A 144179-nucleotide genomic window follows, 5' to 3' on the forward strand; every position below is an offset into this window, starting at 1 on the left:
GAGACGGTACAGTAGTGCATGCTGAGGCTGAGTGAATCGCTTTCTAGAATAAACGTCATAAAAATTTGATTCTACGGTCGCGCGTCCAAGTAACGTATGCTATTGTAGAAATACTTGTGTTTCATGAGATGATATAGCAACAGAAACAGGTGAGAGATCGTATGAAACATTTACCAGAATCATTTATCACAAGAAAGCTCTGTCCAGTTTAAATAAAGGTGTGTGCGAAATCAGTTACCACGATATCAGTAGCTCAATTTAATGACTACTAAGCGAATACCAAACATCGACTCTGTCTCCAGAACATCAGTCTGGAATTTTGGAGCATAATACAGCATGAGTATGAAATGATATATTATGACTAGTTTATCACTTTGGCCGTATGGTAAAATTGATAAGCAGCGCACAAATCGTAAAATCCTCCCTGTGCAGTGTGCACTATCTCTTGACTGTTCTCGAAGATGACAGAATTACGGACTGCAGTTGTCGCTATTCCTATTTCTTTTCATTCGTATCTTGCTAGGAAATATCGGGTTGTTTTCTGTAAAGGCGCTATTCGTGTAAATATAATATCTCGTGATGTGAGGCTTTTTTATATGCTTTGAAATAACACGCAGTTTTAACTCTTATCATAGTATATACACATTTTAAAGCAAGACGAAAATTCTAAATAAACAATGGGCATAATATATTTGAATAGTGGTATTAATTTACCTTAAAACTTTTCCTGACATTTATACTATCGATTTGGGTTCATATTTTAGTAAACCTGCGGGGATGTTCTGTTTTTAGAATTAGAAAATTTGATACGCAAGGTATATCTCAAAGAATCAGTGATTTCACAGAACACCGCGAGGGCTCTCCGCGATGATAAGTTACCAGTATAGCCAATTGCACACTAGTATTTATTTGTCCTCCATGGGCTATGAAGACTCTCCGCTGGAATGCGACCGTATGCTATATATGCAACTGAACTGCGGCATACTATGGAATCGGTGTATTATGTGATCAGGAGTGTAGCCGTTTTGACTAAACGTTTGAAGGGTGAGCCACGACGAAAGAGGCTGAAGAGTACTGCACTAGCACATCGAAACGCTAGCATTATTCTAGTCGACGACTCACGATCATGGAATCTTAGCGAGTCCACTCTCACCCACTCTTAGCGATTCCGTATAACATTCAAGTAAATAGGATCGGAATATTTTAACTCAGTGGTTCTTAACCTTGCCCCCAGCGCCCCCCAGGGGGCGCTGGCGATTTTGAAGGGGGGCGGAAACGCCGGGGGGCGCTGGGCTCAGGGGGGCGATATGGGGGGCGCTGGAGAAGAATGGCTTCGCAGTAGATGATGTGGTGATAAGACATATCCTTAATGAGATTTCAGAGCAAATTAACACCGAAAACTTCGTTACATATAGCCTTCAAAATACATATAGGTTTAATTGTCCATGGGCGCCTAAATGACTGACACCGAATGTTCCTGTCTTGGCAATCTGAGCCCCAGAAGACGAATTCCATCTGGCAGGGAAAAATTATATGTCAGTGAAGAAATACCAATCTGAAATCGTGTGCGTCGTTTAGTTTAGTACGATTTGGCGACAGGGATATTCCTGTTGGGCGATATCCCCGTTGAGCGATTCTATATTTATTGATATTGCAGACAGGGGGTCACGAAATAACATCATGCAACGAAGTCATACCAACGGGTTCGCCCGCCCGAATATGTTTAATTATTAGTAACGGGCCCTACAGTTTTCAAGAAATCTCACAATGTTCGCTTTAAGTTTTGATGAGTCTGCGCACACTCAACAACCCACTGCGCTGACCCTTGGACAACAGTGCGTAACGACTAAAAAAAAATAATAACTTCGGATTTGTTGTGCGCAACGTAGATTTTCTGTGCGCAGAGACTGTGTCAGCACTGCGCACGTGCGCAGCTTAGAGGAAACATTGCACCTCACTCAGCTCTACCGGTAAATGTGTTTACGTGAGCAGAGAGAGGATAAAAATTAATCTCAATTTACATGCAATTCCCGATGATATTGACCAATTCAATCATTAATTAGTGAAATTTTTCGCGCTTCGCGCGACTAGGCGAGAATAGCTGCCTCAGTAAATGGACACCTAATGTACATACCTAATAGGCTATCAGCAAATAGCGGACAGCCTAATGGGGGTCTGGGAGTGAAGTCCCCCGGAAGTTTGGTTTATCACCCGATGGGGGCCCAGGACCAACGTTTTTTGTTTTTTTGGGAGGGGGGGGGGTGACGAAGTGCTGTTACGGCCATGATAACTAATAATTGTACCTGCGGGCACGCCCGAATATGTTTAATTATTAATTACGTGCCCTTTATTTTTCTATACAACAGCTCACTCAGTGCTACTGGTAAATCTGATTACGTGGGCTGAGAGGATAAAAAGTTTATAGCGACTTATAAATGTAATTACCACCTATTCATTCATGCATTATAGAAAATTTTGGTACCTAGGGCGACCAGGTCACACAAACTTTGCTGACCATCGAAATCACGATATGGGGTTCGTGGGGGCGAAGCCCTCAGAAGTTCGGTTTATCACGCTATGGGTGCGCAAGGCAATCGTTTTTAGGGGGGTTGACGAAGTGCTGTTACGGCCCTCCCTCTTAATCATTGTCTTTATTACATTCCTTACAATATGAAGTTGGGGGGGGGGCGCTGGAGCACGATAATTTTTGAAAGGGGGCGCTGGAGGAAAAAAGGTTAAGAACCGCTGTTTTAACTGCTTGTTGCACATTTATTGTACCACAATCTTGTGATGTTTTGATATGACAAAAATACTATTGAACAAACGAATTCCTGTTGAATTTGTAGTTTTTCTTACGACAGAACGATCTCTTTGCGAACAAATTTCGAGCTGACACGTACCTCGGAGTTGTGGAATAGACATAACATCGCGTTCCAAGGAGTAGCAAATTACAGCGTAAAAGCTTGTACGGAGTTATAGTTTACGGTAGCTCAAACATGAAAAATTAGGTAACGTTTGACTCTTGTGATCCTTTCAGCGGAGCCGTAAGCGGAAAATATTATAAATTGGGATCTAAAATTAATTACGACATTCACCGACAGTGAATATGGAAGCCGGCTGAAATTTAAGCGGCGCTTTCGTCGTTTAGAAAAGCACTCCGCATGGCTTCGGATTCTGCGCACTGTTTCCACTAATTCACGTTGACAGACCATATCGCAAATTCAATTTGTGTAAATTGTTCAGCATTTCGGCGCAACTTCCTATCACTTGAATTCGATTTTTACATTTTACCGTTAAGTTTACTTGAGAATCTCTCGTCCTGAATTCAGTCACGCGAATGCAGTAAAGCCAATAGCGGAGAGAAAACATCCGATATGAAAATCTTTTTGAATGATAATATTGTCACTAATTTTATAGATTGTCATCCCGAATATCCAGAATGAGATTAGCCTCGTCAGCAGCTCAACTAATTCGCTGCTGAAATTGTAGCATATTATTGTTGTCAGTGTTTGTTACCCACGTGCTTTCATTTTTTCCCTTTGCAAGCGTGGGCTTAGGAAATAACGGTGTTTCCCGTTCGACGGTACTGAGTACAACCTCGCCAGTAAATGAGAGTGACTGGCGTATAAATGACGCCAATTCTCTCCAAAAATACAGCAGAATGAACGAATGTACTGTGACAATAGGGTATAGATCGGGTTACAGTCCGCACGAATGCTTAGTGGCTCACCGAGATTCTGATAGCAGAAGCTTTAATCGTCCGCGGGGGAAGACTGTTAACTGGCCGAGATGAAGGAGCTGGCAGAAAAGCTGTTAATTTACTTGTGGGCATGTGTACCGTTGTTTCATGTAGCCCGCCTCGAGAATAGCCAAGAGTGTGAATGGTGGACCAAAGCGAAAAAGGATTCCTACTCAATCAAGCAGTTTTGTCACGTTGAATACTGTAAGTAAATTATAGGTTTCTTCGCGTATTGCATCATTGACCGCATAATCACAAATTCAATTCACATTCAGATCAGGACCTGTATGATATGTGCGAGTTAGAATGCTACGAAATAACGGATTTAGCTGCCGAACCAGATTGTAAGAACTTGTCGGATATCGGTATTACGCTGACGTGGTGGGTAAAAGGTACAGATAATAATTTCATTGTCGATATACCTCCTTAACGTCAAATAACATTCACGTTTTATAGCATATTGTAAACGACTAAATATGGACAATCCCAGCTATAGCAAAAAGTCTGTCCTGTTTGCTATTGTTAGATATTTATAGCGTATGTAGTACGCTAGTCATCTATGGTCGGCCCACGCAATTGCCAATTTGATGCCGCCTACTACCGACGTATTGCACGGCCAACTTTGATCACAGGTTTTTAAGTAATTGCTTGCTGGACACTACAGTGCTTGCGTGGTTCGAGAAACGTTTATCAGCCTGTCTTAACCTCCAACACATTGAAATTGGGACTGCTGACTGTCGATGTACTGCTATGTAAGTGCGTAACGGTAACAGGGCCACGCTAATCACCCCGTTATTCCTGGCCACAGATAGCATATGTTTACTGGTTCTTCCGAAACGATTATGATATTTCCTTCTGTGCAGGAGCGTATTCGAAAGCTATGAAACATTTTTTCGTCCGTTTCTCGAAGATAGTAGTTGACGAAGAAGGGTCGAGTTCAGACATTGTGAAGATACCGATGCCCGAAATCGCCAAACCAGTATGGGACCGTGACGTAAGTCTCGTGTTTCCTTTACGAATTTGCGGAAAATTTTCGGCACATCTGATTCATTAATGACGTCAGCCTTAGGTCTGATTATCTGTTCCGTCATCCATTATCTTCAAGTAATAATGTTGATTTACCGCCGTCAAACACAACATTCCAGTAACTGGTCGTCTACTAATGTTGTTGACAATTAATTCACTTGCGTCCGCGTTTGCCGATTATTATTATGGCGCATCCTACTATACTCACGAGACGAACGATATCTGCCATTTACAAAGTCGCGGGGTCGCAGAAGAACCATGTCGGATTTTGAGCATTGTTATATCACCATAAATTTGACGTCATACTGAAACCAGCCGCAACACATTCAAACGATTCGACAACAATTTTATTATCATAGAACAGCGCTCTTCATCAAAAAGAAAACACATTTTTTTAAATGCCTTTGTTTAAAACACCGATGTTTTAAATGCAACCCTATAGTACGAATGTGCATCGTGTAATGATTCCAATCAATTGGGCGAAATTCTCGAGGCACTACGACGACTACTCAGTACTCAAACAACATCCAACAGTCGATCAATAGCTTTGTATGGTCGAGCGGGCCTTTACTGGGTAGCCGGTAGACTCTCAAGTTGTAGCGCTTTTCGGGGAACGCTGCATAGCTGTAATGGGTCGCCTACATTGATTCTTGTCCTTTTTCAATACGGGAACCCTGTTTATGATAGGTTAACCATGCCGGTGGTCCGTGAAATAGAATATGAGACACACCGCACTCGATACGAGGCGGGAAGGAAGAAGTTACTCTCGCCCGAAATTTTTTAATTTGCTAATGTGGCGTCAACATGTTTGGATTCTCTGGAAGACACAGGTTAACTGTGACGAAATACGTTTCATCTTCGCACAGCGTTATGTGCTAGGACAATTGTACATTTGTACCATGTGCCCTGTACAAAGTACACGTACGTCGTACAAGTTTTGTTTTCACCAATATAGAACGCAATTCTTTTGCAAAATTTTCGAATTCAGATGAACTCAACTCAAGCATTTTATGTGTCGGGAGATAGGCAACATACACAATACACAATTAAAGTTCCAATTCAGACAATCATGAACATTTTACGGATTCGAGAGGTCCCTGTTTAAGTGTGTACACGTGGTCTTCCTGTATCATGCTGCACTATATCGTAAGAGTGATACTGCCGTAGTTCAACACATAACTATTGCGAAACAGCTTCCACCCAGGAAATTTGCAATCAGGTAACTTGGCTCAATTCTCATTCAAATCGACACTCTTTGGATGACAGAGTCAGGCATTCATGTTTTCGCAAGCTTCCCTAGTGCGGAGACATATATTATGTGTATAAAACGCGGTAATATGATCACGGTTTAAATATTCTTACGGTGGTTTTGGGCCTATCATCTTCACATTTTGAAGAGTGTCAAGGAGATATGAATCAATGTCCTATGTAGTTTTTAACTTATGCAAAGTGTGTCGTTCCTCGCTCGACAGACATTGTTGCTCTGGTACTGTCAAAATATGTCTCTCAAAATTGCGGCAGATATGAGTATTAGTCTATATACCTTCGTCCTTCGTCAACAGGTGCACTTTCGTTTCGTTTATAGAGGTGCGGACGACGTGTTTTTTTTGCGACGCGACGGTCGCTACAGGATTACAATTACAACGAACAGCGCTCACTGCGATCCCGACGATCATGTTACCGTTACAATCGGAGGTATCCAAATACTGCGGTTGGTTACCAGTGAATTCGGTCCCTGGTGAATTAGAAACTTGGCGGCCCGAATCATATATTAATAGATATTATAGATCTGAGTTATTTATTCATTTCATTGCTGGTAGAATGTATGCCCATTTGTATATTCATTCGCACTGCGAGCAAGAAGCAACTTGACCCAAGTCAAAAACATGTTTCTGGATGTTAGATTGATTCATAGACTGCATGTTATAGTCATGGTGTATAGTCGTTTTGACTGTTAACTTGACACCCTATTATCTGTTCATTGCGCTCCTTGCGTCTTGTGTATCTTGTCCGGATGACCATAATAATGCCGCTGAGCTGATTATGATTTTTATGATATATATAATTATCTATTTGTCACTCAATCAATCATTTGCAGACAGGGAATGCCGCAATGGGGGTATCCCGTCAGGGCCCACTTGGCCAACTAGGGTTATATGGACAGGTGCGTCGTCTGCCTTCATTTTGCTACTCATTTTTGCTGGCTTGCTGTGGATTACCAAGAGACGTCAGTGTGTCAAGGAGGGTTCACCTATTCAACGTGAGTATACATAAACATGAAGGCATATTCAAGCGGTTTTGATCACGACTTGTCTTCACAAATTTTAGATATGCTGCACGTGGATTAAATCCGAAAATAACATATGTTATATATCAATGCACCAGGAGTTTTCATTATAATAATTATTACAATGGTAATAAAAGCAGCGGTCAGTTTTCTGAACTCTCCCGGATTAAATATCACTTCTCAATAACGACTATACTAAGTCGTTTCGACGCCTTTCTATCTATTCATTGTATCGCATTTTTTTGTGCTGTATTGAACTGATAAAATTGCTAATAAACCGAACTTAACTTTAACCTTACTGTAACTGAATGATCCCTGATGCGATCCGAATCGGTATGATTTAATACGACTCTGCATTTCCGTTAGATTTTGAGCTACTAATGATATGGATTTAGGAAATTAGCTTTATACTTAGATAGATAGCTTTCAACAAATCTTGCCTAAAAATCAAAATCAGTGGGTCTATTATTCCCATTCGTTGAAGGCACATAAAGTACAATGTGATAAACAAGACACAATGCTAGTATCTAATCCTCTCCTCTCGGCTTCTACAGATCCGCTGGATGCAGTAAACGCGTTGCTACTCTTAAACCCCGCTGTCTTGGACCACTCTCTAAGGGAGAGCGTCAACAATATAGCCACTTTCATGAACGAATTACCCGATATTCACGCGGATTACAACATACGGAACAGCAACGATCCGGAGCAAATAGACTGGATCCGGAGAACCCTGGCCGAAGACGACATAGTTGTGATCGTGAGCGCTCCGGATGAGGCGGAAAAATCGGAACTGTACGCGACCTTCAACAGGTCAGTTGAGGGGATCATGGCTTTCGGGATACAAATCCTGTTTACATTCGAGCACCAGCCGACCCGTGTCCCCTATAATTCCCTTATTACGCCTCGACAAGTCACTGATGTTTGTAGTTCAATACGCGGCGAACGTGTGACGCATTGTATTAACACGAAAGGGTCAAGTCAACGTGAAACGTGTCAAGTTACTTTTATAAATCGCTAATTCGAGATTTTTCCATAACCAAACCTCGAGAAATACGAATCCACATCCGATTAGACTGCGAGTCCGGTTTATATCCAAATCCACGGCCTCGTTCAACTCTTACGGAGCGTGGTAGACCACATTTGTGAAATATGCTTAGCGCTCAGGCCTACATCATACTTGAGGATTATCAGTGCCGTCTGCACAGCCTTGTGATTATTATTTGCTATGTTGTCTTGTTTTGTGCCTTCCGGAACTAAGAGTATCTTGAGTGCAGCCTCGTGAATAGCTGTGATTTAAAGGGTTGACAATCAGAGGTTGTCATGGTCAATAATGAATTACTTCTACTTCTTGCGGAGTACTCAAGTAGGCCTTGTCTGCTTACTCAACTTGTCATGTCTATAGGCTACCTCCTGAGTAATGTTGGGATAAGTTTGCATCACTTGTATGAGTGTAATTGGCAAAAGTTACGTGTGAAATAGTCCAGTATCACGGTAACTGAATATATTTTCAAAAATCATCTATTTGTAGTAGGGATGGTGCGAACCCTTGAACGATTCTGGTTCGTGTGAACGTGAACCATTTTTAAAGGTACTGTGTGACCGCAAACGTGAACCTACGACGTCACGTGACTTCATATTGCTAATTCCACCAACCCTACATTTCCGTAAAGTAATATATTTATGTACATGACAACTAGCGACGACTCAGGCGATAATATTCCACAATAACCGAAGTTAACGCTGACTTTTTAAACGTCCACAAATGTAGCCTATTAACTGGAACAATAAAATGATATAATAATTCCATCAATCAATATCTACCGTCGCTTTGGCAACAATTTCGACGATGACTCGGCTAGACCGGATATATGTATTCTCAAGAGTGAAATACCGGTTTCTATACTTGCGCCAGACATTGTCGCAAAAGCAAGTTATACAGTAGCCAACACTGTATAACTTGTGTGGACGGATTTGGTTTTTATCATATCAAATCAAAATAGATCCCGTACGTCAGACAAATTTTTTACATTAGACATCGACGCACTCTTTATATCAATTTCGTTGCTGTAAAAAAATATTTGGTTTACTCCGGGATATATATATTCCCGGGCTTACTAGGCGCAATGCGCTGACCTCCTTCATGTAGTGTGGTTCGTTCTTGATATTATGTGATTGCGGACAAAGCTCACAGTAGAGACTCACTAAAGATTTATAAACGGAATGCCGAGTATTGCGAGCAAATAATTTTTGAAATAGGCATAGTGCACTCTCGTTTAGTGCTGAATTTCTTTTCATGCTGCCGGCACCATGCGGAGAGTGGTGCGAAGTTGAAATGCACAGAATTTCAACCAAAGACGTTAAAATGACGTGGAAAATTGTGATACATGAAAAAGGTTCACAGTGCAGAACCTACCTACGTTCACTCACACCATCCCTACTCATTAGTCATTTTGCCCTGGTCGCTATGATAAGCCTAAGGCGCTAAGCTAGCCACCTGAGGACCTCAGTCTTGTGGCTGTTTTTGTCTTGCAATTAAATAGTCATTCACGACGTTACGTCTAATTCTACCTCAGTAGCCACGCTGACTAATGTGACCATGACCCCCTCCATTGACAATATTGTTCCTCGATCCATGCCTTATTGAAGTAGTATTGAAGACCGACAAGATAGCATAATGATTAAGCGTCCGTCTTCTTGATCGGTAGGTCGTGGGTTCGATTCCCGGCCGGGTCAGACCAAAGACCTGATTAGTAACACTGGTATCCATGGCTTCCCTGCTTGGCGCTCATGCATTATTGGGATAGCATGGAGAAGTGGTGCATGACTTAGAAAGCCGTAAAGGCTATATCAGTACTTCCTTGTCCAGCGGCATATGCGCATCATGCAGCCACGGTATGCATTAGGGATGGTGTGAACGTGAGGTTCACGTTCGCGTTCTGTGTGTGAACCTCGGAAATTTAGAGGTTCGCGTTCACAACAGAACCTTGGTAGGTTCTGCACTGTGAACCTTTTTCATATATTGCCATTTTCACTTCATTATAAATCTTTGGTTCCAATTTATTGCATTTCAACTGCGGGTCATTCTGTGCATGGCGCTGGCAGCATTAAAAATCAACACTAAACGAGCATGCACCTTGACAATCTCAAAAGTTTTACTTGCTTTGTGACAAAAGTTTGCTCGAAATATCCAGCTTTCCGTTTGTGAATATTTAGTGACTCTCTGCTGTGAGCTTGACCCGCAACCACACAACATCACGAGCGAAATACGTGGTCAGCGAAGGATGCTTATTCAACCAATCAATAAGATTGATATCGTTTTCTGATGTAAAAATTCGAGACAGCATACAGGGTCAATCTTGACTTCATATCTTTACTGCATCATTAAAACCAAATCCGTGCGATTGAGGAGTTGGCTACTGTTGTATAACTTCTTAATGAGGTAATATCGGTAGCAAGTATAGAAACCCATTTTACACTCTGCTCAATATCAATGTAGCACTACTCAGACACCGAATACATTGTCCGGTCTGGCCTCGACCGTTAAGGGATAAGCGTATATTCCTGGTAAGTCCTCGCCGAAATTGTTGGCAAAGCGACGAACGATATTGATTTTATGGGAGTATTATATACTTTGATTGTCTCAGTTGATACATTTGGCGACGTTTAAAACGACAATATGTACTTCAGAATTGTTGCATAATGTGGCCCAAGTCGTCGCTAGGTATCGTGTAAATTAATATAGGCTATCACTTCATTGAAAGATAGGGTAGGAATTAGCAATATGACGTCACGTGACGTCATGAGGTTCACACCATCCCTAGTATGCATATGCGCAGATCGTGTGTATGTGTATCATGAGTCGGTGTATATGCCGCAAAAACATCAAGGACAAAAATAAACTGAGACGTCCTCTCTTTCTTTCCGTATCCCGAGTAATAAAGTTGCCTGTCTGCACATACAGGTCACTCGAGATACTCTTGAACGGCTGGATCGACTCAGCCTCGCCCAAGGTCATCGTGGCGCACTCTTCCGAAGCCACACTACACGCAAAATGTCCATTCCTACAATCCCGTCGCTACACGACGCAAGAGCTAGCCGCAAGTCCAACCGAAAACGCGCGTGCCTTACGAGACCACATCCTGCAAATGATCCGGCCCGAGCACGAAGCTCAATCCCTGGTGTAGCGTATCGCGAGAAGTTATAAAATCTTCCGTCTGCCTGACACGGATCCTAAAGAGTCGGGATCGCACCTGGCCCGCCTGCAAGCTGTCTACGACTTGTCGCAGAGCATAGGCTGCCGCCTGCGGGAGTAGACCAGAGGTGGTCACGGTCAGTAACGAAGTACCTCTGCGTTTCGAATATTAGCCTGTTTACTCAAGTGGTTTTTAAACTGTACTTTTACTGTTTGTAAACTGAGTTTTCTAGGCAGAGTCGCTCACTTTTACCCTAAATGCTGATCATATTTTCGAAGATATCACCTGATTGCAGTGTCATTAGCGAATTTGCGTTCGTCGCATCTTGCAATTGCGACAGTTGCCACCACTTATAGACCACCGAAAGGCTGTGAACCCTCGACCAAATCAAATTTTCGAAGCTCCATACTCGAGAACTTTTCTGACATTTCGTTTTCTACTTCACACCGAGTTGCAAGGCTGACTGTTTTGACCACATAAGAATTAGCCTAGTGGAACTGAACAGAGTGGAGCTCCTTTTCTTTAATCATGATGCAGAATAGTGGGATACATATTTATTTATATCAGTCGATTATGCAGTTACGTAATATCGGATCGAAAGATAATGTAACGAAAGATAATGTAGAAAAGAACTGAATACCGACAGTCGGCACGGTGGCACCCGAAAACCGCTGGAGACATGTATCGTCTTCAATCACTCGCCACGCGTGAGCACTGAGCGTTCACTCCGATATCGTAGGTGATTACAGAAATAGAATTTACGACCTATATCCCATATACCTGCTTTCGTACGTTTGTCAGCGTCCGGCGTATCATATCTATCAAGCCTGTTTGCCACCGTGGAATTAACCGTCGATACACGGTGCAAATACGTAGTAAAGTATGACAAACGCTAGGTATTACATTTTTTTCCCTTTGCGAGTACACACCATTTCCTATCGATGCTGTGTGGTGTTTCAATTGCCAAGAACGAAAAAGGAGTCATCCGAAGAGCAGGTTTACGGTGGAACAATTGCGCGCTAAAATGCAGATAAAATCCGACTGTATACGGCATAGAAATACGCTAAAAAAGGCTCACTTGGGAGATGTCATCACTATATGATTAAGGTATGTCCGGTACTGAGAAAGCAAAGGAAAAGCGAGCAAAACGAACACTTGAGAAATAGGGAAAAACAACCGCGCGCGATCGCATTCCGAACAGACTGAATCCGTTCGGATGATCGCCCGGCAGCAGTGCAGCACCAATACACCGCCAATCGCGGATATGAAAACAGTAAGTAAAATAAAAGTCCGTACTATGTGCTCAAAGCGTAGGAATACTGAACAGGGGGGTCAACAATGCAGCGGGCTTTCACAATGTACTGATATCTATGTTGAACCATTAGCACCAACAATATGAATCGGTCTATATAACGTGTCTCCTGACGAATATAAGACTGCGATAGTGCCAATCTGGTGTAACCAGCGAGAATTTTCGAATGGTAAACGTCATTTCATCCAGCAGACACGAACATCCAATGTGTCACGCATGCGTCAAACCACAGGCAGGTATCTGGCCAGATTAAGTCAGTATGCGAGACCATCCCATCGAAATTGTGGTTGTATGACGCTTTCAAGACCCGACGAGATGCGTATTACGTGTCAAGTTATCACGCGATAACAAATCCTATCCGCTACTGTCTGCGGAAGGATAAAAGCGCGGCCACGCCCACTCCGACACAGCGCCCAGTACACAAAAGTGGAATCGCGTCGCGCTGATTGGAAAGCACGCACAAAGGTGCTGTTATTATCTGCCTTGTCTCATAAGCGGAACAATGCAGGAATGGTGGGTGGCTTTGTTTAGGAACGGGTGCTTGATGAGCTCGAAAGCGGTGGCGCGTGAGGCCGGGTCGCGTATCAGCATTCGGTCGACGAATCCCTTCAGCATCGAGGACGCCTGTAATTCGAAACAAGAACATTTACTGTTTCGGCACTTCGATATTCTGATCTATAACTCGAAATTACTATCCTAGATATAGGGTATCACGAGAATCCGACTACGGTATTTATTTATTGAGGCGAGAAGTCACGCCAAATCTGTCACAATATGAAATTGTTCACAGCAATTTTATGTCAACATTAGCCCGATTGCGGAAAAACGTGTCGGATTTGCCGCAATGTTGCCACGAGTCCTCGACAAGGGGTAAGACTTATATTTTTATGTGCAAAAAATACACGCAGTAATGAAAATTGAGGTGTAAGTGACCAGCGGCGTCTTTCAAAGTTGAAAAAGTTCCGGCATCTCTGTCAACTCCCGACGCGCCTGCATTTTATTTGGTCAACGGGCGTCTGAACGGGAAAGACCACCGCCTTTTTTACGGCGAAATTCCGCTGGAATAAGGGGCCACGAGATGTGATAGGGCAGGGGTGGCCAACCCTTTTACTATTCACGGCCACATTTCGATCAATCGTGTCGCTTATGGCCGCACTCCAGGACATAGTCGTTATGAACCATCTGAACGTCAAATACCCATGTTAAACTATCCATGTTCAATTGTTCATTTCCGGTGAACTCGGGATTAATCTATCTATTCGTATCGGATTACAATACGGACTGAAATCGCGAGTGGTCACGTCATGGGACTGGTTATTATCGCGCGAAGCGCCAAAATATTTTAAATTCATGGATGAATTTCGGTATTATATTAGTAGTTTCATATATTACTTTCAAACAATTATCCTTTCTCATTCCACGTGATCAGATTCACTGGTAGAGTTGATGGAGGGGTGTCTTCGAAAATTCAGAGCAAGTTATAAATGATGGTACATCTTTGGATTGGTTAATTGTTATTGGTCACTTTGTCGCAAGCTGTTATTTCTTGACCTCCCACGAGGATTGTCGGTATAGTGGAAATGTATTAGAATCTCCCAAACTTACCAGAAACATAATTTCATTTCGTGAGGAGCACACGATTCCGAGTTGGTATATCTATATGGGGAGCAGCATTTCCACTACTGTTCGCATCTATACTGTGGGGCTCAGATTGCAAAGGGCGCAACCATATTAAAATCGCATTAAATCGCGCATAGCGCGAGAAAATTTCAAGATTAATCAAAATCTCTCAAAATTCCGTGAGTTAATTCGTAAATTCAATTTGTATGTCGACGGCCGTCAACACATACCAATTGAATTACGTGTCGACAACAGCACGAATTACCTTCTATATACGGCCGAAGGTTGGCCACCTCCCCTTGTGACAGGGTGTCAAATTACTACCTACGCGCGCGAGAAAAGGTAACGATAGCTTTAGTGAAGATGATAAACGACGGGTCTTTGTGACATCACAAAAGATTGCTTCGCCGGGTTGTGTTCAGTGTAAGCGGTGAAGGTAGATATGTGCATATTTTGAGAATTACAAGGCCAAAAATTTGGTAAGTGCTAGTCATCGCAAACTAAATTTGGCAGGCCACGCGCTAGCAAAGGTAACCACGACAACGACACGCCTGTTTGGAGCGTAATAAACGAATCCAATTGCTACCGTGAAAGTAAATACAGACTTAGAATTGCTTATCGGCTACAATACAGCACCTAACGGCATGCTCGACATCGATGAAGTTTTACACATCGATGTCGAGGCAGAATAATCCGGTAGAGATCGAATGCTATCACGTCACGACTCAAAACTCTTCCACTGATGACCATTTGCTCGAACAACCGACATATGCCGCTAATTACCGAGATATTATGTTCTTTATTTTGGCCAAGGGTCGCAATCAATTCCATTTGCAATGGTTATAATTTGTCGACCTGGTCCATGTCAACAAAAAGAATTCGTTATGATTTGAAAATCGTTCATAGTACCGATCGTTTCTACTTTATATGCTTTGGTCTTCGCGAATTTAAAATGTCATTCCGTATCTCGGTATTTCAACTGACGGTAACGAAAAGCTTCGAGTGAATAACAAACAATATGACTGCATTACTCAAAACTATTCGGAAGTTCTTTTACTCCTAAGCATATCTCTGTGTAATATATTATTTCTGTACATCACCCGCGGCAATTAGCGAATCCAGACTTAAAACCCCGACAGTTCGACGCGACTTATCCGGAAAAAATCCGGTTACATTTTCGGAAAAATTGCGAGGGCGTCGGGATATAGTACGCGCCGAACAATGCCACGGCCTTCACGCCGGATATCCCTAATACTAGCGATACAATGAATCGTCTGCAATAGCTATTGCTTCCGTTTGAAGATAAATATAGACAGAGGTGAGCCGGCAGGCTGGAGTTCATAAATGAACGCTGAAATGACGTAAGCCACAATAATATGAGGTGCCAAGGGCCGTGGTTTCGCATTGGCGAATAAAAACCGTAAAGCCGCCGTCGCTATAAACACGACCTTTGCGGCAGTGTCCAGAAACGCAGCTCTAAAGTTGACCGTTCTCACCACGATTACTCAGCGTGGCGATACCGACGAGACAGCATCTGCGCCGTTAACACAGAGCAGGGTCTATTCCGGAGTTGTGAGTTGTGCTGTGATATCCTCCAGCATGGTAATGCTTTCCATTCATTCGACACTCAATGAATTTGACAATAGAAACGTATCAATTCCGATTATTATGAAAGCGATGCATTAATACTGCATTAATAAATTCGAAAATGAATGTTTCTCTGACTATGAGTGAGAATTGTGGTATGCCGCACTTGGTAAATTCGGCATGTTGACTTGGACACTTGGTGTGAGTTCTGAGCCATGTTTTTAGTGAAGCGGTTCGTAATTCCACTGTCCTTTATTTGTATTTCGTTTTTTTAAATGATAGCCCTAATTGTCCGGTTTGATTTGATTGGTTGATCTGATATTGCGCCGTTTGTGATTGCTTCGCTTGTCAATGTAGTTTCTTAGTTAGTGTTGTTTCTCAGTTAGTGTTGTTTCATCTCTCTACATCTATAAGGACAAGCAATCACTTCAAGCATCTTCCTATTAAGACCAGGAAAATCAGCATTCTTGTTTACTTTGGGTTAAAAAGAAGACCGATATGCAACGTCTACCGAGCCACGTTAACAGATTTAGGAGAGCAGACGTGATTCGGCGCCTGGAAAATCGGTACTCATTGGGATTGGAGTGTCGCCTCGACACAGTGTTGTATGTATTAATGTATTTGGCTTAAGGGTTAGCATAGGATTAGGTACCGCCAAATGCTGGGTTTATTGGTAAACTTCGCATCAAGCAAAACGCAATCACTGTTATACCTTGACAACAATTTGGCGCTGATATAATTTTCACAAAAGTCTGACTTCCGGTTCGAGACAAGACAGTATCAGTAGCGAGTCCTATGGTTGGTGTGAAATTGCCTTTGGCCTAATAGAGAGTATGACGTAACCCAAACGCAGTGAGCCGTTCGACCACACTCCACACCATTCAGGATACTATGGTATCGGGGATATCTAAAACTAGGAGATAGCCCCTGACATGAAAGCATGGATATAGCCAACAACTTTTGCTTATATGCATTGGAAATTTTGTTTCTTCATCTTTCCTTTGCTGATTCTTATTGCCATTAAGTTGTAGAGTAGCATTTCATCCGGCCCGCGAAGCAATTCTTAGATGTGGACATTTCAAGTAAAAACTACTTTCAATAAATATTCCCTCAAGACAGCAAATGTCGGGCATATTCATGGGCCGCATCATAACCACCCGACAGCGGTGTAGCGGTTGTACTCTAGTCCCCATTAGACACAATTCGGTGAAATTGCCATCCAATTCCGAGAGGCAAAAAAGTGCACATCAAGTTAAGAGTTTTATGGAAATATGGACGAAAAAGTAGGTATTCGCTGAAGCGAAAACGCCGATGGGAAACCGTTGCATGCAAGATACATGGAACTAAAATAGTTTCACAAAATATAAAAAATGATCTGTGGTCGCACTGTTGAATCATTTCCGACTTGGAAGATTCTCGGCATGCAGAGAAATCCTAATTGGCATTAAATAATATTGAGCCAAATTCAAACATCTGCGTTTACAGTTAAACCTCTTGTATTCCTCACAACGCATACGTTGGGCCAAAGCCAGATCACGACAAAACAAAAGATAGAACAGAAACATGCCAACTATAACATTTTTAGAGCCCTTTGCCAATTCCGTTAATTACGAATAACGGTGTTGCTAGAATAGAACACTTATCGTCCGAAATATTATGTAATATAGGCATACTATGATGTATGGCATGGAATCTTTTGACTGGTCCGGCCCGCAAGCCATCTGACGGTTTGAATGCGGCCCGCGACGCAAGTTGAGTTTGACACCCCTGTTGTAGAGTATCCAACTATCCATGCACCATAATACTCCATTGTGACTGGAGCTGACTTCATGACAACACCTCTCGAATGAGGCCATATTGCCGCGGTTGCGGTTGTCTGTTTTCCAGTATCAGTGCATATTTGCCTTGAATCCATACAAACCAGTCCGTCTGTCACCACATAAAAGGGCCAAGGGCGTTTCCGGCAGCAGATACAGATTGCGTTACGACGTTCGAATTCAAAATTTGGCGAGTCGGAAGTTTGGTATTTCAGACGCACATTCATCAGGGTCAAAACATCGCCCGTAGCATGCTAATGTGCATATTGCAATTAATCAAGTACCCGCCTCAGATCAGCTGCCAAAAGTATGCAATCCCTCCAGCAAATATACTCACTGAAACTACTTATTAGAGTACTTTCAGACTTTTCATTTTCCACTTCCACTCAAAGCAGTATTGACTTGTCTTGGACATTGCTACTTCTACTTATAAGGAATATATTCGTGAATTTCTACGGTACAAAATTGTTTTTCAATAAAAAAAATAATAAAATACAAATCTAATACGGCAGGCAAATAATATTCTGAGTAGATTTACAGAAATGTTGGAGTCGTGGTTGTGTGAAAAAAATATGGAGACTATACATTGAAAATTGCTCGAATGGTAAAGTGAACCGACCACACAGCCCTGGTCATAACGCTAAATTTCAAAAACCAGCCCCCAGTGATGCCCACCTTTTGATAGTTCTTCATCCTCGGCGGTGGCATGTCCCGAATCCGACGCATGGCCTGCAAGGGCGGTTCGTTGAAAAAGGGCGGCTCCCCGTCCACCATCTCGATAACCATTATGCCCAGCGACCAGATGTCCACTTCCGGGCCGTACCGGTACCGCGATATCACCTCGGGCGCCATCCAGTATGGAGTGCCCACGAGAGATTTTCTTTTCGGCACCTCCTGCGAGATTTGGGCGCAAAAGCCGAAATCCGAGAGTTTAATCTGAACGGAGGAGAATAAGCTGAATTTTGCATCGCGGGGTACACAATCCACAATCAGTGCCCCCCCATGAACATATCAAAATTCATGGTACTCCCCATGATTGAGAACTGTGATCTGGGCGCATTGTACGCTAATCCTGCGATGGTTACCAGTAAACTCGGAACTAGGTGAAATTGGCATTTCAAATCCGATAACTATTCTTATTATGAAAGAGATGCAGTAATACTGCATCAATAAATTCGCCAATCTATGTTTCACTGAATATGAGCGTGAATTGTGATATACGGCATTGGGTGTGCATAGCCTATTAACGTATTCCGGTCGGGGTAGGTTAGGATTAGGTGTCGCCAAGTGCGAAATTCCCTGGTTACCACTACGATACCCAAACTCCCATCTCGGGTTGTAACCAAGTCACAAGATCCTGAGTCAGAAGTCAATTGTACTCAAGATAATTTCAATTCATCACCGAATCAAGTCAGAGAGATTTTCATCACATTACACAGTTTCCGGCCCTATTTTACGGACACCAGTACGGATGGACCAGTGGTTCCCAACCTTTTTCGACTCGTCGCCCCTATATCAATCTCGACACAAGTTTCTGCACCCCCCCCCATATTCACGGATCTTAAAAATAGGACATATAGACGGGAAATTTATTCAACTAAATCTGATCGCTGGTGAATTTACTAAAAAAGGCCATTTTCCGAGGTGGTAGGTACTCGGAAAACCCCACATGTACTTTCCTTTGAATTGACCTTTTTTAGCGTCATATGCAGAATGCGCGTGCTTTTTTTGGACATGTTAATTAAATATATTTCACTGGAAGTTCTAACATTTTCGCCCCTTTGGTATTTTCGCATCCTTGTTCCTCGATATCGCACAAAAAATAACGAGTCAAGTCACGGCTCGAGTCATTAGAACACTGTTCCAACCACAACCTTTACCATGGAAAATATAGTTTATGATCACATGAAACACCACAGACCTTGACATCTTCACGAAGAACACTTGCGGATAAGAAAGTACACCAGAACCTCACCTTGCCGTCTTGTGCCAGTAGTATCGAGTCACTTTTGATGTCGCGATGGATGACCCCGGCGTTGTGCAGGTACGCCAAAGCCTGCAGCACGGACACGCACACCGTGGCGATCTGCGGCTCGTTCATCCGGGTCTTTGTGACGATGTCGGTCAGCGCGCCGCCCTCCAAGTACTCCATGACCACCCAGAGCTCGTTCTCGACGATGAAGCTGCTGTACATGTCCACGATGTTTTCGTGGTGGTACTCGCGCATTATCACCACCTGGATAAGGGTGTGACGCAAGGGCGGTTAGAGTAGTACAAGGGGAACTGCTATCTAGGGGTGGGCTCAATGATTCGAGTCGTGTAGTCGAGTCGTGCCCTATCTAAGTACTCTGAGAGTACTCTGAGTACTCTGAATTATATTGTCCAAGAGAATTATAGTTTGATGTGCTTTTCCCGGTATGGAAGCCTGGAAGCCTCTATTGGTCGTATTAGTGTGATACTCATGGACGGAAAGTCTCATATGGTACTGAATTTGGAATCGATTATGCCCACCTGCCCAGACTTACTGTTAAAGTGATGCAAGGTGCGAGTGTGCGCTAAGTCAGCCGGTTTATATCACGAATGCACTCAATGACGCAAATCTGTTTCAAAACTGAATTCCAAAGTAAAAAACTTTCAAACCATCGTAATGAGTATATGGAGTCGTAACCAACGAGACCACATTGGCGGATGTGTGGTCATCATTACTACTATTTGAGTTTGTGTAGTTCAATGGATTTTAGGGATGGGTAAAAGACAAGGTTTTAAAAGTAATTTAGTAGTTAGATGTGGGAATTTCCTTTGTCAATCTGTTATAACTTCAAAAGTTATGAACTGGTTCTCTGCGACAAAGGAACAACTGCTTCTGTTATCTACCCGTGCCAAATCAGAAAACATTAAACCCACAGAAGCAGCCGTAGTCTAGTACTGACCGCTCTGATTACCTTGTCATCCTCTCCATTAAATCTCACCTCGTTGAAAAGCAGCTCTCTTCTTTGTTGCTTTCTAAGATCCATCTTCTTCACCGCGACCTGACGCCCGGTCCCACGTTCCGTGGCAATGCACACGATCCCCGTCGAGCCCTCGCCGATTTTCAGGAAGTTTTCCAGGCTCTCCCTCGGGTCGCCGGGACATACCACCATCTGTAATACGAGACAGAATCGAATTCAGTGGGTTACAGCTGCCAGTGTTCCTACTCAAGAGAGTTAATGCCATAAATCTCTACAGTATTAATTTACAAGTTGAAATGGAAGACAGAGCCTGGATGAAAAGAATTCGGGCGATTAGTTTAGGGGTCGCATATTTTTTGCAGTTAATCGGTGATGGCGATTTATGAGAGTGCAAGATGCATCTCCGTGACTAATGCAAAGGGACTAATGACAATACAAATAGGTGCCATTTTCGAAAATATATTCACACTGTTGCTGCGACAATTTTACAGATGAAATCAATGCGAAATTACTTTCTATTTTCCCAAACCCATAACACAGCGAGACAGTAACTTTGATACCATATAAAACTCTTAGGTTGAAGTAAAAGATGTTTAAACACACAGCAAGTACTGGAAGTAGGCAAAATGTACTAAGAACCCCAGAAAAGTAGAAGTAAAGAAAAGGTATTCGGATGGAATAAAAGCTTTCGTTTCTCGGGAAATGCAACAGTTGGCGATGCTTACAGCTGGGAATTAACATTATTGACTTGATATCATGGCAGATTAAGTAATGATGTCATCGTACAGGCCGATCCTGATATTCCTCTGGACGCAGATATCGGCCGGGGCACAGCCATTATTCCACAGAGTTGGAGTCCTAGACTTTGTTGGTACACAATCGAGTTGCAGTGAGATTAGATTCATCTGACTGACCGACAAATTTTAGTCGGATTTACAAATTTCTTTGTCACGGTATCAGGACCAGGGGAGAGAGTCGGTACTTTACAGTTACTGATTCGTGACTCGGTGGTATAACTTTGAATTTTTGGGCGTTCCAAGATCAATTGCGGCTCTGATTGTAAGTCACCACCCTCGTTCAACATGCCATTACAGAAGAAATATGCAGGATCACGATTCCGTATTGATAAAACCGAAAATAAAAGAGGACAAGGAGCTCGCGGTCGACACAAAGTACCTGTAGAGCTGCTTTAAACTGTTCATGCGTCACAATTTGCTGGTCGTTTTGGTCTTTTTGCTTCGCTAATGCTTCTTGTGCCGCGGGCGGAGGAATGGAGCCGGAAGGTTCCCGATGATGTCTGAAATTACAGCAGTGTTTAAGCAAATCACGAGTGTGTTACAGTCACACATGTAGAGTTTAGAGCTACGTTTATTTGAATAGCTGATATACGGTGCAGATAACTGAACATGAACAAAGCTTTCAAAAATACTTACATACCATAATGTCAATTAGCTCAATCTCTTTCAAGAGTTACCAGTGCAACAAAGGAAATAAAGCAGAGATCCAAACCGAATTATGAAGGGAAAATTCAGGATTAATAAAAATAACATCAATAGAAACCGATATGTTCAGGGGTTCAGCAACAACGCAGCATAAAATGCTAGTGAGAGCGCAAGACAAACAACATACACGGTACTGGTGAACAGTCGACGAATGTAGAATTGCAGAAAAAATGCTGGAATAATAACAAGAACAGAGAACAGCTTCACAATGAGAGCTTACAAGCACAAGTGCGAGATATTGTGTTGTGTGACCTCTGACCCCGTGACTACCGTTTACAGGAATTCCTTCTGGTTCGGGCTCTGCGGTTTGTCGAATGTGGATTCCAATGTGGATAAGTGGATTGTAGATTGGATAGTTCAGAAAACATATCGTAGAAATAATTTTGAGGGCAAACCGGGTTATCAATGTTGGCCAATGGATGAATTGTTTGTTTATGATTACAAATTGTCTTCGGACTTTCTGCTGTTTACACTTGTTTGACACAGGGACATGTGTTTTGATAATTGTGTTTCTTAATATCATATGACACGTAATAGGTGGAATATGGGCAGTGAAGGATGGAGAATCCGGCATCTAGTTAATAAGTAATATTTATGACTGTCATCTAGTTCTTAAGAGTCTAATTTTCAATGCCTTCAAATCAAAGTGACATCCACGATCTACCCAATCTCAATATAGACGGGAAAAGAATATATGACAAAATAAAATTGTGTGACATCACACCTCTGTATGTATCTTCCATAATGTACTGTGACACGAAATATTGCACAGAGCAGAAGTCACTTGAATTAAAATGATTAATTGAAGCTGTATCATTCAATTATTGTCTCATTATCATAAAACCAACAATATAGATTTAAAGATTGCTAATTTGGAGCCGGATTTAACACTGCGTTACGCGCAATTAAACCTATTAAATATGGCCCGGCACATTTGATCTCATCCTGTATCTAAATCAATTGCCGATTAGCCTCAGATCTTTTCCAGAATAGCATCGAGACCGGAGAAAGTCTCGTTTTCGAAAATGCTGACGGTTACCTTACGCATGTCAGAATTCTCTAAATTCTTGTTTGCAATGTCACAAATACCGGGCATAACTGCTTTTCAGTGAAAAACAGATACATCACTAATTACATATCAGTGGTCTAGCAGTCTCCTTTGATATCAAAATTGGCCATCACACCTACAGAAAACTATTTCAAGAGCCAATTCATTGCAATTACCTTGTACAATGTATTCTAGAGCCGAAATATTGCGTAGTTTAGTCGCCAAGGGTATATGCTTACAAGTTACAATAACACTTACAAAAGTTTTCACAAGGAAGTAGATGAAAACAACTTGGCTACGTTAAATCCCCTTGAGAGCGGAGCCGTAAATGTGGCACAATGCTACAACAAGGTGCCAAGATTACGAGTAGCTTGATAACACTTTGGAATATCTCATTCACGGTAGGCACTTGAAAGCACTCGAGTTGAAATGACACTTAGTCTGTCACGAATGCTTGTCAAATTCAAGTCAATCGCTTCACGTTAGCATGGCTTACTACAGATACAATTCATGATTGCAATCTCTATTCAGGAAATTGAACACTGTGCTTTGAGCACGGATAAAACTTTGTCTTGCTGAAGTGTGGATACCGCTACAAATAATGAATTCTGATACTACGTTCCTTATCACCGTATGGTTCACCGTATCTCAATTAATTGCTATCGAACAGACATAAATAAGATGTGCATTGAGTTGGCCATAACACAAAATGATAAGATCATCTTGGAGGTACAGACTAGCAATATACAATTGAATAGTATGTTCATACTGAAATGAACCCGAATATTTTTGGCTGACATTCGTCAGGGGTAATCGTCAGCAAAGAGCGGCGAATTGGAAAGGACATTGTCACATTGTATACCAACAAGTGTAAGTGCAGTCTTCGAAAACGCATTCCGTTACAATGATACAGGGGCTATTTCACGCGTTTCTCTTGACAAATTCACACATAAAACTGATAAAATGTTATCCTAAACCTGTTTGCAACTTTACAAAGTCCAAAGCCGCACATTAATAATATATTGATTTCCTCACTTTTATAGTTTTGGCTGTATTTAACATGTAGGCTACCATTTAGTGACAGACGAAATACCGGTACCGTATGAATAATGTGGTAACTTTACACTTCACTATTCTACAAAGATGAAATGAAACGCCTGTTTTGGCCGTCCGAGTCTCGAGTCATATGACTTGATCAAGTCGAGTCATTTTCGGTATTTCAAGAAATTGACTTGTCATTACAATCACGGTAATTTAAACTTTATGAAACTATTCAAGTGGAAATAATATGAAAAAGGAGAACTACTTTGCTGCTGACCACCTCTATTGTGACGAGACACCCAAACTTTGAAAACCGCCAATACCACCTACCTCTGTTCCCTGTCGCCCCGGTCGTCTCTATGTCTCCTATGTTGCCCGCGATCGTCACGGTGTTTCTTATCATGCCGTCGGGACTGCGAGTCGTCCGCGTCCCCCCTGTGCCGCTCATCCTCGCGACGCCTATGCCTAGACTCTGGCTTGTCCCGGGAACGTCCGTCATCCGGAATACCGGGCTTGTGACGGCGGTCGTTGTGGCTTTCGTGGAGATTGTTTGACGGAAGGGGTGCCGTTTTAGAAGGGGCCGAGGCGGCTGTTGCGCTGCCTCCGCTGACCGAAGAGCCGCGGCTGGAGTTGCTGCTTCGCGAGCCCATTTGCGGATTGTAAGGTGGCGGTTCTTTCTGAGAAATGAAATGGCGGAGATTTACTGGCAATAGCGTTACTCCTGCATGTGACATCACTAGAAATAGTTACCATTGAATTCTGCACTTGGCGGCCCCAAATCCTTAGGTAACAAACCATGACACCAACCTAACCTCAAACCCGAATACATTAATACAATGCACAATGCGAATATACAATGTCATACATACCAAGCGATGAGTGCCGAATTCAACATTCACGTTTAAATTCAGTGAGAAATTCATTGTCGAATTTTATAACAATATTGAAGGATCGCTTGATCACGATCATAATATTTATTAGGGCAAGTTTTTGTTGCAGTCAAATCCGTGGAAAGTTGCATTTATTTTTCACAAAAGTTGCAATAAAAGGTTGCACTAATGGACAAGTTCCTCGGAATTATTAGGGTATGAGGTACTCGAATTGATCCGTATCCAAGGCACTGTAGCAAAACTCGGTGTTGGCGACTTCAACATCATTAATAGCACTAAAAATGGACCAAGTGAAAATCTATTTGTCGGCGCTCTAGCACGAATGTACGTCAAATCAGAAAGGACCTCAAATTTAAACGACTGTGAAATAATGAAGCCATATATTTACATATAGTATATACAGATATTTCCAGTAAAAAGTTAGTTGCATGAAAAATCGAAAAAGTTACAAAAAGTTGCATGAAAAGAATGGAGAAAAGTTGCAAAGAGTTGCAGTACAAAAATCCTCCAAACAGCTTAAAACACCATACTACATAACTTATGAGTATTTAGGAAGCTGCCGGAAGCCGTAAAGTTGCAAAAGTTGTAAAAACTTGCCCTAGTATTACATGTCAGAACAACTGTCATAGATCAGCGTGAGTCAGCATAAAAGTACGAATGAAGCCCTAACATTGCAGTTCCCACACACCGACGGTACTTACGTATTCTTTACGATTGTTAGTTGGGTAATCTCTTCGACTCTGTTGGGGCGGTTCGGGAGGCGGGGCCCGCAGGGGCGAGCCCGTCTGGTCCGCATGTTTCAAAGCTAACCCGCCGCTGGTGATTGGAATATTTGGCTTTCTTCGGTTTTGCGGACTTTTGTGCTCCTCTTCAAAAGAACATGTGCGTAAAATCGCCGAATTGTGTTCCGCAAGGCGCGGAATGCGGATTGATAACGTACCGGGTATTCTAGAGGCGGTTCTCTGGCGATCTTGCTCGCTCGGCCTTTCCTTTACTTTTTCGACACGCTGTCCGGTGTGACGAGAATGATTTTCATGCCCCCTGTCGCTCACGTCGTATCCGACATCTCAAGAGAAAAAGTCGAAACAGTAATCAACTTGGATCAGGACAGGCATTTCATTGTAACTATGAAGAATAGTAAATTTACCGCATCTTTGATATTTCGTCTATCAGTATCGGTACCAGTACGTGAAAAGTAGGACCAGAAACGGGGCAGGTGCGTAAAATTACCAGGCTATATTATGAATGCAGGGCATTCGATATCACCGAAGTTGTAAAAAAGTGGCTTGAAATCGACTCAATTCCAAAACTAAACAGTGAACACAATGACTTGGACACGAGTCTCAATACTGTGACTTGGACTCAACACTCTTGGACTCGGACTTGACTCGGTGGTGGATTGCAAATGACTCGATATAACTCGAGTCAAAACTGTACAAGTAAGATTGACTTGTGACTAGCTTACAATCCTGGTTCGTACCGACATGGTTTTGGTTTGGTCAATCGGTTTGTAATAATTATGGTAAGCGAATATATCGATAGAAAAATACGTTAGGCTTATACTGCGGACACTAGATCTTATATGTGAACGAGAACATGACAATGGTAACAAATTACAATTTTCTTTTTGGATACCTTGTACAGACGAGTGTGTTCAAACAAGTTATTATTGTAAAAATCGACTAAAGGCAGTATGTAGTTTCTTTGTACTTAATTCATAGATAATAATCAGCTAAGTCATTCTGAAGAACTTATCATGAGTGATACCGGTAGACTACTTGACTTATTAGCTTGTGTCCACAATATCTGTTATGATAGGCAACAGGACAGAATAGGTGAAAACCAATTATCACGTCTGAGCGTGCATTGCCAGTTTTAGGTACATTCCAATTTGTGGATTACTTGAAGAAAAAAAAACAGGGTGATCCCTTTTCAAAAATGTATAAAAATGTATACAGTTTGAAAGCTCCTGAGAAAGGACAAATAAGTGATAATAATTACCATCCCTAAGTCATTCACCTTATCTTCAAAACGGCTTCTCAAGGCACCACTGGTAATTAGTTGGAGAGAGGTGCTCATTATAATAATAATAATATAATAATATAATAATTTATAGAGCGCCGAATATAACAATATATCATTACTACACTAGGGCGCTGTACATAAAAGGCAATAAAATATAAAAGTAAACGATATGTATAAAAGACGAAGTGCATAGTTGTAGGGCGGAATGAACACTACATTATTAGCTTAGAAATACATTTTTGTTTGCATAAAGCACCGGAAAACAACTTGAGGTTTATACAAGCCCTTTCATAGATCACAGCAGGTGTGACAACAAAAGCATAATGTTGATCTAGAAGCAAAAACAGGTCTTCAAAGTTCAAACCGAGTTCAGCAGGAAATAGGTTGTTTCTCATTCGTCAAAAATGAACAATGCTGAAGTGGTAGTGATTCGAAACTTCCGGAGAAAAATATCATATCTCCGTATGTAGTTTAGATCAAGTTCATAAATTTCGCAAAGCAATATTTGCAAGAAGAGAGGTTATCAGATCGCGACGATCTCAATTATCGAGGCTCTAGAATATCGGTACTTTGATGTCACGATTCACGATGGCCAGATATTTATAGATGCAAGAAGTGGAATTTTTTTACAGAATATGAATATAAACATACCGGCATTCAAATTTCCGACATGGTTGAGCTTCACACTGGTCGATAATCAGAATTTAAAGTACAAGGAGCAACAAAAAATCAATATCTTGTGACTTAACAGGTGGACAATTGGACAGGATTGATCTATTTGTGAATCGATGTACACAGAAATTACTAAAACGAAGAATAAAAGGTGCTTGCATGTGGCGTATGTGCATTATGCAAATGTTAACATGTATGACAGGGGAAAATAAGTTATTATGAAACAATATTGACATACGGTAACTAACTTGTTATGCATCAACATCAGTTACAACGGTTTGACATTTATGAACTAACCTCTATCATATACAGGCCTACATAATATACGATAAATCAAGTCCAACATAATAAATAGGCAAGCAGTCACTAATGACTAGGGCGATTTTTTGACATGTCAAAATTTGTCAAAATTGTTTACAAAGTCAAAAATTTTTTGACCTCCGCATTTCGTTTGTATCATAGATTTTGCACTGTGTGTGAACATATCATTTGATATTTTACAGCTTTTAACCTACTTTATAGGCCCACCTTTATAGACAGCCCATTGTGAATCATAAACGGTCAAATGAAACAAATAGGTTAACATGGTGTTATGGTCAACGTACCACAATATCCTAACTGAAGCATGACTGCTTGGGCATTGCATGGTTCCTATATCAAGAAGTGCATGATGAAAAATTGTGATGTAGACAGACATTGTCAGAATGAAGTAACACAGTGTGTCACCAGCAGTGTACGCACAACTTCAGTGTTGTCAGCCAACAACTGCTGCTGTTGAACGTTCTTTCTCCATTCTTGGCAAGCTACTGCTGGGCCAGACACTTTCTACTCGAGAATGTAGGAAACTATATTTTGTTGTACCACAACAAATTTCAATTATTTTTACCATAATACGTGATGCAACTACTGGAATTCTTCATAGGGCCAGATTTCATTGAAATGCTAGTTTTTTCAGGTAAAAATTTCTCAGTTTTCAAGTCAGAAACCTTTTTTTTTCAGTCCTAAGTACTTCGTAAGAACAGACAGTGACAACCAGAAATGAAGATAAGTAGTACAATTTTAACATTATGTGGGAAAACACCTAATTTGCATACGTGAGGTCAAAATTCATTTTTTTAGGTAAAAAAAATCGCCCTAGCAATGACACAACAACCTGAAAGAATGCAAAGAAATAGTAAAACCTATATCACCCATACATCGTGTTGTAGCTGGCAAAATATCAAGACAGTATCTCAGGTACAAAAACCGTGGAAGGGCAACCTTACAATGCAATTTCAGTCCCTTGAGAATCATTTCACTTCAGTTTACAGATTAGTGCAGTACTCTGGCCAACTACCAAGGAATATTCGCGCTGATCAATAACCCAGGGAAATCTCGTCAAGGAAACATGGAAGGATAAATCAATAACTTTTTAATCTATGCCAAGATTCATTAAAATTGATGCCGACATAAGGCACTGTTGCGCAAGAGATCAATGAACGAAAAAATTGTACCCGAATGTGATTCATGAAATGCGTGCCATCCCGTATAACCGATGCAGCCACCTGCGGTATTACAACCATGCAATTGATGTCAACCAAAGATTGCAGAAAAATCAAGCATGAACATGATTAGGGAAATAGGGATGAAATGAAAGGACACATGAGCAAGAGAACCATGAAGAAGAGTAAGAGATTTCCAGTACGGTATGTCACGATTGAATGTGCACCAGAAGATGGTTTCAGGACCCACTTTTCTTCCTATTTCCTTATCTATATTTGTAACATATTTGAGATGCATGTTCACTAAAGGGAAAGTAACTCAAAACTGGTCATCACTGGCACTGCTATTCCAACTTTTGCTAGTTTTACATAGTCAAATAGAGTCTACACATACATGTTAGTAGTTATTAAAAGGCGAAATCACTGGGAAGACCAGCATGCGCCTTATCTGTTAGCGATCCCGGTAATTTGAAAATCACATACCTCGCTGAGTGCTATCTTCAAGTGTCGTTTTCCGATGGTGCTTTTCATGTTTTGGTGGTTTGTTGGTTGAGTAAAAGTCTCCGTTGGCGCCGTGCTTGTCGCGGTACTGATTTTCTCCGTCCCACGCATGGCTTTGGTCAACACCGTTCATTTTAGGTTGATATTTGGAGGGTAAGGCAGAGTATTGGCCGCGAGATGGCGGCTTGTGATCTCGGGGTTGCGACCTGTCATCTGAAAAAATCATGGATAGGAAGCTGTAGAGGATTCCAGATCCTAGCACATTTGGCTGAAATGGCAATTTTGTGCAAGATTCGGTTTTCTCGTGAACATATCTCATTTGCGACACATACATTAAAACAATCTATCTCGTTATGCGCGAGTTCTAATCAGATGCATTCAGGAAAGGGTGATTTGAACATAATCTTCTAACCGTACCGCCATACCGATATTATGCTCTTAGACCAGATAGTTTCCATATTCAATTCTAGAGAGCTCATGAGATCATACAAACGGTTACACACATAAGTGTACATCCGTAGGCATTGGGACTGTTCTAAAAGACCTTTTTCTCACAAATTTTAACGACATTGAGACTGATTACAAAACACTTCACACCAAACTTGGCTCAACTTCAACCAGCATCAGTTTTCCAGTCATCCAGCAAATCAGCATCACGTGTTTTTCTAATAATTAGCAATGTCTTCATCCACAGTCTAATGTAGGCTACTCTGAAGATGAAAACACATAGAAAAAGCATCACTCTCCCCTTCAGGCGTGCCTGGAAAACGATGTTTGGATGTGGTGAATTGACGACACTTGCCAAGTGCTGTAGAAAGCATTATTTTATAAAATGGTCCAAATGGCCGCTGCTCGCAGCTACTGGCTGGAATTGAGCCTGACAATTCCATCACTATGTCAGAGAAACTAGGAAAACAACTCCTTTTTAACAGCCGAAATGCGTATGGTCCATGTGACTTTACTACTAAACAGCCCGCTTAGTGACTATTTCTATCCAATGGCTACTGAAGCAGTGAATTTTATACATTAGGAACATAATTTACCACCAAATACATGGGAATAGACATGTAAAAAATAAATAAGGCGAGAGACATTACAGATACACCATCATGAGTATGTCACTGTATGACATATATTATGCAATGCATGTACAATGTACATTGTACTATATAGGTAATAATCTTTATTCATCTCAAGTCCAGAAATAGATCATGAATACCAAAAGTAACCTACAATCCATGCTAAGTAAGGAGCTATTAATTCCACACTTGACTGAATATGACACGGTGATTCACTGTCGGAATTGGGGCTCTACAAAGGCATCTAGAACTTCCTACAAGTTTTTCTATAAACAAATATGCTCATATACTGACTAGTCGCACTGATAATGATCACACGGTTACCATAAAATGTTAACCCTGCTTCAAAACGGAATTAGTTGTACATGCCAACCTTCTCGTACTAATCTGGCATGCTATATCTGAAATTGATTAATTTTTTCCTTATCATGGACTTCACGTTAAATGATTGCCTCGGGGTGGCACTGCCTATAATATTATTGCTTGGTGTGATTGAAATACTTTCCTACACAAGACATGGCCGTGCTCATGAATCAATTCACAAAACAATAAGTCGCTTCATGAGCAAGCATGACATTTTCCCATGGAAATTGCTTGAAGACAAATTATAAGTGGACTACCTTTCCATGTCAATAACAGCGTGACCTCGGCCTGATTGTTATTGCACTTACAAGGTATCGCCTAAAACTTGTGAAAAAGTCACAGGATTAGTGGCAATGATTCTCAATACCATCTTTACTAACAGGAAGAGACAGTAAGTAGCAAAGTGCCGATCGATTTTTCATTTTGAATTAACTAAGCTTGGCGACCATGGACATAAAAGAGGAACACTATCATTTAAAATCTTTGCATTGTTTATTTATTGGAATGGGCAGGGCATCATCACAGAGCAACACAGGTTACACAGCCATCGACAATACAGTTCGAATTCTTAGCCATCTTCCACACCATTGAACCCACGGTGTGTAAGTACAATTAATAATCATATAGGTGGGTATTGTAAACCACAACACTGTCACATGGGCCTATTGTGTGCCTTGTCATTAAGCGCGAACAATGTATCAGAGCATAGTATCAGACGTTTTATGGGACCCAACCCATTCAACAAACAAAGTACCTAATCCGACGCGAAGGTGCATAGTAGGCACAGGGTCAAAGTTTCTATCGTTGGCACTCCAATATAATTTAAAAAAGTGGTAAACTTCTACTCATGCACAAGTAGAAGTTGCGATTTCCAAGTACGTAAAAACGTAAATATTCTAGGCCTAGTTTTGAGTAAAAAAACTGAAAACGATCAAGCAGAATTAGGCTAAAATCACAACCACCCTAAGAAGTAGTACAGTGGTTCTCAATCTTTTTGTCTCCGCGGACCCCCTTTGGGCTGCACGGACCACCCCCACCCCCCCGTATCAGTTCAAATTTAGTTCAATTATCGTGGAACCGTTATCTATCTTGTGCAAATATTAACTGTCGGTAAGATAGCGATAAAGAACAAAAAATAACTTTTCTTGAAAATAACGTCATACGATTTATGTGGAAATTGGTAAGACTTCTGTAACTGCATTTCTGAAATACGCGGTTGTGACTTGAAAATCTAAGCGTAACGCTTCAGACGACACCGCTGGGTATGATAGATATGGCGGTGGCGGTTGGCCGACATATGAGCATGAGACACATTGGAAAACGACGGTTCAGCATGAAACACTTCAGCATGTGTCTATCTGGCATGTGACTTTATAACCTAAAAACTTACCCTAACCCGACACATAGCCCTGAAATTAACCCTTATATATATCCTAACCCCAAGCCCAACCATAAATCCAACTCTCACCCACCCTGAACCCGTAATTCAACCCAGATGCTCATGTACCGCGTGCCAAAGTGTCGCATGCTATAATGCCTCACGATCACATGTCCATGGACCATATATCGCATCAAAATTGAGAAACATAACATATAAATCATAACCTAGTCATTTCTATCTAGCAGCTCGTCTTGATGTTTTTCTGAAATAGCGCAACAACACATCTCTAAACAGCGACGTTTGTACCAGTAGGCTATTGGCAGCTAAAACGAGTTTGCTAAGCAGAGTTTTTCATCTCATATGGCCATTCTGTTTATGTTAGTCCTGAAGTTTCGGCAGTTATGAAGCGAAACTGCCTCCTGATTTCTCGAATTAAGAAAATACAAATTAGGCTGTCCACCATTTTGCAAATTTGGAGGTTTCGCATCATCGTTAGCAGGTACCACAAGTGATCTTGAATTCAACAATACCTTCTCTGTCTTGCGCATGTCTTTCGCTGTGATGCCGGTTAGAATCCGATTCTTTTATGCGATCGCCTCTTTCATACGGCCTTTCCTCGTAATCCTTTCCGTGATGCTGCCTGCTTCCATCGGTGGAAATATTGTTCCTGCTGTCGCCGCGGTGTACGGTCCGCGAGCCAGACGACGAGTGTCGGTCTCGTGAGCTACGATGCGAATCCGAACTGTCTGAACCGTGCCGGCGCGATTTGCGATCGTTCCTCGGCTCGGGAGAGTCACGTTTGCTGCTGCTTCTTCGCGATGTGCCGTTGTAGCCGTCTTCTCGGACTGGATCGGGAATTCTAAGCGATATACCGGATATGACTAACGACTGACTTGGCATATGGCATAGCATCAGGTGGAACAGGACGTTGTGTATTTTGTTCCTTGATGTTTTTGCGGGATATACACCGACTCATGATATATATACACATGATCTGCGCATAATGCATATGCATTAGGGGTCTTCAAAAACATATTTTTTTTCTCAAATCGTACTGGCTACTTGATAAAATTGTTAGGTTACCTAATTTAAGCCTACACACCAAAGTTGGTTTAATTCCAACCAGTAGCCGCATTGCTACAGGAAAACAAAGTTTCTATTTATTATATGAAGATAAATACCCGGGTAACAAAAAATTTGAAAATGTTCTGTTCACCAATGTTCACCGATGTTCACCAAACTTGGTTCAATTCCAACCAGTGGAAGCGGAGTTATTGCCGTCGGAAAATTTGGATTATGAATAAAATAGTATTTATGGTGACTAATTCTTCAATTATTTAGTGGTGCCCACCGTAAATACTATTTTATTCAAATCCAGGGTCATGCGCAATGACTCAAGTTCAAGTCGAGTCAATACACAAATTGACTCGAGTCAAGTCGAGTCGTCAGAATTTCGTGACTCGAGTCGAGTCATGACTCGTGTCATTACAACCCTGGCTTCACCATTACGCTACCTTGACGAGTAATTGGCGTGGATTTGGATTTGAAAAATAGAGTAGATTTCAAAATGTCGACCAGGTTTGTATCGGATATGGATGTAATGCTTTTTCAATGCTGGACTGATGTTTAGAGAGAGAAGTAGTTTTTCCATTTTCACGGGGCATTTGTTACATTAGTGCTAGCCGTTAGTGTGACTTGGATGTGATTTGAAAAGAAATGGATTTTAAAATGTTGAATGCTGGACTTGTGTTTGGATGGAGAATTTCGAGTATTTGTCCATTTTCAAGCGCGATTCGCTACATAAATGCTAATCATTATTAGTTAGGCCTAGACTTGGGACTTATTCGAAAAAAATGGATTTTAAAATGTTGGTCAGATTGCGAATGATATTGATTAATGAATTTTAAGATGCTGGATCCAAATTAGGAGACAGAATTTCAATTATTTTCCAATTCTGAAGCGGCAATTGCTATATAAAAGCTAGTCATTAGTTAGAGTTGAATATGATTCGAAAAAATCTCAATTAAGATTTCAAAGCAATAAATTCGCTCTACAGAAGCACAATATGAATAACTTATACTAGTCCCTTGACTGAAGCGGTAATCGAGAAATTACCTTGCGAATTTGGAAGTTCCCACCAGCGATTGAACGTAGAGTTTGTGACGCTACGCACAGTTCTAAATTTTCAATACTAGGCTTGAGTACTTTTAAATAAGTTTATCATTTTCAACAGCGACTCGGAAGATGCTTTGCACATCATTGCTTTACTCGTACACGAGTATCATCGATTTGCTACCATCGTGATAGCCGGGTTACTATGCTGTAACATCCACAAGCCATAATCTTGTTGCGTTCGCTTCATGGGAAGCTATCAGTCTGACTTAATAATATCGTAACAGAAAATAGGTCCGGCGTATGTAACGCAAGTTAGTAATTAAGTTTCTTATCAGGTGAAATAAAGCTGGACGGCTTCCTGTTAAAAACGTGGAAAGCTTATGCGTGTAATACCATGAAAACTGACATTTTAGAAATATTCATAAAATTTTGAAATAAATGTCACAGACTCAAAATGCCAACATAACTTTTATCACGAAATCATTTTACCAAATCTAACCAGAGATGTATGGATGTTTGTTTTTTTAAGCCTGCAAAAGGACGCTGCACAAGCTGATATATAAACTTCAGAAATCATGACAAGGAGAACGGTGATGTGGAAAAATAGTATGTAGGTAGTAGCCTAGCGTAAAGTGGCCTCATTACCTACCAAAATCTGGTTTACTGGGCACAACTCCATCAAATACAAAACACACCATAAGTATCTCGATAGCGGTCCATTGCTCATTGCATTATTTGCTAATGCCAGTACAGTAGCGCGGCCTAAATCTACAACTAGCTTCCATCTTGAATATATATGTATCATTTTATATATATAGACAACAAACCTGTTGCTTGGAAGTCGTCTACTGGACGGTGGACTTTCCTTCCGCAAAGAATTTGAGCGTGTTACAGTGATGCTTGAAAGGTTTGGAATGGCTAAATGCCCAGAGATGCCCTTTTCTGACTTTCGTCTTCGATGCTAAGAAGAACAATGCAGCATGTTTCAGTACATCCGTACCGGTGCGTGTGAGGAAGTTATAACACAATTGAGGATGCGAACAATAGTGAAGCAACTCATATTTTCAATTAGCAACATTTCCTGAACACCGAATAGTTACATGCCGGTATTACCAAGTTCTACATCATAAATGCAGACCCTGTTCCCTTGTTTATTGCTCGATTATGATTCAAATATCAATGAAGAAATGGCAATATATCTGGGAGAAAATATTGCCTTTGATAAATGCCAACTGGAACAGCTTATGTCTTACGAAATAGGGCGAACATCAATGCTATTTCCAAAATGTTAAGTAGGGGTATAGGCCCAGGGGCGTAGCCAGCCGAAAAAAACGGGGGATATTTATAGAAAAGGGGGGTGCTTTTAATAGAAGAGGATGTTCCTATAGTTCTAACCTATCGATCAGGTTAAATGTTTGCACAAATGCAGATATTACAATGGTCAGATAATCTTCCTAGTGTTTGTGACTTCTTCATTCGCGTATCCTATACCTACCAATAAGTATACAACTACCAGAATGAGCCAAAATTTCAGCATTTCGCTGGTATACTGGTATCGGACCACAAATTCAGATTTATGATCAATTCTGTTATATTCAAATAAAACTAACAACATTATGCACATAATTTAGATGTAGTTTTTTTATAAGGCTTCTGCTAGAATTGTGACAAATGACGAGACAAATTAGATCTAGACTTGAAATTTATCATCATATCTACATCAAAGAATTAGCAATGTGAGAATTCTTTTATTATGTCTAGATGTCACTGGTCAGTGGTTAGTCAATTCACCTGAGCCTACACTAGCAAGCACACAAAATCTAGAGGTAAAGTTCTTATAGATCATTCTGTATATTATAGTGTTGTTACACACGTTCAAGTATGATATAATTGAGCAAAAATTTGAATTTGAGAAAAAAATGAAATTGCAATAGATTTGAAAAATTTGAAAACTGCAGTGTCTGCATACCTAATGGGATGCTGTTGAATAGGGCTAGAAATAGTAACTACCAACGTTGTATTGAAATATGGCTTGGAAACGGTAGAAGTTTGAGTGCTAACTGACATCTTATTATCATCATCATAAACCATAATAAACAAATTATTGATATTGATTTGGAATACTAAAATGTTAGCTAGGTCTGATTTATGGTTTGTGTGAAATGGTAAAGTGCTAGATGTTAACAAGACATGGGCAGAGGTAATGACATAACTCTATCTAAATTATTCATCTTGTATACCGCAGTAGTCTTGTAATGTGATTTGTTCTTGATTTTTATAGTTGAGTTTTTCCACGGTAACACCAATTGGAAGAGTAACACAATGATATGAGATAAATGTTGATATTTAGCTATTGTTTTACCTCATCTTCAAGTGGATCAACAGGTGTAATCGCAGATGCATCTACGAAAGGCTTTGGACGTTCCTTCTCCGGCAATATGCTTTGCCATTGAAATGGTAATCCAGTGAATTCACCTTCTTCGGTGTCAAATCCAGTGTGTACCCGATGTTCAAAATTGGAAGGTTCGGATATTAAGACCTTTTTCTTCTTTTTCGAGAACATCTTGAATGGGATAATCCACCGAAGACCGAAATTACTTCATTTAGCTACAGGCGGCTTACTTTCGTATTTTCGCTGAAGCGACACAAATCATCAGTTTCATCAATGTTGAGAGCCAGGTAGAGATTCATTCATTCCTTGAATAGTGTTTTATCAATACAAAACACAAAATTGCGATAAAATGATAAGATACGGAAAAAACTTGATGAATGTTATCAATTCATAAACACAATTTTTTGTTGCTGTGAGAAAGTTGGATGCTCTTTGGTAAGACATAACACAAGACCACGACAGGCGGACATGATGGAACTTTCGAATTGGATAAATTCTATTTTTTTCCAGGCGTATAAGCCCAAGATCACTGTACTGTAACTGTACCACATACAGAAGAGACTCGACTGACTGAGCCAATAAGGATTAGTTTCATGATTTGTAGAGCCTCGCTTCGGACATTGTGAATAACGGGATACCCTCACAACAGCATTCGTTCATCACATGGATTCTCTTTCTAATCTGTTGTTTATATCATAGTTTTGCGACATTGTGGGCGGTAGGCGCGACTGCAACAACGCCTACCTTTTCATGCGGGTTAATATTGACTAAAACAAGACAAGTTGCAGATGTCTATACAGGTCCGACTATAGAGATTTACTATATCTAACTCAATGAACGAACGTGAACTCTTTAAGAGGGTTCTTAATACTACACAAGTAAAACAAAACAGGAATGGTACTTTTCGAATTTCAAGAAGGCATTTCAACCTTCGCTTTGTAAAAATACCTAAAGAAATCCCTAGCGGTTTCGACTTCGTAAGAATCTCCACCGCTAGGACACTGGGAAACCAGTGCACAGGGTTGAGCAACATACGTTTGATGTGGAGAAATGAGTTATTTGGAGGGCCATTTCACTGGGCGACAATTTTAATAGGGAATTACCGAATGGATTGATGTTACAATATCAAAGATATCAGAGTTATAGTACGAAAACCGGTCTCAAAATCCCGCTGCAAGCTGGATTTCAGCCAGGGGCCACTGGGCATATGTTACTCACTCTTGATTCAGGTAAATTCGGTTCATTAGAAATTTTATCAGTTCAATACACCACAAAAATTGCGATACAATGAAAAGATAGGAAGGTGTCGAAACGACTTGGAGTAGTCTTTTCATCATCTTTGCAATCTGTTCGCTAGATGTCTATAGTGAGGCTACGGTTTCCATGGTCACGGACATCCATGCAAGCTTAGTTCTGTTCTGAGATAGACCGTGCCATCTTCAATTCAGTTCAATTTATTGTTAACAATTTCGTCATTTCAATGCACCACAAAACTGCGTTAAAATGAATGATGTTGTATCATATCAAGGCATAATACCTCATATTTCTTTAATTTTTTTATGTTATAGAATGACAAGAATGAAAAATAATGTAACTTAGGTTTCCAAAAAGCAACAAGATGTCTAGGCAACAAGCTAATAGATCTAGAGGAGAAAAAGGCGCTAGTCGTGCAGGTGGGGGTGCACAGTCAGTTCCGGTACCCGCAGTCACTACGGATGTTGTACCAGGAAGAGTAACGGTCGCGGAATGGAGTAAAATATGCGGTGTTGACGACGATGATGAGTTTATTGGGTCATTGGTTGAAGAGATTGTGGAATCAACATTGGAAAAGTGCTATGATAAGTACATCGCCAGACAGGTATGCATAAGGCATTATACGTAGCCTTCTTGTTATATATATATAAACCAAAACTTTTGTTGTTGTCTTTCGTATTACGATAATCATGCACATCACCTTATACTGCATTGATCCCCATAGCATCATTCAGCCTAATAATTGAAGTATTTCAGGTTATTCCCTTCACCGTTGATAAAGCTAAAGACGATCTGCTGAATATAATTGAATGGAGATTCTTGAGTCATGACACCGGAGAGAAGGATATAGAAGTCAATGATGCATGGGCTGAAGATGCTGTAAGTGAAGTAACCGTTACTGGGATGAGAAATAAAATCATAATACGGTATGCCATAATTTCATCCATCGAACCAGCCATTCATTTTTTCCTTTCTTTGTTTATTAATTACAACAATTTATAACACCAGTTCAGTTCAGTTTATTCATTATTTCATTGATTTCAAAAACACTAGTTTACAATAAAATAAAAAGATAGGAAGGAGACAAAACAGCTTGGAGTAATCTTGCTGTCAAACACCCACCTCGGCTTAGAATAGGTGAATAAGAGTCATCTACACTGATTTAAAAATAACAGAAGAAAAATAACGATGAAAATGAAGTGGCATGTGTCGGTAGGCGATATATGTGTCAGATCGTGGTCCGATAGTCTCAAGTGCATACTATTCACGAAAATGAAACACTACAGAAATGGAACTTGTACAAAGCGTTGAATACTATCATAGAATCATACATACGCTCCCTTCAGCCTATAAAAGTGCACAGGCACATCTATGCCACAGAAATAGTCATGAAAAAGTGATTAGCCTGTGGTGATATAACAGGGGAATATCTGATTCAATAATATTTTACTTATGACAATTGAAACATCACAAAATACTATGGAGTATAAAAATGAGTATAAAAATGTTCAAGGTTGGTTAGGGGAATGTGCCATTGCAGTAAAATTTGCATTTCCAAACTACGCCATTTATACAATACATTGATTTTACGGACATGGATGTATTTGGATATGAACATCGCATGGTTTTAGGGACATGGATTATGTATTAAGTTCTCATGAACAGCTGGAAAATTCAAAGCAAGTAAATCCTTTAAAAGCTAAGTATATATTGGATTAACAGGAACCAGACCCGGGAGTGATAGATTCGTGGGCTCAAGGATCCGTCCCTATCATTGTGAAACGTCAACCCGCACCGGAAATAGAGACAATTTTTGAAGCTCCAATGCTAAAGGAGGGTGAGTAATATGAATGCTCTCTAAATCGAAGAAATATAAATGCATCAGCATGTTAGAAATATCGAGGGGAGTAACATGCCAAGGACAGGAGAGCATACGAAACTATTTTGAATAGTAGTATGAAATGAAGTATGAATAGGGCTAAATGAACCTATCAAAGATTAAATTTCCATCAGTAATTTGAGATAGTGGGCCTTATGCATAACCAGGGTTGCAATCGAGATGGATCTTAACCAGAGGCGATCAGTAACGAAGTACTTCTACTTTTTGATGTACTTAAAGTAGATTTTTCCTAGTCACACTACTTTTTAAGTAGTTATGATTTTAGACTACTTCTACTTCTACTTGACAGTTTTCAGTTTTGTAGGCAAAAGTAAGCGTAGACTGCCTACTTACTTACTTGGGAATCACCACTCCTACTTCTACTTGAGTAGAAATTCCGGCGTTACTTCTACTTGAGTAGCGACGGTGACTACTTTGACCACCTCTGATCTTAACTAACGAAGTGTATAACTCCCATACCTGTGGTGCTCATTAGGAAATCCACAAATTTGGCATTTGGATAAAAAATGCAATACCGTAAATCAGCTGTAAAGTATGTCATCGGCATGCGCTGCGATAATGCTCACATACTCCATTACTGATCGAACTTCAACTATATAATGAAAATTATGTAGCTTAATCTATCTGCAGCAGATATTTTATTTCTGCTTTCCTTATTCAGAGGAAGATATTGCCATCGAGGATGCCGCGGATTCCATCTCGCTTGGCAGCGAACTCGGAACCCAGGCAACAGAGGAAGAGAAGTCTGCTGAACATATTAAGAAGAGTGAGTAACTTATATAAAAATCTAGAAATTTAGGCGTTGATGTTATATTGCTCTGACGAATTCTTGCTTCCGTGCTAGAGGTAATTCATGACATGTCTTTTTGATAATAAGTTGAATGTCAGGTTGTTGAAGATGAATATTATTATAAGACACAGCGTGTCAATCGATGGCGCATGTGCCAATACGTTGAATAATTTTTGTGCATACTATTTTTTTGCTACTAATTTCAATCATTTGTATTGTCAAGTACAATAATAACTAATGCCCAGTCCTTTTATGCGTTATCTGTCATTGGCATGCAAATGACCCGTGTTGGCCTAAACGTGGATGTTATTCGTTCATGTAGTATGCCTACATATGAAGATACATTTACAAATAATTGTCCTCGTTACTTTTAGTTGAAAAGCAGGCAACGCCTCCACCAAAACCAGTGCGAAAGAAATTTAAATACAAGGTTTGAATCATCATCAATAACTAGTGTGGTATCTCCCACGATCTAATATTGTGGTTGTGTGCTCGCAGAAACACACAGGCCGGCTTCCTTCCGCTCATCTTGGTGATATGAACCAGACCTTGGAGCAAACCGAGAGTCAACTCATGATGAGAGAAATATCGGCTATGGCCAACAACCAGTCACGTGAGTTCAAGATTGGTTGACCTACTCTTTTTATTGATATATAGGTATGTGCACTGCAGTATATTGGCTACCTAGAGCTGTGCATAGGAACTTTCATCTATTTTGTTATAGTGTTTGGAAGTGACCAAAGTAGTCATTTATGATACTCAAGTAGAAGTGGATGTGATGTCATAAATTTTACTTAGTAACGACTAGAAGTAGCGATTATCAAGACTGGTCGAAATTACTTGTAGTAGAAGTATGAAACAGAGGATTTGAAAGTGAATCAAGTACCGTGATTATCTTGATGAAGTAGATTAGCATGAAACAACACTGACTATTTTTTTGTTGGTCGCAAAGTGAGTTTTCTAAGCTTCACGATAAATAGGTGCAATTTTGGAAGTTATAAAATGTAACCCTCACCAGGATACAGGGGTGGCATTTCCCAATTATTATGACAAGCTCGCACACAAAACGATACCCACCTATCCTAACACCACTTTATACCTGGAGAAATACAGCATGTAATTTGACTTCAAAAAGTGTTGTTGATGAAAATGGACTAAAATTATAAACACTTGAATTTATAGTGACAGAGAAAATTATTTGAGTATTCCAAGTATATTTTCTTTGTTTCCACTTACCACTACTAACAGTGTAGTTGTAGTTTGGATTGAGGGGATCAAGTAAAATATGAACCGAGTAGCACTACCATAGATGAGCAGATTATGTTCCAGAATTGAGATTCAAATCCAGAATTCCCTCCCTATCATGTCCAAGTCCATCATTGCATAGTAATGACTGAAAAAGTTGCAGGATAATTATTAATTATCTATCACAAAGTCTATGTCGAGGTATAAATCCAAATCCTGCCTGAAAATCCAATTCTGATCCTAATATTGTCAAAGCTTCAAATACGGTACATATTTTCAAATCCATTTCCATGCCTACCTCTGGTAGCTGCATTTTAACTGACTACTATGTCTTTGCTATAGCCGGATCACATCTGCCGCTGTCGCAAAAGTCCTTCCTGAAACTGCAAGCCGGCAGACCCCCGGGCAACAAAGACGTGACTTTCGACGAGAGAGGAAACGTTGTCGCCGTTATGAAGCTTGACACTAAAAGCTTTCCGACACACCGAGTAAGATTTGCTCGCTAGCAAACTGTTACACGTGTCAATGCCGGCTATGTCGCAGGTTCGTGTAGGCTATCAGATAGTTGATCCGGAAGCTGAGGCCGCTGCGCAGAGATTAGAAGCAATGAGAACGGGGAAATTGAGGAACCTTGCTCCTGATCCGTGGAAACCTAGACCGGGAATAGCAACAATCTCGCCGAGGTATGTGTGGCATGCAGTATTGATATTGCAAAATGGGCTAGGGCAGGGGTTCCCAACCTAGGACTTGCGGCCCCAATGGGCTTTTGCCTCTTCTCCGGGGACATGGATCAAAATTAAATACTTAATGACTATTACAAGAATTTCAATGAAGCAGATACTATCGGCGGTTCCGCGGCAATTTTTGTTTCTCAAAATAAAAAATAAAAAACGACAACTGAGGAATGCGAAACCAGCAAACAAGGTATCAGATGAGTCGAAGCGTCATTTCAAAGCACCACCTACCATAACGCAGGGTTGCAACCAAGTCACAAGGCCCCGAATGACAAGTCAATCTAACTTTTATAGTTTTGACTCGAGTCAAGTCGAGTCATTTTCAATTGACCACCGAGTCAAGTCCGAGTCATGGTATTATGACTCAAGTCTAAGTCATTGTGTTGATTGATCAGTTTCCAGTTGAAGTCTTGTCAAACCCATTTTTTCTAACTCTGTTTGGTGATATCGAATGGTTCGCATTTATGATGTACTAATTTTCCTCACTTTCAACAGTTTCTGGTCGCATTTTCAAATACAAGTAGCCCACCAATAGACGAAATCCCAATAGTGTGGTTACTTTACTATTGTTCGAAAATAGAATGAAATGTCGGTCTTGGCCGTCTGAGTCTCGAGTCATATGACTTGGTTCAAGTCATCCGCAATGACTCGAGTCCAAGTCGAGTCAATACAGACAAATTCTGCTAAATCAATACTAGTCACCCCTCAAGTTCACCGGGCCACAGCCTGACATATCGATTTTGCCTTTCGACACATGCCACCTCTTTTTGTCGCCTGTCCTTTACAATATCTGAACAGAACATATCGTTTATGTATTTCTATACTCAATACACTGGTTTTTCATCATATGAGCACAGTTAATTACATTTGCACCCAATATTGAACTTTATTTTCTTTTTTACAGAAGAGTCGCGTATAAATCCACAGGAAATCCAAAATCAAATTATCCATTGCCACCTCTGCAGCAGAGAAACAGTCGAGGTATGACAATCACTATATATATAAATATATATACCCAGAGGTGCTCAGCAATGAAGCACTTCTCAACAAATACTCAACAAAATCTGCTTTCTGAAACTACCTACTTGACTACTTTCATACTTTCACTTTATACATCCACTTGACAATGTTGGGATCAAGTCACTACCTTCGAGTCACGAGTCATCTTGAGTCATTGCACATTTTGACTCAAATCAAGTCAAGTTACAATTCAAGTCAAATTGAATTTTCGAAGTATTAGTGATCATTCATTCAGTCATTGGATTTTGCTAGCTGTGTGTAAGACAGATTGATTGGCCATTTATCTTGAATGAAATAACGATTATAAAGTTGAATATACATAAATGCAAAAATGCGCTGTATCGCTCACGCATACGTAGAACTGCTAATAAAATACGTGTGTAACTGTATAGCTATAAGCTACAGTCTGTTATTATCAGCCAAAATAGAGGATCGAGTATGAAGCCTCGAGAAGTTGAAACAAATCAATATGGTACAGTACACTACCCATCTGTGAGAATATAAACGCATAAACTATATATGTTCGATTTAAATCATACAAGAGGGTTGGTAAAGGTGAGCACTGCGCAATGTAAGCACTGAGCCGTCGAAAAAACAGGGATTCTTTGCTATTAGATTAATTCACTACTACTACTACGACGACGTAAGCTGTGATCATTTCGTTTGCCATCAATTTATTTGTGATGTTACAATGGAGGATCAGCTTCTTTGAGGTACAGAACTTCAATATACAATTGAATAGTATATTCAAAAATGAACCCGAATATTTTCGGCTGACACTCGTCAGGGGTAATCGTCAGCAACTAGTAGAGAATTGAAACGTACTATCAGATTGCTCTCACAAGTGACACTGGGGTATCGCGAACAATCCAAGCATACACAAGATGCAGTGATTCAACTGACACTGTTTAATTATCGACTTGAAATTGACTCATAAATTTTGCTTCGAGTCACGAGTCTATCCACATTTCTGAAGTGTCGAGTCAAGTCAAGTCATTTTCGCAAAGTTACTCGAGTCAAGTCAAGTCATACGAAAAAGTTGACTCGAGTCATCTCAACACTGCCACTTGATCTTGTTTTGACGTGGTTATCGCTACTCCTTATTGAGTAGAAATTTACGGCGTTACTTTTGCACCTACTCGAGTACTGACACTGAGTATTTTTCAGAATATTTTCACCTTCGTATATACGCTCTGTATATGCATTAGGGCTCTTCAAAAATGACTTTTTTTCTCAAATCGTACTGGCTACTTGATAAAATTGTTAGGTTACCTAATTTAAGCCTACACACCAAATTTGATTCAATTCCAACCAGTAGCCGCATTGCTACAGGAGAAGAAAGTTTCTATTTATTATAAAAAAATAAATAACAAAAAATTTGAAAATTTTCTGTTCACCCCATGAAAGTGTTAGGTTGTCTATAGAAACGATGTTCAACAAATTTGGTTCAATTTCAACCAGTGGCAGCGGAGTTATTGCCGTCGAAAAATTTGGATTATGAATAAAATAGTATTTACGGTGACCAATTCTTTAATTATTTATTATAGTGGTGCCCACCGTAAATACTATTTTATTCAAATCCAAATTTTTCTCTCTAGTGGTGTACAGTATTACCCTTGAGATAAACATTGTATCATATTGCTCATTAACCTGTGCGTTAACCTGTACTGATGCATAAACCTGCCTTTGTGATAGCTAGCCATCTGCTCATTTTAATTCAGATCTGGTACACCCTTGTACACCCAATCCGAGTGGTACACCCTTTGCAAATTCTGGTACACCCCAGGGTGTACGAAAACCCCGGTTGAAGAGTACTGGCATAGACTGCGTCCGCATATGTGGCACATAATAAAATACAAATGTAATCTTCAATTAAAGCTCAAGGACGCTACCGAACAGCAAACCTCTTCATCAAGAAGGCCGCAAACTTCAGCAGAACCCACATTGCCTCGCAAGCAAGATCCAACCAAGACTCATACTCGGAACCGCTACCGCCGTCATTGATTGAAAGCATCGACGCATCGCCGGGCGTGGTCATCACGGAAGGCGACCAAGTCAAGGTCGGGCCTCGATCGAAATCGCCGTCCTCACAAGTGTTGGCGCCTGTCTTGAGCGAAGACGGTTCGATCGTGGGCAGCGTCAGCGTTTCGACGAAAGGAAACAGGACATTGAGGCTTCTAGGTGGGCCCCGTGCTTCCAGAAGCGACCTGAACGACGCCGGGATCCGACCTATCCTGAGTCCGTCGCAAGTTATCGTCGGTACGCCGACTGTGACGTCACCCTTTTCAGCAGCGCAACCGGTGCCTTCGGCGAGTCAGTTGATGACTTCGTGATATGTCGAGTGATGCTCGTTTACATTTATATAATCCTGATTTTAAATAAAGAAATTTCCGCCTCTGGAACACGCTTCGTTCGGTCTGCTTATCGAGAGCTTGCATAACATGTAACATGCTGTAGTTTAGTTCTGTACGGAAGAACTATCAGAGGTGATCAGTGTTCGAGCATGTTTTGCCTTCTTGAACCACTTACTGAACCTCAACACGAATCTACCCCCACTTCTACTAGAACAGCTGTGCAGGCAAAACAATTTAGTTTTTATTATTTTTATTTTGAAAATTATTAAATAGTTTTGGGATAAGTTTGCATCACTTCATCAATAAAAAACAACAACCGCGTGAGATAGCCTCTGTAGGCTATCACTGTAGCTGAATCTGTTTTAGAATATTGCACCTATTTGCAGGGTTATTAGTCATTTTCCGTCAGTCTCGAATATATGACTTGCGATTTCGAAAATAGATACCTCCGATTACTGCTAAAACTTTGCTACCCCTCGATCAAAAGTACCTAATTGGGTACTTTGCAGACCCTTCATTTGTACCACCACTTGGTATATCTTTAAAATCACTATTTCATCTTGTAACTGAATAGAAAGTAACGGCCTTACTCTGACCGCTTTTGAGTATTATTTCAGACTTAGACTTTGTTACCTCTTGACGCAGCCGCTGATTTTATCAAAAGCATTTATTTAGCAGCCTGAGTCATTCCTACAAGATCACACATTTCATAGACCATCAAAACAATTTTGTTCATGTGTATTTATAAAGTTACATTTGATCACAATATCGATAATAATATTAATAATAGGTAGTCGGGTTCTAAAATGGAAGTTAGGTAAGTCTGAAGGTTAAAAGGTAATTGTAATTCGTTTGAAACACAGTAGCTCGAAATGAAGGTAAATATAACAAGCATCTCAGATGCTGCAACAGCCCAATAGGCCACATTGTCGTGCAATGATGACATGGTTGTGTGATAAGTTACGTGCCAACGTAAGGACATTCGGATGCCCATGCAGGAATGTTAAATGAAACCCATTGCACGTTGCACGTGTGTTATCATTTACTGAATTACTGCAGCTTTGCGAAGTCATGTTACACTGCAGCTTGTGAATCACTCTTGGTTTTCTTGTTCCAGTTTTTGCTTCTCTTTGGCCAAATGTTCGAGATTTCCTATGACGAGTTCACTGCAATCGAGGAAGCGTAAATGTCACATTTGTGGTTGTCAGAGATGTTTATGATCGAGATTTTGGATGGTAACCAAACAGATATCCGACAAGTTTGTCCGTGATAGGAAGGATCTAGACTGGTATTTCTCTCGCAATGTCAGATAATAACAGCATTGTAAAGTTAGGATTTGCGAAATAACTTTTTGTTCGATTATTTTTAAAGCTTCAGATTGAGATGATCCAATAGTGTATTCGCAATGTATCATACTTTTGTAGCATATTTAATAACAAATCTTTTTGTTTTAAATCTTCTACTACGATATCACTTAGCACAAACAATTCCTGTAACCATTGTTGAAATTCTCAAATTTGACCAAGCAAGTTCATGTTTAAAAGCTGAATTTCGAGTTATAGGGCAAGTTTTTGCAATTTTTTTTACAGCTTTCTGCAGCTTTCTAGATACTAAGAATCTATGTACTATGATGTTTTAAGCTGTTTGGAGGGCTTTTATAGTGCAACTTTTTGCAACTTTTCTCTATTTTTATACCAATTCTTACAGCAAATCAATTATTGCGTCAAAATGTACAGGAGTGATTTAAAAACATGCTATAAACTATTTCTAGTATGGTTCTATTCTCTTCGATTTGCACAACAAAGAGTCATATGATGGGTTAGCGGCATCTCACTGCGTTATCTATGACACACTGGCTTGCAATCAAAAATTTCAACTCCCCGCCAAGCACGACCGTGTTCGAACAATATGTAAATAGATCGCTTTAGTGATGCTGTCGTTTAAATTGAGGTGGTTTCCCATTTCACGAACGCCCAGCCGTGACCGGCAAAAATTACATTTTCGCTGGGTCACTTTATTCAGGCTATAGATTCTGTTAAAGCCGCCAAGAGTGAGTTTCTCGGCAACGCCTTGGGTCCAGTTTGCAGACCTAAGGGATTTAGGGTGTGGTATTTGACTTATTTTAGTGGGAGGGGTTATCGCTATGCTGTTTGGCTTTTTTGGGGAAACTATTCCCTCATTGCGTAATTTCCTTGCTATGTGCCGGAAAAATGTAATTTTTGGCAGTTTCACCAGACCGTGCGTTAAATGACAATAAAGTAACAAATTTGACAGCTCTGTAGGAACTAGGTTACACAACGGAACCTTTCGAGTATCTCATAGCCTAATAATTATAAATGCAACTTTCTCGCGATAACGAAAACTTGCCCTAATTATAAGTGTCACAATACATTATACCTTATATCTAGATTTTAGAACATCGGTTATGAAAATTTTAATATTTGAGATGTCGAAGTTTTACCAGGCACATACTTGTCACCATCTCATTTGTACAAGAACTACATAAATGACTTTCGTACTACATAAATGAGCCGTATCGATACATGCCATGTCGTTTTCATAATAGCAAAATAGCAATTGAGATGTGGGTGCAAATTTATAAAGCAATATCATGCAAATGGATACCAACAGAATTACGGCAAACTGGACAAGCCTCACCTTCGATTACTCCAGCACGTACAGACCAAGTAATGTGAGAACTTGAAACGCTGAAAATACCATGCAGAAACACATCAAGCAGATTAGTACAACCCCAACACAACACACATAGCCATCATCCAATGAGCAAAATTTGTAACCAAATTACCGGTGCAATAAAACAATTCCTGTGAAGTGCCAAGTAACACATTTACATTGAGTTGGAAAGTTTTCAATAGGCTTACAAAGGGAATTTTCGGTGTGGGAAGTATCTTCCATCCTATAATCATCCATAAGAAAGACGAAAACTTCTACAAATATAATACACAGTATGGTTTTCTCTCAATCTTCTACTCATCTACTGTATCTACATTAAAAGTTGGAAACTAATGTACGCTTCTTCAAAACACGAGATAATGCTTTTTGAAGCATTACCAAAGGAGTCACTTATAGGTAGTCACAAGCTAACTCATATACTTAAGGTCAGACACCTCACTAACTGACACAGTTGACATTTAATAGACCAAAATGTCTCGCATGTCCTGTATACGTCATAGAAATGACATTGTTTTGGAAGGTATCATCAAAATCTCATCATTTTGCCCATTACTATGCAGGTGCCAAAATTATAGACAAATTGAATGTTCATGCACCAACCATCTATGCTTAGATTCAATTAATTGATATGGAAATTCTTTCATCGGAGTGTAATTATATTGCAAAATTCATATATTGTACGATTACATAGTAACATCTATTTGTAATTATATTACAAAGACGAAAACTATATTGGGAAATAAAAAGCATCTGGACAGGATAATTGCAGGTGTTCTTAACCAGTGGACCATGGCCTTCTGGTGGAAGGCAAGGGAATTTCAAGGCATTTGGAAGGCATGATGGCATCGATGCATGATGAAAAAATTCATTATTTAGTTCCCTTCTTTTATTCTTGTGAATATAATAATATTCCGATTCGAATTAGTCAGATGCTTCATATTGTCCGACCTCATTTCCGAGTTTCATGTCAAAAAACGTTCTCGAGTCTGTTTACTAGCCATTGTTGCCTCACCCCGTTACTGTTTAAGCAGAAGCTGGCCACGGAATAGTTTGGAAACCAAATCGTGACAAGGCTACGAAAAGGTTAAGAGCCACTGTTTGGCGCCAAGGTTACATTTCTGTTACCCACTGAACAGCCACACTGAATACAGATTGTTATTCAAAGACACAAACATGAAAACGAAATGAATGTGTCATTGAGTTCACATCCCAATAGTTTTAGTTTCACTGACACGTAACACAAAACCTCCACAACAGTACAACACAAGCCCAAGTCCCTACCTATAGTTGATTTCACCATCTCCGTCTTTATCCAATTCCTCAAGGAGAGCTTTCATTTCGTCTTGGGTGAGCATGATGCCGGCATTCTGAAATTCAGTAGTGATGTCCAATCACAACCAGTGCTATGGTATCAGTTAGCTAGTTCATACCTCAACTCCGTTTTGAAATTCCTGATGCGTTATGCTCATGCTATGATCTTCGTCCATTAGGTTGAAAAAGTCGACCATCCTCATACCTTTTTCTTCGACGTACTTAATCAATTTACTCATTGGATTGGCCTAGAAATTAAGACACTTGAGTTATTAAAAGGTAGGTGTTCAGAGAACACTGGCAGATAGACTTTGGTTTGTAACATTAAAGTCAGTTCACAGCCAGGTATCTTGGATATCAATTTCGTAAAAAAATATGACACCAGGTTTAGGGTTGGTGACTGCCATAATCATTCAGTCGTGTAGTCAAGAGTCAAATAGAGGATGTCTAATGTGATAGATAGACGACAGGCACACATCCCGAAATATGACCTTCAATCTTGAAAAGTGTCCATTGCAGTGACAAAAAACTAGCTCACTAACAAATGAAATGCGACCTCAAGCCGGTTATCTAATATGCAAACGTGTATTGTAACGTTGGGATTAACAGTGGAGTTGGCGGAGTTGGTTAATCCACCGCCATCATCACGAGGGCATGCCCTTCAGGTCTTGATTATACGGCGTTTAGAAGTGTCGGTGGTTTATCTGGGCTCCTCTTCCCCTGTGTCATTATTCTTATAGCGATTTTACAAGAAAGCCCAGAAAAACACGCAATGAAGGACGAATGCAAGGAAGAGAATGAGAAGACTGACAGAGTCTCAAATGAAACACAGCCGGAAATATCAAGATCCAACACTGTTCCATCGGGCATTAATACTAGTAATATCAGGTGGATATTACAAGGTTAGACAAGTCCTTCTCAACCGCCTGTCCGTGGCAAGCTTCCTGTCGATGCGCCAAATATAATAGAATTTTATATCTTGTTGAACACTTTTCCATTAATTAGAGAAATTAAACATCATATTTCAAATTGACTTGGACCTTTTAAACGTCTGCATGGTGTGGTGAAAGAGAGTTCATGGTAGACTTTATGCGTGCATCACAATAGGTTAAGTGTTGTACGAAACTTTAAAAGTACCCTGCAACTGGTTTACAACAACTTATATGTGAAAGCCACGGATACTTTTAAATTCCAACAATGCAAAACTTACGACACTTGTATAATAGAGGCTATAGCAAACAGCAAAGTGCATTTCTTTGAAGGATACCGAGCAATCACAATGAAGTAAATGGTCTTTAACGGGACTTCGCAAGCTTCGCCTGACAGTAACTTCAATACTACCACGAATAAATATGTAATATCGCTGGGGAGATAGCGTAGTGGTGATCGTCGACGCGACGCCATCCAAGCAGGTTCGATTCCCGCCGTTGGAAGTTATTCTGGGCACCTCGTCCCCCCTGTCATTGTTCTTACGGCAACAAAACAGCCCAGAAAAAAAGACCCAATAAAGAAAGAAAAAACCCATACCAAGTAGCCTCTAAAAAAGAGCCGTGGAAGAAAGAATAACATCGGAGAAGACTGTGAAATCAGGCATTAGGTCGAGGTGAATGCCAGTTCAAGAGACCCCGACTGGTTGGCATTAGGGCTGGGCAACATCGAGTACCTGAGTGATTCGATTCTGAATCACGTATAATGCTTCGAGTCGAGTCGAGTATTCGAGTATCACACATTATGACGTCACAACTAATTGTAAGGTGCCGAAGTTTGAATATGTACCTTTTGTGCCACCATAAAGAATATATACCGCCTGTTATCCATCACATTAAAGATACTTTGGTATTTCTTCGACCCTACCGATTTCATTGCACTTTGTTACAATGTTGTGGGAGGATCATGACTTGGGAAATGTTTTTCCAGTTACGGTCGTAGCTTTGTACTATGTGTATCGTATGCTGTGATACGGCCAATCGAGGTTTCAAGGCTTCCGCAGTGTTAAATAGTATCGAAACAATAATTCTAGTTGATAAAATAACTTTCAATAGCGAGGAACATGTAATTTCAGTACTCGAAAAAATCGTATTTTGCTACTCGACTCGAATCATTAAAATAATTACTCGATTCAGAATCGAGTACTCGAATCATTGTGCCCAGCCCTAGTTGGCATCCCCCTATCTGTTCAATACATCGCATCGTGTGTCTTGTATTCCACATTGTACATTGTGTGTGTGTCTTGGACAGATGAAATTATAATCTTTCCATTGATAGATTGATTCTTCAAAAAGGCAGCATTAAATCAGGTTTTCAATGTTATATTTGAGTTGCAGACATTTGTCGTGATTAAATTTATGAGAGAGAGAGAGAGAGAGAGAGAGTCTTTATTTTCATCAAACCAAAATACATAACACACGGCAGTGGTGGTGGTACAGAAAATATGCTTGCACAGTATTCAGTATTAGATAGGAATGATCGATAAGACCGTGAAGGTCATCTAGTCTGATCACACCAGAATCAAACAGGTACTTTTGACTCTAAACAGAGAAAAATAGATGGTTCGTAGTATTGATCTGGAAACCAAAGATTGCAGACGGGTCATTATTCCCACACACCGAACTAGTTTTGATATTGTGCATTCAATATGCTGCTTCCAAGACATTTTGGCATCAATGGTGACGCCAAGATGTTTTGCTGAGTCACATATGGAGATTTGTTTATGATTGATGTTCACAGTGAAACTATGATTGGCATTATTTAAAAGGAGCATCTCGGTCTTATCTGCATTCAAACTTAGTTTATTTGCTTGCAGCCATCTCGACACTTTTGGGAGTTCCCTATTCACAGATGCATGCAAATCATCGACAGTGTTGGAGGTTATGAAGAGGTGAGTATCATCAGCAAATAGGGTTGTGCGGAATAAAGATGCATTAACAATGTCATTAATATAAATGAGGAAAAAAGTCGGTCCAAGGACTGAGTCTTGTGGCACTCCACAAGTTATATCTCTGGTAGTCGTTCTTAATGTCCCCAGTTTAACAAATTGTTTGGTTAATTTTATTTTTAAAGGTAACAATTTATTTGAAGTTTTACCGGTCTGCTAGGTCGAAAAGGTTGAGAACCACTGCTTTAGACCATACTTTGTCGTTTCGACATTGTACTATCTGTCCATGACATCGCATCAGGGCTTGTACATTGTGTGTTTCGAGCGGATGAATATGTTAGAGCCACGGATTGTGATTATTATGCTTATGTAGGAGTATTTGGGCACCAACAACTGAAACCAAAGCCAAGCACGGCAGCTTACTCTCGGTTTTGGTTTCTTCTTTTCCGCCTCTGCACCACCGTGCGTAATTTCAAGTTTGGGCCGCGTCTCCTTCACTTCCTTCTCCGATTCAACATAGTCCTTATTGACCTACAAAGAAAAATAACCCCAATTTGGAACGCGCGTCCGATTTGCGACCGCAAAAAAACAGCCTTACCACGACGTCAGTGAAATCGAGAACTTCAATGGCGCTTTGTGTGTTTTGCTGCAATGCGAGTAAGATACCGTGAGCTCCCGCAGTTCGAATAGGATTCCTGCCAATTCTCAACACCCTGAGAGTGTCGTTTGACACCAGCGCTGAAATATCAACCGTCCTTTACGACACGCTCATTTTGTAGAGCAAACTAATATTCCGATCTCTTGGGGTGTTTTCAAATCCATCATGTAAGTATTAACATAATGAAGTGAACCTTTAGCTATTTCAACGGCCCCCTCGGCCGAGATTCTGTTGCTGCTAACATCCAACTCTTCCAAGACGTTGTTCTGCATGAGCGCGTCTCGCAAAGCAATGGCGCCCTCCATTCCCAAGCCGTTCCACGATATGTTTACGGATTTCAGAAAAATATTTGCCTGCAGAGGAACATGACAGAATGCAACAGGAGAGAGAGAGAGTCTTTATTTTTAATCCAACCGAAATACATAACAAACTGACAGCAATAATGGTGGTACAGAAAATAAGCATGCGCAGTGTTCGTTATCATATAGGAATGATCGACACGACCTTGGAGGTCAACAAGTCAGATCACACCAGAAACAAATAGGTAGACTTGTCTCTACACAGTCTGACTGTAACAAATATTAGTTAAAAAAAGGAATTAAAAAAAAATGAAATTAAAAGATGGTAGCAAATCAATGAATCAATGTCTGGGCGGGGTAGGGCAACAGTGTTAGTATGACGACTAGAGGTAATTAAGTAGCTCTTTTTTAAATCTATTATAAGGCAATTCACGGATATGTTGTGGTAATGTATTTTTCAGATGAAAGGTCCTGAGCAGTCGATAGATCTCTTAGTTAGCGTACTACATTGACACCCACACACTATGTTAAGAGGTGTTCTGCATGACCCCTAAATCAGCCGTGTTATCCGTGAGCTTCAGTCTCGCTAAATCAAACATTATTTTCTTGACCAGTTTTATTTGCGAAGTCTACATCTCGCCCTTTTCTCCTCACCTATTGCCATTGCTTTTGTCACCGTACTAAGATTTCTATACAATATCTTTATATATTTGAGATGAAGTAATTTTAAGGTCAGGATGAGACTCACTTGATGATTTCTCGATGCCCTTCTCACAGCCCGTTCACCTTACTTTAATTTTTATTCTGTGCATACTGCTGAATCCAAATAAACACGATTCTGATGATGGTTTGGGGGTTACCTGTGTTTTGGGCGTAACTTCGGCTCCCCTAAAACACATCCTCCCTTTACCCTCAAATTAGAAATCACGCCCTTTCATGTAAGTGTGGAATGACAGGTTCGTAACCTCAATAATCCGAACGAGAATCAGCGTCATTCATCGATTAACGGTCACCGGGAACGCATATATCGAAGAAGTGCCCAGCTATGAAATTCTAGTAATCTTCAAATACTTACGCCGATGCCTTTTGCGATAGCAACTGCTCCCGAAAGCCGGAAATAATTCCAGCTAAGATTCAGCTCTTTGATTGAAGTGTTCTCAGCAATGCCGGCGGCCAGGATTTCTCCGGAGAGCTCATCGAAATGGTTCCCGCTCAAGTCGAGGGTTTCCACTTTTTGCGAATTCTTGAAGGTGTTGCACGTCGTCATTTTGCATCAAAACCAATTCGTACCAGAAATCTTACCGAAATCAAAAGCTCGGCAATGTGATCGGCAGCGTGGCTGTCGAACTCATTGCCAGACAAGTTGACACGGTTGATGTTGTCGTTTTTCTGCAGCACGCTACAGATTGCCTTTGCTCCGATGGCGCCTAATTTGTTGTCTGAGAGCACCTGTGTGATAGCTTATAATTATGACTAGGCAAAATGCGTACCTCAGCAACAGATTCTAAATTGAGTATTAGTCTTTGAGTCGAGGCAAATATTCGGCCATAACTATTTCATTGCACTTTGTAAGAATGCAGTATGTTGATCACAACTTCACAGAAATATCGTATCCACTAACCTACATAGCTTTGTACTACATTTTTTTGGATGCTGTGATACGATCAATTGAGGTTTCAAGGCTTCCACTTTTGGAAAGAAAGCATTGAAAACCATAGTTCTCATTTATTATAAAACTCTTCATGGAAAGGGGCGTAGAATTTTCAATGCTGCGATAAACTCAGTAACCACACACTAAAATATGGAAGCCAAAAGTTATTTTATCATTTTACGAACCGTGATGTCCGATTTCATCACATTGATCGTTATTATGTAACTACGAAACTCATTATCTTGCCATGAAACCTAACCCTGACTGAGCGAGCAGCAAACAGAGCTTCCATAGACATAACTAGATCAGGTTATTGTAATAAAAAACTACAGACTACAGTAACAACAACTGGTTTTAGAATTCCAACAAAAAACACACCACTATTGAAAACACTCGTCTCAAAGTCACAGTTGTCATGAGCAGGAGTGACTTTTGACTCTAATGAGGTCACGTGTGCGGAAAAATGAAAGTCCTCACCAATTCGGTAATATAGCAATTTTCTTCGAGCATATCAGCAATCGCAATGCCTCCTTTGCCATGCAGCCAATTGTCGGATAAATCCAATTTCAAAATTCTCGTATTTGTCTAAAACAGAAGCGCAAACATGTTTTGCCGCATCAAAACGCAATGCGATAAAACACTAACCACTAAGGCAACAGCGATCGCTTTAGCACCAGCGGGACCCAGGCCGTGATGCTTCATAATTAATTCCGTATCTTGCATATGGCGTAGGAAGTAAGATACTGGAATTACGCCGTATTGCTTGCACGCTTCTTTGTACGTAGTTTTACCGGTAGTGTCATACTCTTCCCGGTCCGCTGAAGATGAAATCAAAAACTTGGTTTGGTTTTCAGGGAAACAAATCGAGGATAAATGCTGAACCAGCGATAGAGCAGTTGAGGTACATATCAGAATAATGTTCATTTGAGTGTGTCAAATAATTCAGGTTCGAATAAGGTCAATTGCTCCAGCTCAGACTCTTAAGACTTTTTCTTCACACTCCTGCTTACTAGATGATATTCATCTTGTAAATGGCCTGTATTGTCATTGAGGCATCACTGTCAAGCTATTACGGTATTCAATTCTGCGGTTTCATTTGCATTTTTAATAAAGATAATAAGAATAGGCCTAGATCTAATGCCAAAAAAACTGTTCTGTTGCGCTGCTGTGATGCAAACAAGCCCATATAATTTTCTTCTACAGTTAGCCACTCCTTTTTGGTGACATTTGAGAGCATTGGGCTCAATTTTTCAGAGGTGGGAGTCGGTATCAGGATCATTTTAATAAGCTCCGACTCAAGCCAATAGTGTTTCTACAATTCCGGAATGAGAAAAAGGATGGATTGCTTAAGCTCAATATACTATTGTTAGATTATTCACAAACTTCTTATGTTGGCAATCTAATTCTAACCTTGTCACCCAAAAAGCACAATATTATCAGTCAGTTGATTTCTCACTCTTTTGATATACACCCAGAAGTACGAATACCGTACCTTCTAATTCTAGGTCCGTGTCATATCCGCCGTCACTGTCTTCGTCTTCTTTCTCATTTTGAACAATGCTGGACTGCTGTGACGAACCTGTGCGTGGGCGTGAAAACTTTGAAGAATGTGCGCTTCCAACTCGGCTTATGATCTGGGATGATAGAGCATTGCATCACTCAAAAGATACTCTAGCTCTCAGCCGTTCAAATGCTTATTGATATTTGATTACATTGACCGCACCACAAGATTAGAATATAACGGAAAGAGGTGGTGAAAAGGTGTTGAAATACCTTGATGGGGGATTTAGCGAAGTGGTGACAGCCAGCGACAGCTATGCAGGTGGCCAGGGTTTGATCTGCATCCGAGGTTTATCTGGGCTCCTGTTTCCCCGTGTCGCTGTTCTTACAGCGACAAAAAAGCTCAGAATAGCACCACATAAAAACGGACCCAAAATGAAAGCGAATGGGAAGAGTAACAAAATTCGTCCAAATAGGACCGCCAAATAAAGATTAACATCGAAAAACTGTGACATCGGGTACTAGGCCGAGGTGGATGCCAGATTAAGAGAACACAACTGGTCGTTTCGGCATCATCTATCTGTTCATTACATCGCATTGCGTCTTGTCTATTGCATTGTAGCCTACCTTTTCGGTCTTGATCGGATGAAAATATAATCTGACGAATATTGATGTTGATATTGAAGGTCATCAAATAGTTCAGTTTTGGTTTATTATTATCAATTCTATCAGAACAATACACCACAAGATTGCGATACAATGAAAAGATAGGAAGGTGTTGAAATTTCTTCAGGTGGTTTTTTGAAATCAGACTCCATCTGGACCTAGGAGATGTAAAGAGGAGGTATGCACAGCACACTGAACGAAAAGTAGTAAAAAATAACATAAAAGGACAAGCGACATGTCGATATGTCAACATCTCAGAACCTTCTGGTCTAGTGTGTCGTCTGGAGACCTGGTGGTAGCCAGAGAAATTTTCTGTACTGTTCTGAACAAATAGCCACCACTGCCGTTGAAAGATACATTATTTCTGAGTGTTATTGAATTAGATGCCATATGCGTCGACTTACTCTAAATTACTTGAGCACATTAAACTTAATAAGTACTCTGGACCTATTTTGGAAATCTTTCCTTCTATAAAAAAGACTAGTAATATTATCAAGTGAAGGAAGCCCATGAGATGAGATTTTTGTTAATAACTTTATCCTTTCAAAAACACCACAAGATTATGGTAATCCAAGATATTTAGGAACTTCAATTATGATGAATTGGTTATCATTCTGTAGCATGCTGGCATGCAGTGTAAGTGTATACACTCATACCGTATATTTCAGAGGTCACGCCACATGTTACTCGGAAGAGAAGGCCTGGCGCGGGAAGTAAGCTTTATCTAAATTTTCATCAACTCAGAATGAGAAAAAGGTCTTACCTTTCCGGGAGAAACACTTCCCCTGCTATGCGGGCGAGCGACAGGTGACGCACCAGCTATTATAGCATTATCTGCCTCGTTGGTATGCGATTGCTCTGTCTCCAAAGGTTCCCCTGGATTTTCAGGCATCACGGGCTCTACACCCACTTCAGTCATCACGCTATTTCCGCTATTCTTTCGCAGATCGTGAATGTGCAAAGGCACTGCACTTCATACATAGCTCAGTGACAATGGCGTCCTAATGACGTCGTCATGGTAATCACTGATTGACAGGTCGTTTTGTACGCTAGGAGGTATCAAGATATATGACGGTATGAAGTCTTGCAATCATATTTGATCGCATAAAATTCCATATAATATTACTGATTTGTCATTTTTTCAATTTAAAATGAATCGCGGGCGCTCTTCTATTTCGTTTGAAAGAATCATTGAAAGTAGTTTATGATATGATCACGTGATCTACACGTACTAGATGAGAATGTGCTCTTGCCAGGTTCAATATTCTTAAATACTATCGAAGTAACTGATAATATAATTATTATCTTGATAGACATCGTAATACCATTCAAAATAAATTTTTTTCATTATTTGATCGACTTTAATTCTTCGAAAAAATGTGCATCGATCAAAACATTGCAACCAGATCGGAAACGATATATGCGAACGGGGAGACTAATAAATTTAGTTCAAACACAACAGCAAACTAAAATCTAAATAAACTTGAGTGTTGTAATTGTAAACTCTGCAAACCAGCGAAAGGCTTTAAAGTGCAGTTTTTATATGTTGAAGTTGTTAGCAAAAAGGCTGGTCTTCCTCTGAAGCGCGTTAAGTTCTTCATATAATTTCCTCTCCGCATATACGTGTCTAAGTAAAATGAGTGATGCGCCAGCCCCGCGTGTGGTACCGGCGAGCTCTATCCAATCGTCTCAGAAGTCCACCATAACAAAGAGAGGAAACACGCGTGCCAAAAAAGGGGTATATGAATATTTTGAACTAAATTTGGGAGAAGTGAATGTTTCTGACATGTTGAAACTGATATTATAGTTGGGAGCAAAAAAGGTCGGGGGCCTGGGCGCCCAGAAAGCTGTAAAAATTGACTTTGCTGAGCTGGAGAAAAGTGCCGAAGAGGCTGACAAAGCACACATGCGACTCTCGGTCTCCTCGTCTGGGAGTGATAGGAAACAAGATGATCAAGCGACGTACGAGTATAAGATTATCTTTAGTAGCCTATAACTCATTTCATTTTCATTGTGTCACGACTCACAGTCACAGGCACCCTGTATGGAATTGGTGTCCTGTGCTCACGCAATTATTTATTTAATTATTTCAACTCTGAGAATAATCGTTGCTCACCTAGGCAAAGCATACCGAGATTCCAGATTCGATGGGCACTAATGTTCTATTCCATACCATGATCGATTGTATGATATCACTTTTTTGCAAATTCCTGGTCTGTTTCATAATTTTTAAGGCTTGTTGCCATAGGTGTATGTTACATAATGTTGAAAATTGACTTTCCCACTCAAATTTAGGTTCAATCGTGAAATAATCTTTAACCAATGACATTATTTGGCAAGCTATCTGGTATTTTGACTGTGCACAGACCCATTTGCTTAGAACGTTCCTTTCTAGTTGTATGTTTTGCATAGTAGTCTTCGCATTGTCTATGGTTTCACTTATATTCACTCCAAAATTAGGAAATTATGCTTCAAACCGACTTGATTAAAACTGGGTGCTTGCTGATCATGCAGGGAATCCTCGAGAAAGTTTGCATATCAAGACATTGAGCGGCAGGAGAAACAGTTCGACAAAAAACTGTCTTCTATGGACGACCGAAAAAAGCAACAAGCACAACGGCTAGGAATGGGCATGGGACGAACTGAGTAAGAGGAGTTATTTGACTTGTGTGGTTACAAGGTCTCTCAGCATTGAAATTATGCTTCGGTTTCACTTGAACTGGAATTCAGTTTTTGATATATTTATACAACTTTAATATACATTTTAATAATATATTCATATCATAAATATATTAAAACAACAACACAACACAACTGCATATTAATTTCCGGGTCGAGTATTTCGAGTAGTATTTCACTGATCAGAAAAATTTATTTATGATTAGGAATGGCTTGTCAACAACCAGGGTTGTAATGACTCGAGTCATGATATCCTGGTGACTCGATTTGACTCGACTCATTTTCTCAAAACACGGAAATGACTCGACTCGAGTCAATCAGTGTATTGACTCGACTTGACTCGAGTCATTGTGCATGACTCGAACCAAGTCATATGACTTGAGACTCAGACGGCCGGGATCGACATTTCAATTTGATTTAGAAGAATAATAAGGTAATCACACTTTTCTTCTATTGGTAGTGGTACTTTAAAATGCGACCAGAAACTGCTAAAAGTAAGGAAAATTAATATATATTAAATGAGAACCATTCGATATCCCAGACAGAGTTATAAAAAGTGGGTTTACATGACTTGTGACCTTCATGACTGGGAACTGAGCAGTCAACATGATGACTTGGACTCGGACTCGAGTCACAATACCATGACTCGGACTTGACCCGCTGCTCGCTGACTTGGACTCGAACTTGACTCGATGGGGAGTTGAAAATTACTCGGCTTGACTCGTGTCAAAACTATAAAAGTGAGATTGACTTGTGACTTGGTTACAACCCTGTCCACAGCTAGCAGCGATTGAAGCCCAAATGCTTTTGAGAAGTAGATTGATTTTAATCTTCAGAAGTGAACCTATTAGAGCAGCGGTTCTCAACCGGGGGTCCGCGAAGCAATTTCAGGGGGTCCGCAAGACCTCTAATTTTTTTTTTTTAGTCTGAGAAAGCATGAGGCAGTTTCGCACCACAACTGCTAAAACCTCATGACTCATATCATCAGAATAATCGTCTGACATGAACTATCGTTGCTAATTATGGAGATAGTAACGTCAATCAAGGTGACTTCGCAATGTCTGCAAAACCTTCTCGATTTGAAGTTGTCAGTCTCATCAAATTAGTGAACAGTCATTTGAAATAAAAATTTCCGAAGTATTTCTCTAATTTGTCCCAATGCAGGAATTGAAACCTCGCCACGAAATCCATTTTATCCTGTGATATACATAACCACTATTTGAACAGGTTCTTGGAGCTACAGAACAATTGAATAGTATATTCATATTGAAATGAACCCGAATATTTTCGGCTGACACTCGTCAAAAATCGGACAATGATATACCTGCTCTTAAAGCTCGCTCAGCTATCATATTTGGCCCATTCTTATTGCAGGTGCTCTATCGATATAAGGCTGGTTTTTTGATGAACAAGGAGTGTTTCGTTGCTATCAGGGCATTACGCTCCAACTCTGAAATTCATATCACCAGTTATATTGGTATGCAGCCTTGTCTTGTTAATGTTCAATTGTTCATGGTCGAAAAGGTTTGCTCGTAAATTTATATGTAAACCGAAACAGAACAAGTCGTTTCATGACAGTGTTTCTCAGTGGAAGACTTGGATCGATTCTTTGGCGCATAAAATTTGTCGATACTTTTAGATTAGGATTTCACTTTGACGAAAGAAACTCTCTGCGGGCCGATCAAAATGCCACCGCGGGCCGAATTTGGCCCGTGGTCCGTATGTTGCCCGTCCCTGCCCTCGATGCTGGACATGATATGTTCATAAAATATATGTTGTTTTTTTTCATTTTGGTACCATAAATGTTGCGCTCACACCAAAAGTATCGTCGGAAGCGTTATGCGTTAACATTGTATTAGCCTCGATCTATCTTAGCGAAAATGGTTTTTGGCACTCTTCGTTCATATCAAAACGAAGACGCGGATTTTCAAGATACGACCAAGTACTTCAAGAAATACAGTAGCAAAATTAGCTTTGAAATAATAAAAGTCTACCAATTTCTACCCGAGAAAAGTCATTATTTTGCTGTTTATCACAAGCCTACAGTTCATATTTGCACAAGATAGATATGAAGGTTGCACCATAATAGAGCTAAAATTGAACTAAAACTTGAGGGGGTCCGCGAGGGTCCGTGACGGTCAAAAGGGGTCCGCGAAGCCAAAAAGGTTGAGAACCACTGTATTAGAGTGTATGACTCGCCAGCAAATATTTTCCCATTTTAATTGTAGGTCTACCCAGTAGCCATGTCGTAATATTTTATAAATTTGACTGGGGATGAAATGATATATCAACAGTGTTGAATGCCAGCTAGTCGAAACGATATAAATACGCTGTAATGCAGCGAAAATCTTTCATGTGTGCAATATTTTCTTCGTATGACCTGATTCCAGAAAGTCGCTTACCTACACTGATCTGTATCCGTCCTCAATTGACTAGGCTGCACGTATGTAAACGGGCTGGTTAACTCGACTTCCAACAACAGTCTGATTCGTAGACGTAGACACCCAAGTCCATGTTGATTTTGTTCTCTACCGTCGTGTTTATTGAACCAATTACAAATTCGAACGTGTCTTATTATTTTAGAATGCATACACACTAATGCGAAAGTATTGACCACCCTAACCCAATTGTGGCATATCGTTGAAGTCCTATTTAGTGTTCGTTTCTTGGTAGTTGGTTATGTTACGAGATGATGTTTTGGAATCTGTCTACTGGTACAATTCCGTCATCAGAATTGATGTTTGATCGAGTACACATCATCACTTTGTCAAACTTCATCTGGATATATTCCATTATCATCCGGTATACATCCTCTTTCTTCGATCTGCCATTATTAATGGCTTTGTTGTGGATTATCAAACTATTACTTTCAGAAATTTGCGCCAAATATTTATCTAGCAAAATGGTTTAATACATCCAAAATGATTGTTGATTTTTTAGTTTCCTTCAGAGACTCGGTTGGTAATTGGTATAATTGCGATGTAATTTGTTCGATCTGTTGAGCAATCTCTTGCAGTCGTATGGCAAATAGGTCGAGAGCAAAGGTTTCTGGGCATAATTATTAATTACAGTAACCGTGCGTGCGCGATTGTAAATTCATCAGGCATAGCTTAGCTAGTGCATATGACAATGTAGGGTCAAAGGCCAGTGGTCGACTGGTCGTACGAGTTGATATACAAGCTAGATCTTGTTATTAGGCGAATAGTAGGCTACAACTACAACATTTCTATTGTTTCCAACTAATAATGGGACAAGGGGTATAAACATATACACTTGTCACATATATTAGCCTCTTGACGTGCAAAATTGAGATAACTCTAATAAATGCTATGTAGTTTTATTTATATTGAGCTAGGTAACAAACCGTATATTTAAATATTTACATAGATAGGTCATGATCATGACTGAATCTGAATCCATAATTCCGGGGTTTGCTATCAATATATATATATATATATGTGCTGGCAACATTACAGGCCGAAGATATTGAATTGATTTAATATGAAAATTGACTGGATAAGTGACAATATCATCTTTTCAGTGGCGTTTCACACTCCTTAAAAATGATGACGATTAGCCAAGAGACGCCAACCGAAGAACCGCGAAGAAGTCGCTACAGAGATAACGACACGTTTTATGACGCCAGGTCCTCCAAGTAAGCGCTGCCCATGCAAAGACCGCTTTAAGATGTACTTTTCTGAAATTAAGACGCCTCATTTTGCGTTTACTTTGCCAAGACTTGCTTGTTTTTGTTCATCAAAGTGTTTAGGTGGTTTCGTGTATCGTCAACCCAAAGCAGTTAACAGGCAGCTCATTCATTGATTCTTATGGCTCTTATGCCTCCGGTTTATGCAAATACATTTAGTAGGGCATAGGTAGGACGCGCTTCGTGCAGTACAGTGTGATTTTGAGTTTCTTGCATAGTTTTGAATTGTAGGCCTAACCTCTTTGGAAGTCGTCATTTCGAAATGGTTTACGAGTGGGCACTTGCGTATTTTCCGAGTAGTCCTTAACTAATGATATTAATAAAATTGAATGCAGCTCGAACTTCAGGTAGAAATACGATTTGTCTTACATGTAGAGAAATTCCACTCGGGCTACTACGTTCCTCGGAAAAACACGACGTTTGTTTTATTAAATAACTCAATTAAACCTTTCCTGCGCACAAAATTATAACAACAAAATGTTCACTGTCATTGCATGAGGCCGATCTTTGTTTCATTTTAAAATGCTAGAATCAATAATTATATATTCAGTTGACCAAGCCAATTTTATGTAAACAAAAGGAGTTTTTGTATAACTTACAAATTTTGCTATTTGTTTGTAGTCATTTTATTTACATTGTGTGTTACTACTGTAGCACCGTATATTTCAAAGTTTGTTGTTGCCATTGTTACAATGCGAGTTTCATGGTGTGTAATTGTGATTGTTAGTCATACTCTGCCTTATTGGTTTAAGTCCCGTTAGTGTGTCGGTATGATTCTTGAAAAGAGGCACCCGAGAAGTCTTGCTACAATGTATCTTGTATTGAAATCTATCTTCAAGCTCCGTACCGGTACCACGAACCAGCCATTTAGCTCCATAAAACTAGGTAAACTTGACGGTATATTTCCTGACTCTCGTATGTTTCTCCAATTTAGTCGCTGGATGGACGATGACGACGATGAGGATAGCAGCAGTTATGGAACGCGCGATATGAGTTATAAGCAATCGTATACAATGTCCAGCGTCAAGTCAAAACCACGCAGGGAAGATCCGCCGCCGTCTTATTTTATAGAACCGATCGAGGGCCCTCACAAGAGTGTGTCGTCGGTCATCCAATCAAATAGGGAAACGACCGACAGGTGAGATATTCGACTGCGTCCGTTTGGTAATCGACCGGCTAGTGCTTGATGTTGTGACGCAAATTTCTATACAGCTCTACTCCAGACTTTTTTAAGATTCCAAATTTGCCAAAATGAAATTCAAGACCCGCAACTTGAGTTTGTTTTGCAATAAATTGCAACCGATCAAAACTGACAACTCTCGATACATGGTGTACTTAGCAGGAAAAATTTCGCTGTGTGACTCTGACTCTTTCACACGACCCCATAGAATTGAACATTGCAACTCTGATGTTATCGACCGAAATTGTGTAATTTCCCTTGCACCACGGTACAATAATGATTCAGAATACCCTTGTATTTGCAATTGGTGACCTTGTCGTGTGCCGCACGCGAAGTCGTATTTATTTCAACTTGTGTGTAGGCAAAGAAAAAGTGGCGGAGTGACCTTGGACAAGTTGGCCAACGCAAAGGCAATTTCGTCGGACATGGTCTTCGGTGATCAAGACCGTTCAGAGGTATTGTGTCATGTTCTCGTAATTTTGTTGAATTTGCGGCATGTTTCTGTTACTGGACCTGGGTCGTGTCGTTATGCTACAGCCAGGCTTGAAGTAATCGTGATTTGTAACCTTACTAAATTATTGCATTTTCTAGTAATCGTAATTGTGTGTGTTTGAAAAAATTTTGAAGTAATCATAATCAATTATTTTGCGTATGCAACAGATTGCTTCGTGTAACACCATTGCTCGACTGTGTAGTTTTGATAATGATAAAACTGAATCAGCCGTCGTAACCAAACTTGAGACACAGTCACTTCATAACGTCAGTTGACAACTATCTGAAGTTCATTCTCTGCCTCGGCCACATCGAGAAAATGCAACTATCAAAAAATCAGAGATTGATTAATTGCAATAGTATCCTTTGTGCAAATCTTTTAGCCGATGTTCCTATACGAGGGATTTCCGAGGAAAATGGCCGCTGTCAAGATGTTTTACGCGCCTTCAGCTTTTATTTGAGACCTCATTATGCTGCACTTTCAGGCCGAGCGACGACAGCGGCTGAGCAACATGGAAGGGCGTTCCGCGATATCCAGCGCAGACATGTTTGGCGGCGACGATCGGACGCAGTCGCCGTCGTATAACATGCCGGATTTAGGAAATTTGAAAGACGGAGTGCGGTCGGTTGCGGGCAAAATGTCGTCGGTCATGTCCGGAATCGCTTCGACTATCCAGGTGATTTTTTTCGGACGAAAACTATCGGGTGTGATTTTTTCATCTTGGCGTACCCACTCGTGTGCGGAAGTGGTCGCTAATTGAGTACTTTGACTTTTTTGGAGCACTCGAGTGGATTTTGCCTTCTTAGACTACTTTCCCAAGTGGTCATGTTTTCGGAATACTTTCCACCTTTGTTTGAACAGTTTTTGGGCAAAAATAGGTAAAATATATGATAGTTTTGGAATGAGTTCGCATCACTTTGTATCTCGGTAACAGAATATATTCTCCAAGTCCCTATCAGTAGTCGTTTTGGGTTAGTTGCGAAGATGCATCGTGCAATTTTCAGAGCAGCCACCTCCGATGAACTGCTGTAAGTATGCGAGTCCTCTACCAAATCTTTTGAAACTACCCTGGCACTTTTCAGACCATTCGCATTCTAAATGAAAACTGTTCTCGTGTCTTTAAAATTTATACTTGCGCATGCTACTACTTTAATTGAATAGGAATTCATTTAGTTACTTCTATGTCTACTTGAGTAGCAATGCTGACTGTTGGCCCACTCTGCCCGTATGAATTCCATGATGCAATTTTCTGTATGCTGATAAGTCTGGTAATTCGTAGGGGGCATATATTGCCTGTCTAGGGGTTTTTCGTCTGTTTCACTGAAAAGAAATGTAGCCCTGCCCCACCCAGCTCTACGTCAAAATTTGATTACATTCTATACGGCTCAAATGATTGTTGTGGGTTTTCTTTTCAGGATCGATATGGGACTTGATGGTGTCAGCTTTGTGGAGAGATATTCAAGAGTTAGTATAAGGGAGAATCCGTCCTAACATAACGAAGTTTCATCGATATTACGGCAGTCGAAAAAGAGTTTTTTCCCCGTTTGCGGTGTCTAAATATAGTATTGTCTCGGCAAAGCCATACGATGCGTTCTGTGGCAGTTTTATCAGTATATGCAAATCATTTTGCAGAACCAACACGTACCAGATGTCCGATTACTTATATTTCGTTGCTATTGTCTTTCGTTTCCAAGATTAGATGGTGTTATTTCATGGATGGTTTCCAAATTGCGTTTTTTCTGTTTTATTGTTAGTTCCAGTGACAGATTGAGATGGTAGTAAGGTGGGATATTGTATGTGACTGATATTTATGTATACTATGTCGGCGTTGACAGACCTGTCTGGTAACTTTAGACATATAGTACCCTACCATGGTGATGTGCCTTTTTCGGAGCAGTATGTTTGCTACAGGGAAGTATGAAACTACTATATTCTCCTGGTGTGGTCTTTGATTTCTTTTCGAACTATGGCTGCAATAAAATCTCTTTCTGCAAATGTTGCTGTCCACTTTCATGTGGTTTTGTCTTGGAAGCACACGCCACACACGATGAAAGTAGGGCCCCGCCGGACGATAGCTTCCGACATGCGATGCAATGCCGCGCAAAGGAAAATATTCTATATTATCTTTCAACACATGATTAGGGCTGGGCACAATGATTCGAGTACTCGAATCTGAATCGAGTATTAATTGTTATGATTCGAGTCGAGTAGTAAAAGACGATTTTTTCGAGTATTGAAATTTTACGCTCCTCGGCACTGGAAGTTAATTTTTCAACGAGAATAATAGTTTCGACAGTAATTTCACTGTTGAAGCCTTGAAACCAGACTTGGACAACTAGAAAATTTTCAGCTTTACCAGATTAGATTAGATCACCGGCATTTCGCTCTAATTTAGTGAAATTATACAACTAGAATTATCTAGTCGTCCAAGCATATACTTGGACAACTAGAAAATTTTCAGCTTTTCCAAATTAGATTAGAATTAGATTACTTGCATTTCACTCTAATTTAGTGAAATTAGACAACTAGAATTATCTATTTGTCCAAGTCTGCTTGAAACCTTGATTGGCCGTATCGTAGCATACGAAACATTTAGTATAAAGCTACGAACGTTGCTGGAACTAGCACATTTTCGAAGTCATGATCGTCCCACAACCAAGTCCAATAAAATCGGTACGGTCGAAAAAATACCAAAGTATCTTTAATATGACGGATAACAGGGATTATAGTCTTTGTGGTGGCATAAATGGTAAATATTTGAACTTTAACATAATGTTCCGCTATGACGTCATAATGAGTGATACTCGATTACTCGACTCGACGCATAGAGAGAGAGAGAGAGAGAGAGTCTTTATTTTCATCGAACCAAAACACATAACAAACGGCAGTGATGGTGGTACAGAAAATATGCGTGCACAGTATTCGGTATTAGATAGGAATGATCGATAAGACCGTGAAGGTCATCTAGTCTGATCACACCAGCATCAAACAGGTACACTTGACTCTGAACAGTCTGGCTGTAAAGAAATGTTTAGTTAAAGGAAAATAGAAAAAAATTAAACAATGGTGGCAAATGATCAATGAAGCAATGTCTGGGCGAGGTAGGGCAACAGTGTTAGTGTAACGACAAGAGGTGATCAAGTAGGGCTTTTTTGAATCTATTATAGGGCAATTCCCGGATATGTGGTGGTAATGCATTCCAGATGATAGGTCCCGAGTAGTCGATAGATCTCTTAGTTAGGTTGCTATTGGGTGGGGGTAGGTAGATGTTTCCTTTAGACGAGGATCTCGTGTAATGGGAATGGACATGTTTAGCAGGTATGAAAAAGTCATCAAACACAGGAGGCAGACTATTGGAAAAATATTTGTGAACAACTTTTGATACTTCGAGGCGATATAGTTCATCAACTCGCAAAATTCGATGCTTACGGTAGTAAGGCGATAAATTGGTACGTAAAGGTACAGATGAGATCAGCCGTATCGCACGGTTTTGCAGGGTTCGAATTATGCACAAAAATGTGGTGCATGCATTTCCCCATACTACGATTCCATATTGCAGATGAGAGTGGAAAAGAGAGAAGTAGATGGTTCGTAGCACTGATCTGGAAACCAAAGATTGGAGACGGGTCATTATTCCCACACACCGAGCTAGTTTTGATATTGTGCATTCAATATGCTGCTTCCAAGACAATTTGGAATCAATGGTGACGCCGAGATATAACGTGATTCAGAATCGAATCACTCGGGTACTCGATTTTGCCCAGTCCTACACATGATGTCGTTATTTAATGCCTTGACTTCAACATTGGTACGACTCCCTCAAGAAAACATACTCATGGTTCATAGACATAGGCATTTCGGCGTCGGCCATTACTGCGCTATAGACACGCATGAGGTTCCGGCCTACAAAGTAATTAACATCAATGGGCCCGACCGAACATTGCCTTTGAATTTGGACGGTTCTACCCCAGGGGCGGGCAACTTCTCCAGTTGACGGGCCGGATTGCTGAATCGATACATTCTTCGCCCATTTATCCACATAAACGAGGAATAAATCGTATTTAATGAATGTATTTTAACAACAGTAGGGTGTTCTCGGAGGACGCCCTAATGTCCTCTTTTTTGATGATTTTGGTTAAATATAGGGCAAAATGCGACTGAGATACGGTAAATCAGCACTGAAGCAACGCTCCGGCGACTATTTCGGGAGCTGAGCCGGAAAGCTGATTTTTTTTAGTCAACCAGCGGATAACGTGAAAGGAAAACTGTTATTCGGGGTTTGAGCCAGAAAGTTGACCTTTTTTTAGTCCCGACCACGAAGTGGGAAAAAATTACCATTTTTTCAGGATTTTCCTCCGGTATTGCAGAGGTCTGAAAATTTTGAAAAAGAGTCCTCTTTTCAGATTTCCAAAATATGGTAACCCGAAACAACCAAAGCCACTCGTCGATATTGACGAACGCAGTGGTGATTTGAGAACGGCATTGTCATACAGGCGCCGCCATGTCTGCTTCTCTCTGATCCATCAACACACGGTGCAAGATTCAAGGCGTTCGATAAGCCCGCGGTATCCCAAATTTACCAAGATATCAATTCATTAGGGTTGAGTGGATGGTGAGGTAGCGTAGTGGTGTAATCCACAGCTACAAAACCAATGAGTTGTGAGTGCGAGTCCGATCGAGGTCAACTCCAGAATTCCTACCTAAGTGTTGGAGGTTTATCTGGGCTCCTCCTCGCCATCTCATCTGTGCAAGCGGTTGTCTTATGAAAACCTAGAAGTGGGGAATGCTACAAGTCGGCGCTTGCCGAATCAAAACAAGAAAAATATAGGCCTAGGCCTGGTGTAAAAGACCATTGTAGTCTAAACCATGATTACCAGTGAGAGAGAGAGTCTTTATTTTCATCAAACCAAAATACATAACACACGGCAGTGGTGGTGGTACAGAAAATATGCATGCACAGTATTCGGTATTAGATAGGAATGATCGATAAGACCGTGAAGGTCATCTAGTCTGATCACACCAGCATCAAACAGGTACACTTGACTCTAAACAGTCTGGCTGTAAAAAATGTTACGGTAGTTAAAAAAAATAAAATAGAGGAAAAATTAAACGATGGTAGCAAATGATCAATGAAGCAATGTCTGGGCGAGGTAGGGCAACAGTGTTAGTGTAACGACAAGAGGCGATCAAGTAGGGCCACAAACAAACAACATTAGGGTTGAGTAGATCGTAAATGCCTATATGCAAGTATTCTCGCTTCGACGAACTTCCGCGTAAGCTCCACTCTCGCACGCTGCGCACACACGTATATAATAACATACAGTCACTAAAATTTGACGTAGTAAGCAATAGTGGGGGATATCGGCCGCGGGTCACATTATAATGTAAGACGGGAAACTGTCCGCGGGCCGGACAAAATCCCGTCGCGGGCCGGATCCGAAAACCAAATTTGATTAATTTATGAAAATGAGAAAAATACATACCGAAAAAATCTGACCCGATAGAGAAATTCTGAAGACAGAATCGTATTCAGCAGCATAAGCTGAAATTAGCCTAAATCGATCATTAAAATTTTGGGGGCAATTTTTTTTTGAAATTCGTAGACCAGTGTAATTTTATGGGTCGAAAAGAGCCTGTGATTGAACGAAGATAGAGAATCACTGGATTCAAGTTCACCAAAAACTCACTTATTCTGTATTTCAACAACCAAGGTTTCATGATAGATGATTTCAATAACAATATTTGATCTGTTGCCGTTGATTTTCTGCACCAACCCAGATTCCATCATTATAGATGATTCCAATAACAATAATTGATGGCTGCTGTACGCTGACCGTAATGTCATTAACGAATGCCGAAATTTGATTAATTCATGAAAATGAGAAAAATGCATAGGCTTACGGAAAAAAATCTGACGTGATAGAGAAATTTTGAGCACAGAATCGGATTCACAGCAACCTTAAATTAGCCTGAATCAATCAATATCATTTTTGGCGCAAAATTTTGTTCGAAATTTGTAGACTATTAGTGCTCACGAAATCAGAATTGCCGGCAGAGCTGAGTGATGTGTCTTGGAAATTGTAGGGCCCGTAAATAATAATTGAAAATCTTCGGGCGGGTGGACCCGTTGGTGTCACTGAGCTATGACACTGAGGAATGACTTCGCTACATGATACATTAATTTTCGGTCATCATAAGGGCAGTCCTTTTCGGCCAAGGTTTTATCGCTGCCTATATAGTCCTGGCATACTTTCTGGAGTCGCCTAAAACTTCATATGTCTTGGTGCGTTGTGACGTGGCAATGACCGACGCCGAAATGCCTATTTCTATGAATCATGCGTATATTTTCTTGTGGGAAGAATACCCAATTATCAAGATACTCGGCAACATTAACCAGTATAGAGAGAAAGTATGGAGAATGGAGAGGCATGGAACGGGAAATGTTGCTATGGTATGGAACGAGTGAGGAGGGTATAGAATATGGAAATTTCCTGTTCACCTTACGTGATCCAGTGATATTCGATTCGGCAAAACTCTAATGAAGTACATGCACTCCGCACTGAAATCGGCGATTGCCCTCGACCGTGATCAAATGCTTAAAGTGCATGAGTATACAACTGGGGTGTCCATACACTGACCTATATAAACACGCGTCCATATCATTCGCGAAATCCCAATTGGGAAAAGGATTTTGACTTGAAAAATAACCGCTATTTGCTGGAAAATAGATCAGTGGTCAGGACTTCTCACGGTACAGGAAGGTCACGAGCTCGGGTCAACCCGACTGCAGTGTATTTTCATTTTCCTATTTTGTTGATTGTTCGTTTGCTTCTTTGTTCAGTCTTCAGTGTAATTGGTTTGGCAAGAGAACGTAGGCCCCGTATACTGTCCTGTCAGTACTATACGTGTACTGTACATGATACTTGAATTCCGGAGCAATGTCGCACGGCGGTGATATGGAAGATGCAAGACGCGATGGACATCGACAAAAACGTCGCGCATTAGGGTCTCAAGAAGACGAATTTCAATCGCGAAGACGTATGGAACGCGAAAGGATCGCCACAACTGGGGTACCCGAAGTATGGGCCGCATCACCCAAAGCCGCGGAAGAGTTTTCCAACGAGAAACCAAGCGGTCTCGCAAAAAAAAGGTCGACACGGCATGAAAATGGCAGTCACTCGAAAGAACACGGTAAGAAAAAGAAACGAACTAAATCAAATTCCGATTCTGATTCAAAACCGAAAAAGCATAAAAAATCAAAAAAGAAGAAATCGAAACACAAACACAAGCACAAGAAATCAAAGAAAGCCAAATCTGACAGCAGTTCAGAGGATGAGGAAATGTGGGAAGAAAGATCTTCTGTTAACAGTAGCGCAATTGCCAAAAATGTACCATCACCGAAAGAGATTGAAACTGAAGAATTGACTGTTATTCAGACAAAGCCTATTCCTGTACCGGTAGATCATGAAGACATTGTAATCGGTCCTATGCCCATGTCTCTGGAAGATGAAAATGGGGATAAGCGCCTTGACTTCGGTCATGCACTCCTGCCCGGAGAAGGCGCGGCCATGGCGGCATACGTCGCGGAAGGTAAAAGAATACCTAGGAGAGGAGAAATCGGTTTGACTAGCGACGAAATTGTTTCGTACGAGGATGTTGGTTACGTCATGAGCGGAAGCCGTCACAGAAGAATGGAAGCTGTACGTATGAGAAAGGAAAACCAGATTTATAGTGCTGACGAGAAACGAGCTTTAGCGTCGTTGAATCGTCAAGAGAGAGACAAACGAGAAGCACGAATCTTATGCTCATTCCGTGAACTCGTAAAGGATAAGACCTCATGACGCTGTCTCATCATACCGTTGCCAGTTTCGATCGACAGATTGAGATCTCGTCCTCGGAAACCTGGGCCCTGATGACTCGCGAGTAATCTCAGGGGACGCCACAAGTGATAGAGTGCGCCCATTCACAATCATAGCAACCACCAAATTGCAATGGATAAGTTGATACTTCAAAGAGCTGTAATTTGTTTTCACAAATGAGTGTATTTGGTGTGAACCATAATCACATATGATTACTGCCTTTGGAGTAATTATGCGCAACAGCCTACTCTACTCTGTGAGAAATGGCCAAGCTTGTCATTAATATTTTCTATCTGCCTTACTCTGATAAATTTCATACTGTGTTGAAGCAGTTACATCGTTATATATTGAGTGCACAGTATAAGAGATACAATTACTCTTTGGGTTGGTATTATAGATAACGGCCTTGCCATGTCCCAGAATTTTTTGTCGGAGTAGAGAACCTCTTCCAACTAGTAAGCTGCTAAGACTCCATGTGGTACAAACAGGTGGTAAAAGTAGCAGTAACTAACCAGAATTGGTAAGTAATCAAGTGTTCTTCTCGGGTGATTACGTTTTCAGACTGTCTATTTGAAGATAAGCAGCTTACTTTCTGTTGTAGATTTTGTGAAGTGGGAAGTAGTATTTGGATGGGTACGCAAGTACGCATCACTTCCTGGAGTGAAGTTGTCATGGAAACTAGGCGATGCAGACCCTTTATGACAGTAGGGATTTATACTTTCCACAATCTCACGTACTTTCAACGCTAGAATGTAGCAATCCTGTGTTAGCAGCAACGATACATCTTGCGATTCTCAAAGTAAACTCACTGATCAACAAAAGTCTACAAATCTACTTTTCCCGACCAGGTACTTTAGTACTTCAAGAACCGTTTGTTTGCTACGACCCTACTACCGTTTGTTTGCTACAACCCTACTAAAAAGTAAGCGCCATTGTCACCACGATCAGACAGAACCTAAGTGTTTCCTGGCAAAATTTGACACCAGACAAACAAAACTGAATGAATAGTTGATTGTCCAGAAACCAGAAAATCATACCACCACGCTAACAAAGATGCATGGAATGTTAATGGCATTCTATGAATTGCATGGAAAATGGAAAAGGTTAATTCCATGTCTCATTCTGATACTGAAACTTTCTACAGTTTATCATGAAACAGAATTAGGTACCAAACAATTTTTCGCGCCGTTGAGCAGATCAGAAAATATCACCATTCTTAATAGCATTGTTCACATTAGCTCATGAAAAGAACTGGAAATGAGTGCACCAGGACAGTGCTAACTCGACAGATGCTCTTTCAAGGACTGGGTAAAATGTACAGTGATGATGATGTTCACTAAAACCTCATTGAAATATATAACGTTATATTATCGCAAATGGAATAAAGGCTTGCTGACCACCACATTATTATTAACACAAAACTTGATGCTGTGAATTATGGATAGTAACAACGCAATAAAGACAAGCTAAAATCTTAATGTCGAATGACGGGAACTTACACAATATGCATGGTTATTAGCAATTTACATTACCGATATCATGATAAACATGTTAATTGAGATGGAAAATAGTCAAAATACCATCAGGGTATATCATTTGGACGACCTGACAATATCATGAAGATACTCCAGTCCACTTTTACATCAGTACTTGCTGGGTCCTGGGTGCCAGAAGCTTCCATAATACTTTCACGCAACGATTGTAATAAATTTTCAGATCGTTTTGTCTCCATTAATTTTCTATATCCTGACCACGATTGAATGTAGCCTTCCAGATCGGTAAGATTCCAATCGCGATGTATGGTCATGGTGTCATGTCTTATTTTATTTGCTGCAGGCAATAAGCTGAAGTACTCGGACATGCGGTTATCAACGTGGGCTCTTCTGGGATGGAAGTCACATTGCCTGAAGAAATTTTGAAACAAAGCATCGCAGTGGCCAGGCATCTTTTCTCCCTGAACTGCAATCGTTGCCATGGTATACCCATAAACTGCCAGTACACCTTGAGGTCGAAGAACCCTTTTGCATTCCTTGAAGAATGCATCGTAGTCCATCCAATGTGCAGATTGTGCGCAACAAAGTATATCAGTAGACTCGTCTGGCAATGGCATGTTTTCTCCTGTTCCCACTTTGTATTGGATATTTTCGAAGGTGTTGTTGTTTTGAGCATGCTGAATTTGTTCTGCGCTCGGGTCTAGCCCGAGAATTTTTTCGCAAAATGGTGCATACATTGGGGTGGACTGACCACTTCCAGATCCAACGTCAACCAAATGAAGGCCATTTTTTGTTGTGATAGCGTCATTATTGCCATGCGCATTCGAGTTGAGAGACAACGCAAAATCGATCACAGCTTGAGAAACTTGAGACGGCCATGTTGGGCGATAGTGTGCATAGTGCTCCACGTGAGCTTTATTTTCAAATAGCTTGATCATTCTGTATAGACGTCTAGAAGCAATGACCATTGTATGCCTGACCAAAATTTCCTGAAGTCAAAACCGATATGGTTCAAGCGAAGGTCAAATTTTTAAAGGACAAACAAGATCAAAAATATCTTTTTCTATCTTTGCAATAGCCGGAGGTTCCAGTGCATCAGACAAATTCCAACTAACGTAACATGGTTTACCAGATTTCTTGCACAACTTCGCAGCCAAAGACGCAGACTGCGGGTTCGACAAGTCGCCCTGGATAAACATGCTGGACGGGATATTTGAAAACTTCGTGGTCACTGCCAGTACCATGTTTTCGGTGGAGATATTCTCCCCGTTTATCCAAATCATACAGCAGTTAGCCATTTCAAGCCAGTGAATATGACAGATCGTATCCCCGACCTTCATGGGTTTATGGCAAACTTGAAGGGGTGCTGTTTTCTCCATATCTTTGCAAGCAATCTACTAAACTAATGCTCAGATACCTGGAAAATTCGAATTTAAATGACAAAATGAACGCAGTGGCTATTTGTCCCTACAGGGTTGATGCGATTACATTGCGTACACATTACGCCAGTGGTTCTTAACCTTTTTCATACCGTTACCCCCAAGAAGAAAATGACGGGATGCAATTACCCCCTTTCAAAAATAACAAATTACAGCTTAAGCACTCAATTAATTGTAAAACAACACAAAGTGACATCATAATGTGCACTGAAATGCATGTTAAAAATATCAAGTCAATGGGAAGGCTGATGCTATTTTTGTGTTATCCAGTGGTCACATCTAGGCAAAGCGGAGGATAATAGACAGCATTTCATGTCATTGTCAATTGTAAACTTATGTCAATATCTCGTTTTGAAAGATACCATTGCAGAAAATCCTATTTCACAGCAATAAGTTGAAGGAAATTCAATCAGAAAGTTCAAATGCCATTATGACGATGAATGGTTATTCATTTTGAAGATGAACCCAAAAGGTTTCCAATATCTTCCCCTCGTTTCTTCGAAGGCACTTTGATGATGTCAGACATAATTTTTCGGACTAGACTAGACCACTACACTTATCAATAACAACTATATTTCTATGATATTTTTACTGCATTATAGGCGTAAAGCTGAACTTTGACGCCCCTTGTTGTCATTCAATTTGCCAGCATGCGCAAGAATATATGATCTGCACTACTGCAAAAGAAATTCGACTTACCTGGCACTACTAAACTACATTCGACCCTGTTATTTAAAATCACTAGTGGTAACTACGATATCACAGCAGGCATGGTGTGTTAAGCGAAACAAAATATAAACAAGCTCGCAAAAATATATGTTAGCCTACATTCACGTTTGAAAATATTTCAGTGCAGCGTTATATGTTTGTAAAAAATTCAATTAGAATTACCCCCCGAAAATTGGTAAATTACCCCCAGGTTAAGAACCACTGCATTACGCAATCACATTGCACATAAGGACATTCGCCTGCAAAATAAGTCCAGTTCCAGTCGGAGCCAGTGTTGTTATTTGTTAACTCCGGATGTACCAAAATCACTACCGGTAAAACTGGTGTTGAAAATCGCTACATGTCGCTAAATCTTGAAACAAAATCGCCAAAAAAGTCGTTAAATCTGCATTAATTCCTAAAATTGTTAAATCGAACCAGAAAATCCGTACATTCTTGTCAGATATATTTTAATCGACTCTCTCAAATGCCACTTATCATATTTCCAGTTCACCTCAGAACAGGACAAAACGTGCCCCACATTGCTAGGACAGTTTTGTTGAAGACAAGGTCAGTCGGATGTTCACAATATGGACAGTCTCATGTTTCAAATAAGGTGAGTCGTTATATTCACAATAACGTTTGTCGCAGCACCGACACAGTCCGAGTGGCAACACAGTTATAGCACACCCCAGACCAGTGTTGGGATGACTCGAGTCACCTTTTTCACATGACTTGACTTGACTCGAGTCACTTAGCTAAAATGACTTGACTTGACTCTGCGTATCAGAAATGTGGATTGACTCGTGACTCGGAGCAAAATTCACGAGTCAATTTCAAGTAATCGGTGTCGATAAAAATCACTGTATCTTGCATATGCTCGGATTGTTCGCGAAACGCTGGTGTAACCCGTGAGAGCGACCAATCATTCAATGACCATGCGTTTCACTGAGCCTCGATCGTTCTCTCACAAATAAATTGACCGCAAACGAAGTGATCGAAAGCTTACAGCTTACGTTGTCGTAACTCCAGTAGTAAAGCAAAATAGCAAAATGTCTATTTCTGTTCTCTTGTTTCTCTTGCCTCTTGTTTTATTGAAATTGAAGTCGAATAAAGTTTATGTAGTCCTCAACCATTAGCGCAGGCTCGAATGGTATCATATCTATTTGTAAATGGGTATAATATGTATTGCATCTCATCAATTCGTTTCTCTATTTTCTATTTTGGCTGGTAACTCTAAACTGAGGCTATGCAATTACGCAGTTCAACAGTTCTACCCTATGTGACCGATACAGCGCCTTCTTGCGTTTATATTTACCTCTATATTCGTTCATCACTCAAACTGTCTTTCAGACGGCTAGCAAATTGCAATGACGTTATCATGCCTCATACATACTTCGAAAAGGCAACTTGACTTGAAATGTGACTTGACTCGTGACTTGACTTGACTTGATTTGACTTGACTTGACTTGACTTGACTCGAGTCACCTCCAAAAATCGAGTGACTTGACTTGACTCGAGTCACCTTTGAAAATCGATTGACTTGACTTGACTCGACTCGAGTCAAAATGTGCAATGACTCGAAATGACTCGTGACTCGAAGGGGTATAGTGACTTGATCCCAACACTGCCCCCCGAACACGCCCCAGACACGATTTCCGTTTGGCAACGCAGTCCGGAGACACCCCAGACATATCCGAGCGAGATTGTGTAATGGTTATGCGTCCGGCTTCTCGATCGGTGGGTCGTGGGTTCGATCCCCGGACGGGTCATACCAAAGACTCAGAAATTGGTATCCTCAGCTATCCTGCTAGACGCTCAGCAATCACGGATAGCATGGAGGAGGCGAAAAAAGAATATCATATCTCTCTCATGATGTCCGAACCAGAGTTGGATCAATTATATTACATCAGTTCAATTACAATTACAATTACTTCCTTGCATACTTCAATGACATTACAATTACTCAACACTAAGATATCAAATTACAATGACTGTTAAACATGCAATTGAGTCGGTCTGTCCTTCGGCTACCGTTGCGACTTATGGGATGGTGTAAACGCGAGGTTCACTTTCGCGTTTTGTGTGTGAACCTCAGAAATTTAGAGGTTCACGTTCACAAACGAACCTTGGTAGGTTCTATAGGTTCTGCACTGTGAACCATTTTCGTATATTACAATTTTCACCTCATTATATAACATCTTTGGTTGAAAGTTATTGCATTCCAACGCGGGCCACTATATGCATGGCGCTGGCAGCTTAAAAAATCAACACTAGTCGAGCATGCACCTTAACAATCTCAAAAATATTACTTGCTTCGTTACAAAAGCTTGCTCGAAATATCCATCTTTCTGTTGGTGAATATTTAGTGACTCTCTGCTCTGAACTTGACCCGCAATCACACAACTTCAATAGCGAAATACGCTACGTGTAAGTAGTCAACCAATGTTCCGTCTAAGCTGTGCACGTGCGCAAATGCGCAGTACTGACCTGACCAGACATAAGGTTGCGATTGCGATTACGATTACTTCTGAATGACGCGATTATGATTACGATTACGATTGCAGCAAAATTAGGAAGTAGTCGATTACGATTACGATTACATTGGAAAAGTAATCACGATTAGTCACGATTTCATCTATTTTGCATCTTAGAAACTATATTGGAAGGCAATATTTGGTTTGCGCTGAAAAGGCCTAATGAACACTTCCTTTAAAAAAATATGCGTAATGTGCTTGTTACGTCATAATGTACACATTACCCATTTTTATAGAGGACGATTTACCCAACGATTTGCATTCTTGCCAGGTCCATGACTGCAGCACTCCAAATTTCCAATAGGGAAGGGGAGCGAGCTCGACGGGGACTCAAAAGTATTTCGTAAACCAACATAAATTATAGAGTTGTTGTAAAGCGAACGCCAAGCGGTCGTGCGATACGCAAGCCGAAGAGGTTCCAACCGACTTGATTGCTTCATTGTTTTTTCATTGAGTTAATTACCTTTGCGTGTTACCTAAGGTGTACGTTGGTTTGTGCTTGGTAAGCCTGTTCGTTTTTGAGTGCTGTGTACGACGGTTACCTTTATTGAACGAATTGCGGAATTGACACGTTTCGAAGACTATTGCTGGCTGAGATGGCATCGTATTTAAACTCTCACGGTGTGAGGTGTTGGAGTAATTTCTCGTCTTGCCTTTGATTTATCCGTATGCAAGTTGCTGATCCTTTTTGGGAATTTTGTTAATAAAATTCTACATCTTTGAATACGACGTCTAAGAAAGTCTGAAGATCTTGCAAGTGATAACGTCATCGACGATGCAACGCACACCACCTCCGCAACAAGTAATTCCGATCCTATCGCTCAGTAAAGCTGATTTAGAGAACGAATGTAAAAAGTTCGGTATCTCTACACACGGAACCGCGGCACAGTTACGTGAGAGACTTCTACAACGCGAATCTGGGGAACCGAATCCTCAGTCGTCACCAGTACCAGATTCACCTCCTAAGGAATTCGTTGACACAAGCATCATAGATTATAAAATGGAACTTTCTGCGAGCAATAAAATGGAACCTTCTGCGAGCAGATCACCAGGGTTGTAACCAAGTCACAAAGCTCCAAGTCACAAGTCAATCTCATTTTTATAGTTTTAACTCGAGTCAAGTCGAGTCATTTTCAATTCACCACCGAGTCAAGTCCGAGTCCAAGTCATCGAACAGAGGTTCGAGTCCGAGTCATGGTATTATGACTAGAGTCCGAGTATACAAGTCATTGTGTTGACTGTTCAGTTTCCAGTTAAAGCCCTGTTAAACCCACAGTTTCTGGTCGCATTTTCAAGTACAATTACCAATATACGAAATCCCAATAGGCTGGTTACTTTACTGTTCTTCGAAATGACAATGAAATGTCGGTCTTGACCAGTGATTCCCAAGCGCGGCCCCCAGATAGCCTTCTTGCGGCCTCCAACCCCAACCCAAAATATATCAAGAAATCGATTTATGACAAAAAATAAAATTTGTATTTATAAAATACTCTTGCTTGGCTTGGCCTCTGTAGTTTTTAGTTATAGAATTGCAGGAAGGTTGTGAGTATAGACCAGTGTTGGGATGACTCGAGTCATGACTTGACTCGAGTCAGACTCGAGTCGCCTTTTTCGTATGACTTGACTTGACTCGAGAGTCACTTTGCTAAAATGACTTGACTTGACTCGGCGTATCAGAAATGTGGATTGACTCGTGACTCGGAGCAAAATTCACGAGTCAATTTCAAGTCAACAAGTAATCGGTGTCGATAAAAATCACTATCTTGCGTATGGTTGGATGGCTCGCGAAACGGTGGTGTAACGCGTGAGAGCCACCAATCATTCAATGATCGTGCGTTTTAATGAGCCTCCATTGTTCTCTCACAAATAAATTGACCGCAAACGAAGTGATCGAAGCTTACAGCTTACGTTGTCGTAAACTAGTATAATATAGTAAAGTAATTTATTAGCAAAATTCTATTTATGTTCTCTGTCTTATACTTTAACCAAACCTCTTGTTTTATTGAAATTGAATTCGAATATAGTTAGTTTATATATTCCTCAATCTATTGGTGCAGGCTCGAATTGTATCATATCAATTTGTAAATGGGTAATGTATTGCATCTTATCAATTTGTGTCTCTATTTTCTATTTTGGCTGGTAACTATAAACTGAGTCTATGGCTAGGCTGGGACTATATGTGAGCGATACAGCGCCTTCTTGCGTGTATATTTAACTCTATATTCGTTCATCGGTTCAAAATCAATGACCACTCAATCTCTATTACAGACAGCCAGCAAAATGCAATGACGTAATCATGCCTCATACTTCGTAAAGGCAACTTGACTTGAATTGTGACTTGACTCGTGACTTGACTTGACTTGACTCAACTTGACTCGAGTCACCTCCAAAAATCGAGTGACTTGACTTGATTCGAGTCACCTTCGAAAATCGATTGACTTGACTTGACTCGAGTCAAAATGTGCAATGACTCGAAATGACTCGTGACTCAAAGTTTGTGACTTGATCCCAAAACTGGTATAGACTGCTAACGTTACGTCACTGCTGTTTCAATGCAATGTGCCCTAACATTCAAGTTGAACGAGCAGTAGCTATAAATATAAATAGGTATTGATAATTTTCAAAACCGGAGGAAAATCCTGAAAAAAAGGGAAATTTCTCCCACTTCGTGGTCGCTTGATTAAAAAAGAAAAAGAGGCTCAACTCCCGTAAAATACAGTTTTTCTTTGACATTAACAGGTGGTTGACTGAAAAGAAATTCAACTTTCCGGCCCAGCTACCGAAATAGCCGCCGTAGCGTTCATACAGTGCTGACTTAATGTATAACAGTCGAGTTTGGCCCTATATGTAACCAAAATCCTCAAAAAAAGAAGACAAAATCTCAAAAAAGAAGACAGTTGGGCGTCCTCCGAGGCCCCTTTAAAAAAATAAAAAAAGAGGATTTTAAAAAAAAAAATCAAATAATAGGACAAATCATCTTAAAAGAGGACGTATGGTAATCTATGATAACTAGATGTGCAACACGTGACTCACGATTGACTACGCCAAGATGCATACTGCTTAGCCGGCTAAAAACAGCATAATTGGTAGTCCTATAGTCAGGGCCGTAACTGCCGCACCCCAAACCCCCCAATTGCGGGGGGGGGGCGAGCTCGAAGGAGGCCCGAAATTATTTCGTGAATTAGCATAAATTATAGAGTATATTTTGAAAATTTATGCAACTTTTCCAAAAATTTTTCGCGCCGGGCGCGATTTCAATTCGCCTCACATGTTGATTATTGGGTACTCTTCCCCAAGAAAAAAATACGCAACATTTATAGAAATGGGCATATCAGCGCTGGCCATGACCGCACCACAACGCACCAACACATATAAAGTTTTAGGCCATGTAACATGTGACTCCAAGAAATGTGTCAGAACGATCGGCAGCGAGAAAGTCTTGGCCGTAAAGGACTGCTTTTATGCTGACCAAAAACTTCGAAATACCAAAAACTTAGTTATGTATACAAAATACATATAGGTCTATATGTCCATATTGGCGCCTAAATGACTGGCGCCTAATGTTCTTGTCTTGGCAATATGAACCTCACAAGACAAATACCATCCCACAGGAAAGAAAATTTTATGCCAGTGAAGAAATACCAATCTGAAATCGTGTGATCTTTCAGTTTAGTAGGTTTGGTCAATTCTACGTTTTTTGATATAGCGGACAGGATGTCACGAAATAACATCATGTAAAGAAGTCATACCTAGGGGTCCGCCCTCCCGAAGATGTTTAATTTTACGGGGTCTGCAGTTTCAAAGACACCTCTCACTCAGCTCTACCGGTAAATCTGATTACGTGGGCAAAGAGGACAACCATGCAATTCCCGATCTTATTCACCGACTTTATCATGAATTATCGAAATATTCGCGCGTCGCGCTGTCAATTTGCGCGAATAATTATCGAGACGACCGATTTCGAATCGTTGGGGGGGGGGGGGGGCGTTCACAATTCCATTTGTGTGCCTTGGAGTCGACTTTTATCAAAATACACCGACCAAAACTCTGTAAACAGAAGGAGTTCGTGTACCACCTAAAAATAGTACCTTGAACGCTCTCTCTTTCATGCTGGTGACGTCATATTTTGTGATACGATTGTTGATATACAATGTTCTTTCAAATTCTCTACTAGTTGCTGACGATTACCCCTGACGAGTGTCAGCCGAAAATATTCGGGTTCATTTCAATATGAATATACTATTCAATTGTATATTGAAGTTCTGTACCTCCAAGAAGCTCTCACTAAACAGTACAACTTTAATTTCGTGGCAAAAGCGAACAACGCGATGCGGGATCAGTTTATCACCCTATGGGAGCCCGGGGTCCTGACGAAGTCCTGCGAACGGGTATACCCCCGGAGATGTTTAATTACTATTGAGGGGGCCCATACCTTTTCAAACACACCTCACTCAGCTCTACCGGTAAATCAGATGACGTGAACAGAGACAGTTTGAAAATCGATAGCAATACATGCAATTCCCGATCATATTGACTGATTCAGTCATGAAACTGAAGAAATTTCTCGCGCTTCGCGCGTTTAGGCGAGAAAAGCTAATTCCCTCAACGGACACTCAATGCAGCAGATAAGTAGCGGTAAACAGTGTACAGTCTTGAAATCTCGCCAGGGCAATAAAAATACTCCGAAATAGCCATGATGACTGTTTGGGTCCGTTTCATAGCCGTAGTATTCGTGCGGCCCCGACCGTACTCTGAAATTCTAAATTTGGCCATCACACCGAAAAAGTTTGGGAACCACTGGTCTTGACCGTCTGAGTCTCGAGTCATATGACTTGGTTCGAGTCATGGGAAATGACTCGAGTCCAAGTTGAGTCAATACACAGATTGACTCGAGTCGAGTCGAGTCATTTCCCAATTTTCAGAAAATGACTCGAGTCAAGTCGAGTCATCAGAAAATCGTGACTCGAGTCTGACTCGAGTCGAGTCATGACTCGAGTCATTACAACCCTGCAGATCACTCACAGGTGGTCACGCGAACCCTCGTGCGACTCCCTCTGACGTTTCACCACCTGCTTCGTTTGGTCACGACCCCATGTCATTGCTGATGACGTTCCTGATGAAACAAGAAGAAAATCGTGCATTTGACGAACGACGTCGTGAAGAACAGCGCGTTGAAGAATTACGTCGAAAGGAAGAAAGAGACGAACTCCTCGAAGTACGCCGACGAGAAGACTTGGAGCAAATGCTGAAGACGCAGAGAGAGTTATTCGCCTCTATGACCTCTCATAACAGCCAAAATTCCAGTGGTTCGAGTGTCAGCGATTATCAGTCGGTGAAGCGCGCTGTGGATCGTCTCGAAAAGAAAGCATCGATGCCATCCGTAAGTTGAAAGCTGAGTTGGAAAATAACGCTTCGAAGCATGCTATCAAAGGGTCGCTCAGTCGGCTTGGTAAAATTGATTCCAGACTGAGCAAAATCCTGGACGACAAAATTGATACGCTGGAGGGCGACGAGAAGAAAGACAGCCTGATTCAACGAATTTATGATATCGGGAAACAAATCAAAAGCGCCAGTGATATTGGAGAGAACCGGGTCGACGTTATCGAGAAACGCGAACGGCAAGAATCAAGAGCTGGAGCGCTACCGGCTGGCTTTAAGATTCCATCCTTCGACGGCAATGTTCTGCACTTACGAAAGTGGTGGGAAGAGTTTCGCTCCCTTGTGCACGAGAATCGCGATGTGAGCCAATTCTACAAGATGAGATATCTTAGTCAAGCATTGACTGACCCTGCTGCTGCTGTCTTAGCTGGTAAAGATGGACCGGAAACCGAATATGACGAATGTATAGCCACAGTCCAGAAGAAATTTGGACGAGAGCATATTGTCGTCCGATAGATAGGCTAGTGCAGTCCATCATGACCTCGTCAACCCCAGCAAACGAAGCCACACAGTTCGGCAATTTCATTTAAGAGATGTTTAATCGAGTAGCTGCGATGGAAACTCACGACGCCACGAGAGATATGGTTGTGGTTCCCATGATCGAAAGTCATTTGCCTATACTGGCGTACGAATGAATTGGGGACGTCATGTACACGGGATAACGGAGGATGATAGAACTCCAAGCAGTGACGATCTGTTAAAGTTTTGCCATAAAGAACTGGACGCCATGATTTCCAAAACCGCAATCAAGGGCGAAGGAAAGTCGAGCAAAAATGATAATAACAAGAGCAAGTGGGAGAAACGTTCGAATGACCGGTTAATTTCTGCGCAAAGCCTTGTCACTCTCGAAACACGGGAGACGGAAGATCCGAAGGAAGATCCGAAACCAGGTATCGCTTGTCCTTACTGTGATGCAGACCACTTGGTCACCGCATGCCGAAAATTCATCGGTCTCAACAAGGATGAGCGGCTGTGATGCAGACCACTTGGTCACCGCATGCCGAAAATTCATCGGTCTCAACAAGGATGAGCGGCGTCAATCTGTGGACAACAACAATCTATGTTTTCGTTGTCTTATTGTACCATTTTCGCCTCGACAGCATCATTGCCGAAAAAAGAAATGCAACCAGTGCGGTTATCGTCACAATGAAATGATCAGTTGTCCGCCTGAGTTGAAGACGGAGGAGACGGCAAAGAGTCTGATCGCAGCCGCAAGTGAAGATGAATCTACATTTCACACCAAACCCAAGCCTATCGTTTCCAATGAAGACAGAGCCGTTTCACCAACAGCCTTGGCAAGGGCCAGAAGTGGTGATCGAGACACGATAGTCCGTCTTCCGCTCGACACCTTGAGTGAGAAGACCTTCGTCAGTCAACGAGTTGCAGAAACATTAAAACTGATTCCAAGCGCAACAAAGCACATTGCGGTACAAGGGTTTGGTGGACACGAAACCAAAACGAAGGTATCGGTAGCCGAGATGGAGCTTGTCCCCTTGAAAGCTGAGGAACCGACTATCGCATTTGAAGCCTACATCAAGTCTGGGCCGCTCGGAGCACCATTACATCCAGTGAAAATTCAGCTTGAAGATCACCCGCACTTGAAGGGCGTTCACCTGGCAGCCCCCAACGTGTCTGCGGGCGCTGAGATAGATATCCTGGTCGGCAGTGCATAACTGAGTGAAATTATGCTGAGCGGAGTCATCAGGCCAAGGGGAGGAAAATCTCGTTTAACTGCGTTCGAGACTATATTTGGATACGCACTGTTGAGACCAATTTCAGGACGCGGCGATCCGAAACCGTCGTGTATTTTTGTCCATGCACCGAGTATGACTGCTGATGGCGAGAGCAATCAGACCAAGACCTGCACGCTGAATTGCGATGTTGAGAAATTTTGGAGTCTCGACGCCATCGGCATCACCGACACCTGTGTTAAAATGACCGCAGATGAAGAGAGAGCGGTTGCGTTGTTTGAAGCAGAAACTATATATAACAGGGTACGCTACGAAATCCCACTGCCATTTCGACAGGATGCACCGAAGCTCTCCAGCAATTACCGAACTGCGAAGAAGTTGCTTGAGTCTACGGAAAGAAGACTCGAGAAAAACCCAGAAATGAGGGAAAGGTACATCCGAGAAATGCGGGAACTGGTAGATCATACGTTTGCGAGGCAGCTTACCGCGAGCGAGATTGATCGTTTCAAACGCGATGGCGATTGCTATTTCATTTCGCACCATGGCGTGATCAAGGAGTCGAGCGTATCGACCAAATTTCGGTTGGTGTTCAATGCAAGCCATCCTGATAAAAACGGTAATTCGTTAAATTATTGCCTTTTACCTGGTCCTGCTCTACAGCCTGATTTGGGTGGGGTTCTACTGCGGTTTCGCACACACCGTATTGCTTTGTGTGGTGATATTGAAAAGATGTTTCCACAGACAAAGGTTCTGCCTCAGTATTACAGATACCAACTCTTCCTTTGGTGAGATTGCGATGCAAGTTGCGAACCGAAGAAAATGGTAATGACTTCATTGATGTTCGGTGTAAACTATTCTCCGTGTGGGGCAATTTCTTGCACGCACCGACATGCCGGCCGAAAAGACACGAGACGCCAATATCCCAGACTTTGTGGAGAACTTGGGGAATCACTATACGTAGACGATCTTCACACAGGTGGTGACAGCGTTACAGAAGTCGTTACTCTGCATCGCGACGCAGTTGCGTTTTTTGAGTCCGGCGGATGGCGGTCGTGCGATACGCAAGCCGAAGAGATTCCAACCGACTTGATTGCGTGATTGTTTTTTCATTGAGTTAATTACCCGTGCGTGTTACCTAAGGTGTACGACTGTACGTTGGTTTGTGCTGGGTAAGCCTGTTCGTTTTTGAGTGCTGTGTACGACGGTTACCTTCATTGAACGACGCGCCGAATTGACACGTTTCGAAGACTATTGCGGGCTGAGACGGCATCGTATTTAAACTCTCACGGTATGAGGTGTTGGAGTAATTTCTCGTCTTGACTTTGATTTATCCGTATGCAAGTTGCTGATCTTTTTTGGGAATTTTGTTAATAAAATTCTACAAAGAGTATTTCTTGTAGAATTTTGTAGAATTTTATTAACTTGAAAATTCTCTGTAGATAAGTTTGAATTTGAAATTTATACGTCTCTCCCTCAACAACAAAGCATACATAATTTATAGTAGGGTTGCATTTAAAACAAATGGGTTGTTTCAAACACTTTGATTAAAACATATTGTTTAAAATATAAGGCTTTGAATTTTTTTTTCAAGTTGTAAAATTATGCCATAATTGTGTAAATGCTTTCCAAAAAGCATGTTGTACGAGCCTACGGACAATTACCACCCGATTTAGCCGACGTACATCGATATGGGATGGTTGAAATTCCTAAAAATAGTTGGTTCAACAGTTATAGTACAGATATTTCGTCGAAGGAGCTATATTTGACCTATATTTTCAATTGTCAATGTCAATCCACATTCGTGACGTCATTGCTTAAAAAACAGAAAAAAACTCAATAAAAACAGGTTTCAAACAAGGGCATGTTGTAAACATGTTTGCTTTAAATTGATTTTATTTTTGTTTTAAATGCAACTCTAATTTATAGCAACAGGCATTTAGGTGCCAGTCAATACCGTGCCACGACACACCAAAAGACATATGCAGTTTCGACCAACACGCGACTTCACGAAGTGTGCTACTAAAGAAAGACCTTGGCCGAAACTTAGGGTATGTGTCCATTGTCAATAGCCTCGATGGGTGGGCGTGACTAATAGTCTGATCCTTCCAATCTGAGCACACAATGCAAATGCCACATGACAATTTGTGAGTGCGTCTTCTTTTAGTCTGTTACGTTTGGGATACAGCAATGTCTTTTAATTATACGACAGACCGGAGGCCATGAATTAGCAACATACACTAAAGTAATTATAACAAGATACCAGATGTAAATCTGACCATCGGGGGGCAGAGAGAGGATTAAAAATTAATATAAATACAATGCAATTACCAATGTTATAGACGAAAGTCAGTCTTCGACTAGAAAATATCACCCTATAGGGGCCAAAGACCAACGTTTGGACTGGGGGACGAATTGGTGTTTTGGTTCTGATTCTAGCTATATCCCACGCTAGCATGATATATAAACCCATGGCTATGGCGGCAGGTCCCAATGTTGAGTAAAGAAGTGTGAAATAACGATTGGCGCTCGTTTCAAGTAGAGTCGTATGAGAATAGGATGAAGAGAACATAAACTCTGCCTTCAACTTAATACAGATAATGTATTGCAAGCTTCTGTTACGAGAAACGGCAAAAGCGGCTCGGTTATGATATATATCAGCAGCTGTTGATTTTTAATGCTTCGTTTTATTTGACGAGTACAAAATTTCAAATCTTTGTCCGGTGTGCGTACGTACTACATAGGCCTACTGCTCGCCAAGCAGCAACGGTCAAACTGCGTTTAACTAAGCATAACCAAACATCAATACACAATAGGGCGGTTCAAAAATAACATTTTTTCCTTAATCTTGCGGGCTACGTGATTAAATCGTTAGGTTGCCTTAAAAAACGACACACACCAAATTTGAATTCATTCCAACCAATATTCGCGGTTTACGTAGAGTTTGAAAATTTTGAATTTGCCTAGAAACGCAAAAAAAAATTTTTTTCAAATTTTTCTGCTAACCCCATGAAATTGTGGGGCTGTCTTCAAAGACTATGCAAAACAAATTTTACTCGATTCCAAGCCGTAGAAGTGGAGTTATATCAGTTTTTCTTTGATAATTCTGGGATTATCCTAGATCGGGGGATAATCCAAGAATTTTCATCGAAAAACTGGAATAACTCCGCTTCTACGGCTTGGAATTGAATAAAATTTGTTTTGCATAGTCTTTGAAGACAGCCCAACAATTTCATGGGGTTAGCAGAAAAATTTGAAAAAAATTTTATTTTGCGTTTCTGGGCAAATTCAAAATTTTCAAACTCTACGTAAACCGCGAATATTGGTTGGAATGAATTCAAATTTGGTGTGTGTCGTTTTTTAAGGCAACCTAACGATTTAATCACGTAGCCCACAAGATTAAGGAAAAAATGTTATTTTTGAACCGCCCTAATACACAAGTTACTATTTTAAACTAGGCAGAGTGGTGATTAATGATCCTGCTGCGAGGTACTATGGCGTGTGGAACGTGTTGATAAGCTGATATAGGCCTACTGCGCGGCGGGTGTTCTTACAATCACACTAATGTGCGTACATCGAATATCTATTTACTGTGGATACTTCTTACGCAATGACTAGCAAAGCTTTAATAGGCTACTTCTGACGTAATAATGAGCAATGGCATTTGGAAATCAGACGTTTACGCTATAACGAAACTGGTATAACATCTCTTCCTTGTGCACGAATGTTCAGTTCAAGTCATGCTCCTTGTACAAATAAAAAGTAAACGTTCTTTCGCAAAGAAATCGATTAGATATGGGAAGTAGTCGATTACAATTACGATTACTTCGGAATTTTTTCGAATGTAATCGATTGCGATTACGATTAATTGAAAATGCTGTAATCGTCGTAATCGATTATGATGACTAATCGCGATTACCCCATGTCTGCTCACGGAAGGTGCAGATATAGCCTTTTACGGCTTTCCAAGTCTTGCACCACCCCTCCATGCTACCCCAGTAATGCATGAGCGCCAAGCAGGGAAGTCATGGATACCAGTGCTACTCAGAGGTGGTCAAAGTAGTCAAGAAAGCTACTCAAGTAGAAGTAGAAGTACCGACGGAAAAATCTACTCAAGTACGAGTAGAAGTACTTCTTCCATAAGCACCCTAAAACTACTTGAAGTAGAAGTAGAATTTACTGACTTTAAAAGTACTCAAGTAAGTAAGTAGTTGTGAAAACGATCCTCATTCGTTCACATGGATTGTAAAAATGTGCAAATTGAGCTATGCGAAAGGCGACGAGCATGATTCATATTGATGCATACCAGCAGGTATCCAATTTTCGATAGCATAAGCATTCGTCCACATCATGGGAAGAAAATGATAGGATTGATATGGAAATGCGATACTTATCCTCTGTTTTCTCGAACAGCACGTTTTAGAAAATAGCATGGTATGGCGCCATCCCCCATATTATAAGGTCCGTAGTTTAGTCGAAGAGCAATACCGAAAAGTTGTATAGAGTACGGTGTAAACATTTTGCACGATTAGTAAACGTTAATAAAAAATATGGTGGACCGTAAAAATGCGATATTGTGTAGCTTTATTTCCGGAAATTAAAGGCATTACTACACTTACTTTTATACTTCAGCATGTTATCCAGACAAAAGAACTGATTTTAATTATAACTCAAAGAATATGATACTGGGAATTGAAAATGAAACATAAATACTAGTTCTAAAAGCGGAAAACGTTTTTCATGCCTTTAGTCCAGAAATTTTCAAAGGTGGTATGCTAAAACAGCTCTAAAACGAAGAAAAATGTCAGACTCCACTTTTCCAGACTAGGACGCGCCATGGACATGCTAGATTACGATATGACAAGTAAATGCTAGATTTTCATCATCATCATCATCATCATTGGTTTATTAGCAATTTTATCAGTTCAATACACCACAAAAATGCGATACAATGAAGAGAAAGGAAGATGTCGAAGCGACTAGGAGTTGTCTATGGAATCGGACACCCACCTTGGCCTAGGCGATGTAAAGAGGCGGCATGCACACTGAATGAAAGTAAAGAAGATAGTATAGAAAAAGAAAGCGACAAGAAATAGTTTTTTTTTTTTTTTGCGAAACATCAGATTCAAACGTTTTGATGGTCCATATACACTGTGATGAATTATTTCATATGGGCGAAGGGGGACAATGTGGTGTGAACGCAGGGATATCTATATATCTAATTCTAGATATACATGTGTGAACGGAACCACGCCAACCTGCTACCTAAATTAAAAATAATCGATACTTCCGAGAAATCATACTGGTAACTCCGTTTCCACTGCGCGCTAAGCGCGACGAAAATTCTGGGCTTTATTCAATTTTTATGAAAATTAAATGTTGATACTCCGTGAAAACAGCCCCGAAATTCCTCAGGCTATCTTCCTGATTGAAAGATTGAACTACTTCTACTTGACAAACTGAAAATAGCGAAAAGTAAGTAAGTAGATCACAAAATATTACAAAGTAGAAGTAGAAGTAGCGAAAATCCGATCTACTTGAGTAAGTACCAGAAGTAGAGGATAACTACTTGAGTACTTCGAAAAAGTAGAAGTACTTCGTTACTGACCACCTCTGGTGCTACTACAGGTCTTTAATCTGACCCGGCCGGGGATCGAACCCACGACCTACCGATCAAGAAGCTGGACGCTTCACCATTACGCTATCTTGTCGGTTTGAAAAATATTGATGCATAAATTTAGCTACGTCAAATATAAGAATATCGTCAAATTTTAGAATTTTGTATTTGCGGTAGTAGCCTACTGGGATAGTCTGGTTCGATGGGACAAGCCAGCCATCAGAGAAGTTCACATTCGCGTTCTGTGTGTGAACCCCAAAAATTTAGAGGTTCGCGTTCACAAACGAACCTCAGTAGCTTCTGCACTGTGAACCTTTTTTTTATAAATTACAGTCTTTCACGTAAGTATAACATCTTTGGTTGAAATTCTTTACATTTCAACATCGGACCATTCTATGCATGGCGCTGACAGCAGGGCTGTGGAGTCGGTAAATTTTACTCCCGAATCTAACTCCGACTCCGACCCCGACGCCGACGCCGACTCCGACTCCTGAGTCTTTAAACGTACCGACTCCGACTCCGGATCCAACTCCGACTCCTGAGTCTTTAACCCTACCGACTCCGACTTCAACCCTGACTCCAACAGTATTACCAATTTACTTCGAAAATTATATGCCATAGTGACGGTTGAATGACTATCATATAACCATTAAACAGATGCAAACACATGATTACCGATGGCATGCAAAATAGTTTCATTGTGCCACAGCTCGAATTATTCACTATGCATGAAAGATTGCCTTTCCAAATATCCTTCCTTTTTTCATATTTTATCAGTTTTTATAACATGGACTCTCTAATAACCTAATAAGTATGAGTCATTCTTTCTTATGTATGAGTCCGCAACTAATACAGAGATGCATCTTACTAATTTTCTCAATACACACTGTACTGATTACCACCAGACACACTATCACTACTAATAGACATTGGTCATAAACGAAATTTTGGAAGTAGTCTTGACTGTCTCATCCCGAGTATCTGTATCCAGAGTTAAAGCCATTGCCAGCTCTTCATGTAAGCTTCCATCGTGCACAAAACGAACGTAACCAAGTAATAGCGACTCATTTCCTGGCAAAGTAGACTCATCCAGTTGGAGGCTAAACTCAGTGTCCCTAATTATGCTGCACAGTGCACACTGCACAGCCTATTTTCTATATTGGTATCATCTCATCAATCCGCCTCCGTACCGTATTATCACTGAGAGGAATTGACTTGATGACTGAAGAAGAGTTCTTGTGATGCACAACAGTGTTCAAAATTTCCAGGGCGCCTATATGGTAGGATTATTTCTTCGCCGATATTGTGAGGTTGGCCTTTTTTGCAATCATCAAAGGTAAATTGTTTGATTGTTTGATGCAAGCAACGCATCATCACTTTTCTGGGGAGTGCTTGATAACAGTGCGACGATCATTTTTCGCTTTTTGAAATTGTCCCAGAGTGATTGAAAATACGATGAATCTTTGGTTGCTTTATCTGGGTGGATTTTTGATAAATGTTCCGAAAGACTGGAAGGTTTCATTGCTTCATAGCAAATACCTAGGCTGAAGCTCTGAATCGGGCGCAGGAATAAACCCATATCGAAGGCAGACATGGGGTGATTACTTTATGATTGTAATCGATTGCGATTACGATTACTTATGAATGACGCGATTACGATTACGATTACGATTACAGCAATATCGGGAAGTAGTCGATTACGATTACGATTACATTGGAAAAGTAATCACGATTACTCACGATTACATTTATTTTGCATCTTAGAAGCTATATTGGAAGACAATATATGGATTGCACTGAAGAGGCCTAATGAGATAACAAACTCCCTTTAAAAGAGATCCGGCATTTGCTTGTTGCGTCATAATGTACCCATTGCCCATTTTTAAAGGGGTCAATTTATCGCGCCCAATGATTTGCATTCTTGCCAGGGCCACAATTACCGCACCCCAAATTTCCCAATATGGTGGCCCAATACTCAAAAAGTATTTCGTAAACTAACATAAGTTATAGAGTATTTTTGAGAGATCTAATTAACTTGAAAATCCTCTCTAGATCAGTGATTCCCAACCGCGGCTCTGAGAACCCCATGCGGCTCCGAGCTAGCCTACTTGCGGCTCCTATTGACGGTGGAAAATTCAACAAAAATATCATAAAATCAATTTAGAACAAACAAAAAAATTGATTTTCAAAAATTACACTTGTTTGGCTTGGAATCTGGAGTTTATAATTAAGGGTCGAGAGCAATTCCTTTGCTGTCGAGTAGCGATTCTCTACTCAGCAACGATTTCGTTACTCAACTCACGTCAAAAAGTATGCTCACACTCAAATGCGTTTGGATCGTCACTCAAATTTAAGTCTGCTCATCATCAGACTTGATTAAGTGCAGGTGGTGTTGCAACACGTTTTACAAAGCTATCTGACCATCAAACCGATGGATTATTTGACTTGATTGTTAAGTTCAACGGCCGCATTGACGGAATGAATGCTTTTTTCCCCATGATGAAAATATTTTCAAGTCCTATTGTAGTTAATGTGGCCACTGACTCTGTTAATTTACAGCTTGAGTTGCTAGACATGCAGTCAGATATAAAGACATGACCATTTGTTTGTGCGTCTCACGAAAGTTTTTCTTCTAGTCTGCTACGCTTGAGCCACTACAATATCGTTTGATTATATAACAAACCGGAGGTCACGAATTAACAACATGCACTAAAGTAATTATAACAAGATACCGGAGGTTAGAATTATGAATTACGTGCCCCAGCTTTACAGGTAGGTAATTCTGTGGCGAGATAGCGCAGTAGTATAATCCACGGCTGCAACGCCATTGGGTTGCGGGTTTGAGTCCGACCGAGGTCGACTTCAGAAATCCTTTCTAAGTGTTGGAGGTTTATCTAGGCTCCTCCTCGCCGCCTCTTCCGCGTAAGCGGTGTCTTACAATAAGCCTAGAAGTGGGCCGTGCTACAAGTCGGCAGATACGGAATCAAAAATGAAGAAAATCGGCCTGGTGTAACTGACCGTTGTAGTCGACAAACACCAAGATTACCTCAAACAAACAAACTCTACAGGTGAATCTGACCATCGGGGGCTGAGAGAGGATTAAAAATCAATAGTAATATAATGCAATTATTGACGAAATTAAGTCTTCAACTTGCGATTACCACCCTATGGTGGACGAACTGCTGTTTTGGTCTTAATTCCAGCTACAGCCCATGTTAACATGACATATAGGCCCATGGCCATGGCCACGCCAATGTTGAGTAAAGATTGGCACCCGTTTCAAGTAGAGTCATATGAGAATAAGATGAAGCGAACATAAAATTCTGCCTTCAATTTAATACAGATATTGTACTGCAAGCTGCCGTTACGAGAAACGGCAAAAACGGCTCGGTTTTGACATATATATATCACCAGCTGTTGATTTTTACTGCTTCGTTGTGGAAATCGCAATGTTTTATTTGACGAGTACAAAATTTCAAATCTTGATGTACGTACGACAGTCGTACGTAGCCTACTTGATAGGCCTACTGCTCGCCAAGCAGCTACGGTTAAATTGCGTTTAACTGAGCATAAGCATAACCAAACATCAACCATAAGTTACTATTTTAAAGTAGGCAGAGCGGAGATAAATTATCCTGCTGCGAGGTATTGGCGTGTGGAACGTGTTGATAATCTGATATATAGCACGACGGGTGTTCTTACAATGACACTAATGTGCGACGTATGTACTGTACATGTACAATTGTACATCGAATATCTATTTACTGTGGATACTTCTTACGCAATGACGCGCAAAGCTAATAGGCTGCTTCTGACGTAATAATGAGCTGTGGCGTTTGAAAATCAGACGTGTGTGCTGTCACGAGCCTGGTATAACATCTTTTCCTTGTTCACAAATGTTCAGTTTATGTCACAGCCCTTCCAAAATAAAAAGTAATCGTTCTTTCACAGAGAAATCGATTAAATATGAGAAGTAGTCGATTACGATTACTTCGGGATTTTTTCGAATGTAATCGATTGCGATTACGATTACGATTACTTGAAAATGCTGTAATCGTCGAAATCGATTACGATTACTAATCGCGATTACCCCATCGAAGGTAACTCGAGCTGTATTGTCTGCATTTCCGTTTCGCGGAACTCATATAGTCAGGGCATGGTATGGTATGGTATGGTATGGAAGTATGGTATGGTATGGATCGATATTTTGGTATGGAATATGGAACAATGCAAGTATGGTATGGAATGGAAGATTTTAATCTATGGTATGGAACGACATTTCCATACTTCCATACTTTGGTATTTTATACATTTTATCGTGATCTGTGCAAGCTTCATGAAGCTTGTTCACGGAATACGATCGCTTTTGTTACAGTATGTGTGAACGTGAACTATTGAACGTTGTGTAGGAACAAATGCACGCTTGTGCAACGGTTTTAAGTAGCACTTGGAATGACATGATTTTGTGATGTAATAATGACAACAGTAATGTTGATCCGTCATTCTACGGAGTCTAGACACGACGTCTCCGAGCATTAGTCTATCATGTGACGCAATAATTGGTAATGTAGGCTACTCCAACTACCTCATTCCTTGAGTGACGACAGCTTACAAGGAATCATGATGCAACGTACTAATTGTTCGATGTGATTGATAATTACATTTTTCTGAAACATTGTCCGCACATTTACACTATTTACAAACCGAGATATTATATATTGGTCATATTTCAAACGCTCTCGCATAAGGATTATAGATCAGGGATCAGAATACTGTTCGAAATTCTCGTCAAGTTAACCCCAACCAAATACTGTACTAATAATCAGGTAGACCGCTGCAGTATTGATCGCCTGCAGCTGGGATATTTTATATATGCGCCTATATTATAAATTATTTTGCGAATATTTACTTCAAACTTGCATGTTCCTCATGCCAATGTACCGGAAATGCGATGATATCCTTATGGAGCAGGGTCGGGCAACTTCTCCAGTCGGCGGGCCGGATGTAGGAAAACTAAGTTACTTGGCGGGCCGGATTGCTGAATCGATACATTATTCGCCCATATGTACAAGGAATAAATCGTATTTAATGAATGTATTTTAACGACAGCAATGTTCCTTCGTCGCCATTTCTCGCCGATAATGACGAAAGACAATGTGGATTTGAGAACAGTATTGCCATAGGCGCCGCCATGTCTGCTTCTCTCTGATCAACGAACTCGCTGTGCAATCCTTGATTAAGATTTCAAAGCGTTTAATAAGCCCGGTACCCAAAATTTACCAAGATATCTATTCATTAGGGTTGAGTACATCGTAAATGCCGATAATGCAAGTCTTCTCGCTTCGACAAACTTACGCATAAGCTCCATGGACGCCCTCGCACGCTGCGCAGTGCGAACACGTATATAATAACATACAGTCACTAAAATCTGACGTTTATGCAAGTAGTGGGGAACCTCTGCAGACTGAGGCCACGGGCCCGCGGGTCGTATGTTGCCCGTCCCTTATGGAGGGTCCTAGATATCAATCTCATTTTGCTCGCGGAAGCTGTAGAGTAGACGTACACGGCACCTCACCACCGTGAAGTAAACCTCACCAAAACGGACTCTATAAAACTATTACCAGGACTTAGATTCACATCATGGCTAGTTTAAGCAATAATGACATCCAAAATATCAATAATACAGGTGCCGGAAAAGGTATTACACTTATGATATTGAAGTATTTGAAAGTATGGAATATGTATCAAGTATGGTATGGAACAATGTTGGTATGGTATGGAAAATTGCAAGTATGGTATGGAGAGAGTAAGGCAAGTATGGAGTATGGAAAATCCTCGTTCCATACCATACCATACCATGCCCTGCATATAGTACCAATCTGATTCAACGACAGTAACAAACGTCCCTACGCATTGTTGAAAGTAATAGCCTATGTAACATGCTTTCTGGGATTCAGCCTACTGCCGGATATGTTCATTAACGGACAGGATTAGCATTGCCAAATGACAACAGACTTTTCTGGCACATTTACTGATTGGTATTGAAAACACCTCTACGCCGGGATCGACAGTAAACTGCCCTGACTGAATCGATATTTCATTCTTTTACCGCGATTGGCCTGATTTATTTGTCATTATTTCCAGCATTATAAAGCAGTTTGGGTCCAATGCTATACCCCTCATTTGTTCTAATGCCCACTTGTATAGTCAGCGCCCCCCAATCGCCCATTTCATATCCAGCGCCCCCTTGACGCTCGCCAATGCCGCCAGGAGGAGACTATGCTGCTATCCTGCTGTGATACTCGTCCACGATAGATAATCCACGCATAAGAAACTATACTTCTTGTTGTGATGTCTTGAGACTCTATATAAGTGTATGTAACACGTTTTTAGGATTATTAAGACCATTATGATTGAGACTCTATACGCTACTACTACATTAATGTTTGAATAAACCGATTGTATTGAGCATGTATCCGTTACGAAGAACTTCGCCACAAGACAACAGACTTCTCCAGATAAAGTATGGTATAGCTGAGCAGTGAGCACCAAGACGATTGGTTAGCTATACTTTTAACACAGATCGACAGAAACACAGCCTTTAATTGCTGCAACATGAACATAGTTAGCGGTAGAGCTGGTGGAGGATTATGACTTCGAAAATGCAGAGAACGTAATTATACATCGTAAATTGATGTCATGTCACACGGACAAGACTATTTATGAGCCTAAATGCCTGCCCGCACCAGTAAAATGCACATCCGGTGGTTTTCAACCTTTAATGGTCGCGATTCCATTTCTAATTTGAAATTGTTTTGTGTCCCAGCTCAATATCTGATAAGCTGATTACTGAATAACGGTCAGCACCAATGTTCCCTCTAAGCTGCGCACGTGCGCCAATGCGCAGTGCTGAAACAGTCTCTGGGCACAGAAAATCTAGGCTGCGCACAAAAAATCCGAAGTGATGACTTTTTTTTAATCGTTGCGCACTCTTGTCCAAGGCACCGCGCAGGCGCTCTGACTCGAGAAAATGAGAGGGAACATTGCCAGGGGTAAATAGTGCTATTGCTGAAGTCTGAAACTGAGGTAGGCCTACAAGTGCGGCCCGAAAAGGCAAATATTGCGCTCCGCGAAGCAATGAGAATTTGCAATCGTGTGCGACTCACGAAAGAGATTTTTCTTTTACTATGGTATCGTACGCGTGAGCGATACTGATATCATATCAATAGCGCAATCCTTTGTGGGAATGGCGAAATAACATGGTTTGACAAAATTATAAATAACAATGGGTCAGCTAGAAGTTAACTGCGAGAAAATAACGAATAGTCTTCTCCGCGTGTCATGAATATTGTGTAAGATTTACTGTACAATTACATGCCGCGAATTTTTGAAGTCATCACTTCCATCAGGCGAATCTGATCACGTATGGTGATATAGGATAATATGCAGAATATGCAAGTACAAGCACCAATATAGTTGAAAAAATCCATCCCTTTGCAAACGTTGATCGGGAAATGCAGCAACTATATGCACTGCAGGGCGTTGCATTAGATCAGCTTCTCAGCAGCACAAATTTGTGATTTTATTCGATTCGTTTGAACGCGTATCTTCTGTCGATAAGGTCATACGCTGATCTTGTTCTTGCTTCAATCAGACTTGAATATTCGTATCATTATATCTGACTGTATGTCTTGATAGTAATGAGTGCATTGCCGGTATTAAGACGTCACATCAGTGTTTTAACACGATAGGCGTACATCGATCGCATGTATTGATTTCAAGTGCGTTCTCGTGCGTGTATGTCTGTCTTCTAGTAATCCATAGTATGTCACCATATCGTCGCAGTGGAATCAAAGTGAATTATGTCCAGATTTCAATATCTTTTGGCATAGCAGATAGGAGGTCACGAAATAGCATGATGTAAGGAAGTCATTACACCAACGGGTACGCCCGAAGATGTTTAATTAGATTTAGGGGTCCTACCTTTTCCAACACATCTCACTCGATCAGCTTTACCTGTAAATGTGATTACGTGAGCAGAGACAGGATTAAAATTGATAGCAATATATGCAATTCCCGATGAAATTGACCGATTTGATCATGAATTATAGAAAATTTTCGCGCCTCGCGCGTTTAGGCGAAACGGCCACTAAATGAAGACCAGATATAGATGATTAGTAGCAGTGAAAAGCGTGCAGCCTGAAGGGGGTCTGGGGGCGAAGCCCCCCAGAAGTTCGGTTTATCACCTTATGGGGGGGGGGCTGGTTGCGCACTGTTGTCCAAGGGCCTGCGCAGTGAGTTGGCGTATTTGCGCAGACTCATGAAGAATTAGAAGGAACATTGGTCAGCACCTTTGCTCACACTTACTCACGGTCTATTTTGGAAGCTGATAACGTTCAGCATCTTCGCGAACCCCAGAATAAAGGCAAACTAGCCCCAGGTTTAGAGCCACTATCTTTGACTAAGCTCACTAAAGCATCTAAATGGCCTCCCGACTCTAGGAATATACCGTTCTCCCATAATTTCGATCACAATTATAGACTTATTTCGGTAAATGAGGGTTAATTTTTATTAATTTTTGATTGCATGTTTTGCGAGGGATGGTGTTACACATATTAAAATCAACGAATGTGACACTTATTTGAGCATGCAAAACTTGAGTCGCGAGAACGTACGTAGGTTTATCGTAATGCTCCTTTTGAATGTCAGAATCCATGGTCACTAGGGCTGTTCAAAAATAACTTTTTTCCCCGGATTCCAGCCATTCAATGATTAAATTGTCAGGCTACCCTAAAAAACGCTGCACACCAAATTTGGTTCAATTCGATTTTTAGGGTAACCTGACAATTTAATAAGTGAATGGCTGGAATTCGAAAAAAAAGTTATTTTTGAACAGCCCTAATGGTCACATATGCTGGATTGCAGGCGTGAAGCCAAACATGGTCACTACAGCAGTGACCTATGTATGCCTACCCACTCTAAACTGTGATACATCAGTGGCGTGGGGTCAGGGGAGGCAAGTGTGATATTAATCGAACGTAACTGTCACACTGATTCCGAAAATCTAAATACTGATCGACATGCATTGCATGCCTGCATTTTATCACCGGTACTATAGTAACTTACCAATCAAGAACGTGGAGGGCAATGGGGTTGTTTGTAATTCGAGTTTGCAATTGTGAATGTCACGTCCGCGGCAGTTCATTTCACGCCGTAGATCAAGAAGACAATGTGTACTTGAAAACTGCCTTGTGATATGGGCGTCGCCATGTCTGCTATTCTCTTTGATTAATCAACGTATCGCACAATCCAAGATTTCGAGTTGGGTACATAGAATTCGCGAGTAATATATTGGTCGCCAGCGCGACTTACTCAAATTTGAGGATTTTGAAAAGAGGGGTTCCGAGCCCCTAAGCCTGATGACGGCATTGTCTTAACCTCTCAAAGACATGTTTATACTGTCACGAGTCTAACCGTGATGAAAATTTGCTATCACGTCGCTGCAATATTGGTCAATTCAGTGCAAAAATAAATATTTGGCAAAGAGCCATATCTTATACACAAAAGAGCCATATATGGCTCGCGAGCCATATAGGTTCCCGACCACTGGCGTTAATGTATACTGATCAGAGCTCAAATTAGCCACCGTCGGTACTGAAGTAATTGTAACGCCGCCTATATTTACTCAAGTATTTCCAAGTAAGCAAAAAGGAAGTTTTCAAGGCCTAGTTTTGTTTAAAAAGTGGAGTCGAGGTACAAGTAGTCTAGAATCATAAACAGTCGAGGAAGTAAGAAGTTCGAATTTGCAAAATCTGCTTGAAGTACTTCGAAATGTAGAAAAATTTCATCGTTATTGATCACCTTTGACATCATGTTTTTTGTGATACTTATTCCATCCCATTCAATAATCCGAAACCCGGATGCTGTTTTACTGTTTATTGTTAAATTTAAGCACACATTGCGCCTAATACATGTCAGTAAAGAAGTATTTCTACTTTTTGCAGACTATTCAAGTATGTTTTGCCTTCTTGCTTTACTTACTCAACTGCTTACATTTTCAGACTACTTCCACTAAAGTTTTTTTATTCATGACCATGAGTGACCATCTTGTTTTTACACAATTATTTTTGTCCTGAAGTGTTGCCTACTTGCATCACTGAATGAAGCGTTTTATGATTTAGGCTACTCGACAGTTTTAAGCCTATAATAGTAGCATTTTTACCTGGGAAATTGCTCATTCTATTTGTACTCAAATTTATGTCGTAACTTCTACTTCTACTTGGGTATCAACGATGACTACTTTGACCGCCTTTGGTGTTCGATGTTCTACTAAATATAGGCTTCGGCAATGCATTGCGACTATCGAGCATTTTTTAAGCAATACAAAGCCACAGTAAACCAATGACATCGAAGTAAACTATTTGAAAGTCAATTTCGTGCACTAGAAATTTGGAATTATGTCAATCGGCACTTGGGTAAAAATACGAATCCGGACCTGATCCTGTTTCGGAAAAGCCTGCCGGATTCCTGTCCGGATAGAACCCAAAACTAAACATTGAACCAGTTCATTCAGTTTTATTACTATTTTAATCATTTCAAAACACCACAAAACTGCGATCAATGAAAAGATAGGAAGGTGTCGAAGCAATTTGGAGTAGTCTTTAAGATCAGACACCTACCATCAGTCGAAATAGATTCCGCATTCTCCGCATATAGGTCTAGTGAAGCAATCTCCGTCACATTCTCTATCGCGTTAAATAATTATTAACGTGGGGCTGTGTCCCAGTTTCTCATTCCTCGTTTATTTAGTTACCATGCGTAACTATGTATTGAAGCGTCCTCCACACTCCAAGCCAATATATATAGCTGTTCATGTTCTTGATTCGAGAGCGTAGATCAACGGTTTCCAAACTGAGTGCCGCAACTGATTCTCAGGTGTGCGGTGAAGATTTCTCAAACTTAATTGTGAAAGAATGGTATCAATATCTAAAATAAGGCATGCAGACTAGCGTAGGCAACTCAAAAAGCTCGAGCTGCTTCAATATACTCGAGTAATGATATGAAACCAATTACCCGTATGGCGATAGAGTGTGCTGGTAATTTGATGTGTCGTGATAGCACAGGTTGGGATATTGCATATAGCAGTGTTGGGATAAAGTCACTACCTTCAAGCCACGAGTCATATCGAGTCATGTCAAGTCAATCGATTTTCAAAGGTGACTCGAGTCAAGTCAATTCACTCGTTTTTTGGAGGTGACTCGAGTCAAGTCGAGTCGAGTCAAGTCAAGTCACGTCACGTCACGAGTCAAGTCACAATTCAAGTCAAATCGATTTTTTGAAGTACGAGTGATGATTCAAAGTCATTACATTTTGCTAGCTGTGCGAAACACCGATTAATTGATCATTTATCTTGAATCAAATAACGAATATCTAGTTAAATAGACATGCAAAAGGACGCATCTCACACGCACATGTCGAACTGCTAATAAAATACGGAGGTAACTGTACACTGTACTGTACATGTACAGCTACATGATACAGTCAGATATTATCTGCCAAAATATAGGATCTAATGCGAATCTTCGAGAAGTTGAAACAAATTGATATGGCACAATAGCCTACACTACCAAGGGCGTAGCCAGAAAAAATATTTGGGGGGGGGGGGCGAAAAATTCGATGACGTAAATGAACCCCCCCCCCCTTAAAGATAAGGAAAAAATAGGTAAAATCGATGGACTTGATGGGCGCTTATTGGATGATTAACACTACATCTGGGGCGATCGTTATATATATTCCACTCACAGACGGATGTGATCAAATGATGATTGTGGAAAACCAGGACGACAACACTTTCGCGCGAAGCGCGAAATTTTTTCATGGTTAATGAATGAAATTCGTTCATTATATTGGTCTTTGCATATTGTAAATACGTTTTCATTATCAGATTTGCCGGCAGGGCTAATAGAAGTGGTGTCATCAAACATTCAGGGGGCAATTAATTATACATCTTGAGCTATATCTTCATTGTTCATACCACACGGCAAGACTATTTAGAGTTTGTAGAGCAGGGTGGCCAAAGGGCCACATGAGACTTACGAACCATTGCGCGGGCCACTTGAATGTTGATGAGCTTTTTTAGTCTTCCGATAGGAGCGTACCGGATAATAGGTAACGTTGAAAACAATACTTATATTAATACGAATCAAAATCAATGACAATTATGACATGAAGACTTGGTGTGGATCCCCAACCTAGCCGCGCGAAATATTGTACATTATATAGTCATATACGACGATCTGCGAAAAATGTGGCTGGCCCCTGGCTACGCCAATGCGTCGGAACTCAGAACTGATATTTTAGTCGGCAAAATCCCAAATTTCGCGGCCAGGCTAATCAAATTTTAGTTATTCGGTTTTGGTAATTTATTTTTTGATAATACTAGTAATTTCGAGAATTAACCTTCTCGCGGGCCACGGGTTAGCCGCCCCTGTTCTAGAGGGTGGACGCCGGACGGGACAGTTGTCATTTCTTGCTGTTACTTCATGACTTGCGTAGAAAGCTGTCACCACTCAAGAGATCGAGCACACGCAAGGCCGTAGCCAGAAAAACAATTTATTTTTATTTTGTTTGTGGGGGATTATGACTTTAGGGGAGCTCTCCCGTGGGAACACCTCGCAGAACCGTACATCCCGCCATAGGCAATTTCATCACTACCCTTTATACATACGATTCTTAGACGCACACACACGCATACCCTATGGAAGCTTCCAGTTGCCAACTATAGCTTATTAGGCGGTCGTTGTACGGATGAGCCCAAATCGCTGACATAAAGTGATGAACAATCAGTGTGAATTTCGACCCTAGTCGCGCGGAGCGGAAATTTTTTTTGAATAAATGAAAGAATTTGATCAATATATTGGTACGTCTATATGAGCAAGTGGTGTCCATTCTTATTACTTCGTTGAAGCACGGTTTGTTCGTAACCTCTGGTAGAGATTGACGCTACTTTAAAGATTGAAATCGCTGATACATACCAGATCAAATTAAAAAACTCCTTTGATCAGACTCGTTCAATTTCAAATTAGCAAATTGCGTTTATGTTGGAGGGGTCTGATTGCAGGGACAGCATCATTCGGCGCCAGCCATTTAAGCACCCGAAAATCTATTTCGAAGGCTTCGGAATACATGGGTCGGTTTTATGGTGGTCAATCATTTTGGGAGCGCACTTTGCGGAGTAGCATGTAGCATACTTTATATATCTTCATGTGTCCCGGAACGGAAGTTGCCGGAGCTAACAGTCCCCAACCCCCGTACTGAACTGATACTCCTACAGACTCAATCAACCCAACGACCTCGGGCTACTCTAGTGTATCTACTGGTACTGTTGTATTCTCATAATTGAGAATGCAGCTAAATTCAATAATGGGTATTTGCGGAATAAATTTTTTTCGTGATACCGATAACAAAATCAAGCCATAAACGGACACTAAATCGCGCGAAGCGCGAAGAAAAATTTTAGGTTGCATACATTTGCCCCAAAATACTCTAATATCTATTGATTTTACGAAAATTTTCAAAAAATTTCGGGGGGGGGGGGCGACCGCCCCTTTCGCCCCCCCTGGCTACGCCAGTGTACACTACCCGTCAACACATCCGTGAAAATATAAACGCACAAACTATATTTGTTCGATTTAAATCATACAAAAGGGTTGGTAAATGTGAGCACTGCGCAACATAAGCATTGACTCGTCTAAGAAACAGCGACACATTGCTATTTAGATTAATATTCTACTACTACTTCGAAAACGTAAGCTGTGATCTTTTAGTTTGCGGTCAATTTTTTGTGATGTAACGACGATGAGGAGTGTAAGGTAGAATCAAGGAATGACTGGTTGCTCTCACAAAAGTGACACCGGAGTATCTCGAACAATCCGAACATACACAAGATACAGTGATTTATTCGACAGCGTTTACTTGGTGACTTGAAATTGACTCATAAAACTGAACTGTAAACACAACGATGCGGAATTGATATCAACACTATGACTAGGGCCCTGACTCAAACTATGGGATTCGACTTGACTCGAATTGAAACTATGGCTGAAAGAATGTCACCAGGAATCTTGTGACTATAGTATAGGTTATAACCTGTCTCTTATTCATTTTGCTTGGGCCGGACTCGTCTCACTTTTCGCACAGTTTTAGTCAAACAATTCCCGGCATATTTTTCATCTTGTGGAATTATTTTTTATTAGTGTTTCCCTGTTTGTTAGCTTGTTTAATCGCATATTGAAGCGTCCTATACCAGCTTAGCAAAGTTATAAAGTTTATTCATTGATTCAGTAAGGATGATGTCATTGAAATTTCTCCTTTAGGCTACATCAATGGCTTGCAATTTTTCCCAACATGCCACGAGCTCCTGGCAGGAAATTTTCAAGCTCACGGATCCCTGAATCATTGTAATTGGCAATTGAATTCAAAAATCAATGTGCTCCCGCAGAGCCATAACTGCCGCACCATAAGCCCCTCAGGGTCAAGCTGTCAAATTAGAACAAAATATTTTCGTAAATTAATATAAAGTAGAGTACTGGTCCTCAACCTAGTGCCGGCGAAACATTATCGGGGGGTCCGCGAAACCTCTAAATTTACAAAATGATTGATAACCCATTTTTTTATTATTTAAATTAGGGAAATCACGAGGCAGTTGCGCTTCATACCTGATATAAATTATGGACTGTGTACGGAACTAATAGAATTGATGGAACTGATCATCAGTTCGTATAGTATAGATAGACGACCTTGAAATTTTGATAATGCAATGCGATCTATTTTTAAATGACGTTCCATGACCGGGCGATTATACGTTCAGGGTTGTACTTGCTCATCGTTGGTGCATACAGCACTGCATTGGTGCATACAGCATAAATCGTGATTATTGAAATCTGTAATGGAGCAGATTACAGAACTTCTCGAGTGTGCGGTATGTTTGGATCGTTTCAAGGAACCAAAAGTGCTACCTTGTCAGCACACCTTCTGTCTGAAACCTTGCCTGCAAAATATCGTCATAAATAACAGGTGGCTCTGCTTTATATATGTAGCGTAGCAGCATCAGTACTATAGCCTAAACAGATTCTGATCCCAAATTTTTATAATGAATAGTTTAGGCACAACGATTAGTTTTCTATAATCTCACTTGAAGATGTTGACAATGATCCAAGTCCAGTTTATTCGACGTGGTATCGAATCCTTCAGTCCCCAGGGCCATTCCCAACCTGGACAACAATTTGAGGAAAATTGAACTCCAGGGTCAAAAGTTGCGTCATGTTGAAAATTAGCGATTATCTGCTCATTTCATCTCTCCAGCATTTAGGTTTTATCAATGTAAAATTCGAAAAGGTGTAAACAGATGTTTGATTACAGTTGAGATTTGGCATTCGGTTTTCTGAGTAGCTAGTCTGTAGGTCTCTATATTCTCATGTGGTATTAAATGCCAATCGGTGTATTGTTAAAGGTTAAATTGCGGCGAAACTTCACCGATGGTCAAAAATCGGTCAAGCGTTACACAATTTAGAAGGCGAATTGTTCAAAACCCTACAAAAAATTCAAGCGAGTAAGGTATCATATGAATGCTTGTTTCAAGAACAATTTTTTCATAGCTTTTTCATTTCCATTTTTTGACTGTAAGATGATGAAATTGCAGTCTCAAGAGTACACTGCATTTGTATATGGGAATGCGTAAGTTTGGAATATGGTAGACCGGTGGGTCCCATACTTTTTTGACCCAACGCACCTTGTTAATCTCAACCTATATTCATCACTACCTCTGAAGACAATATGTCGAGTTTCAACAACCTATTTGAAACCAAGAGGTGTTCCTTGGGTATATTATTATTATTATATTCTTTATTCACAGTAAGAAACTGGTCAATACACAAATAATCCGGGGAGCAACCTGCACTCAAAGGAAAATGGCGAGATTGGAGTAAATTTAAAATTTCAGTGATGCAGTCAATTTGCCCGACCGTAGTCGAAATATCAGGTGTTCGATATGGCGACTGCCGTTTTTCTCGGGTCCTGTGATGAGTGTGCTGTAGAATTGCTTGTAGTGGGATCCCCTTTCATCGGCAGAGTATTTGCATCGCCAGATCTCTTGGGTAACTCTCTTCATCGTGGCTTTGGCGTCTGACACGGTAATGATTGCAGTTTGGCTCGATTGATCTTGCGTTGACGAGCCTGCTCTGGCTAATTCGTCCGCTTTTTCGCTACCTGGAATTCCTGCGAGTCCTGGAACCCAAGAAAATTCAACAGTGATACCGGTATCATGGATATGTTTAAATATTTCCAATATGGATACAATCGCGTTATTTGATGGTCGGTTCAGAGGTCTAGAAACCGTCGTTAATGCGGATAGGCAATCTGAGAAGATGACGTAAGTGTGGTTTCGCGTGCCGTGGTCGAGTATCCAAAATAATGCCTTGGGTATGATTAAATGATAAAAGCTAGCTGCCCGTCCGTTGCTAAATTTTTCAACTTTGACATTCAGAGTTATATTTTTTTTGATAAGGAGCTTTACTCTAACTCTACCGATAGTTCTCTGAATGTCAAAGTAAGGAAATTCGACATCGCATCGAGTACACGACAGGTGTAACGGGTAGCGCAGAGGTCACCAACAAAAAACGGGTCACTTTTCAAATTTCGTAGAGACCGCGGGCCGCATGACTTCCATATCGAGATTAATATATGCAACGCAGTTTACCAACCGCGTTTTGATAACTAGGCTACGTAAGGGTTGTTCAGAAATGACCGACTTTCAAAAAGTCATGGTTTTCAGTCCGTTTCCCATGCCTAATCCCTTAAAACATATTCTATAGCTACTTTTTTCTGTAACTCATACCTTGCATCTGTGTACTTGTTGAGCTGGAAGAAAATCGGCTGAACATAAGAGATTCCCCTAAAATTTGATTACCACTGATCTATGCATGTACCAAATTTTAGAAGATTTGGAAATGGGGTGGTTCAAACTTTTGTTGTCCAGGTTGGGAATGGCCCCCACTTTTACCGTAGGCCATATCACGAAACGCGAACTTGACTTCTCATTATTGGAACCGTGAAGTTCCGCCGCCAGATCGTATTTTTTGGCCTATGTGCGGCGGTTACTTTCGGTCAAAATATCTTCGAAACCCGTCTTATCGGTCTGGACTGGTGATTAAGACAGGCTCGTACCAGTAGTCGTATTTGTGCTACTGGATAATTAGAGAATATGGTGGAATTGCTTTCCATCCTAACCTTTCAGACCCAGCGGCCACACATTGCAGCACTGGAGAATGGAGTCGGAGTACACGGAGTCGGAGATTCCTTCTCCAGCCGATGTGTGCTTCCCGAACTCCCACTCCAAGTAGTGATACAAATTTTCTGCGACTCCTACTCCAATGAGACTCGGACTCCTCGACTCCGAGTCCAATCCACAGCCCTGGTCTTGTAGTTTGTTTTGTTTTTGGGGTATTCATGGTGTTTGTCGACTACTATGGTCATTTACACCAGGCCGATATTCTTTTTATTTTCCGTAACTGCCGACTATAGCACGGCCCACCTCTAGGCTTTTGTAAGACACCGCATACACGGATGAGGTGACGAGGAGGAGCCTAGGTAAACCTCCAACACTTAGGTATCGGAATTCGGAAGTCGACCTCGGTCGGACTCGAACCCGCACCCATTGGTGTTGCAGCCGCGGGTTATACCACTGCGCTATCTCGCCTGGTCTTGTAGTAACGGCCTGAAGTCGTAGATTGGCCGGAAAGTGTGGCATGTAGGACGACACCTTTGATCTGGATTCCTCCTTGCGCTCAAGCTTACTGAGTTACTATCCCGCAAATCAACTAACAAAAAATCTACATTCAGTGTCCGCTGTCCCGAATGTCGCGCTTGCCACATCCTCCCTCCTAATGGAGTCGAAGGCCTGCCAACAAATTTGATGGCCGTGAGATTCCTCGATCGTTCCGACCAACAGAAACCGAATCGACAATGCAAGGTTAGAAATCTCGAATATGTTTTCTCCTGATTCATGGCGATCATATTATGTTTTTTAAAAACCAGGAATGTAAAATTGAAAACTGTGACGTGGAAAAATGCAACCATTGTGACGAGTCCCTGTGCAAAACTTGCATTGCAAGCCACACACGCGGTTTGCAGGAAGATTTTCGCAACTCCCTCATTCAGGTCGGACCCAAAACTTCGCACCCTTTCCTACTCTGTCTTTATTTGCACTAATTTTAGGTCTGGCGACTGATTCCCAAACTGGCAGAATGGAATTCTGATTTACGGGAGAGAGTGGAGAAGCTGGATGAAAATGGCCGGAATGTGAAACGCAAAATATCGCAGGTCGGTCGTCGATGATTTCATGGATGTTTTCCAATTTCATCGATAAATCCTCTACAGTCGATAGAACGCTTCGTCTCCGAGCTGCAGTCGCGGAAGAAATGTTTGCTCGAGGAAGTAGATTCGTTGGTGGCCACGAAAACAGGGTTTGTGCGATTTTCCCCATAGTATTGAACTTCAAGCCGAAGGTGGCTGCGGCGCAATAGAGAGCCTCTGTAAAATGGCTTGATTTGGAATTCATGTAATTATTATACTAAAATTTTTTGGTTCAGTAAGAGTTCCAATGCTTTTCTATTTGATATCCCTTACCTATAGCAGAATTGGAAAACTGGAACCGTTTCCACTTTTCCGAATGAAAATATAATCAGAGCGACTGAATTCGCAGACACTTTGGAATTGAATCAATTTCCGTTTTAGAAGGAAATGCATAAAAATTCTCTTTCACAAAAATATCCTCTCCATCATATACAATTGACCGAGGGAGATATGTTTTCACGAACGTATTTAGGTACCAGATTGCTTGGTTCCGCTCACACGGCATTGTCGCCCATATCAAATATTCCATCACAGTAAATATGGCTCACCATAACGTTTGAAACTACCGTTTCGCAATCTAGCAATTACATTTCATATCGTAATCTAGCAGCCAATGAGGTGTCCTGCAATTCTGGAAAGTCTGTCTTTTTACCGTTACACCTATTTTAGCTTTATGGACAAAATGCATGAAATATATTTCCGCTTTTTAGAAGCGGTATTTGTATTCCATGTTATGTTCTTGATCTTGTTTGAACAATAATATCTCATTGGACAAGGTTGCAATATGAAATTAGTATATTATCAGCAGAATAACTTTAATGCAGGCGACACGATCCAGAGTGCATTTAAACGAAAAGACCAGTGGTAGACAACAGAACACATGGTATAAATACGAAGCACCACACACGGGGAAATAATGATTGGCGGTAATTACTAATCCTAGACAAATATGAGACAAACGATACCAAAGCAAAATGCACGAACATAACAGTCCTCCCCTGTAAGTTGGAAGTACAAGGTAATTTACGTTGGCCAATAGAAATCAGTTTGTTTCCTAATTCTAAGCGGATAACGTCTGCCCGACATTCGAGCAGGACTGGCTGCAGGACGTTGTGCCCTATTTCTGACCAATGGTTGCTCACTGCTCAGCTTGTAACTGTTGAGGCTGAGCAACTTCCTGTGTGGCTATATCCCTATCAATGCACATCAAGCGTGGCTGGAGTTGGTTTTTATGCCTTCTCCAATGCCCATGATCTGTTTTGACAATGTACACAACACGTCCCAGTATTTCCGTCACCACGCCAACAACCCAGTTTGTCCCGCGTCGGTAACTGCTCGGCTAAACCGGGGAATCAATCTCGAAATGAGGGAGTGATTGTCTAGGCGTAACGGGTTTCGATTTGTCGAAGAGCGAGCTGAAACTCAACAGATTGTGCTGCTGCCGACCATGTAAAATCTCAGCAGGAGTTTTCCAGTCTATGCCCGGGTGCGGTGCATATCGGTACGTAGCGAGAAGTGTTTAGCGCGCCAAGTTAATATCTTTTCCACCGTCGCAATTTTTTATCAATCCAGCTTTCAAAGTCTGAACGAAACGCCCCGCTTCCCCGTTCGAGGCAGGGTGAAAAAACGGTGATACGATATGGCTGATTGCCAAATTCGAACAAAACGCATCGAATTCATTCGATGTGAATTGCGGTCCGCCATCCGTGACGATTGTTACGGGCAAGCTTTCAATAGAAAAGACTTCCCTCAAAGCGTTGCTACACACAAGGTTGTGGTAGATCCGACATTCAATACTTTACCGAAGGATATTTCGAATGCGCATCGACGATGACAAGAAACATTTTATTTTTTATTGGACCTGCAAAGTCCAAGTGAGTCCTTTGAAAACTTTCAGAAGTTTTGGGCCATTCGCGATACTGACGATCGGGTGCTTTCATTACCTTACGGCAAGCGTCGCAACTCTCAACGAGATTTTCAATGTCGCGATTAATGGAAGGCCATGCGATGTAACGTCGAGCCATCTACTTCCTTTTCGCGATACCGCAATATCCTTCGCGCAACAATCAGTCAATCAATGGGTTATAATTTTCATCTGAACAAGTTACACACAATGTACAATGCGCCATGCGAACGCCCTGAGCGTTCGTGCCTATCGCTGTAAGCGTTGCGCTGTAATTACGGGAAATTTCGTGTCCGGCGACAAAATACCTAAACGCGGTTTGTGGTCCGTCACGAGCGTAAATTTTCTACCATACAAGAATCGACGTAATTTAGTGACTCCATAAATGATTGACAGAGCTTCCTTCTCTATTTGAGATTCCGAATTGAGAAGCATCCGTTGACAAAATGAGATGCTTGTTTACATCATAATGGGTTGTTGAGAATGCGAAAAGCTCCGTCACAGTATGCATTCCAAATGAATTTCGCGTCAGCACCTGTCCTGTATGTACACATATCAGCTGTGAGCTAGTGATAAATAGCAACAAAATGACCATTCCTGAAAATAACATCATAGGCTATGATTCATAGCCTGCTATTTATGCAGAAATTGGAAAGACTTATATCATTTCAAAGCGAATTCTTCAGCTATAAATTTCTCGAAATACGCGTCGTCTATTAGATATGAACGAGTGCCGAAATCCATTTCCACAAAGATAGGTGGTGTCAAATGTGATAATAATGCGCAACGCTTCCGACGACACCTGTGTGTTATGATCCCCACCTATATGACATCAAAATTGAGAAACAGATTTTTAGTGAACATATAACGTCCACCATTGCCATTTCTATCCAGCAACTCCTCTTGTTGTTATTCCGGAATAGCGGTTATGCATATCACAGGAGAAAATGGATTTTTGCAAACAAATTTTATTTGAAGCCCCAACAAAACATCTCTAAACAGCAATATGTTCGTATTAGCAGGCTTTTGGCAATTAGGAAATTATTATGAGTTTGCACAGTAGAATATTCCATCTCAGACGGCCTTTCTGATTATACGGAGTTATGAGATTTTAACAGTTATGAAGCGAAACTGTCTCGTGATTTCTGTAATTTCAAAAAAATACAAATTAGGTTATCAACAATTATGCAAATTTGGAGGCTCCGCGGACCCTCAGTTGAGAACCACTGCTCTACACCTTCCGCAATTCTATTTCTACTTCAAGTAGTTTTAGGTGGCTTATGGAAGAAGCACTTCTACCCGTACTTGAGTTCGATTTTTTCGTCGCTACTTCTACTTCTACTTCTGCTTGAGTAGCTTTCTTGACTACTTTTACCACCTCTGAAAATAGTCCACAGCCCCGATCCTGTCCAGTAAAGTGCTCATCTCTGCCAGACAGGCTGTCGCGTGTTGCGTCATAGTAACAGAGGGTCCATCTACTTTGTGAATGTCGGACTTATGCCCTTTAGCATGCTGTTAACTCTTGGAAAGGGGCACCCGAAAAGTCTTCGAGTGGAATAAATATTCTGCTACAATGGATGTTGTATTGATTGCTATTATGCAACAAGAAATTTATTGGTCCCAGTTTTGTGTATTTCGGTGAGAAATTTCACAGCTCTATTCAGATCATTGCAACGTGAGCAGGGAGAGCTTGAAGTAAAAATGGCGGCTTTGACGACTCATTGCCAGGTCGCGAGCGAGATTAGCGAAAAAGATTTTCCACTCGGGGGGTTAGCTTCGCATTCAAGGTTATTTCTCGTCTTTTTTGCCCATTTCAAACTTCTCGTTAGAGCGCGTGATATCCAGCAATTCCAGAACGAAATACTTTGTTTGGCACAACAAAGTCGCGAACTGGTCCAGAGCAACGGAGTCTCGTCGAACAAAGTTCGTGAAACGATAAAAGTAAGTGAATCCGCGTAAACCTATCTGCGATCTCACACGAACCAAAACACGTTCAGTTCACGAATGGCGACGAAAATTCCGTGCTGTCCGCGATATTTGATTTCGGGAAGGTTTCCTCTCATCTGCAAACAACATTTGGGAATGAACCGACACCAGACGGGTCCCCAAGAGGCGCGAACGACACCCCTCGGACGGCAGGTTTGATCTCGGTTCTGTTTTGACGCACTCTCAAACGATTCCGTTTAGAACGACAGCAACCACCTCACGCGCCCAGAGATCAGACGGTCGTTTCATCCATTCCACAAACACACGACTCTTGGTCGTCCAGGGTCGTACCTACAGCGCCTCCTGCAGCAGAAACTGATTTAAGCTCTCGACTGGCGGTGGCATTGCGGCGATATGGAAACAAAGGCCGAGTTAAAAAGTATGAGGTTGGATTCGTTTATGACTGAATTCGTTGACAACGAATCTATTCGCAGGTATTTCGGGAAGGAAGGGAGTGGCGGATGGCGAAAGTTGTTTCATGAGAACTCAGCGTGGATGAGATTTCCGCACGGCATTTGCTCAACGGCCCGTGACGATCTCGTGGTCGCAGATAGCGGCAACCATCGGATCCAGGCTCGTGGTTTGTTCCTGCAACTTTTCTACGGCTGCAACATTTTTGTTTCAAGATCTTCGACGTGAACGGACGAGTCAAGGGATGCTTCGGGAGCAAAGGAAACGCAGAAGGTCGATTCGGCGACGTATCTGACGTGTGTGTGACGTCACGTGGACATATTGTCGCCTCGGACTCATACAATGACCGAATCCAAGTATTCGACGAACAAGGAAAGTTCGTTCGGGAGTTCGGCAACAATGGATCGGGTGGCGTTTGGGCGATGTCACAAGGGTTTGGTGATAGTGACGTCGATTGTTGTTCAGGAGACGGAGAACTGGACTGTCCTATCGGAGTAGCAACGGACGGCAAAGGTTTGATCTACGTTTGTGACGTAGGTAATCGCCTAGTTCAAGTTTTCTCGGAGAAGGGAAAGTTCGTTCGGAAGTTCGGTTCGGGAAGTTTGAAGCGTCCGCGTTTTCTTTCCGCGACTCCAAACGACAGAGTGCGTGCGCCGTTAATCCCGTTTGAACTCCCGTGACCTTTCACATTCCGCATTCGTAGGTCGTCGTCACTGAGCACGAGTGGAGCGAAGTTGAAGTTCGGAATGTGCACCGAGTTCAAGTTTTCGACTCGTGCGACGGCCGCCAGCTTTCCCAGTTTGGAGCGAAAGGATCAAACAAGTCTGAGTTCCAGTATCCGCGAGGTGTCGCCACAGACAACCACGGCAACATTGTCGTGTGCGACAGGGACAACCACCGGGTTCAGATTTTCACGGGCGACGGAGAATTCGTGACTTGCTTCGGGAGCTTTGGTTCTGGTCCTGGGCAGATGAAGTGGCCTGCAGGAGTTTGCGTTTTGTCAGACGGACGAATCGCAGTCTGTGACAGTGGCAACCACAGAGTGCAAATCTTTTGACCGACGAAGGTCCTCCGAAACGAGCGAACCAACGAACGGCGATGACGGCGCAGAAAAGAAACGCGGCCATGTACGAACGCGAACTGTGTCTGTGCAATGTGCATTCATGTGTGTGAGAGAGTGCTCGCGAAAACTGAATCGATGTTATGTTCGTGCGTTTTACGTCGGTATGTTCGTACGTATGTTCGGTATGGTACGGTACGTTCGGTATGGTACGGTATGGTCGGTTCGGTATCGTCGGTATGGTATGGTATGGTACGTTCGGTATGGTATGGTACGGTATGGTACGGTACGTTCGTTCGTATGTTCGGTATGTTATGTTCGTGCGTTTTACGTCGGTATCGTTTGTCTCATATTGGTCTAGGATTAGTGATTACCGCCAATCATTATTTCCTCGTGTGTCGTGCTTTGTTTTGTACCCTGTGTTCTGTTGTCCACTGGTCTTCCGTTTAAATGCACTCTGGATCGTGTCGCCTGTATTAAAGTTATTCTGCTGATAATATACTGATTTCATATTGGAACCTCGTCGTGTGAGGTATAGAACAAGATCAAGAACATAACAATTGGTGTCAGAAGTCGGATTCATAGTTATTTGTGCGACGAAAAGAGATAATGGAAGCAAGTATATTGAAGCTTCTAGAGCAGCCGGAAATGATGGCGAAGCAGCAAAGGCAGCATGAAGAAACCATGGCAAATCAAAAGGCACAGCTGGAGCAACAACACGCACAGCACAAAGAAGAGATGGCACATCAGAAAGAAGATATGGCACAGCAAAAGCTGCAGCATAAGCAAGCCACATCGCAATTAACGCAGGGGTTGAGCCCCGGGGCATCAACGTCTGAAGCTACCGCTCCCAAATTTGATTCGTTCGTAACATCAAGAACATCAAAGGAGAAATGGGACCAATATCTTCAGCGATTCAACCATCACCTAGCAATGTACGACATTTCCAGCATGGAGAAAAAAAAGCGTGTCTGCTCTCTTGGGTCGGACCTGAAACGTACTCGCTCCTGCGTGATTTGTTTGGTGCTGCTGATGTCAGTGCACAATCATTCGCCGCGTTGACTAATAAGTTGTCTACACACTTCAAGGACTCGACTCATGTGCAAGCAGCCAGGTACGAATTTTACAATTGCAAAATGCAACCGGGAGAGTCGTACGCCGATTGGATCGCAACTATTGACATTTGTGATTCGAACGACAAATTGGTAGCTTTTCAGTACAAATTTCCCTCCGTTTTCTCTAATGCCTTAGGACGATGCAGATGTACCAAGACAAAGGTGACAATTCACTTGCCAAGCCCGCATTCAACGAGTCACCCTTTGCCTTTCGCAAGGCAAATCGCTGTTCAAACCGAATTGAATAGATCAGTCAGTCAATCAAGGTATCCTCGAACCAATCAACTACAGTGATTGAGCAGCACCGATTGTTGCCGTCACTAAATCTAATGGAGCAATGCGCATTTGTGGTGACTTCAAAGCATTGAATCAACGAATTCAGATAGATCAACATCCCCTGTCCTCCTTAGATGAAATTCTTCATAAGTTACAGGGTGGTTGTATTTTCACGAAAATTGATCTTTCCGATGCTTATTTTCAGCTAGAATTAGATGATGAGGCGACGAATTTGTGTGTCATCAACACGCAATTCGGTCTATTCTGTTATAGACGCATGTGTTTCGGAGCCGCATCTATAGTCCCGCAAATTTTCAACGTGGTATTGATGCTATGATCGCCGGTTTACCCGGTGTTGTTAGTTTTATCGATGACATAATCGTTACTGGCACTGATGAAAGCGACCATTTTCGCAACTTATCGCTACTTTTTGAGCGTCTCATCGAATATGGTTTCATCGTCAACTTCGCTAAATGTGAAGTTTTCAAAAGTAGTATCGAGTATCTTGGTCACGTAATTGACAAGGACGTCAAACGCCCGTCTAACAGATCCGTTGAAGTAATCAAACAGTTTCCTAAACCTCAGGATGTTCGCCAGCTACAGGCATTCCTGGGCAAAGTAAATTATTATCGCCCGTTTATTCCTAATTTTCTCGCCGGACAAGAAAATTCCCGTGATTACAGCGCAACGCTTTACAGCGATGGGCACTATAACGCTCATGGGTTATCAATATGACATTTGCTATAAACAGACCAATCAGCACGGAAACGCCGACGGTTTATCTCGCTTACTAAAGGGCCCAGACCCCGAGTTTGACGAACTGGAAATTCGTGAAAAGACGGAGATCGTTCACGCTATTAATATGGCATTCGATGGCTTACCGTTAACTCGCAATGAAATTCGCGACTCGACGCTGAAGGACAAAACCATGAAACTAGTAAAATTATCTGTCACTCATGGTAACTGAAATCCAAAGACGCACATTGATGATTTTTCTTGGTTTTCGACTCGCGAGCATTCGATTTCTCTGCACGAAGACATATAGTCATGCTCAATATTGATGGTTTTCAGCGCGTAGTAATTCCGCAGTCACTTCGAGCGCGAGCCTTATCATTGTTGCACGAAGGACATGGGGTATCGCGAAAATGAAGCAGATGGCTCGACGTTACATCGCATGGCCTTCCATTACTAGCGACATTGAAAATCTCGTTAAGAATTGCGTCGCTTGCCGTAAGGTAATGAAAGCACCTGATCGTCAGTATCGCGAATGGCCCAAAACATTCAATTCATTAATATTTAACGTTTCAAGCAAGGAATACCACCAAACGTTTTTCTGCAGCTGGCAACGGCATCTGTTACACCAGTGATTCTTGAATTATTTGTCGCGACGGGACGAAATTTTGGTCGCTACCGCACTTACATGTACGTAATATTTAGATAACATATTTTCAGTTGCGCAATGATCGATCTTCTGTGGTTGATTTGGTCGTTTCCAAGTCCACTGTGTTTGGTACCATATCCAATACGTGACAGGCCAATCAGTGTTGTTAGGATGATATGTTCTGATGATGATGAAAAATGTGCCTACGCCTGCATCATTCAAGTCGGTTTGGTGTCACATTGAGGTTGGTCTGACACTAGATTTGTCTGCAAAGGTCGCGGTAAAGCGTTAAAGATTGTCATTGCTCCAGATATATTTGAATCGCTTGCACACCAGATGAATATAAAAGAATATCTCCTTCCGAGAGACGAACACGATTCCAAACTCGCATTTCGACACGGGGCTCATTATTTTCCTCGGCGGGTGTCATTTGATACGTGTGGCTCAAGCGGCGGGCGCTAAAGTATTTGGCACTGGTAACTTCTGCGCCTTGACAGTGGACATGACAATGTCGACCGTTTTGGCCAGCAAGCGGCGGTTTATTTTCATTTCAAAGTTTTATCGCCGCCAATCATTTTGGCAACGTATACACCGCACGGAGCGCATGGTCGCATGTTGCCCGAAACTTTATGTCTATACCGTGTCTTCTATAGCGTGAAAATGCTCAGCGTCGGAATGCCGGTTCATAAAATAGTTGTGCTCCCGTAGGCTGCACAGTAAACACCCCTAGACTAAAGCATCCACACGGTTTCATACGATAATCGGTTGACGTTCTTTCATAACTGCTAATACGGTTGTCTCATTTCTGTACATTATGCATAATTTAAAAAAAATATTTTCTATAAACATATATATTTATTTATTGGGGGCTCCCGCATTAGAATCGGTTTGGATTTTGAAGGGGACGGAAACGTTCAGGGAGCGCCATCACGATAGTTCGGGTTCTTTTCCACTAAATGTTTTAAACGAAGTACTTTCTGGCACGGCGAACAGCGTGTCGAAATCGAAGACAGAGACACTGTACAACTTTTGAGAGTGAGAGCCCTTTGTACATGAAAGATGCTTTGAAGCTTTTTGGTCAAAACGATTAACCAAATATATTTTTATTTGAGAGCTACAAAATGAAATCTTCAGAATATTTTTCATGGTTTGTGTTTGGGGTAGCCTATTCATGGTGTTTGTCGACTACTATGATCATTTACACCTGGCCGATATTCTTCTTATTTTCCGTAACTGCCGACTTATAGCACGGCCCACCTCTAGCCTTTTGTATGACACCGCTGACGCGGATAAGGTGGCGAGGAGGAGCCTAGGTAAACCTCCGACACTTAGGTATCGGAATTCGGAAGTCGACCTCGATCGGACTCGAACCCGCACCCATTGGTGTTGCAGCTGCGGATTATACCACTGCGCTATCTCGCCACATTTTTCATGGTATAGTATAGGGTGGCACTGTTAGTGTTAGTGTTATTCAATGATATATATAAAATATACGAAGATTGGAAACTTCAGTGAGCTCTGCGTTTAAGCGCGTCGCGAGTCAGGCTTCACCAGCGGTATAGTTGAGATGTAAACAAAAGGTTCGTCGCCAATCTTTCTCTGGGAACTAGCGTTACCGTAGTGGAAAATTTCTATCATGGCCTTTGTCGAAGGTGAAATGTGTGCGTACTGCGTAGGCCTACTGTGAAGGTTTTGGCCACGACTGCGCAAGAGCTACCTACAATAGGTAGAAAGTTCATGCCACTGTCTATTTCAGGTTTGATAGACTTGTGCACTGCTAATGATATATAAATGAATTGTTCACAGCGTATACTTTGCATATAGTCGTTTATGTCCTCCAGTTTGTCAACTCTTACACTCATACTTGACTTGAAAGATGGTGACTTCGAAGAAGTGGACGGAATAAAGACAGTTCAACATTCCCCTTTCACTCTACAAGTTTATAGACTTACACATCACCATTTATTCTTTCAACAGTCAAGGTGATCATGGGAGAATTTGATCAAATCCGAGCGGCATAACAATGTCTCATCGTATGGGTATTACAGAAGCAAGATTTTGAACACCTTATATACCTCACCCCTTCATGGACTCTTTAAGTGCGCTGATACTAGTTGTAACTAAATTTCAATGAGGATACCAACACCATAATATCATTGAGAATTTTATGCAGGGTGTATATATTTCATTTACTATAACTGCATAGCACATTACTAACGTACTACAAAACATCGTTTGTTGCTATGTCAGAATTTGTTGTTATCAAAATTCGAAATCAAAATTCAGAATAATAAGAACCAAAATCTCAGTCAACGGAAAGCATATAAGTCAAGTCAATATGTAGCAAGAGCAATATGAGCCATTCAATTAATGTGCAATGTGCATTGTGCATCTATTTTTGTTGCAATTTATGAAACTGTGCTGTGATATTATAACCAATCGGATAACTGTGCCTAATAGTTCATGACGTCAATGTTTCTTGTCGCGCAACAAAAATATATATTCTCAAATGTTAATGTTATTTCTTTAAGCGTTCCTGTTCTCTCTTAATGACAATAAAAGCACTGCAGTTGGATGATAGAGCAGGGAGTTTACGTGGCGTAGAGCATGGGTCTGCACTCTGCATTGAAGCATCAAGTACCATGTCATTTTAACCCGTAGTATCGTAATGTTTCCTCAAGCCTCTTTGGAAATCGTTACGGTACTCCTTAAAAACTACCACATCGCAGGCACGGCCAGATTTCCTGATCTGGCAAAAATGATTCCAATGACTGGTCCAGACTCAATCTCTTGGTGATAATGAGGTAGTCTGCTTGATGGATTGCCAAAAATGTCTGTATCAAATTTAATATTGCTGTTGTTTTCTTGTCGCCTTGATAAGTTTCCCTGCTCACGAGTTTCGTTGCTTTATGCGTTGACGCTTCTGCAGCATACGAATATCTCCAGTTTTGCAGTATAGCGTCAAGAAATCCTTTTCGAGCCAGTACAGGTGAAGCAATATTCATTTGTAATGCAATATGGCTTGAAATGGTAGTTGGAACATGACATGGTTGCTTCCCATGGACTGCCAGCCGTGCCAGGATTCCAGAAGATAATGATTTGGACTTCTAATAAGATCCCTAAATTCTTGTGGTAAACAGCACTTTCCGATTTCATCTCGGTTGTGGATTGCTTTGCGGCTGTTTCAGCACACGAACAATCTTTTCTTGAAAGTTAGAATGGACTACAATTTTTAAATTGGTTAATAAGGGTCCTGTAAAAAATTATGCATTAGACATTAGATATTACAAAATGGAATTTGTTATATTACAGTATTGCCAGTCAACTACAATTGAAATCAAGGTAGGCTAAATATTCAAGCCGTCAAGTAATTTCAGTTATACCACATATGCAATATATATATGAGCATATTCAAGAGAGATTTTGCACTGGAGGATGGTGGAGATACATTGCTGGAAAAATATCCTGGGTATTTGACGCAGTATATACATACAAATACAAGTTGCTGCTCATGCTCAGATCATAAAGTGTGATGCAAATAGCAAAAAATCTGGAAGGTTATACATGAAATACCATAGACGTACACACAAAATCATTTCCTAACATTTCAATGAATAAGATGCCATACAAGGTTGCACGCAAATGCCAAAATTATCTATTTTGTGAAACTCTTCCAGCTAGCAATCTTGACGAATATTCCTCGTTAATTGTCAAGGTTTACAGGCAATTCATGAGGAACACTTCACGACATGCAGTTTATATCGAAGAAGTGCCAAAACGTTTACCTGGTATATTTTGAATAAATGGACATTGGTAGAGGTTTTCGCCCACCCCAGTGTGAAATATTACCTCGCCATGCTGACGCAACCAGCCAACTATTGAGAAGAGCACAACATATCACGCGAGGTCGATGTAAACAATACCAACTATGAAGTGATTATCCTCAATGTAATTCTAGTGCATTGTTTTGACGGTGCAATATAGTTCGGAACAATGCCGATTGTCATCGTTGATGGGAATTCAACATTCAACAAGTTATATGTATTAGCAGTCAGCAACCATTGGCCTACAATTATAGTTTTCGCTTAGTTCTGATTTTATATTATGAAGATAATATTGCTTTATTGATTCTATGCTATATAAAAGTACTTAGTTGCTCACACAAACATCGTAATCGACCCTTCTCATTTAATAAATCAGGTGACGTAAATTATGCCAGAAAACTTTCAAATCCTCTTTTAACAATCCTTGCAGGTTCTGCATATCTATGTTGACGCTCACCCACAGTATCTATTAATTTTTTAGGCATTGCCGTACATGCATGTATTCCACCGATGCTAAAATGCCTAGCAGCGAGTCGCTACTTCGATAAATGTGTATCGTTAAAAGTTATGTTAAATCCTAGTATGCTGTACTGCCTCACTATGCTCAGGAAACCAACTAAAACTAAACCAATTAGGGAAAATCGGTGAAACATTACGCCAGTAGGTCGATTGCAGCACCCCACCGCAGTCGACATAACGCGATTCCGTACCTCCGCTCAAGCATATCCCGCGACAGACTGATTTCGCCACGAACCTATCTTATAGCGTTAAGGGGCGTGGCAGTATCCAATCAATGTATATATATATCATTGGTGTTATTGCAGCAGCCGTGCTCTATACTGCCCCTTACGTCAGTCGTAGTATCATCGCCAGTTATGAGCATCGGAGCGGATTCGGAGCGGAGTTTCGCCGATTTTGTGACAGTCGGAGCGGAGTCGGAGTTTACAACAGATATTTTTTCTGAGAATTTCGAAGTATTGTAACTTTTGTCTCCGATATCTTTGGATAGGTCTGACCAGAATACACTATTGATTATGATTACAAACCAAAACACAGACAGGTGACACCTTGTAAAGTTGTAATATGACGGGTAACATGCAAAAATGATTGCCAAGTGAATAAAAATAAGTCATCTGCACTGCGATTGGGGACTGGAGAGTAGACAATACTATAAGCAGGGTTGCCATACCGTCCTTATTTCTAAGATTTGTCCTTATTTTGAAGGGCAACGTCATATAAAACTCAACTGTCCTTATTTCTAAGAAATGTCCTTATTTTCGACTTGCGTCCTTATTTTGTCTTATTTTCAACCACTACAGAACTTGATCGTTTGCCTCTGGTATCTGTGTTGCGTAATATTCTCAAATTTGCTTTTGTGTTGATATCCTGTGACATCATAAATGAAAGGAACTCTCGTGACGTACACACACACCACAAGATTTGTCTTCTAAGTGGTGAAATAGTTAGGGCAGTGAGTGGTAGTATAGCAGTTTCACCTGTACCAAGCTACCGCAGCGGACGTCATATTAGAAGTAAACAGCAGTACCAGGTTTCTGCTGTGTGGTCTACAGTAGAATAAGCTCAAGCTGTGGCCTGTGGGAAAGGCAGCATTTATTGCGTAGTGAAAAAAGGCGCAGTGCAGTCGACACATTGGTTAAAAAGTAGTAAAGCTATAGTTCATTGATAAATTCATCTAAATTACGTTGCACTTGCGCATATAGTTTTAGATACTAATAAGGCTAAATCCAGAGGTGGTCAGTAACGAAGTACTACTACTTTTTGGAAGTACTCAAGTAGTTTTCCTCTACTTCTGATACGTACTCAAGTAGATCTGATTTTCTCTACTTCTACTTCTACTTCGTAATATTTTGTGATCTACTTACTTACTTTTCTCTATTTTTAGTTTGTCAAGTAGAAGTAGTTTAATCCCCAATACGAAAGATAGCCTGAGTAATTTCGGGGCTGTTTTCACGAAATAGCAACATTTAATATTCATAAAAGTCAAATAAAGCCCAGAAATTTTGTTGTGCTTCGCGCACAGTAATTATGGAGTGACAAATATGTTTTCACGAAAGTATCAATGAATATAATTTAGGTACCGGATTGCTTGGTTCCGCCCACGCATTGTCGCCCATATCAATTATTTCAGAGTAAATATGGCCCCCAATAACGTTTGAAACTACCGTTTCGCAATCTAGCAATTACCTGCAATTTCGTAATCTGGCATCTCATGACGTGTCCTGCTAATCTGGAAAATCCGGCATTTTTTAAGGTTACACCTGTTTTAGCAGATCACCTTTGAAGCTTTATGGACAAAAGACATGAAATATATATTCCAGTTTAGAAGCGGTATTTGTATTTCACTTTCGATTCCGAGTATCATACTTTTGAGTTCTAATTACTTTCAGTTCTATAGTCTGCAGAACAGACATGTTGAAGCATAAAAACAATCGTAGTAATGCCTCTATTCCGAAAATATAGCTACACTAAACTTAACTTTTACGATCCACAATATTTGTTATTAACGAATACTAATCGCGCAAAGTGATTGTTATGTTCCTGATCTTGTTTGAACGATAACTCAATGCGACGAGGTTGCAATAAGAAATCAGTATATTATCAGCAGTATAACTTTACGGCAGCGACACGATCCTGAGTGCAGTAAAATGAAAGACCCAGAGAACAGAACACAACGGGTATAAATACAAGCGCGACACACGAGGAAATAATGATTGGCGGTAATTACTAGTCATATAGAAATTAGGAGTTGAACAACACTGAACGTAAATGCACGAACATAACAGTCCTCCCCTGTAAGTTAAAGGGTTGCCCACATTTACGTAGGTTTATAGAAATCGGTGGGTTTCCTATTCCTAAGAGGATAACGTCTACCCGACGTACGGCAGTCCTCCCCTGTAAGTTAAAGGGTTGCCCACATTTACGTAGGTTTATAGAAATCGGTGGGTTTCCTATTCCTAAGAGGATAACGTCTACCCGACGTACGGGCAGAACTAGCTGCAGAACGTTGTGCCCTATGTCTGACCAATGGTTGCTCAGCTTGTGACTGTTGCGGCTGAGCAACTTCCTGTGTGGCTGTATCATGACCAGTGAAAATCAAGCGTGGTTGGAGTTGGTTTTTGTGCCTCCTCCAATACCCATGATCTGTTTTTATAATGTACACAACACGCCCCAGTATTTCCGTCACCACGCCAGCAACCCACTTTGGTCCGCGTCGGTAACTGCGAGCGTAAACAGAGGAACCAATCTCGAAATGAGTGACGGATTGTCTAGGCGTAACGGCTTTCGATTTATCGAAGGGCGAGCACAAACTTAACAAATTGCGCGGCTGCCGACCATGTAAAATCTCAGCAGGCGTTTTCCAGTCTATGCCCGGGTGCGGTGCACATCGGTAAAGAGCGAGAAGTGTTTGCAGCGCGAAGTTGAGATATTTTCCCCCGTCGCAATTTTTTATCAATCCAGAGCTTTCCAAGTCTGGACGAATCGCTCCGCTTCCCCGTTCGAGGCAGGGTGAAAAGACGGTGATACGATATGGCTGATTGCCAAATTAGAACAAAACGTATCGAATTCATTCGATGTGAATTGCGGCCCGCCATCCGTGACAATTGTTACGGGCAATCCTTCAATAGAGAAGACTTCCCGCAAAGCGTTGACTACACACAAGGTTGTGGTAGATCCAATATTCATTACTTTAACGAAAGGATATTTCGAATGCGCATCGACGATGACAAGAAACATTTTGTTTATTGGACCTGCGAAATCCAAGTGAATTCGCTCAAAGCTTTCAGATGTTTTTCGCCATTCGCGATACTGAGGATCAGGCGCTTTCATTACTTTGCGGCAAGCGTCGCAACTCTTCACGAGATTTTCAATGTCGCGATTAATGGAAGGCCATGCGATGTAACGTCGAGCCATCTGCTTCATTTTCGCGATACCCCAATGTCCTTCATGCAACAATGATAAGACTCGCGAGCGAAGTGACTGCGGAATTACTACGCGCTGAAAACCATCAATATTGAGCTTGACTATGTGTTAATGTAGAGAAAGCGAATGTTTGCTAGTCGAAAACCAAGAAAAATCATCAATGTGCGTCTTTGGATTCCAATTACCATTACAGATAATTTTTAGTTTCAGGGTTTTGTCATTCAGCGTCGCGTCGCGAATTTTATTGCGAGTTAACGGTAAGCCATCGAATGCCATATTAATAGCGTGAACGATCTCCGCGTTTTCACGAATTTCCAGTTCGTCAAACTCAGGGTTTGGACCCTTTGGTAAGCGAGATAAACCGTCTGCGTTTCCGTGCTGATTGGTCGGTTTATAGCGAATATCGTATTGGTAAGCCGTGAGCGTTAGTGCCCATCGTTGTAAGCGTTGCGCTGTAATCACGGGAATTTTCTTGTCCGGCGAGAAAATTAGGAATAAACGCGCGATAATAATTGACTTTGCCCAGGAATGCCTGTAGCTGGCGAACATCCTGAGGTTTCGGCAACTGTTTGATTGATTCAACGTATTTGTTAGACGGGCGTTTGTCATCCTTGTTAATTATGTGACCAAGATACTCTATACTACTTTTGAAAAATTCGCATTTAGCGAAGTTGACGGTGAAGCCGTATTCGGTAAGGCGCTCAAAGAGTAGCGATAAGTTGCGAAAATGGTCGCGTTCATCAATGCCAGTAACGATTATGTCATCGATAAAACTAGCAACACCGGGTAAGCCGGCGATCATGGCATCAATACAGCGTTGGAAATTTGCGGGACTAGATGCGACTCCGACGCACATGCGTCGATAACGGAATAGACCGAATTGCGTGTTTATGACACACAAATTCTTCGCATCATCATCTAATTCTAGCTGAAAATAAGCATCGGCAAGATCAATTTTCGTGAAAATACAACCACCCTGTAACTTGTGACGGATTTCATCCAAGGAGGGCAGGGGATGTTGATCCATCTGAATTTGTTGACTCAATGCTTTGAAGTCACCACAAATGCGTACTGATCCATTAAACTTAGTGACGGCAACAATTGGTGCTGCCCAATCACTGTAATTGATTGGTTCGAGGATACCATTGATTGACTAATCTATCCAATTCGGTTTGAACAGCGATTTGCCTTGCGAAAGGCAAAGGACGTGGCTTGTTAATACGGGCTTGGCATTAGGTTTCAAGTGAATTATCACCTTTGTCTTGGTGCATCGTCCTAATACATTAGAGAAAACGGAGGGAAATTTGGACTGAAAAGATACCAATTTGTCGTTCGAATCACAAATGTTACTACTATTACATGATTGCGATTTGACCATCTGCGATGAAATTGCATTTTCCCTTTGCGGTCATGGAGAAAGCATCGCTCCAATCGAGACCAAAAATGTTTTGCCCACGGTGTTCGTCGAGAACCACCAATTTTAAGCCAGCTCGAACTTCAGAACCCACCTGCACGGTTACAGTGCAAATACCTTTCACTTTCAATGGCTTGTCGCCGTACGCTACGAAAGAGCAATGATATGCTGAGAGTTTCTGAGAGCCCAAAGTTTTGTACCCAGTCAATCCCACCATGGCGGAGGGTGCACCAGTGTCCCACTGTGTCGGCAACGGAATGCCGTTGATGCTGGAGTTGATCCAGAGCTGGTTTCCTACGCGTCGATATAGTTGATCGATGTAGAAGGAGAGGAGTGGTACTGAGCAGAAAGTGACGGATGTGACCTGTTGCGTGATACTAGGTTTGGTAGACATGCACACAGGTTTGATATGACCTTTACGACCACATTTCTGACATACTGCATGTCGATATTGACAGTCTTTTCTCTGGTGATCGATGAAACAGCGGCTGCAGGATTTCAGTCTTTCCGGGAAGTTGCCCTGGATGGATTTGGAAGGTTTTCCCCCTTCTGATAACTTCCCGTCATTTTGTTGACGACGGAAGTGTCTTTACCGCTACTCTCGCCTTAGATAACCTTATCAGTTTCCAGCGTTCTCACGTATGTTGCGGCTACTTTGAGAACGTCGTCAAGGGATGGATTGGTTTGTGTTAGACAATGCCGTCTCACATCCGCGTGCGGCGTTTCTTCGTTTCTTCAATGATGAGATCGCGCATTAGCTCATCAACGTAGCTCTGATCACAGCCTTCTCTTGAGCATGTGAAGTTGCAATCCTTGGAGATTCCGCGTAGAGTAGCAATCCAATCGGCGTACGATTGTCCCGGCTGCATTTTGCAATTGTAAAATTCGTACCTGGCAGCTTGCACATGAATTGAGTCCTTGAAGTGTGTAGACAACTTCTCAGTCAACGCGTCGAAGGATTGTGCACTGACATCAGCAGCACCGAACAAATTACGTAGGAGCGAGGACGTTTCAGGTCCAATCCATGAGAGTAGACACGCTCTTTTTTCCTCCATGTTGGAAATGCCGTAAATTGCTAGGTGATGGTTGAATCGTTGCAGATATTGGTCCCACTTCTTTGATTTTACAAATGAATCAAACTTGGGAGCGGTAGCTTGAGATTTTGACGCACCGGGACTCAACCTCTGCACCAATTGTGATATGGCCTCCTCATGCTGCAGCTTTGCTGTGCCATATCTTCTTTGTGCTGTGCGCGTTGTTCAGCCATCATTCCCTGCTGCTTCTCGAGAAGCTTCAAAATACCCGATTCAATCATATATACAGTATTCGTCGCAGAAATAACTTTGAATCCGACTTCTGACACCAATTGTTATGTTCTTGATCTTGTTTGAACAATAACTCAATGCGACGAGGTTACAATATGAAATCAGTATATTATCAGCAGTATAACTTTACGGCAGCGACATGATCCAGAGTGCAGTAAAATGAACGACCCAGAGAACAGAACACAAAGGGTATAAATACAAGCGCGACACACGAGGAAATAATGATTGGCGGTTATTACTAGTCATATAGAAATTAGGAGTTGAACAACACTGAACGTAAATGCACGAACATAACAGAAACCGTATCCGATACAACTTCTCCGTATTGCTCTTCGCCTAAACTTGGGGCCTTATTATATGGGGTAGGGCGCCATGTCATGGTATTCTCTAAAGCGGGGTCTTCTAGGGAACAAAGGGCTAGTATCGCATTTTCATATCCATGATATAATTTGCATCCCATGATGGGAAAGAATGCCTATTCTGTCGCGCGTCCACGTCGTCCAAATATCATATGATCGACCGAAAAGATCATCGCTCCATGAAATATGCCGGACCTGATGTGTGGAACAGTATCCCGCCGGCCATCCGGCAGTCGACGAGCATGTCCACTTCAAGTCGAAATACAAGCAATTACTACTAAATAAATACAGTCCATCCTTAAGGTTACCGGACCACGACTGACCTATCGATCTCGCTTCCCATGACATGCCGCCCTATTTCTTGTCGCTTCCTTTTTCTATACTTTTTCTATACTTTCATTCAGTGTGCATGCCTCCTCTTTACATCGCCTAGGCCAAGGTGGGTGTCCGATTCCATAGACAACTCCTATAGTCGCTTCGACATCTTCCTTTCTTTTCATTGTATCGCATTTTTTGTGGTGTATTGAACTGATAAAATTGCTAATAAATCAATGATGATGATGATGATGAAGTTGATACTTCCTGGGATGCATCAATACGAATCAAGCTCTGTGCATCTTCCGCATAGCTCAATTTGCAGCTTTTGACAGTCCATGCGAACGAATTAAGACTGTTTTCAAAACTACTTACTTACTTTAGTAGATTTAAAGTCAGTCAATTCTACTTCTACTTCAAGTAGTTTTAGGTGGCTTATGGGAGAAGTACTTCTACTTGAACTTGAGTAGATTTTTCCATCGTTACTTCTACTTCTACTTGAGTAGCTTTCTTGACTACTTTGACCACCTCTGTCCGTATCCAAGAAACGTTACTCGGAGCTCAAACTCATTTTGCGTATAAATCGGTATCCAGAAAGCGAAGCGAGAGAACGAGTTCGAGTTCGACTGGAGCGCTCTCGCGAGTTGGACTTTTGCGGTTATGGCATTCAATGACGGTGAGGTTGGAGTCGAGCTCAAAATGCGGCGTTTGAGCGAGCATTTTCCGAGTAAAGTCGTGGGCATGAGAGTTCAGGCCTTACTCATTCTCTTTTTTGACGGTTTGTATGTTGTGTAAATTGTTCTGCGAGCATATCTGGTAACTGAATTCACGATTTCAACGGTGAGATACACCCCGGAATCAATGTTCCGTCTAATTTTTCACGAGTCTGCGCGCACTCACCAACTCACTGCCGATCTCTTGGACAACAGTGCGTAACGACTAAAAAAATGTCATCACTTTGGATATTTTGTGCGCAGCTTAGATTTTCTGTGCGCAGAGACCGTGTCAGCACTGCGCAATTGCGCGCGTGCGCAGCTTAGAGGGAACAGACCATGTTCGAAAGCCGTAGAGGCCTTTAGCATTGGCTGGGTAGGCTATTTCTATATTCTCCTGAAATCAGTTGATTTCTCACGATGTTGTGTTAGCCTACGTTTTATCACTGCAATATAAAATCTTCCAACGGAATATGTAGAAGCGAATGGATGATGTTGCTGAATATTGAATAACCTCGCATAGGCCGTAGCCTACAATGGCAATGATGGTAAGAGCCGAAACGCGGCGATGAGGACAGACAATATGGCGGCTAATCAGACAAGTGTGTGCATTGTGCACTGCACTGCACAGTGTGCAGTTGTCACGAAACATTGAAACATACATATGGATGACAGGGATACCGTTAAAAAAACGTCCGTTTGCGTGTCAGGCGGAATTATCAACAATGCGATACCACTACCCAACCTCAGTAATCCAACGAATAACTTGTGCTTATGCATGAATTCTGATGTTGCGATCAGTTATAATGACAGTGCGGGTAGTGATCAGACATGGGGTGATTACTTCATAGCTAAATCAGGAAGTAGTCGATTACGATTACGATTACATTGGAAACGTAATCACGATTACTCACGATTACATTTATTTTGCGTCTTAGAAGTTATATTGGAAGACAATACATGGATTGCGCTGAAAAGGCCTAATGAGATAACAAACTTCCTTTAAAATAGATGCGTCATTTGCTGGTTACGTCATAATGTACCTATTCCCATTTTTATAGAGGACGAAATTATCGCACCCAACGATTTGCATTCTTGCCAGGTCCCTGACTGCCGCACCCCAAATTTCCCAATAGCGTGAGGAGCGAGCTCGAAAGGAAGGGTATTTCGGAGACCAACATAAATTATAGAGTCTTTTCGAGAGATTAAATTGACTTGAAAATTCTCTCTAGATAAGCTTGATTTTGAAATGCTTCCCCTCAACAAAAAAGCTTACATAATTTATTGCACGGTTGCATTTAAAACAAATGGTTGTTTAAAACGATGTTTTAAACAAAGACTTAAAAAAAAACTAAATTGTGTTTTTTCAAGTTGTAAAATTATGCCATAATTGTGTAACTACTTTCCAAAAAACATGTTGTATGAGCCTACGGACAATAACCACCCGATTTAGCCGACGTACATCGATATGGGATGGTTGGAACCCTCAAAATAGTCGGTTAAACAGTTATAGTACAGATATTTCGTCAAAGGAGCTATATTTACCCTATATTTTCAATTGTCAATGTCAATCCACATGCGTAACGTCATGCGTCATGCATGCACATATTTTTATTTTATATTTTTGTTTTTTAAGCCATGGCTTAAAAAAACAAAAAAACAAAATAAAAATATGTTTTAAACAAGGGCCTTGTTTTAAACATGCTTGCTTTAAATTGATATTTGTGTTAAATGCGTCCCTAATTTATAGTAATAGGCATTTAGGCTCCAGTCAACACCGTGCCACGACACACCAAAAGGCATATGCAGTTTCGACCAACACGCGATTTCACGAAGTGTGTTATACTAAAGAAAGACCTTGGCCGAAACTTTGGGTATGTGTCCACTGTCAATAGCCGCGCTAGGTGGGCGTGACTAATAGTCCGGTCCTTCCAATCTGAGCCCACAATGAAAATGCCACCCGGGCACCCACAGAGCATTAAAGACATGACAATTTGTGCGTGCGTCTCACGAAAGTTTTTCTTTTAGTCTGCTACGTTTGGGATACAACAATATCTTTTGATTATTATAACAGACCGGATGTCACGAATTTAACAATATACACTAAAGTAAATATAACAGGATACCAGACGTTATAATTATAAATTACGTGCCCCCAACTCCCCAGGTAAATCTGAACATCGAGGGCAGAGAGAGGAATAAAAATAAATAATAATAAAATGCAATTACCAATATTATTGACGAAATTCAGTCTTCAGCTTGAAAATATCACCCTATGGGGGCCAAAGACCAACGTTTGGACTGGGGACGAATTGCTGTTTTGGTCCTGATTCTAACTGCAACCCACGCTAACATGATGTATAAGCCCATATGGCTATGGCGGAAGGTCCCAATGTTGAGTAAAGAATTGTGAAATGACGATTGGCGCCCGTTTCAAGTAGGGTCATATGAGAATAAGATGAAGCGAACATACAATTCTGCCTTCAACTTAATACAGATAATGTACTTCAAGCTGCCGTTACGAGAAACTGCACAACGGCTCGGTTATGATATATATCAGCAGCTGTTGATTTTCAATGCTTCGTTGTGGAAACCGTACTGTTTTGTTTGACGAGTACAAAATTTCAAATCTTAGTCCGGTGTACGTATACGCCGTACGTACTACATAGGCCTACTGCTCGCCAAGCAGCAACAGTCAAACTGCGTTCAACTAAGCATAACCAAACATCAATACACAAGTTACTATTTTAAACAAGGCTGCAGGGTTGTAATGACTCGAGTCACGATTTTTTTGTGACTCGACTTGACTCGAGTCATTTTCTTGAAATGGGAAAATGACTCGACTCGACTCGAGTCAATATTTGGATTGACTCGACTTGTACTCGAGTCATTACGCATGACTCGACTCAAGTCATTGACTCGGCTTATTTTATATGACTTGAAGGTGAAGAAATTTGCGAATTACAATGGTTAGATCAACGCAAGTGACGAATTTTGTCGACATCGCTATTTGTCACCACTGCTTTCGTTGCACTCGTCTGATATCAGATATGCCGCCGTAAAAACAAAAGACAATGGCACATAGTAGCAAAGAGCAATGCATTGTACAAAATAATCCAGTGGTGAACTTTTCAATTATACAAGCAAACAATCGATGTAAAGTCCAATTAGAGCCAATGAAATGACTCAGATGGTCAAGTAGCCTACTTGGAAGTGACTGACAAGCTCATGTGTAGGTTTGAAGGCGATGATTCTTTGCATTTTTGGGCGACTAGAATGGATGAGTATCTAATGCTCTTCAGTGTGGTTCAAAATTGCTTTTCAATCCTGCATCTAATGCACCAGTGGAACGTGTATCCAGTGGATGTGGATTATTCCAAGGCCATGCCGCCTCAACATATATGAGAATTTCCTTTCCACTTTAGTATTTTTCAAGTATAACTCATTGATTTGATTTGCTGTCTGTGAAAACACACAATACCCTCCGTCCATTTGACGTTTTGTTAGATATGTGCATTGTGCACGTGAGTAATAATGAATGGCTAATGTTGTGTGATGTTTGTACAATAGGGCCGATCAAAAATAACTTCTTTTTTATTCTACATGGTGGCTACTTGATGAAATTGTTACGTTGCATAAAAAGAACACTGAATCTGGCTTAATTTTAAATAGTGGAATCAATGATATGAGAGGAAAAAATATTGGATTTGAAAATACATGGAGTATTTTTAGTGAGAAATGATTTCATATAATATAATTACATACTAGTAGTAAGTCGACTATTTTTTCATATTCAAAATATTCCACTCTAATAACTTTGCTTCTTCTAGTTGGAATTGAGCCAAATTTGCTATGAATCATACTTTTACACAATCCAACAATATCATGAGGTAGCCGGTAAAATTCGAAAGTATCTATTTGTAATTAATTCAAAATATTTTCTCTTAGCATTGCTTTCTACTGGTTGGAATTGAGCCAAATTTAAGTTCTTTCAGATAATCTAACAATTTTAACAAGTAGCCTCCTTTTTAAGATTCTGTCCTCATTTTTGAGAATTTTTGGTAAATGTAGGGAAAATTCGACTAAGATAACAGTAAATCAGCACTAAAGTAACGCTCCGGCGACTACTTCGGGAGCTGAGCAGGAAAGTTGACATTTTTCTGGTCAACCACCTGATTTAATGTGGAAGCAAAACTGCACCTCTACATAAACGTTTATTTGTTGATTCTCTACCAGCTGGTATCTAGACGTGAATTCGTAGGTTCTCTATCAGATAGTATGTAGACGTGAATTCGTTAATTCTCCATAACAGTGGTTCCCAACCTGTGGTACGCGTACCACTAGTGGTACGCGAAGGTCTTCCAGGTGGTGCACGAGTAGATTCTGTTTTTTTTCGACCGAAGGGAGCTATTAGTTAAGGTGGGGTTGTACACAAAGATTGTTCTCCAATAAACTCCAAGCTCAGCATGGCCTCCTCGTACTCGACTCCAGTTTCTCACTCCCCAGCTGCTAATTTTCCCTTGTACGTGGGAGGGCGACCAAGGATTTTCATCTCTGATGACCGACTTGTTGCGCCTATGCATGACTTTCGATGCGCTGTGAGCAAACAAATGCCACGCATCGACCAGCTAGTGCAGTGGTTCTCCAACTGGGGGGCGTGAAAGCATTTGAAGGATGGCGCGAAGCTGCGGCCAACTGCAAATTTTTTCAGCGCTTCGCGCGATATACATCCAATTCATTGTTTCTACTCTGTGTTTAGTCCTAATAGCATATTTGAGAATTCTCTTATCAGATGTCATAATCTTCCATGCCTTCAAATTATTCGTTGGGATTGCTAGCATTCTGGTTGCATTTTGTGATATGACGATAAGCGGGGCGAGAAATTTTCCACTATCATAACGGAGACGTGCCTAAAAATGTTTGAGAACCGCTGATCTAGTGGAAAATAGGCAAATGCAGCCATCGCAGCATTAAAACAATTGACGTTTTTCGTTTGCTGTTATTTCATTATGTTGTTCTTCTTGCGATTGGTGGTAAAAAAAAATTCCATGCATCCCATTAAGCCTGGCTGATAATGCCTAGTTAAATAGTATTTGCTATTACGGCTAGAATAGGTCAAATACGTCATTATGACGTCATGAGTGACGGAAACGTTTTTTGACCGCCTGCAGCGCGCGTAACTTATGTAGGTGGTACGCGAGCACTGCATAAAACCTCGAAATGGTTCGTGGGGGAAAAAAGGTTGGGAACCACTGCTCTATAAGCTATTTGTGAGCGGTCGTCGATGTGCTAGTAATAAAAACTGAGTGCTTGCATTTGTGATATATCAGACTGAAAGATATTTGATTTAAAGTTCTAAGATTAGTAAAGTTATCGTATTGGCGGCCTGTCTCGTCTATCTGTAGCATCGGTAAATGAGGCCAGGAACTTTCCGTTATCTGCCTAAATAAACATGTGCCAAGACTATGATAGGGACAAAATAAGCATGTTTGGCAAGCAAGGAATTCGATATCACCAGAGCAGGATTGAAAACATAAGTTGAACATGACTTCAATACTGTGACTTGGACTCGACTCGAGTCATAACACTATGACTCGGACTTGACCCTTAAAACGGTGACTTGGACTCGGACTCGAGTCGGTGATGAATTGAAAATGACTCGACTCGACTCGAGTCAAAACCACAAAAGTCAGATTGACTCGTGACTCGGAACCATGTGACTTGGTTACAACCCTGCAAGGCTGAGTGGTGATTAATCATCCTGCTGCGAGATACCGGCGTGTGGTCGGTGTGGAACGTTTTGATAACATGATATACAGCACGGCGGGTTTTCTTACAATCGGACTAATATACGTACATCGAATATCTATTTGCTGTGGATACTTCTTACGCAATGACTAGCAAAGCTAATAGGCTACTTCTGACGTAATAATGAGCAATGGCATTTGAAAACGAGACGTTTGTGCTATCAGGAGCATGGTATAATATCTCTTCCTTGTTCACGAATGTTCAGTTTATGTCATAGTCCTTGTACAAATAAAAAGTAATCGTTCTTTCACAAAGAAATCCATTAGATATGGCAAGTAGTCGATTACGATTACGATTACTTCGGATTTTTTTCGAATGTAATCGATTGCGATTATGAAAATGCTGTAATCGTCGTAATCGACTCAGCATGTGCTCCGTTGAGCATCACTTGAGTTTGAGATCGAGATGTCTCTTTAAGTACGGGCAGTGTTGAAACTCGAATCGGAGTCCAAGTCATTGTATTCACTAGGGGTGTTCAAAAATTACTTTTTTTCTCAAATTGTACTGCACTGTAAAAAATCTGGTAGATTTACTGGGAAATCACTGTAAATTTTGCGACGAATTACCAGTCGCAGCCAATAACTGTGCGTAGCTTGTAGTTATACATTTTGATATGTAATATTACCTCAATTTAGCTGTAAAGTCAAGTTACCAGAATTTCTTCGCAAAATTACTGACAGTTACTCGTTACTGAAGTTTACCAGGCTATTGGTAAAATTGATTAGCTTGAAAATCTCTGCAGCCAATTTATACGTGAAACTGGATGTTACTGATATCATTCTCGTGGTGATTTGACCTGATTCAACCTCGTTCGCGAGACTGGGGTCTGTCGTACGGAAATTGTTGGCCCTAGTACCGATTTCAGTATAGTACATAGTAGGGTAAAAGAAACAACCGACAATCGTAGCTAATGTGATACACCATAGCCGCCAGTGGCGGCTCGTCCTATAGGGCAACTGGGGCATTTCCCCACCTAAAATTCTGTTCAATATCAATTCTTTACCATTTATAGACGCACAGCAATCTATATATAGCGAAATCACAGCGAAAATGGTATTCTTCTTGTCCTTTCGCTTGTACATGCCCATATATAGCGAAGTCTCTACGAAAATCGAATTCTCTTCTGTGTTTTCGCTTTGCGAATGCCTAGCCGGGGCATGCCCCGGTAGCGCTCATAACAAGCTTTCACTGTCTATTCTCTCAAAGCCGCGCACAATAAAGAAACGGTGATGTACTCTCTCCTATTCATAAAATTACCGAGCAACCGGGGCACAATAGGTCTGTGCCCCTAAGGTGTGATGTAACAATCGTATCTATATCTGAACTCGGTTACCGTCATATGCGTTTAGTCGACCTTTGTTGGTATAGGTCGATTTTGATGGTGTTTCACACCATGAAAACTCTTGAAACTTGGTATGTCATGTCGTGATGGTGGTATTTAACACTGCCCCAAGTTTCAGGATTTCTACCTAAAGTTTAGGGTAGTAATTCCGTTTCCGAAGTTGAGTGTGTGCTGATCCGTCATGCATCGCAAACAGATTTTACTCAAAAGCCGGTATTGGTATCCATTGATTTTGACGATGTTCAATACTGAGATCGGTTATGACATTTGGCACGGTCACTTTTAATGTTAGTATCGAACGCTGTACCAAGTTTTAAGATTGTCACTGAACTGTGTTAGTGGTAATTTCGTTTCCTAAGTCGAGTGAGAGCTGACTCGTCATTTCTCGCTAACAGATTTTACGCAAAGCCGGTATTGGTCTCTATTGATTTTAACGATGCTCCTTACCTAGATCCGTCATAAGCTTTTACACGGTATGTCTTGATTTTAGTATCGAACGCTGTGCCAAGTCTCAAGGTTGACACCCAATGATTAGGGCAGTAATTTCGTTATCAAGGTCGAGTATGGTAGAGATGTGCTCTGATCTGACACTTTAGCCTACAACGCATTGCGGATTTCACGCAAAAGCCGGTGTATCTGTGGTAACGTTAACTGTGCTCCATACTGAGATAGGTGATGAGATGATGATATCATTCTCAGTTTGCCTTCAAATATTTACTTTGATAATATATTCTCCAATGTCAATTTCACCGTGAAATTGTGGCCGTCAAGCCATTTGCTTACAACCCCCTGTCAAGCGCGATAGCTATTTCGTTTTCGATGGCGGCTAGCAGCTGATCACTTGATCAGCCTATTTATTCCAGGGTTGTAACCAAGTCACATTGTTCCGAGTCACGAGTCAATCTGACTTTTGTGATTTTGACTCGAGTCAAGTCGAGTCATTTTCAATTCATCACCGACTCGAGTCCGAGTCCAAGTCACCGTTTAAAGGCTCAAGTCCGAGTCATAGTGTTATGACTCGAGTCGAGTCCAAGTCACAGTATTGAAGTCATGTTCAACTCGTGTTTTCAATCCTGAATTTGCTTATAGCTTATAGAGAATCAACGAATTCATTCTACATGCTATCTGATATAGAACCAATACCGAATTCACGTCTAAATACCAGCTGATCAATGATATATATATATATAATCATTGATTATATATGAGCTGATAGTGAATCAAACAGATGCATCATGTTTATGTAGACGTACAGTTTTTCTTTCACATTATCAGGTGGTTTACTAAAAAAAGGTCAGCTTTCCTGCTCAGCTCCCGAAATAGCCGCGGGAGCGTTACTAATATGAAAGGAAATTTTGGACAAATAGAGATTTTCGAATTTTACAGGCCACCTCATGATATTGTTATATTGTGTGAAAATATGATTCATAGCAAATTTGGCTCAATTCCAACTAGAAAAAGCAAATTTATTAGAGTGGAATATTTTGGATATGAGAAAATAGTCGGCTTGCTACTAGCATGTAATTATATTATATGAAATATTTTCTCACCAAAAACACTCCCTTTATTTTCAAATATAAAATTTTCTCCTCTCATATCATTGATTTTACTTTTTAAAATTGAGCCAGATTCAGTGTTCTTTTTCTGCAACATAACAATTTTACCAAGTAGCCACCCAGTAAAATAAATAAGTTATTTTTGAACAACCCTATTGTACAAACATCACACAACGTGCACAATGCACATATACCTAACAAAACGTCAAATGGATGGAGTGTATTGTGTGTTTTCACTGACAGCAGATCAAATCAATGATGAGTTATACAATTAGAAAATACTAAAGTGGAAAGGAGATCCTCATATATGTTATAGCGGCAAAGCCTTAAAATAAATCCACATCTACTGAAACACGTTCCACTGGTGCACTAGATACAGGAATTGACAAGCATTTTTGAACCACATTGAAGAGCATCGGATACTCATTATTTCTGGTCGCCCAATAATGCAAAGAATCAACGCCTTCAAAGCTACACGTGAGCTTATCAGTCTCTTCCAAGAACTTGACCATCTGAGTCATTTCATTGGCCCTACTTGAACTTTGCTTCGATTGATTGTATAATTAAGAAGCATTGAGTACTTTGATTGCGGTGGATCTATTACCTCTTCATCACAGGATGATTTTGTACAATGCATTGCTACTATAGGTACCACTGTCTGCTGTTTTTACGGCGACATACCTGATATCAGTGCAACGAAAGCAGTGGCGACAAATAGCGATGTCGGCAGAATTCGTCAGATGCGTTGATCTAGCCATTACGATTTGCAAACTTTTTCATCTTCAAGTCATATAAAATAAGCCGAGTCAATGACTTGGGTCGAGTCATGCGTAATGACTCGAGTACAAGTCGAGTCAATCCAAATATTGACTCGAGTCGAGTCGAGTCATTTTCCCATTTCTAGAAAATGACTCGAGTCAAGTCGAGTCACAAAAAAATCGTGACTCGAGTCATTACAACCCTGATTTATTCCTCAGTAAATTTTACGCAAAATTCGGTCTGTCCGCATTAATTTTGACAATGTACCATAGCGAAAAGGGCCATGAGGCTACTTCTCGATGATGTCATGTAACAGTGTACTAAGTTTACGGCTTTCATCCACGTATTTATTCGGTAATATATTTTCCAAAGGCGATTTCGCAGCAGACCTATAGACAGTAATAAAGCCGTATGTGTCGTGTTACAGTCTCCAGTTTCAAGGCCAAAATCTCCTATGCTGTACCGAGACCGAATTTCCGAGGCTGCTATTCTTAGTTCTTCAGAATGATGTTTTGGATTCAATATGACAGGCCCAATGTATGAGATAACAATTGCGTAGGGTGTCCGAACTCGTTGACCTTTCCAATTAGGCTTACGCAATCTCTCGAGTTATATAGTCATTTCCATTTCTGCAGATAATTAGTCAGGTCTAGTGCGAACATGAACCGTGTTGAATCTTTGTTCCGTATGCCGTTTACGCAGTTACCACACTTCAAGTCACAGCTCGCCGGCAGACCTCTCGTGGCACATACGTTAAAATCACTGTTGTCGGGAAATGCATGTTACCGCACCATCATTAAGTTACTTGTTTACGTTGAAAACGCCATTGTGATGTCATCTTGATAAAAAGTCGCTTGCAGCCCTTGCCCCACCATCCGATATTGTGACGAGCCGCCACTGATAGCCACTATATTATATTACGAGGCTATGGCTAGAATGCCGGTCTTGCTGGTTACATTCGTTGTCACGGATAGGACTGATGAGTTAGAACAGTGGTTCCCAACGTGGGCGATATCGCCCCCCAGGGGGCGATTTGGCGGTCTAGCGGGGCGAAAATGACGAAAGGGGCGATGGGGGGGCGAAAATGAACAAAGGGGGCGACAGGGGGCGAAAATAGCGAAGGGGCGATGACGCGCTAAAACGGGTATTTTGGAATCAATTCGGAGAAATGACCTTTTTTTTTATTTTTTTTGTCAACCCACGGAAAAATTCGACAGCGATCCGAAAAGTTGACCTTTTTTTTTTTTTTTTTTTAGTCAACCCGCCGCCGCCGATGACTACAGATTGTATACCGATTTTCCGGTTCACAAAATCTGGGGGGCGATGATCGGCCTAGAGCTTGAAAAGGGGGCGATGAGTCGAAAAAGGTTGGGAGCCACTGAGTTAGAATAGCAGTTTAGGATGTATAATATTCGGGAAACTAGAAATATCAGCAACGCAAGCTCTGTTGATCACTTGTTAATAGCGAACAAGGCGACCTGTAGCAGGTTGCATTAGGTTAACGTTACGCCTTACTGATTTTTCTGAGATTCGTATTAAACAGCCAACGCACAACTGTGACATCAGCGTGTACTCAAAGGTGGTGTGGACAGCAGAGATGAGCGGATTTGAAATTTCTATGTCCTAATCCAATCCAAATCCGAACTTTCAAATCCAAATCCTAATCCATAACTTTTTCGTATTCAAGTCCATGTCCAATCCTAATCCGATTCCAACTGGAAATTCAGAAAAAATACTAATTTATGCAATGAAGGGATTCGAAAATTTTCTTTCACAACCAACGATCCACTTGATTCAAGATAACTTAGTAACCATAAGTTAGGGTTACCATATTTTTGTGAAGCAAATTCCGGGCGCTCATTAGCGCCCACTAGCGGATTTTAAAATTGAGGTGTACCACTTTGACCGTAAATATGACGTCACACTAACAAAGCATTGCCCATCGATTGTATACACCAGGGGTGTCCAACCTTTTCGGCCAAAGGGCCGAAGGACATTTACGAACCACGGGCCACTTGATGTTAATCACCGTTTGTTAGATCACGGCGAAACAATACTTATATTACTACGCGCCAAAATCGATTACAATTGTGTCATGAAAAGTCAGTGTGCAATGCACTCAGGTCCCAACAGCTGCGAAAATTTCTAGAAGTTTATAAACGTATTCGCAGGGTTGTAACCAATACAAGGTTTATAAGCGTATTCCTGTATTCGGTCAATAATAATGTCACTTGCATATATTGCGGGTCGAATCTATACACCGCTAAGCCGCAATCTTTCTGCCATTGCAGACTAGAACATGTTGGACAACACGTTCTCTCATAATTTCGAACATGGTCACACTCAATTCTGTAAATTGGGCGTATTTTTAAATTTTAATCTTCCGGGGGGGTACCAATACTAAAACAAAGAAATCGAGTGACCATAAATCGCGTGGTCAGGCTAATCAAATTTTTAGTTGGCCTTGCCAGTTCACAATAAATTGCATGGCTAATTAATTTTTTCTGTTATAACTAATTTCGAGAATTACGTCGCGAGCCACTCAAAACCTTCTCGCGGCCAGATTTGGCCCGCCGGCCTCGGGGTGGCCGCCCCTGGTAGATACGATACAGGAATGGAGTGGAACATAGGTCATGAATTGGGTCGTCTGTAATGTGAGCTCTGGTGATTGCTACTTGCTAGGGTCTGCGATAGATTCCTCCACGGGCCGAATGAAATCATCTGGCGGGCCGTGTCTGGCCTGGCAGGATTGTGTTCGACAGCCCTGCTATACTGTTAGGTCGGTGCGGCTATCTGTTTATATGTGTTTTAATCAGATCCTGAACAACATTTGTTCAGTCCCCTTCCGCCCAAAAAAACACTGATCTTAGGCCCACCATAGGGTAGTCGATATAAATTGTCAGGCACTTACTATATGCATTATGCTGTTGAATTTTATGTATGAATTCTGTCAATAATATTGATTTTTCCATATATTAGGCTACTATAAAATGCACCAGCAAGTTGCACATCCGGTGATCTCCAACCTTTCATGGTCGCGACCTCATTTCCCACTTGAAAATATCCCGTGGCAAAGCTCAAAACTTGATAAGCTGATTACTAAAATAATTCAGCTTGCCTAAACTTACTCACGGCCAGACATGGGGTAATCGCGATTAGTAATCGTAATCGATTACGACGATTACAGCATTTTGAAGTAATCGTAATCGCAATCGATTACATTCGAAAAAAATCCGAAGTAATCGTAATCGTAATCGACTACTTCCCGTATCTAATCGATTTTTTTTGTGAAAGAACGATTACTTTTTGTTTGTACAAGGACTATGACATAAACTGAATATTCGTGAACAAGAATGAGATAATATACCACGTTAGCGATAGCACAAACGTCTGTTTTCAAACGCCGCTATACTCATTATTACGTCAGAAGTATTAGCTCCGCTCGTCATTGCATAGAAGTATCCACACATA

General features: G+C 41.0%; 9 protein-coding genes across 10 annotated transcripts; 7 read left to right on the forward strand and 2 right to left on the reverse strand.

The window, feature by feature from the left end:
- The first annotated feature begins 2278 nt into the window (after positions 1–2278).
- LOC145445051 (uncharacterized) lies at positions 2279–12185 on the forward strand. Its single transcript, XM_080323145.1, has 7 exons — positions 2279–3943; positions 4015–4131; positions 4603–4733; positions 6328–6460; positions 6864–7025; positions 7607–7862; positions 11014–12185. The coding sequence occupies exons 1-7, from the start codon at positions 3790–3792 to the stop codon at positions 11234–11236; spliced, it is 1176 nt and encodes a 391-aa protein (XP_080179271.1). The 5' UTR covers positions 2279–3789; the 3' UTR covers positions 11237–12185.
- Positions 11785–37299, reverse strand: LOC145445046 (serine/threonine-protein kinase PAK 5-like). Its single transcript, XM_080323140.1, has 12 exons — positions 36990–37299; positions 35455–35588; positions 33043–33371; positions 29672–29902; positions 25951–26076; positions 25712–25878; positions 24451–24797; positions 21706–21826; positions 20551–20721; positions 19557–19817; positions 18257–18517; positions 11785–13181 (listed from the first exon to the last, which is right to left on the reverse strand). Exons 1-12 carry the CDS (start codon positions 37188–37190, stop codon positions 13032–13034), a joined length of 2499 nt encoding a protein of 832 aa, XP_080179266.1. The 5' UTR covers positions 37191–37299; the 3' UTR covers positions 11785–13031.
- A 1258-nt stretch (positions 37300–38557) lies between these two features.
- On the forward strand, positions 38558–46364 carry LOC145445048 (uncharacterized). The gene is made up of 10 exons (XM_080323143.1): positions 38558–38877; positions 39030–39152; positions 39996–40110; positions 40835–40939; positions 41338–41393; positions 41462–41576; positions 42551–42696; positions 42752–42891; positions 43847–43923; positions 45841–46364. Exons 1-10 carry the CDS (start codon positions 38638–38640, stop codon positions 46293–46295), a joined length of 1572 nt encoding a protein of 523 aa, XP_080179269.1. The 5' UTR covers positions 38558–38637; the 3' UTR covers positions 46296–46364.
- A 675-nt stretch (positions 46365–47039) lies between these two features.
- On the reverse strand, positions 47040–58983 carry LOC145445047 (uncharacterized). 2 transcript variants are annotated; one of them, XM_080323142.1, is made up of 13 exons: positions 58734–58983; positions 57297–57438; positions 56450–56622; positions 56282–56389; positions 55456–55602; positions 55229–55396; positions 54048–54207; positions 53795–53934; positions 53620–53727; positions 50441–50569; positions 50292–50377; positions 48975–49024; positions 47040–47482 (listed from the first exon to the last, which is right to left on the reverse strand). In XM_080323142.1, exons 1-13 carry the CDS (start codon positions 58887–58889, stop codon positions 47469–47471), a joined length of 1581 nt encoding a protein of 526 aa, XP_080179268.1. In that variant the 5' UTR covers positions 58890–58983; the 3' UTR covers positions 47040–47468. The 2 variants fall into 2 exon arrangements, with proteins under 2 accessions (XP_080179268.1, XP_080179267.1); XM_080323141.1 differs by lacking the exon at positions 48975–49024 and having other exon boundaries at positions 58734–58982.
- Positions 58984–59440: 457 nt separating this feature from the next.
- LOC145445052 (ADP-ribosylation factor GTPase-activating protein 3-like) lies at positions 59441–68023 on the forward strand. Its single transcript, XM_080323146.1, has 8 exons — positions 59441–59708; positions 59778–59932; positions 60485–60616; positions 64191–64304; positions 65290–65493; positions 65897–65990; positions 66513–66704; positions 67444–68023. The coding sequence occupies exons 1-8, from the start codon at positions 59607–59609 to the stop codon at positions 67459–67461; spliced, it is 1011 nt and encodes a 336-aa protein (XP_080179272.1). The 5' UTR covers positions 59441–59606; the 3' UTR covers positions 67462–68023.
- Positions 68024–72828: 4805 nt separating this feature from the next.
- On the forward strand, positions 72829–74218 carry LOC145444851 (uncharacterized). The gene has a single exon (XM_080322888.1). It carries the CDS (start codon positions 72967–72969, stop codon positions 73867–73869), a length of 903 nt encoding a protein of 300 aa, XP_080179014.1. The 5' UTR covers positions 72829–72966; the 3' UTR covers positions 73870–74218.
- A 13111-nt stretch (positions 74219–87329) lies between these two features.
- LOC145444307 (uncharacterized) lies at positions 87330–88292 on the forward strand. The gene is made up of 2 exons (XM_080322250.1): positions 87330–87810; positions 88171–88292. Exons 1-2 carry the CDS (start codon positions 87330–87332, stop codon positions 88290–88292), a joined length of 603 nt encoding a protein of 200 aa, XP_080178376.1.
- Positions 88293–106508: 18216 nt separating this feature from the next.
- Positions 106509–115476, forward strand: LOC145444981 (RING finger protein nhl-1-like). The gene is made up of 8 exons (XM_080323061.1): positions 106509–107883; positions 110707–110836; positions 110902–111024; positions 111082–111186; positions 111244–111329; positions 114787–114891; positions 114952–115063; positions 115120–115476. The coding sequence occupies exons 1-8, from the start codon at positions 107756–107758 to the stop codon at positions 115282–115284; spliced, it is 954 nt and encodes a 317-aa protein (XP_080179187.1). The 5' UTR covers positions 106509–107755; the 3' UTR covers positions 115285–115476.
- LOC145444115 (uncharacterized) lies at positions 115463–116741 on the forward strand. Its single transcript, XM_080322043.1, has 4 exons — positions 115463–115681; positions 115735–115927; positions 115985–116163; positions 116223–116741. Exons 1-4 carry the CDS (start codon positions 115463–115465, stop codon positions 116574–116576), a joined length of 945 nt encoding a protein of 314 aa, XP_080178169.1. The 3' UTR covers positions 116577–116741.
- Positions 116742–144179: the final 27438 nt, after the last annotated feature.

The sequence above is a fragment of the Botryllus schlosseri genome, chromosome 8, assembly GCF_051294905.1.
Source record: "Botryllus schlosseri isolate E-star chromosome 8, Bs_hap1, whole genome shotgun sequence".
NCBI classification, from domain to species: Eukaryota; Metazoa; Chordata; class Ascidiacea; order Stolidobranchia; family Styelidae; genus Botryllus; species Botryllus schlosseri.

What these genes read in the sequence shown, in the direction of transcription:
- LOC145445051 (XM_080323145.1), top strand. Translation starts at nt 3,790, where the DNA reads ATGAAGGAGCTGGCAGAAAAGCTGTTAATTTACTTGTGGGCATGTGTA. An exon ending in GCTGACGTGGTGGGTAAAAG is followed by an intron (nt 4,132 to 4,602) that starts GTACAGATAATA and finishes CCTTCTGTGCAG; the next exon opens with GAGCGTATTCGAAAGCTATG. An exon ending in CTGTACGCGACCTTCAACAG is followed by an intron (nt 7,863 to 11,013) that starts GTCAGTTGAGGG and finishes CTGCACATACAG; the next exon opens with GTCACTCGAGATACTCTTGA.
- LOC145445046 (XM_080323140.1), bottom strand. Translation starts at nt 37,190, where the DNA reads ATGTTCTCGAAAAAGAAGAAAAAGGTCTTAATATCCGAACCTTCCAAT. An exon ending in TTGATCCACTTGAAGATGAG is followed by an intron (nt 35,589 to 36,989) that starts GTAAAACAATAG and finishes TGTTCTTCTTAG; the next exon opens with CATCGAAGACGAAAGTCAGA. An exon ending in GGATGAAGAACTATCAAAAG is followed by an intron (nt 13,182 to 18,256) that starts GTGGGCATCACT and finishes TTCGAATTACAG; the next exon opens with GCGTCCTCGATGCTGAAGGG.
- LOC145445048 (XM_080323143.1), top strand. Translation starts at nt 38,638, where the DNA reads ATGTCTAGGCAACAAGCTAATAGATCTAGAGGAGAAAAAGGCGCTAGT. An exon ending in AGCTCCAATGCTAAAGGAGG is followed by an intron (nt 40,111 to 40,834) that starts GTGAGTAATATG and finishes TTCCTTATTCAG; the next exon opens with AGGAAGATATTGCCATCGAG. An exon ending in GCAGCAGAGAAACAGTCGAG is followed by an intron (nt 43,924 to 45,840) that starts GTATGACAATCA and finishes CTTCAATTAAAG; the next exon opens with CTCAAGGACGCTACCGAACA.
- LOC145445047 (XM_080323141.1), bottom strand. Translation starts at nt 58,889, where the DNA reads ATGACTGAAGTGGGTGTAGAGCCCGTGATGCCTGAAAATCCAGGGGAA. An exon ending in TCGATTTCACTGACGTCGTG is followed by an intron (nt 53,728 to 53,794) that starts GTAAGGCTGTTT and finishes TTTTCTTTGTAG; the next exon opens with GTCAATAAGGACTATGTTGA. An exon ending in AATTTCAAAACGGAGTTGAG is followed by an intron (nt 50,378 to 50,440) that starts GTATGAACTAGC and finishes ACTGAATTTCAG; the next exon opens with AATGCCGGCATCATGCTCAC.
- LOC145445052 (XM_080323146.1), top strand. Translation starts at nt 59,607, where the DNA reads ATGAGTGATGCGCCAGCCCCGCGTGTGGTACCGGCGAGCTCTATCCAA. An exon ending in AAACAAGATGATCAAGCGAC is followed by an intron (nt 59,933 to 60,484) that starts GTACGAGTATAA and finishes CTGATCATGCAG; the next exon opens with GGAATCCTCGAGAAAGTTTG. An exon ending in AATAGGGAAACGACCGACAG is followed by an intron (nt 65,494 to 65,896) that starts GTGAGATATTCG and finishes ACTTGTGTGTAG; the next exon opens with GCAAAGAAAAAGTGGCGGAG.
- LOC145444851 (XM_080322888.1), top strand. Translation starts at nt 72,967, where the DNA reads ATGTCGCACGGCGGTGATATGGAAGATGCAAGACGCGATGGACATCGA.
- LOC145444307 (XM_080322250.1), top strand. Translation starts at nt 87,330, where the DNA reads ATGACTGCTGATGGCGAGAGCAATCAGACCAAGACCTGCACGCTGAAT. An exon ending in AAGCCATCCTGATAAAAACG is followed by an intron (nt 87,811 to 88,170) that starts GTAATTCGTTAA and finishes ATCTTCACACAG; the next exon opens with GTGGTGACAGCGTTACAGAA.
- LOC145444981 (XM_080323061.1), top strand. Translation starts at nt 107,756, where the DNA reads ATGGAGCAGATTACAGAACTTCTCGAGTGTGCGGTATGTTTGGATCGT. An exon ending in AATATCGTCATAAATAACAG is followed by an intron (nt 107,884 to 110,706) that starts GTGGCTCTGCTT and finishes ATCTACATTCAG; the next exon opens with TGTCCGCTGTCCCGAATGTC. An exon ending in TTGGTGGCCACGAAAACAGG is followed by an intron (nt 111,330 to 114,786) that starts GTTTGTGCGATT and finishes AGCTCTATTCAG; the next exon opens with ATCATTGCAACGTGAGCAGG.
- LOC145444115 (XM_080322043.1), top strand. Translation starts at nt 115,463, where the DNA reads ATGGAAACAAAGGCCGAGTTAAAAAGTATGAGGTTGGATTCGTTTATG. An exon ending in GCGGCAACCATCGGATCCAG is followed by an intron (nt 115,682 to 115,734) that starts GCTCGTGGTTTG and finishes TTTTGTTTCAAG; the next exon opens with ATCTTCGACGTGAACGGACG. An exon ending in CCGCGACTCCAAACGACAGA is followed by an intron (nt 116,164 to 116,222) that starts GTGCGTGCGCCG and finishes CCGCATTCGTAG; the next exon opens with GTCGTCGTCACTGAGCACGA.